This window comes from Oryctolagus cuniculus, chromosome 2, assembly GCF_051225735.1.
Source record: "Oryctolagus cuniculus isolate XC-2025 breed Fujian yellow rabbit chromosome 2, ASM5122573v1, whole genome shotgun sequence".
Taxonomy (NCBI): Eukaryota; Metazoa; Chordata; class Mammalia; order Lagomorpha; family Leporidae; genus Oryctolagus; species Oryctolagus cuniculus.
This window is the reverse complement of record NC_142868.1, coordinates 196,998,528-197,134,419: the sequence shown is the minus strand read 5'-3', so window position 1 is coordinate 197,134,419 and position 135,892 is coordinate 196,998,528. Positions and strand designations below refer to the sequence as shown.

The 135,892-nt window shown below is 62.7% G+C and overlaps 2 protein-coding genes, 3 long non-coding RNA genes and 1 other non-coding gene across 31 annotated transcripts; 2 read left to right on the top strand and 4 right to left on the bottom strand.

Moving 5' to 3' along the window:
• Nucleotides 1-16,658: 16,658 nt before the first annotated feature.
• Nucleotides 16,659-26,129, bottom strand: LOC103345474 (uncharacterized). Of its 20 annotated transcripts, XR_016230601.1 has the most exons (8): nucleotides 24,362-25,992; nucleotides 24,127-24,237; nucleotides 23,395-23,463; nucleotides 19,986-20,150; nucleotides 19,746-19,817; nucleotides 18,138-18,239; nucleotides 17,814-17,898; nucleotides 16,659-17,423 (listed from the first exon to the last, which is right to left on the bottom strand). It is a non-coding gene; the product is annotated as an uncharacterized LOC103345474 (long non-coding RNA). The 20 variants fall into 20 exon arrangements; XR_016230598.1 differs by adding an exon at nucleotides 26,000-26,129 and having other exon boundaries at nucleotides 17,814-19,817; nucleotides 24,362-24,506; XR_016230600.1 differs by lacking the exon at nucleotides 23,395-23,463 and adding exons at nucleotides 21,421-22,896; nucleotides 26,000-26,129 and having other exon boundaries at nucleotides 17,814-19,817; nucleotides 24,362-24,506.
• A 213-nt stretch (nucleotides 26,130-26,342) lies between these two features.
• Nucleotides 26,343-112,074, top strand: HPCAL1 (hippocalcin like 1). Of its 2 annotated transcripts, none has more exons than XM_008249835.5 (5): nucleotides 26,343-26,598; nucleotides 92,407-92,495; nucleotides 107,886-108,284; nucleotides 109,057-109,162; nucleotides 111,218-112,074. In XM_008249835.5, exons 3-5 carry the CDS (start codon nucleotides 107,907-107,909, stop codon nucleotides 111,313-111,315), a joined length of 582 nt encoding a protein of 193 aa, XP_008248057.1. In that variant the 5' UTR covers nucleotides 26,343-26,598; nucleotides 92,407-92,495; nucleotides 107,886-107,906; the 3' UTR covers nucleotides 111,316-112,074. The 2 variants fall into 2 exon arrangements, with proteins under 2 accessions (XP_008248057.1, XP_069925854.1); XM_070069753.2 differs by lacking the exon at nucleotides 26,343-26,598 and adding an exon at nucleotides 37,734-37,968.
• On the bottom strand, nucleotides 66,027-71,350 carry LOC149128202 (uncharacterized). 5 transcript variants are annotated; one of them, XR_016230608.1, is made up of 4 exons: nucleotides 70,467-71,047; nucleotides 69,716-70,069; nucleotides 68,959-69,131; nucleotides 66,029-68,786 (listed from the first exon to the last, which is right to left on the bottom strand). It is a non-coding gene; the product is annotated as an uncharacterized LOC149128202 (long non-coding RNA). The 5 variants fall into 5 exon arrangements; XR_016230611.1 differs by lacking the exons at nucleotides 69,716-70,069; nucleotides 70,467-71,047 and adding an exon at nucleotides 71,060-71,350 and having other exon boundaries at nucleotides 66,027-68,111; nucleotides 68,955-69,131; XR_016230610.1 differs by lacking the exons at nucleotides 69,716-70,069; nucleotides 70,467-71,047 and adding an exon at nucleotides 71,060-71,350 and having other exon boundaries at nucleotides 66,027-68,111.
• An 8,152-nt stretch (nucleotides 112,075-120,226) lies between the features above and the next one.
• On the bottom strand, nucleotides 120,227-126,066 carry ODC1 (ornithine decarboxylase 1). Of its 2 annotated transcripts, none has more exons than XM_070069752.2 (12): nucleotides 125,944-126,066; nucleotides 123,903-124,008; nucleotides 123,703-123,821; nucleotides 123,289-123,462; nucleotides 122,996-123,168; nucleotides 122,660-122,794; nucleotides 122,463-122,544; nucleotides 122,262-122,345; nucleotides 121,487-121,649; nucleotides 121,302-121,414; nucleotides 121,004-121,218; nucleotides 120,227-120,692 (listed from the first exon to the last, which is right to left on the bottom strand). In XM_070069752.2, exons 3-12 carry the CDS (start codon nucleotides 123,802-123,804, stop codon nucleotides 120,548-120,550), a joined length of 1,386 nt encoding a protein of 461 aa, XP_069925853.1. In that variant the 5' UTR covers nucleotides 123,805-123,821; nucleotides 123,903-124,008; nucleotides 125,944-126,066; the 3' UTR covers nucleotides 120,227-120,547. The 2 variants fall into 2 exon arrangements, with proteins under 2 accessions (XP_069925853.1, XP_051683794.1); XM_051827834.3 differs by having other exon boundaries at nucleotides 125,721-125,954.
• On the bottom strand, nucleotides 124,626-124,758 carry LOC127485124 (small nucleolar RNA SNORA42/SNORA80 family). Its single transcript, XR_007912303.1, has one exon. It is a non-coding gene; the product is annotated as a small nucleolar RNA SNORA42/SNORA80 family (small nucleolar RNA).
• Nucleotides 126,067-126,144: 78 nt separating the features above from the next.
• On the top strand, nucleotides 126,145-128,442 carry LOC149128201 (uncharacterized). Its single transcript, XR_016230589.1, has 2 exons — nucleotides 126,145-127,779; nucleotides 127,946-128,442. It is a non-coding gene; the product is annotated as an uncharacterized LOC149128201 (long non-coding RNA).
• The last annotated feature ends 7,450 nt before the right edge of the window (nucleotides 128,443-135,892 follow it).

Here is a 135,892-nt window from a genome sequence, read left to right as displayed (position 1 = left end):
CACGTGTACATGCACACACATGCACACACATGCACAGGCATGAGCACAGGTACACACATGGGTGCACAAACAGACACATGCACACCTATACATGCACATAGGCACATACAGGCACATGCAAAGGCACACACACACCTGCACACACAGCACGCAGGCACACACATATAGCACACACAGGTACACACAGGCACACACACCTACACACACAGCACACAGGGACACACATATAGCACACACAGGTACACACAGGCACATACATATAGCACACACAGGCACACACACAGATACACGTGCACACAGGCACACACACATAGCACACACACAGGTACACACAGGCACACACACAGGTGCACACACCCATACACTCACAGGTGACACACAGGTACACACAGGCACACACACCTACACACACAGCACACAGGGACACACAGACACACCTACACACACAGCACACAGGGACACACATGTAGCACACACAGGCACACACACATAGCACACACACAGGTGCACACAGGCTCACACACAGGTGTACACAGGCACAAACACACATATAGCAAATGCAGGCACACACATATAGCACACACAGGCACACACATATAGCACACGCAGGCACACACACAGCACACACACGGACACAGGCACACATGCAGGTGCACACAGCTCACACACAGGTGTACACAGCTCACACACAGCTCACACACAGGTGCACACAGCTCACACACAGCTCACACACAGCTCACACACAGGTGCACACAGCTCACACACAGGTGTACACAGCTCACACACAGCTCACACACAGGTGCACACAGCTCACACACAGCTCACACACAGCTCACACACAGGTGCACACAGCTCACACACAGATGTACACAGGCACACACGTCACACACACGGACACACACACATAGCACACACACAGGTGTACACAGGCTCACACAGGTGTACACAGGCACAAACACACACATATAGCACACGCAGGCACACACACAGCACACACACAGGCACAGGCACACATGCAGATGCACACAGCTCACACACAGGTGTACACAGCTCACACACAGTTCACACACAGGTGCACACAGCTCACACACAGGTGTACACAGGCACACATGTCACACACACGGACACACACACCCCTCCCGGGCCCCAGCTCACCTGCTTGCCCTCCTCTGACTTTCTGTGTGGCTCGTGTTTTCCGCCAGGCCCAGTGGCCTCCCCAGCCCTCTACCTCGCCCAGGCCTGCGGTCGGTTGGGTTAAACATTTTTTTCCAACTTCCTTTTACTCTTTCCAGCTGACTTAATTTTCCATGCTCAAGGCCAAAGTACACACGAGTCACTCCTTCCGAGTCTCTGGTGACGAGAGCGCTCGTCTTTGCTTCTGTTCTGAGAGGTGGCACCTGGGTGAGGTCGGGGCAGGCGGGAACAGGCTGGGGCAGGGAGGGGTGGGGAGGGGCAGGGCTGCTTCCACAACACGGAGGGCGAGTCCTGCCTGGCCCCGCCCCCGACACCTGCGGCTGGGACCCTCTCGCTCCTGCAGACCACACAGGACCCATCAATGCTGGGGCTCGGCGGGGCAAGGCCACCTCCTGGAAGCCTGCTGAGACCTCCCGGTTGTGGGTGGAATTGTGTCTGCCCCGCCCCCATATGTTGACGTCTCACTTCTGGGTATCAGGAGACATTGATGAGGTCGTGTGCGTGGCCCTAATCCAGTCTGCCTGGTGTCTGTGCCAGCGGGAACCAGGACAGCACGTGCAGAGGGAGACCAGTTGGGGACATGGAGGGCAGAGGTCTTGGGAGAGGCGGCCCCCGCAGACACCTTGGCCTGGGACTGCTGGCCCTGGGACAGTGAGGAGAAGCCCCCAGCCTGGGGTGCCTGGCCCAGGTACCAGAGTGACAGGTGGGCCGCCCTGTGCTGCCCGCCTCCCAGGCCTCCCCCGACCTGGTGAGCACCAGGTGTGCCGAGTTCCTCTCGCTGCCTGGCTGGCCCGCGCCGGGCGGTGAGTGCCCTGGAAGAGATTCCTTCTGACCCCTTTAGGTGGTCCGGAAGCTCAGGCCCACAAGTCATCTGTTGGCCTGGGGATGCTGGCTCTTCAGCCCCATTGAGGGCCCCCGGCCACTCTGGGCGCCCCAGGCTCTGTTCGCCTGACACCCCACACCCCTGGGGGAGCCCACCTGTGTGAAGTCCTCCCGGGGCCACAGCCCGCTCCCCGGACTGCCCTGCTCCTGGGCTGCTGCAGCTGGTCCTGTGTGCGCCTTCCTGACTTCCCAGAGTCCTTTGTGTTAGTCCTGCCTGCTCTCACGGTGGCCTTGCGCAGCCAGGCCTGCAACGACAGACTGCCGGGGAAACCGGAGCTGTTTCCACGCACTCAGCGGATGCTCCGAGGGACTTGCTCAGGGTGAGTTGCTTTCAAACGTTGCTGTGGAATTAAACCTGCGTGGATCTGCCCACCCAGAACAAGGCTGCTGGGGGAGCTGGGGATTCAGTCCCGGCCTCCCCGGTGAGTGGCAGGAGCTCAAGCAGGCGAGCCAACCCCGCTGCCCCCACTCTTCACGTTCGCAGGGACCTGGAGCCAGGACCGGAGCCAGGCACCCAGGAGCGAGGCACCAGGCACCCAGGCACCCAGGAGTGAGGCACCCGGGCACCCAGGAGTGAGGCACCAGGCACCCGGGCACCCAGGAGTGAGGCACCAGGCACCCGGGCACCCAGGAGCGAGGCACCCGGGCACCCAGGAGTGAGGCACCCAGGCACCCAGGAGCGAGGCACCAGGCACCCAGGCACCCAGGAGTGAGGCACCTGGGCACCCAGGAGCGAGGCACCAGGCACCCAGGCACCCAGGAGCGAGGCACCCGGGCACCCAGGAGCGAGGCACCCAGGAACCCAGGAGCGAGGCACCCAGGCACACAGGAGCGAGGCACCAGGCACCCAGGAGTGAGGCACCGAGGCACCCGGGCACCAGGCACCCAGGAGAGCATCTTCACCACTACACCAAACTCTGCCCCTCTTTGCGTTTTAAAGAAGTGGAAGCAGGAAGTGGAGAGTGCATCGAGATGCAGCCGTGGCCCAGGCTCAGGCCACATGATCCCTGCTCCCAGAAGGCTTTGCGCTCACCCTGAAACCGGGCCGATGGGTGGACTTCTGCATGCTTTTAGGTTAAAAATAAATGGTGGCCGGTGCCGCGGCTCACTAGGCTAATCCTCCGCCTTGCGGCGCCGGCACACCAGGTTCTAGTCCCGGTCAGGGCGCTGGATTCTGTCCCTGTTGCCCCTCTTCCAGGCCAGCTCTCTGCTGTGGCCCAGGAGTGCAGTGGAGGATGGCCCAAGTGCTTGGGCCCTGCACCCCATGGGAGACCAGGAGAAGTACCTGGCTCATGCCATCGGATCAGCGCGGTGTGCTGGCCACAGCGCGCTGGCCGCTGCGGCCATTGGAGGGTGAACCAATGGCAAAGGAAGACCTTTCTCTCTGTCTCTCTCTCTCTCACTGTTCACTCTGCCTGTCCAAAAAAAAAAAAAAAAAAGATTGTCTTTTTAAAAAATAAAATAAATGGTGAGGATGTGTTTGAATCTTCTAACAATAAAGTCTCACTGTCACCAGTTCTTTGCTAAGTAATCTGGTACCAGTCCTAAGGACTCTGCTTGGCTCAGCCTGCCGCTTCCTGCCGGCTGCCAGCCCAGACCCTTGTCTCTCAGCCCTGAGGGATGCGCCCCCCCCCAGCCCTCCCCGCCTGGGTGCCCCCTCTGCTCTCTGAGCCTGGCTCTGCTCCCCACAAGTTCCAATGGAGGCAGCCTGGGACCCTGCATTCACAAACACTCACGCCTGGCCTGAGCCGAAGAGCCCCACCCCTGCTGGTAGCCCCCAGCCTGGGGTGCTGCTGGCACCCGAATGGGAGGCTCTGGCCCGGTGGAGGGAAGCTCTGTGCTGCTGGGACAGGAAGAGGGGGCAGGGGCAGTGCTGTGTGCGGAGGCCCTGGGCACCTGAGCCAGGGGCTCGGGAGGGCAGGAAGGGCCCACAGGCAGCAAGGGCAGAGGCCGGTGGCCAGGGTGGGCTAAGGCCAGGCCAGAAGGCAGGGGCAGCGCGGGACCCGTGACCTACGAGCTGATTCCCAGGGGCAGAGAGGAGAGCGGGGTGGGAACCAGCGAGGCTCCTCCTGTATCAGAGCCGGGGCTGCTGGCAGCCGTGGGGGCGGGGGGGCGGGGGGGAGACAGGCCGAGGCCAGCAGGGATGCTCAGGGGGCGGGGCAGGGTAGGGGAGCAGCAGGTGCCTCAGGGGGCAAACAGGCCTGGGAGGGGGGGCAGCTGTTCTGTTTGGGGCCCCTCAACTCACTGCAGCCGAGACGTGGGGTCTGTGCCGGACACGGGGTGAGGAGCTGCTGGCCTCTGAGGGTCACCGGCCATGCGTGGGTGGTGCCTCGGCACAGCTATTGGGGAAGAGGTCTCGAAGGCTGGCCAGCGGCTCTGTGTTGTAACCAGGCCCAGGGCTGAGCAGCCGGGGAGAGAGGGTGGAGGAGGGAAGGCAGCCAGGAGAGGAGGCTGGGCGAGACCCCCTGAGACCTGGAGCCGTGCAAAAACCGAGCCCAGAGACAGAGAGGGCTTCGAGACAGGCAAGCGCTGGAGGCAGAGGCGGACCCAAGAGGACACAGGGCTTGGCCACGCTGGGGGCTGTGGGAAGCCAGCTCCGGCCCATGGCAGGCTGGACCTGAGCCGGAGGAGGGCGGTGACTGAGACGGGGCCAGCGGGGCTGTGGATCTGCGGCGGGTGGTGGGTGGCAGGTGGCTGCGAGACCACGCCAGTGGGGAAGGGAGGGAGCAGGTCAGCAGGCCAGGTGGGCACGGCGGCGGCAGGGCTCTCGCAGGGCGCCCAGCGCCTTCTTCCTGTCTGCCCGCCATCCTAGCACCTTCTGCCTCCGCCTCATTGGCCAGCTCGCAGCCGCCAGGCCTCGGCCGGCTGCCAGAGCCTGTTGCTAAGGAGGAAGAGGAGGAGGGAACCGGTGGACCACGTCCTGCTCCAGTGTTAATGAGAATGGCCACTGTCAGGGAGATTGGTCTCGGATTCCCAAGCAGGAGGGGCTGGGGCGAGGGGCTGCCCCGAGCGCAGGTGGAGGGCCCGGCGCGGAGAGGGAGGACAGGCCCGGCTTCAGGACCACCATCCCCCGGGGTTCCGAGACCACAGCAGAGTTGAGATGCCCCCGGCTGCGGCGGTGGGAAGGGTGGGAGGGCCAGGCCAGCCAAGAGCTGAACGGATGGGGGGGGGCAGTTCCACAGGGTGATTGACACCGTAGACACGGATGCCGGGCATGCTGGGAAGTGGGGAGGGGAGGAGGCAGCTCCCGGAGTGGGGTCCCGGTGAACAGCCTGGCGGGAGCGGCCCCCTGGGCAGACAGCCTGGAAGGAGAGGTGGGGGGCTCGGGAAGGGGTTGTGGGGTCCGAGACCTGGGCTGGGGGAGGCAGAGGCGCGGCACCCAGCCTGGAGCAGAGGCGAGGCTGGGGTCTCGGAGAGGGCCGTCAGGGGAGCAGGTGGCAGCCCTGTGGCGCCAGGACACAGTGTGGGCAGCCCTGTGGGACCCGAGGTTCATGGGAGAAGAAGGGGGGGCAGGGAACAGAATCACTGCTTCACGCTGTGCCCACCGCAGAGGTCGCCACAAAGAACGGGCGCAGCCATGAGACTCCGCCGTGTGGGATCCCACAGCGTCTGAACACCCGGATCCTCCGTCCCTGTCACTCTCCCAGTTCAGAGCCCAGGCGGATCTCAGGGGCGTGGTGGGACGAGCTGGCTCCGTGCAGTGCTTGCAGCTGAAACTGTTGTCACTGCTCTCGGCTCCCTGCACCCTGGGCAGCCCTGCACACCCTCATCCCCTCCCCCTCTCAGCACGTGCTACCATCCCCCCACCAGCTCCGCTGTGCCAGCCCCACCGTCCCATGGCTGCGCCTCATCTCGGGCCAGCTTGGCCTCACACGTGGACCCACACAGGCTGGCCTCGCTGATCTGCGGCCCCCACCTTGCCCCAATTCACCCCCGGTCCCTGTAGAACAGCGCTGACTCCTGGCCCGGCAGGGGTCACCGCTTCCTTCAGGAAGACTTGTCCGTGCCTCCGTGACTTTCCCATGGCACTCAAGAGTCCCTGAGAGCCTCCACCGCTGCCCAAGAGCACCCACGAGTCTCCCAGCACCTCCAAGACTGCCCAGTGGTCTCCACGAGTCTCCAATGCTTCCAGGGCCCCCAGCAGCCTTGAGGAACCTGCAGTCCCATGGGTGAACGGCCCGCACTCCCTCGGTCCCTTGCAATCAGGCCACACCCGACAAGCACCCTCCCCCCAAGCCCTCCCATGCCACCCCCACCGTTCTCCCAGACTCACGGCCCCCTCGGGTGGAGTCCGCTGTCCCTAACTCAGGAGATGGGCGGAGCCGTGTGCTGGCCCCTGTTCATTCCGCCCCAGCAAATCCCGTCTTCCAGCTGGACACTCAGTCTTCTGTCTGCCCGCCCGGCCTCCGGGAGCGTCTGGCCCACCGCAGCTCCCCGGCCCCAAGCCCAGCCCGCCCAGTCGCCACCCCCAGTCACTGAAGCTGCCGGTCCCTCCTGCCCCCGTCCCTATGCTGCCTTCACGGGACGCGTCTCCGGGAGTCTCTCCTCTCACCCACGCGCCGGGACCGCCAGCCTCTGCTGACCTCCCTCCCTCTGTACGACCACAAGAGCTCTCCGCAGCCTGCATCTTGGCCACGGCACTGTGGAACTCAGCGTGGACGTGAAAGCGACACGGGCACTCCGGGCAGTGAGAGTGAGGGAAGCCAGCGGCGAGGCCGGGCAGTGCATGGCCAAGCGGACCGCTGCTTCCCAAAGGAGACGCGCCGGGCCCGCAGGGAAGGCAGGAGGGAGCTGTGTGCCCATCCCCACCCCTGCCCACTGGCGGCCGCCAACCCTGGGAGATGGGTGGCAGGGTCTGCTAGTGGGCTTCAGCCCAGTCCCGAGGCCAGGGTCCACCTGCGGGTGTCTGGAGCCCAGGGCTGCCCAGGTATGTGCCCGGTGTGGAGAGCAACGCCTGCTGACGTCACCTCTGCTCCCCACACAGCTCCCATGGGGCGCATGGTCCACAAACTCTCAGCTCCAGGGTGCCGGCAGCCGTGCAGGAGCACTGGGTGGACCCACAGAAGCCCGGCTGTGGCCCCCTCGCTGGGTTCGCAGCCAGCGCCCCTGGCTGGACGAGACCCTCGGAGCCCGGCAGTGGGTCCAGTGGAGGAGCCGGCGCCGAGGGCAAAACAACAGGGCAGAGACCGGAGCCACGGCCTGCCCTCTGAGCGCTGCCATGCCCTCCCTACACCACCCCTCCCCCAAAGCGTGCCTCTGGCTGGACCCCCACAGCCCGGCCAGCAGGCCCCTTTTTATCCTGGGCATTGTGGGGGTGTCCTGAGCGACAAGCCATGGGACGGATTTGATCAGAGAGACGGAGCCCATGGCCAGCAGCCGCCCCCTCCCCTGCCCAGCGGGGTCCCTCCCAAGGCCCACTCAGGGCCGTCCCCAGCAGCTCTGGCACCCGTGTCCCCGTGGAGCCTCATCGCGGGGGCAGCTCCCAGGTTTCTCCTCGGCTCCGTCATTGTAGACCCCGAGGACCCCGGGCCCCTGTCTGCCAAGGCCAGGGCGGCTCCGGGCCTCCACAGCTTTCCAGAGGGAAGGGACACACCTGCATGTCCTGCCGGGAGCGGTGTCCGCCAGGGAGCGGGCCAGGTCCTCGGGGTGCGCAGTGGAAATGAAGAGAGAATGAAAGTGACCGTCTCCACGGGAAACTGGGCTGTCAATCAGACGGTTGTGGTCTGGCCTGACACCCGCACAGACGTGCGTGAGCCCCGTCCCTGGGCCAGACCATCACCCACCCGCAAGGTGGAGCAGAGGGCAGGGGGCTGCGGCTGGCCCCAGCTCTGAGATGCCCCAGGGCGCTGATGCTGGGGACTGTTCTAACCCCCAGGGGCCGGGGCTGCGAGACAGCCCCTAAGCTTCTCTTCAGAAGCACCCTGGGCTCACATCTGGAGCTATCAGAGGGTGGGGGGCGATAGGGAGGGGCCTGAGCGGATACCTCCCCACCCCCACCCGGGCCCCAGGTTTGCTTTGTCACAGGCTGGCGCCGGCGCCAGGCTCAGCACAAGGCTTCATTGTATTCTCTGGCAGGTGCTCAGCCAGCGTGCTGACCCGCGTGGCCAGCTGCAAACCAGCTCCCTTCCCAAGGGGACCTGCACCGGCTTGCCTCCCACGGCCTGGCTAGGGGCTGCACAGTCCCCTCTCTGCCTGCAGCCTGCACACCTGGGAGGGAAACCCGGCAGACACCAGGGGTAGCTGTGGGACCCAGAGCCAGGACTGAGCACAAGTTCACAGTCAGACCATGCGTCCTGATTTGGGTTGAGAAAACAAGGTTGAGGGCGGGCGCCATGGCTCACTAGGCTAATCTCTGCCTGCGGCGCCGGCACACCAGGTTCTAGTCCCGGTCAGGCTGCCGGATTCTGTCCTGGTTGCCCCTCTTCCAGGCCAGCCCTCTGCTGTGGCCAGGGAGTGCAGTGGAGGATAGCCCAAGTGCTTGGGCCCTGCACCCCATGGGAGACCAGGAGAAGCACCTGGTTCCTGCCTTTGGATAGGCGTGGTGCGCCAGCCGCGGCGGCCATTGGAGGGTGAACCAACGGCAAAGGAAGACCTTTCTCTCTGTTTCTCTCTCTGTCCACTCTGCCTGTCAAAAACAAAAACAAAAACAAAAACAAAAACAAAAACAAAACAAAACAAAACAAAAAAACAAGATTGAGAAAACAAGGCCACAAGACGTATGCCAGCCCGCGCACTGAGCCCGGCCAGAAGCAGGTTCCTGTCACCCTCAGGACCGTCCCACCCCAGCCGTGGCACCTTCCTCAGGTCCCACCTTTCCGGCGGGAACACTTGACACGGGACCATGTTTGTGCCCCAAGACACCTGCAAAAGGGCGGCTTCCCCCACCCCCTGGAAGCTGGAAACAGACTTGCAGGGGAGCTGGGCGTTTGAAGAGGAGGGCACATGACGTGCCTGGCGCTAGACCCCTGCCTGCAGACAGGAAGGAGGGGCTTCAGGTTGTGCCCGAGGGCCTGCCCGGGGCCAGGGGTGGGGTTTCAGACTCACAGCCCATGTGTGGCTGGTGGAAGTGGCACGAGCCAGTCACCCCTGCCCCTGGCTGTGTGGGGCTGGGGAGGGTGGAGGGTCCTGCCTCCATAGCCACCAGGAAGCGGGGAGCTGGGTTGAGGAGTCGGGATGGCTTGTGGTGTCTCCTGTCTTCCCCAGGTCAGGACGGGGAGACCCTGGAGCAAACCTGGCATCAACATCCCCACCTAGCGCCCGGGAGGGATTCCCTGGCCGAAACCAGCCCCCAGGCTCCCAGCACCTGGGAGCACCTGGGAGCCTGCAGGGGTGAGGCAGAGGGACAGCAGCTTGGGTGGGGTGAGGGCGCTGGATGCTCCTGTCCCAGGGTGACTGTCACTCGCTCACCTGTGGCTAGGAGGGGTCTTGCCTCCCTCCACTGCACCTGCTGTGGACGGATATTGAGACCCCAGTCCCCAGAGCCTGCTGGGCCCTCCAGACCTGGGCACCTGGGAGGGTGGGGGTCACCTCCAAGCTGGGGAGTCTGCTGGCTGCCGATCTGAACCCCAGGGACAGAGGGGCCTCTTTCTCCCTGAGGCAGGACGGGGTGCTGCCCAGCCACCCAGGGAGACGAGCAGGCCCCTCGCAGCCTTCCCTGGAGGAGAAACTGTAGCCAAGGCCACGTTTCTGCCTCTTTTTCTGGAAGCCGAGGGGCGGCGTGGGCTCCGGATTCCTGGGCTCTGCTGTTTCACCGTGGAAGCGACAAGAGCTGAGGACTCCAGGGGGTGGGGGCTGGGTCACGACCTCAGCAAGTGCTCGTGTCCCCCGTCACAGCCTGGCCAGCTCCTGTGCAGAGACGGGGAAATCAGACAAGTCCCCGGCCCCCGGGAGCTCGCCTGTTAGACGGGCAAATACGGAGTTCATAACACAACACCGGTATCGAGCTCTCCCTGCCCAAGCGCAGAGGGGGAGGGCCAGGCGGCTGTGGCTGCCACACCCACGCACAACGGAAAAGGCACCAAAAAATCGCACCGTTCAGAAAAATGCTCCTTTACTGTAGTGTTTGTTTATCCTTTTTATTTCTTACGTATTTGAAAGGCAGGAATGGGGGAGGGGGAGGGAGATCTCGTCCATCCGTTGGCTTGCTCCCCAAAACCTGCAACAGCCGGGGCTGGACCGGGCTGAAGCCAGGAGCCAGGAACTCCGTCCAGGTCTCCCACCTGGGTGGCAGGGACCCGGGTGCTGAGCCACACCCTCTGGGTGTGCATTGGCAGGAAGCTGGCTAGGAGCAGACCTGGAACCAGAACACAGGCAGTGCCGGACGGGACACAGGCGTCCCCACGGCATCGGAGCTGCTGTGCCGCTGCGTGTGTTTCAGACCCCGGATCAACGCAGCAGTGTGAAACAGCAAGGCTGTTCGCAGTCAAGGCTGTGCTTTGTGTTGGGAAGCTGTGTTCTCATGTTGCGGGAAGACGCTGTTTCCAAGCCGCCATGTTTGCTGCCCACACAGAGCCCTGACAGCGAGCGGCCTGTGGACAGACTGCACCAGTCCGTGCTCTCTGCACAGTCACCTCCCGATCGCTCTCCCCACGGCCCCACAGGCCGACATCTTCCCCAAAGGCTCCCGTAGAGCCTCTGTATGGGTTTCCAGGTGGAGGAGGGAGGAAGGACAACGTGTGTGCAGGGAAACCGTCTGGGTGAGCTGTTACACGGGGAAAAAACTGTGTAACGGCTTCTTTGAGCTGGGATTCACACGCTACAGAACCCACCCATTTAGCGCTTGCATTTCAACAGTCGCCCGTCTATTCAGTTACACCCCTGTCACAATAAAGTCCACCAGGTTGCATCACCCCGGAAAGAAACCCCACACACATTAGAATCACTTCCTGCCCCTCCCCCCACCTGGGAGGCCAGAATCTTCTAACGAAAAGGAGATGGTGTGGGAGATGGCCGTGGGGCCTCTGCAGACCTGCACCTGCTGTCACAGCGTCCGTGCAGCCATGGGCCCTGGTTCTGGCCCGGCACCCCCTGGCAGAGCCCGAAGGCCTCCATGCGTCAGCCCTCGAGGCCCCCCCCGCCACCACCACGCACACACACCTCTTATTTCAGCCACTTTGCCACGGAAATCTTCCTCCCGTCCTGAGAACGGCCCCATGCACCTTTTCCTCCTGCTCCTTAAAAACCGAATTCCCAGTTCCTTCCTTCGGCTGCCGGGATCTCGGGTGTCCAGGTTTCTGGGTTCTGCCCAGTGCGGTGTGAGTGAGGTTGTGTGGCACTTGCCATCGCTTTAGAGGGAGGGGTGGCAGCTCTTCCCCCCACTGGGGCTAAGGAGGTCAGCGCTACAGCGTTCACAGCCATTCCGGGCCATGACGAGACTTTGGGAAACAACGGCTAAGCGAGAGAGAAAACGAGGCTGGGGCCTGGCTCCTGGAGCTGCCATGTTATTCCTGGACTCCCTGCCTCGCTTACTGTGTTTATTTATTTATTTGATTAATTAATTTGAGAGTCAGAGATAGAGAGAGCTCTCACTTGACGGTTCACTTCCCAAGTTCCTGCCGTCGCTCCCGCTGGGGCCAGAGCTGGGAGCCAGGAGGCAGGAGCCCAGTCACTCCAGCCATCAGCGCTGCCTCCCAGGGTCTGCCTTAGCAGGAAGCTGGAGGCCGAGGTAGAGCTGCAACTGAACCCCGCCACTGCGACGCGGAACCGGCATCTTACTGCCAGGCTAAACACCCACGCGATTCTAAACACTTTAGAAGCAAATTTACTAAGCTGCAATTTACACAAACTAAAATGAACTCATGTAAAGTGCACAGTTCAATGCAATCTGACAGACGTATGCCCATGCAGCTGTCATCGCAACCAAGACGCAGAACCTCCCCATCAGCCCCAGTTCCTCGTGCCCTTTCAGCCGGTCCCCACGGCCCCGGCAGCCCCCTCTCTGCTTTCTGTGCCACCGATGACTCCTGCCCTGGGCTACAGCCACAGGCGAACAGATGTAGCCTCCACCTCGCGAAGCCGGGGTTTTCCAAGCCTCTGCTACTCGCCCGCAATTGTTCCACACAGCTCAGCTCCTAACCACAGGGGAGTCTTGACTCCAGTCCAGACCCCTCGGACTTTAGGTTGGGTCCCTGGGGAGCAGATTTGGGGGTGACCTTTGCAAGCAGGCGGCTTGTCGTGGATGTCCTCGGGATGCACCTGTGTGGTAAGCAAGGTGCCCGGGACAGAGGCTGCTACAGCGTCTCACCAGCCCCCTGGGACCCTGAGCTTGGGGTAACCTCCAGAGGCGTCCTGCAAAGGAGCCTGGGCCTCAGTACCCCCAGACTGGCTGTCTCTCTGATGTGGCCCATTCCTGGGGACTGGTAAACCCCAGGCAAGGCGGCTTTTCCCACTTGGGAAGGTTTCCACTGGTGATGAGTCATCCCAGCTGCTGCTGGGGAGGCTGTCGGGTTGGCCACGACAGCAGGTGCGCTGGGCGCTGGTGTCGTCAGGGACACTGCTTGCCCCCGGCACCCTCACTCTGCCTCGTGGCAGGCCCTGGCAACCTTGCACCTGCTGCAAGGTCCTGCCCCCTGTGGGGGACATCTGTTGGGCAGGGACGGGCGCTTGGTGCGTCCTGTAGCCTGCAGAGCCGCAGGGGCCTCCCCTTGGGGGCAGGGCTGCGAGTGGCCATAGAAGCCCCACTGCCCCCAAGCCGTCTGCTTCCTCCCCCACGCCAGGAGGCTTTCAACTCTCTCCCCACTCCATCTCTCTCTCTCCCACCCATCTTGCTGGAGCTGAGCGTCTCTGGCTGTCCCTTCTGATGTCTGTCCACATGTGTGACATGGCAATGCCTCCGCACCCCAGCCTTTCCTTGCTGGGAGTTTCGCGATGACGTCACTGACACTACTGGAGAGACCTGGCCCTTCACAGCCGCCTGAGCCGCGCGCTCTTCCTCCTGGGACCGGCTACTGCCTGGGACCCAACCTTGTCGGGCCCCCTGCCTGAGGCTGCTTCGGCTGGCTCCACCGGCGCCGAGAGCTGCCTCTGCAGGTCTACAGGATACTCCAAAAACTTCAGGAAAAACACTTACTACAAAACACTGTGCCTGCATTTCAAAAACTTTGTCACCAAAGTAAACACCTTTTGATCTCATCGTCCCTGAGCTCTTTGTAGTCCTGTTCCGAGAAGGGCAGGTGCGGCCGAGGGCAGGGGCCGCCCCAGCTCTCCGCCAGCTCAAATCGTCTCTGAAGTGATGGCCCAGGTTCACCCTCCTCCCCTACGTGGGGTCCCCTCTCCCCGCACCCCACCCCGTTCCTGGTGCTCGCGTGGGAAATGGGGTCTCCCGTTCTCGGCCCCAGAAGGGGCTGAGCATCTTTCACAGGCGTGTTGGCCACTTGGCTCTTTTTCTTTTGTGAGATTCCCCATTCACTTTACAAAAGGACTTGGCCTGCCGGGGCCTGTGTGTGGCGCTGTGGGTTAAGCTGTGACGCCGGCACCCCATATGGTGCTGGGTCAAGTCCCAGCCGCTCCCCTTCTGACCCAGCTCCCTGCTAAGGCTCCTGGGAAGGCAGTGGAGGATGGCCCAGGTGCTTGGGCCCTGCCCCCACGTGGGAGACCTGGCTGAAGCTCCTGGCTCCTGGCCCTGCCTTGGCTGTTGCAGCCCTCTGGGGAGTAAAGCAGCGGATGGAAGACCTCTCTCTCTCTCTCTGTGTCTCTCCTCTCTCAGTAACTCTGCCTTTCAAATAAAAATAAATACATTTTTTAATTTTTATTTTTTTTGACAGGCAGAGTGGACAGTGAGAGAGAGAGAGAGACAGAGAGAAAGGTCTTCCTTTGCCGTTGGTTCACCCTCCAATGGCCGCTGTGGCCGGCGCACCACGCTGATCCGAAGGCAGGAGCCAGGTGCTTCTCCTGGTCTCCCATGGGGTGCAGGGCCCAAGCACTTGGGCCATCCTCCACTGCACTCCCGGGCCACAGCAGAGAGCTGGCCTGGAAGAGGGGCAACCGGGACAGAATCCAGCACCCCGACTGGGACTAGAACCCAGGATGCCGGCACCGCAGGCAGAGGATTAGCCTAGTGAGCCGCAGCGCCGGCCAAAATAAATAAATTTTTAAAAACACTGTGTGCTTGCAGTAGTTCGGCAAGCGCAGCTCCACGAGCCAGAGGCGGGGTGGAGGGAGCACCCGACGTAGCAGTCGGCGTAGGAGCTGCCTCCCACCTGGCATCTGGGCAGCGTGGTCCGCGGCGGGAGCCTGGCTCTCCAGTCTCAGCATTTATCTATTTCAGGTGTGCGGTTCAGGTTTCATTCTGCACAGAGAGCCGCGCACCTGTCGCCACCATCTGATTCCCAGCCCATCACCGCACCCACCAGCAGCCACACTCCTCTCCTGCACTGCCAGCCCCTGGCAGCCACAGACTGACTCAGTCGCTGTGCCGTTGCCGATGCGGGATGCGGCAGATGGGTGACGTCACGCCATCCGTGGCCTTTTGTGCGTGGCTCCTGTCACGTGGCGTGGCATCTTTGCGGTTCAACACGCGGCAGCACGCATCGGCGGTTCACTTCCTCTGTGGCTGACCCGGGCCTGCTGGCTGCATGGGCCACGTCTGGTTTATCCGCTCGTCAGCTGGTGGACTTGGGCGCTGGTCCCACCTTGGAGGCCTGATGAACATGGCTGTTACCAGTCTGCGTGTGTAAATTTTTGTACGAAAACCTATTCCAGTTTTCTTGTGTCTCCACCTAGGAGTGGGTCACATGGTAACCTCTACATTTAAATTCTGAAGACCTGGGGCTGGTGCCGTGGTGTAGCAAGTAAAGCCACCATCTGCGGCACCGGCATCTCGTACCGGCACCGGTTCAAGTCCCAGCTGCTCCACTTCTGACCCACCTAATTCCTGCTAATGCACCTGGGAAAGCAGCAGACGATGGCCCGGGTGCTTGGGCCCCTGCACCCACGTGGGAGACCCTGATGAAGCTCCTGGCTCCTGGCTTCAGACCAGCCCAGCCCTGTTGTGGCCATCTGGGGAGTGAACCAGCATATGGAAGATCTCTCACTCTGTTTCTCCCCCTCTCTCTGTAACTCTGCCTTTCAAATAAAAAAATCTGAAGAACTGCTCTACCGTATTCCACAGCCAAAGCACCGCTTTATACTCCCAGCAGCGATGTACGTGGGCTCCGGTTTCTCCACACCTTCGCCGACAGCTGTGCCTGCTCTTCGCTTTGATTCCTGCCATCCTGGTGATGGGAAGCGGTACCCGCCTGAGGTTGCAGCTTGCATTTCCCAACGACTAATGGCGCTGAACTTCTTTCCAAGCGCTTGTTGGTCATTTAAACGGGAGTGCTTCGAAATGCTCACAGAAAGTGGAATTAAGAGATTAGCTTACTTCGGTGCAAGAAAATTGTGAAATTCATGCGTAATTTTTTTCTTGTAGTTTGCACTGTCCACAGCCCCTTGTCTGTCCTCCTTGGTGAAGTGCCCCAACCCTTCCCCACATCTTAGCTGGGTTCTTTCGCTCCAGAGGACTCTCGCCCGGTCCCTGCACCAGCCGCGTCAGCGTCGCACAGAACTCTGCCAGAGGTGCAAGCTCCCGGGCTACGCTCCAGACCCACCGAGTCGGAATCTCGGCGTGGGTCCAGCGTCAGTATCTAACGTCATTCCAGGGACTCTGGGGTCCCCGAAGCTTGCGGCCCACTGGCCCGTATGCCTGAGCTGCAGCTCAGCCCAGAGATCGTGTGAGTTAGAACTGAATTCCAAGGAGCTGAAGTGGAAGACAAGAACACAAACACCTCACTCACGGCGGGTGTGCTTGGCTCGCGGTTGGGATACCACAGCCCACACGAAAGGGGCTGGATTCAATTCCCAGCTCCGGCTCCTGACTCCAGCTTCCTTCCAGCGCAGACCCTGGGAGGCAGCAGTTATGGCTCAAGTCCTTGGGCTTGTGCTACCCACATGGGAGACCTGGACTGGGCTCCTGGTTCCGGCCTCAGTTCAGGCCCAACCCCAACCAATGTGGGCATTTGGGGAGTGAACCGTAGATGAGAGCCCTCTCTTTCCTCTCTCAATTTCTCTCTCCATTTTGGAGCACCTGAGACTCCATCTTGAAAACGCACCCCCCCCCCCATGAGACTCTGGTCTGAGACTCTCGGACAGCAGCAGCAAACTGCATCACACTCGGCAGAGCAGAGAACCCCCTAGCGTGACTGCTCAAGCCTGGAAGCCGATAGGCTGCCCTGGGTTAATGATAAAATGCAATTTGTCTACGTCCTACACAGGATTAAAACCAATATGTGGATTAATGTCAAGATTCTAATTAATATTGAGATTGTAACTGGTATCGTCAAGATTATAATTGATATTAATTTCGCATAGGTTTTAGGTCAGCTTGACCCCGGTAACCACGTGTTCCCCTCCTGAGTTTGTGGGTTTTGCCTTTAAATCCCCTGTTGCTTTGGGCTTCGGGGTCGAGAGCTCTCGAGGGCATGAGCCCACTCTCGGCCGCCGGCAACAAAGGACGGGCACCTTGGCTCAGTGTGTGGCGCTCCGCTGTGTGCACTCACGCAGGTACAACAAAATAAATAAATAAATAAATAAATAAGCCACGGATGTTTCTGTCCCAGCATCATCATTTAAAAAATCCTTCCATAATTTCTACATTGATTAGACATTGAATGATGAATCATAGTACATACAGAAACCAAATGCATGATTAAAATTAATGTCCCTTGTGTCTTTTCATGTTTAAAACCGGGCCTACCAGGAAATGTACAACTACTCTCGAGCACTGTGTTGTCCATCTGTTGGGGTTCGGTCAGTGTTGAGCTGCAAGACGAGAGACCTGCGAGGCCGCAGGGTTTTCACGTCCACCCCACATCACGGCAGAGGTGCGAGTGTGTCTCGGGAGAGAGACGCAGCTCTCCAGCCCTGGGCAGGCGAGAAGCCCCCGGGGCGGAGCGGGACACGAAAGCAGTGGTGTCCGGTCCCAGCTGCTTTTGCATGAGAAGTCCTGCAGCCGGACCAGACACGGAAATGTCAGGGCGACGTGCAGAGCCACCTCCCACACTGGGCAACCAGCGGTCAGCCCTGGGGCCCCTCTACCCAGCTGTGCAATCAGCAAGACCACACGGGTAAATCCCAACTCGGGGGTCTCTCTGCAGGGCCGCAGCTACAAGATCAACACGGCGGTCACTGGAGTGCACGTGTCCCGGATTACGAAGCCACGTCTGCCCCACCGCGTCTCTGATCTGCTCCTCTGAACCCAAGGGCGGAGCACCCAGGCCGACCCGTGCTCCGTGGGGTAAGGTGCCGTTCCCCCGGCACGGCTGAAACACAGGATGCTGGAGGTGATGTTAGGGTAGCTATGGAGACAGGAGCTGTGTGAACCAAGAAAAACAGGAATTTCCGTGTGATACAACCAGGAAGCAAGCCCTAGACGCAAACCAGCATTTATATACCCGAGTCTCGTCGTTGTTTGATAACCTGGTGGGGTGCGTCCCAGCCCTCTCCCTGGGGGCAGCTTAGGGGACTGTCACCTGCCCGTCATCAAGGGGGCTGATGGAGGTTCTGGAAGGGATTCCCCACCTGGAAAGCCCTCCGCCCCGCAACCTCCCAGAAAGGATGTAGGGGAGGAGAAACGGAGGGCCCACACCCAGCGTCCATAAAAACTCCAGGCTGAATGTGGACTGGGCTCTCCGCTCTTTCCCGAGACGCCCCCCTGACCTGCAGGGTGTGCCCTCTTCATTAGACTTGGCTGGCACACTCACCGAGCCTCCCCGTCTCACGTCTGAGATCCTTCTCGAACGATGACAAGAACGGCCGAGCCAGCGCTCCCCGGGAGCACCTGCCACCCTAACGTCCACACGTCATGAATTAGGACACGGAACCCTGGCTTAGGGCTCCATTGCGGTTACTAAAGATAACGTTCTGGACTGATAAAGTGGGGGGGGGGGGAGGAGCGAAGGGGGAGGGGCAGCTTCTCTTTCTGGAAGCATCCGGTGTTAGCTCACTCAAGCCTCTCCACCTCCCCACGAGGCAGGTCCAGTTGTCCACCTTAGAGAAGGGGCTGGGCCCGTTCCCTCAGTACTCACGTGCGCTGTTGGTGATGGCGGAGAGAGGAGCCCACGCCGAGTGAACCTGTCCCTCTCTCAGCCACGCGCTGTCCCCCCCAACCCAGGCTGGCCAGAGGGGTTCTAGAAGTGGGGCATGGGGGCAAGGAACTTCTCAGGGCCCACAGCCAGGCCCTCAAAGCCCCAGGGCTGTTCGGTAGCCAGCAGACCTTAGCCTATGCCTGCATGAGGGGCCGGAGAAAACGGGGATCCTTTCGGAAGAAAAGTGGGAATTTTTGTGCGGATGGCTCACCACGCATGGCTGGCTTCACCATGGCTACTCTCTGTTGCAAGTCCGAATTTTTTTTTTTTTTTTTTTTTTTACAGGCAGAGTGGACAGTGAGAGAGAGAGACAGAGAGAAAGCTCTTCCTTTGCCGTTGGTTCGCCCTCCAATGGCCGCCGTGGCCGGCGCCCCGCACTGATCCGAAAGCAGGAACCAGGTGCTTCTCCTGGTCTCCCATGGGGTGCAGGGCCCAAGCACTTGGGCCATCCTCCACTGCACTCCCGGGCCACAGTAGAGAGCTGGCCTGGAAGAGGAGCAACCGGGACAGAATCTGGCACCCTGACTGGGACTAGAACCCGGTGTGCCGGCGCCGCAAGGTGGAGGATTAGCCTAGTGAGCTGCGGCGCCGGCCCTGAATTCTTTCTTGCACAAAGCCCAGAACCTCCTGCACCCTTCTGTCCACGAAGGGCAGGGTCCCGGGGGTTAGAGAGCGGTAGCAGGGGATGGAAGAAGTAACACAGCGAGCACGGCCTATGTCTTGTGCTGGGGGCTGCGGGAGCAAATGCCATCGTGGTGGGCGTGGGGGCAGCTGGCGCTGACTCCGCTAAGGGCCCGCGTCCTGCTTGGTCGTCGGCCACCCTCTGCTCTGTGCCTTTGCTCACGCGGGGAGCGAGAGCTGCCTCTCCTCTGTGTGGATCTCCGGGCCTTTGGATCAGGGCTTGTGACTCATTCAGCCGCAAGTACAGCCTAACCAGGCTCCAATCAGTCCCCTTGGGAGTTAAGGTTTCAACGTCTGAGTCTGGCACGGGGAGGGGGTACCAGTGAGCCCCTAGCAAGGCAACAGGGACACTTCGACTTCTCTCGGGCCCCTGGAGCTCGCAGCGATAGAGCCGGGAAGGGGACCCCTTAGAACCGGACTCCCTGCTCCCTCCACGGGCCACAGCACGTACATCGGGAGCAGCCCCCCACGCAGCCAAACAAGGTGGTCCCGGACCCCGGTGCCCAGCCGGGACCCACCCGCCATCCGAGGCCGCATCCGGGGCACAGCTCTCACTTCCCCTCTTCAGCCGGCTCGGGGCTCTGCCTGCCAGCGCTGCAGGAAGCCCTCCGCGGCTTCTGCCCACCAGTGCCTGGGGAAGTGTCAGGGGAAGGGCAGGCAGCCAGAGGGGCCACTCCCGCCCGCCAAGGCCTCGCCCACTCTATTCCTGGCAGCCCATCTCCCCGCTCTGTAATTACAAAGAAAACCGGGAGAGAGATGCGTGGGGGAGACAGGCTGGGGGCCCCAGCCTCCCCAGCAGGGCACCCACTTGGGCCCGGGAAGTGCCACTAGCAACATACAAGAACAAAACACTACTTTTTGCAACACCTGGGCAGGTGCAGCTGTGAGACCCGCCTGTCGCTGACTCTCATTCCTCCCTCGAAGCACAGGTTCCCTTACCTGCAAAATGGGCAAATAAAATGACGGAGAAAGCACAGAACCCCACCCACGCCAGGCACAGAAACAGACGCGTCTGAGGTCCCAGGGAATCCCCAGGCAGCCCGCACAGCCGAGATCTTGAAAAAGAACAAGGCTACAGGACCCACACTTCCTGATTTCCAAACTCACCACAAGGCTACAGGAATCCAGACAGCGGCTGACACAACGGTGGGGAACAGTGCAGAGATAAACTGGGCGTGTTTGGTCAAACGCTGTCCTGCAGAAGTGCCATGACCACTGTGCGGCAGAAGACTGTCTTTCCAATGAACGAACGGTGCTGGGAAAACCAGAAATCTACAAGCAGAACAATGCAGCTGGACCCTTCCTCACGCCCTAGACAAACACCAAGCTCCAATGAACAAGGACCTGAGTGGAAGGCCTAAAACGACCACTTTTGGAAGAAAACAAAGCAAAAGCTTCGTGGCACTGGATTTGGCCATGATTCATAGGATGTGACGTCAAAGGCACAGGCAGCAAAGTGAAAAATAGATTTCATGAAAAAATTTTCAAAAATTGTACACTGAAAGACAAAACCAACCGTGTAAAAAGGCAACCCAAAGAATGGGAGGAAATATTTGCAAATCATATATCTGATGAGATTAGTATCCAGGATGCGGAGAGAACTTTTTTTAAAAAAAGATTTTATTTACTCATTTGAGAGGTAGAGTTACAGACAGAGAGAGGGAGAGACAGAGAGAAAGGTCTTCCATCCTCTGGTTCACTCTCCAAATGGCTGCAATGGCCAGGGCTGGGCCGATCCTAAGCCAGGAGCCAGGAGCTTCTTCCAGGTCTCCCACACAGGTGCAGGGGCCCAAGCCCTTGGGCCATCCTCCACTGCTTTCCCAGGCCACAGCAGAGAGCTGGATCAGAAGAGGAGCGGCCGGGACGTGAACCGGTGCCCAGAGGGGATGCCGCACTGCAGGGGGAGGATTAACCTACTGTGCCACAGTGCAGGCTCCGGAGAGAACTTTAAAACATCAACAACAAAACGACCAACCCAGTTAAAGAGCAGGCAAAGGCCTTGAGTATTTCCCAAATACGATACACAAATAACCACTAAGTGCACAGACACAGGCTTAGTAATCGGGATTTCAGTGACATCCCCTCTCCCGCCCACTAGGACAGCGGCCACCAGAAACAAGCAGTGACAGTGCCGGTGACGATCTGGACGAAGTGGAGCCGCTGGACGCAGCTGGTGGGGACGCAAAATGCTACAGCCACGGTGGGACAGAGCGTGAGCTTCCTCAAAAAAACGAAGACAACTTTCCCATAGGAGTGGCCAGTCCCTCTCTGGTGCACACCCCAGAGAAATGAAACACAGACTCAATGTTTGTGCACACTTGAGTCAGCAGCACTCCCACAACAGCTACGGTGGGGAAGCAGCCCGTGTCCCTCACAGAGGAGTGGACAAGCAGACGGCGAGGAACACGCAACGCGGCATCGCCAGACCTCAGAAAGGAGGGAGATTCTGACTCGCGGCAGCACGGAGGACTCTCGGGAGGTTATGCTAAGTGTAACCAACAAGCCAGTCACAAAAGGACAAATACTGTGGGATTCCACTTACAGAGTTAGAGGGCGAGGAGCAGAGTCAGAGAGAGACGTCTTCCATCCCCTGGCTCACTCCCCAGACGGCTGCAATGGCCGGGGCTGGGCCAGGCCGGAGCCGGGAGCCAGGAGCTTCTTCCAGGTCTCCCACGTGGGTGCAGGGGCCCTGCACTTGGGCATCTTCCACTGCCCTCCCGGGCCACAGCAAGAGCTGGATCAGAAGTGGAGCAGCTGGGACTTGAACTGGGGCTCATATGGGATACAGGCACTGCAGGCTGGGGCTTAACAGCTGCACCACAGCGCTGGCCCGGGGCCTTATTATTTAGTAGCTGTAGGGTTTCAGGTTCCCGGGGGCGGCTTCGTGGCGTAACATCTAACACCGTGAATGCAGCACCGGCATCCCATCCGGGCCCCGGTTTGAGTCCTAGCTCCTCCATGTCCAGTATACTTCCCTGCTAATGGACCGTGAAAAGCAGTGGAAGATGGCCCAAGTGCTTGGGTCCCTGCACCCACAGGGGAGACCCGGAAGAAGGTCCTGGCTCCTGGCTTCAGCCTGGCCCAGCACTGGCCGTTGCGGCCAACTGATGAATGAACAAGAAGATGGAAGATTTCTCTCTCTCTCTCTGTGACTCTGATTTCCAAATGAATAAATCTTTAGGAAAACAAAACAACTTTAGTTTCACAAGATAAAAGGGTTATGGGATAGATGGTGGTGATGGTTGTATTATAATAATACACAAATACCTTATGAATTTGTTAGTTACCACTGAGCTGTACACTTTAAAGGATTAAGATGACACATTTTATGTTATGTGTATTTCTACACAATAAAAATGAGAAAAACCACACAGCCTCAGGGTGGCATTGGCCAGGCTGTGGGGACGCCCACGCCCACGTGGGAGTGACACAGGCTGTGGGGACACTGCGCCCACGTGGGAGTGCCTCAGGCCGTGGGGACACTGCGCCCACGTGGGAGTGCCACAGGCCGTGGGGACACCCATACTCACGTGGGAGTGCCTCAGGCCGTGGGGACAGCCGTGCCCACGTGGGAGTGCCTCAGGCCGTGGGGACACCCACACTCACGTGGGAGTGCCTCAGGCCGTGGGGACAGCGTGCCCACGTGAGAGTGCCTCAGGCCGCGGGGACAGCCGTGCCCACGTGGGAGCGCCTCAGGTCGCGGGGACAGCCGTGCCCACGTGGGAGCGCCTCAGGCCGTGGGGACAGCCGTGCCCACGTGGGAGCGCCTCAGGCCGTGGGGACAGCCGTGCCCACGTGGGAGCGCCTGGGTTTCATTCCTGGCTCTGGCTAACGCAGCGTCTCCAGTGCAGGCAGGCCCTGGAGTAGCAGGCGATGACTCCAGGGGGTGGTTCCGGGACATCTGAGAGCCCGGGTTGAATTCCCAGCTCCTGGCTTTGGCTTGGCTCGGTCCTGGCTTTGAGGGCATCCGGGGAGAGAGCCAGCAGGTGGCAGCTCCTCTGGGTCTGTGACTTTGCTTCTTTAATAAATAAATAAATACTTTTAAAAAATCTTAAGACTAAGATGTTAAGAATATTATTAAGAATATATTAAGAATATTATTCTCTTTTTTTAAAAAGATTTATTTATTTATTTGAAAGGCAGAGTTATAGAGCGAGAGGGTCACTCCCCAAATGGCAGCAACGGCTAGAGCTGAGCCAATCTGAAGCCAGGAGCTTCCTCCAGGTCTCCCACATGGGTGCAGGGGCCCAAGCCCTTGGGCCATCTTCCACTGCTTTCCCAGGTGCATTAGCAGGGAGCTGGGTCGTAAGCGGAGCAGCCAGGACTCAAATGGCGCCCCCATGGGATGCCAGCACACGGCTTTACCCACTACTCCACGGCGCCGGGCGCGGTGAGTTCGTTCTGCCTAGGTGTTTCAGGGAATCACAGAGAAGACAAACCGCACACGTACCGAGCCACCTGCGGCGTCGCACTGCTCTTCCCCAAAGACACTGACGCCCTGGCTCCCGCTACTCACCAGTGCGACCTCATTTGGAAACTGGGTCTTCGCTGAGAATCAAGTTAGGATGAGGTCACGGGGCACACCCTGACAAAACATGATGGTGTCGCTATAGAAACGAGGTTTGGGGTCAGCCCTGTGGCACAGCAGGGAAAGACACACTTGGGACACCCGCATACGAGAGAGCTGGTTGCAGTCACAGCTGACCTTCCAAGCCAGCTCCCTGCTACTGCACCGGGAGGGCAGCGGAAGATGACCCCGGCACTTGGGCCCCTGCCGCCCACATGGGAGACCTGGGTGGAGCTCCTGGCTTGGGTTGGCCCAGCCTGGGTTGTTGCAGCCGTTTAGGGAGTGAACCAGCAGCTAGAAGCTCTCTCCCTCTTTCTCTCTCTGCCTTTCAAATAAAGAAATCCTAGGCTCCAGCCCCCGCCGCCATGGCTGGAAGCCAGGTGGCCCCATGGCCCAGCCACCGGCGTCAGCTCCACCCCCACCCTAGTGGGATTCACTGCCCCGATGATCTGGGGCCCCCGGAGCCGTGACTGCGTATTTCTGCTTGCAGGGCCCCTTTCTGGGACAGCAGCTGTGGGACAGGCGCGCAGTGCCTGCTCTGAATTCGCTTTCTCACTTGCGCTAGTTCCGTAAATTCCCAAGTCCTTCTCGGGTCAGTCCTGCGCCCTCCGTCCACCGAGCTGCAGGAGGCGCACTTGGCCGTCCTGAAGGAGCAGTGGGGACAGAAAGGAAGACACCAACCTGCCAGTCACCGGAGAGACTCACGCCCGAATCGTGAGGTTTGTGATGCGTTTCTCTACAGGTTCAGCAAAGAGACATGCGCGTGGACTGAGGAGTTGGGCAAGGTGAGAGCTGGACCGGGATTTAGAAAAAAATTATTTCTTTGGTTAAAATGTATTTGGGAGGGAGAAAAAGGAGGAGGAGGAAAAGGAAAGAGAGAAAGAGAGAGAGAGAGAGGCAGGTCTCTTCCACTTACTGGTTCAATGCTCAAATGCCTGCAATAGCCAGGAACCAGGCCAAAGCCAGGAGTCAGGAACTCCTGCTGGGTCTCCCATGTGGGTGGCAGGGACCCAAGGATGAGCCATCACCTGCCGCCTCTCAGGGTGCGCATCAGCAGGAAGCTGGAATTGCAAGCAGAGCTGGGAGAGAACCTGTGCAGGTGCGTGGGCAGCGTGGGCAACGTTGGGACGGAGAGCAGGCTGCTCCAGAACACCCCTCCACCTGCCTGAGCTCCCCCGAGCTGCGCCACCTACGATCCCACCTCCCACCTGTGTCATGCACTTCTCCTACGCCACCGGGGACCCCTGCTCATCCTGCAAGACCCTGGGACACGGTCACCTCCTCCACAAACTGACCTCTGCCCGTGAGCCAACGGCACCGCACAGGCCCGGGCGGTGACGCCCACGCTCATGCAGCCTGCTGTCGCTGTGGGATGGCGCCAGTGTCTGGGCAGATCCCTGCTGTGTGTTCCCCAAACTGGCTCAGTTTTGTCCCAGGCCCCTCGCATCCAGCCGGGGCTGTGCGGCAAACTCTCACCAATACTCGTGGCAGAGTACTGAGTGCCACCTCCAGGCCTGGCTCTGACTGACCCCTGGACCCCATCTCTCTCGGGTCCATCTGCTGGTTCACTCCTCAAATGACTGCAAAAAGCAGCGTAGGGCCAGGCCAAAGCCAGGAGCCAGGAAGCCCATCCAGGGTTCCCAGGTGGGGTGGCAGACGCCCAGTGCTTGGGCTGTCCGGCTACTTTCCCAGGGGAAGCTGGATCGGAAGCTAAGCAGCCAGGCCTCCAGCCGGTTCGCAGCTGGGGATGCCCGCGTGGCAGGCAGTGGACTCACCACTGGCTGTGCCACAAGCCGGCCACAAGGCCAAGCAAAAGAACTGGTGCCAGCTCCGGACACCCTAGACACCAGCCCGTGTGCCGCCTTGGCATTCAGGACCAGCCGCGAGCTGGGTGAGCCCTGGGCTCTTCCAGGTGACCAAGGCACAGCACCCCCCCCCCCCCCCCACCGGCTGATGCCCGCTTTTGCAGTCGCCTGGCTGCCTCCCACCTGTTGGCCCACCCTCCCTCCGCGCGGATGCGCCACCAGCAGCCGCACGCGGCCTCGGCCCACTGGTCTCCGCCACGCACGCGGGCAGGCAGGGCGCTGCGGCTGCGGGCGCCCCACTGCATCCCCCGCAGCCCGGGGCTGCCAGGAGCCCGTCTCCTTCGAGGTGTGGGCCCGCACGGGGCGCTGCGGCGAGGGCGAGGGAGGGGGAGAGGGCCGACGCCCCCTGCAGTGCCTCCCCGCAGCCCGCGTTTCTGGTGGGGGCGGCGCCGAGCTTCTCCCTGGCGACGCCAGGACCCGGCGCCGCCGCCGGCCGTTTCTGTGGTTACCTGTCCTGGGGGCCTGGGGTGGGGGTCGCGGCAGGTGCCCCCGCACTGGATGGAGGGAGTATTGCCCGCCTCGCCCCGACACCCAGCAAGCAGCCCGGCCAGCACGGGATGTCGGCCAAGCCCCCTCCCCAGCAAAGGAGCCCGAAGACCCCCGCCCCCCAGCCGGACCCTTCCCCGTGCGGGCTGCAGGCCCAGCGAGCCAGAACCGCAGCCGGTCTCGCGCGGGGCGGCGGCGGGCACCTGCTCGCGGGACCCGGGCCGGTGCCAGGGGCCGGCGGCGGCTCCGGCGTCTTCCCCGGGGCAGGCCGCCCGGCTGCACTTCCTGCGGAGGCGGGCGGGCCCCTCCCGGGGCCGCCTCCCGACCTCTCCTCGCCCGCAGGCCGGAGGCCAAGGGTCAGGGAGGCGGGACCGGCCGCAGCCCGCCCCGCCCCGCAGCCCCGGCGCGCCGGGGACCGGCGGAGCCCGGGCTGGGCGGGGAGCGGGCCGGGGGCCGCGCGGGGGGCGTGGCCGCGCGGGGGCGGGCCCGCAGGAAACTTGCGCGCCCGCCCCCGCTGCGCCCCGCCCCGGCCCCCGCCTGCGGGTCCCGCCTTCGCGTCCCTTCCTTCCCGGCGGCGGGCGGCGGACGCGGGCCGGCGGCGTCTGCACTCGCTCGCTCGCTGGCTGCCCGCTCCCTTTTGTCTTTGTGCGTGGCGATGAGCGCAGGGCCGGCGCGGCGGCTGCGGGCTCACGGACGCGGGCGCTCCTAGCTCCCTCCGGCCTCGGCGCTCGCCCCAGGCAGCGGCCCGCGGGGCCGAACTTGGGCTCGGGAAGCCTGCGGACCGGGTCCTGCGCCGGAGCCGGTAAGAAGGGGCGGCTGCGGGGCTGCGGGCGTGTGAGCCGGCGCGCGCTGCGATCGGGCCCCCTCAGTGCGTGTGTGTGTGCGCGCGCGCGTGTGTGTACATGTGTGCGCACGCGTGTGCACGCGTGTGCGGCTCTGTGTGTGCGAGCGTTTCCCCGCGCCGTGGAGTTGGGGGTGCCCGCCGCGGACCGAGGCGTCTCGGGAATGGCGTGTCCTCGTGGGCATCCGTGTGTGCGGTTGGGGGGGGTGCACATTTCCGACTGCGTTTATGGAGATGCGTGGCGGGGCCGCTGTGGTGTGCAAGCGGCGCTGGGGTGGCGGGGTGGGCGTGGGCGGCCAGGCCCAGGGCGCCGGGCCCCCGGGCCCTATCGGTCGGCGCAGTGCGGAGCTCGGGAGCCGGGGAGGACAGCGAGGCCGGCTCGGGCCTCGTGGGCCCCGGGAGCCACCCCGCCGGGGCGCAGAACCGCACGGCCCGCGAGGGTCGCCGGTGCGCCGCGGCCGGGGTGGGGGCCCGCGCAGCTCCGAGCTGCGCCCTCCTCGCCCGGCCTCGCCTGCGCCGCGACCCGGGCCGGACCCGCCGCCCTCTGTTTCTCTCTCGAATGGGGCAGCCTCCGCCTCGCGGTAGTGGTGCGCTCCGCAGACTGCGCTGAGCCGTGCACGTAGTAGGTCTGCGCTAACCCGATCAGCCCCCCTCCTCCCCGCCGACCGTGGGCGCGGCCCCAGCGTCCCCTCCCTGCGCGTGTTTGTGCCTTTCTCCCGGCTCGAACTTCACGGCGGAGCGAGGAGATTCCAGAAAGTTTGGGCTGCGGGCGCGCCGCCTCTGGCGTGCAGGGTTGCGCGGTGCCCGCACCGCGGCCGGCGTCCCCGAGTGCCGGCCCGGAGGCCGACGACGGCGCAGGCGGGAGCCTCCGCAGCCTCTCTCGGTTCAACAAGTGCTTCCTCCCGGGCTGCTGCGGCTCGTGGGACCCGGTGGTCCCGGGGTGAAGGGGGCGCGCTCCGCGGTCGCGGGTCTCCGGCTCTGCGGGTCTCCGGCGCGGCCCCCGCTCCCGCGCCCCGGCGCGATTCCACCGAGAGGATGGCGTTCACCGGCCGCCGCCGCCCCCTCGCAGTCAGCTTGGTGTGAGAGGCGGGGGTGGTTCTGGTGGTGCTGGTGGGGTCCGCAGGAGACCCTTCCTCCTAGTCCCACAGCCTCATTTACGAACGTTTGGCTGCGGGTAACGCGCGCGCACGTCGCGGTCCCCGCGGCCCACCTTTTGGGGAGAGCCCTGCACCCCCCCCCCCATCGCGCGCCCAGCTGCTGCCACGAGCCGGAGCAGGGGTTGGGGGGCTTCCCTCTGCCAACTCCGCGTCTTTCTCGCAGGCCACCCTTACCCCAGGGCGCGTCTCCTGGGTACCCGAGGCTCGCAAACCCGAGCGCCGGCCTGGGGAGGGGGGAGCCAGCTCGGCGGCTTGGGGTCTGGGATGTGGTTGCCAGGACCCAGAAGCTCGGCCGGGGCCTTCGGCGGCCGTGTGACACCGGGGCCAGAACCTCTCGGCCTTGGGCCCTTGGGTTGGGTTCCAGCCGGGACGGAGCCCCCTCCCCCATATCTTCTGGGAGAGCCCACCTTCCAGGGGGCAGCACAGGCGGAGCCACCTGTTTGTGTGTCTTGGGGTGATTTTTATATCCTGCAGGAGAAAGGGGTCTTTGCTCTGAATCCTCCGTTTCTTCCCCATACGGTTCAGTAGTATGTACGTGATGGATGTTTAAAAATCAGCCTCCTCACCCCAGAAGACGGGGCGGAAGAGGGGCGCGTGTTTGGTGAAAGGCAGCGGGGGGAGGCTTGGCCCTGCATCTATTTCTGTTTCGCTTCTGAAAGCCCTCTGATTAGCGAGCCCTTGAGGTTGTGTTGGATACGTACCAGAGGGAAGGCCCAGGGCCGCTGCCCGGCCAGCTGTCCACACTGAGCCTTGCCTGCTGCCCTGGTAAGGTGGAGGATGCGTGGCGAGGTGTGGTCCCCGTGGGAGCAGATGTGGGGAGAGACATTCCACTCGCGGGGCAGCCGGGCCCGAGTCGGACCCTGGAGAAGAGGGAGTCCCCAGACTGCAGCCCAGGGCCCCCTGCGAGAGCCGTTCCGGGAGCGGTGGAAGACCGGGACAGATTCCTTCGGGATTTGGCTCCTTCTCCTTTTCTGGCCGCAGGGCTGCCCAGAATTAGCAGCACAGGAGGCGGAGTGGGCTCCCTCGTGCACACCCCCAACCAGGCCTGCGGCCTCCAGCCTGCTGGCTGGCGTCCAGCGTGGTCACCTGTCACTCCCTCTGTCCTCCTCCCGAGCCGACGGCGAGGCCATGCAGCAGCACCCCTTCCTGGTTAAGGCCCAGGGTCCCTCGCACGCCAGGGACCGTCCATGGTGCTCGCGGGGAGCCCCAGAGTTTATTTGGCACCAAAGAGGAAGCTGCTTGGCAACCGAGTTTTTATCTAGATGCGGATCGTTGTGTGAGGGAGCCGTGCCATCCAGCAGGCCTGAAACTTGTCACTTGTCAATAGTGGAGAAGGCGCAGCCGCGGCGTGGGCGTGGGCAGGGAAGCACGCGTGATGTGGCACTGGCAGACGCCAGGAGGTCTGACTCCTGGCCGCCCGGTTCCCCCTGCCATCTCACCGGGCTTCCCGGCCACGCGCGGGCCCGTGGATCTCGGGCAGCCCTGGTCCTTCCCCTTTGGGTTCAGTTTCTGGTCTGGGGGCGGCGGGATAATTGCAGAAGGAGAAACCCAGATGGGTCGAAGGGGCTGACTCAGGGCCACTTGCCTAAGGGCGGGAGGTTTCCTTTGGGGGCCAGCGTCAGGTGCAGTGGTTAAGATGCCCGGTGGGGTGCCTCGGTTGGAGTCCCGCCTCCTGCTGCTGCCAGAGCAGATCCTGGGAGGCAGCAGGTGACAGCCCCAGCGGCCAGGCGCCTGCCACCCCTGGGGGACACCCAGATGGAGTCCCAGGCTCCTGGCTTCAGCCTGGCCCAGCCCCAGCTGTCGCAGGCATTTGAGAAGTGAGGCAGTGGATGAAAGATTCCTCTTTCTCTTGTTCAATAAAATAATGCAGATTTCATGGAGTGTTTCACGTCGCTTTCCACCTTCCCGGGAGAATCCTCGGAGCCTGGTGGCCGGGTGCAGTGTAACTTGGTTATCAGTACAGTGGCGGGTGGAAGATTTCTTAGGGGCGGCTGACAGGTGCCAGCCTAAAGATTTTCTTCTTTATCATCTGAAAAGCACAGTAAATCCTGTAGAAAGCCCTACCTTGGCCGTGTCGTTCCGAGTAAATTGAATTTCAGAGGCAGAGCCTCCGTCTCTGCATTTATGAGGCATGACTGACTTCGGAGGCCGCGGCCATCTTCCCGCCACGCGGGCCGGGAGCTGTGGGCTCGTGGGGCCGCTCGCCTTCATCTCCCACGCCAGTGCGCCCCGAGCTTGCTCTCCCAGCACCTGTGATTCCCAAGTGTGCCGGCTTCCCGGTAGTTACTGCGCGGTCCAGGCTGGCGGGAAGCCAGGAGCCCGGGTGGAGGTGCCCGGCGGGCGCACCTGTCTGCTTAGATAGGAGCTGTTTTTGCAGGGGCCAGTGAGGGGTCTCTGATCCTTGGCTGAGAGAGCTCCTCATTGGGGCGGCGTTGGGGCGCCACGGGATAGGCCACTTCCTGCTGAAGTCCCGGCTGCTTGCTGCTCATGTACCCAGGAAACAGCAGAGTGGCCCAAGTGCCTGGACCCCTGCCACCTGTGAGGGAGACCCGGATGGAGCTCCTGGCTCCTGGCTCCTGGCTCCAGGCTCCGGCCTGGCCCCGTTCTGGCTGTTGCGCCTATCTGGGGAGTGAACCAGCAGATGGAAGAGTTCGCGGTCTCTCCCTCCCTCTCTGTCTTTCAGATTAATAGACGAATCTTTAGGAAAAGGAAAGAGTGCGGCTTGTTCAGCGTGTACCCCGTGAGGACCCCGGATCGGAGCCTCCCCTGGGTTTTCCTCCACCCGCTTGTGCCCCCCGAGCAGGCCCCTCCATTGCCTGCAGGGACTCCCCTCAGACAGGCGCTCAGGGCGTCTCTAGGGCCTCGCCCAGGCCCACCTGTGCCAGGCTCTCTGTGGGCAGGTGGCAGCGCTGTCTGTGGGCAGGTGGGCGGGTCTGCGGGTTGCTGCCTGCCGGAGCAGAGTGGGACCCTCCCCCTCCCCGGATCTGCGTCTGCTGCCTGTTTGTCCCGGTGGAGACCTAGGAGCGGCTGGGCTCCTTCCTGTCCCGGCCTCTGGCCTCTCCCCCTGCAGCAGCTGAGCCTGGGCGAGCACCTGTTCCTGCCGCGGCTCACTGTGGGAACGCAGATCTCCGTCTCCTGCTCCCCCGCCTCCACCCGCGCCAGGGTCGCGCTCGCTCTCCACAAGTGCTGCCTGAGCACCTGGCGCGGGCCTGGCTTCCAGGCTGTGCTCCCGGAGGGCCGGCGTGTGGGGCGGTCGCTGAACAAGCCCGGGGGGTGTGAGTGCCTGGGCCGGGAGCTCCTGCTGCCCGCTGGGGGCCAGGGCCTTCGCACCATCTGACTCCTGGGAGGCGGGGGGCTTGCCTTTCTGTCTCTCCCAGGCTGCTTCAGCCACACTTGACACCTGCGTCGGGACGTGATCCGTATACAATGAGGGGCGCCTGGTTTGAGTATCGCTCCGTGGTTTCTGCAGAGTGTACAGAGCCGTGTGGAGCCGGCACCCCAGGAAGAGCCCTCCTGCCTAGCCGTGGCCACTTTGTGTCGCCGGCTCCCAGCCCTGGCCACCGCCCTCCTCCGTCCATTTCCCGGCTTCCTAGACTTGCCTTGTCTTCCTCTGTGTCGTCTGGTGGGTTTGGCCTGAGGGGTCTCCTGTGATGCCTTCCTGGGGCCTGGCCGTTAGAGCTGACTTCTCTCAGTGCCTGGCGGGGTGGGCTGGGAGCGTGCCCATCACCCAGTGAGATGCCTGCGCCCGGCACAGCTGCGGTGCCTGCGGTGTAGCCATGGGTGTCAGCCGGACTCCCCCCCCCCCCAACTCCTGAGTATCCCGCAGAGTGCTGGAATTTGGAACGCGGGGTGAGTCGGGTCTGTGTGTAGGTCCTTGCCCCATCCATTTCCTTGTTCAGCATCAACATGGAGGCTTATGGCACAAACTCATTTTAAGTTGTTTTACTTAAAAAGATTTCTCAATTCATTGGGAGGCAGAGCGACAGATGCAGAGAGCGCGCTCCCGTCTGCTGGTTCGCTCCTCAGATGCCCACAACAGCTGGAGCTGGGCCAGGCCAAAGCCAGGAGCTGGGAGCCAGGCCAGGTCTCCCACGTGGGTGGCAGAGACCCAGGGACTTGAGCCGGGACCGGCTGCGCCCCTGGGTGTTCGTTGGTGGGAAGCTGGAATTGGGAAGTCAGAGCTGGGAGTGGAACCCAGACACTCTGACAGGGGCCTCGTGGGTCCCCTACCTGGTGTTTAAATCACCAGGTCTAAGCCTGCCCTCAAACACATTTTTTTAAAGGTTTATTTATTTATTTGAAAGTCAGAGTTACACAGAGAGAGGAGAGGCAGAGAGAGAGAGAGAGAGAGAGAGAGAGAGAAAGTCTTCTGTCCGCTGGTTCACTCCCCAGATGGTCACAGCGGCTGGAGCTGTGCCTATTCAAAGCCAGGAGCCAGGAGCTTCCTGTGGTCTCCCATGCAGGTGCAAGGGCCCAAGGACTTGGCCATCCAGAGAGCTGGATCGGAAGTGGAGCAGCCAGGACTCGAACTGGTACCCGTAAGGGATGCCGGCACCATAGGCGGTGGCTTTACGTGCTACGCCACAGCGCCAGTCCCATAAAACACATTTTTTAAATGAAAATTGGAAGCAGCCTGGAGCAAACGAGCAGCCCAAAGCCATCAGCAGAAAGTAGAAGAGCTCATAATTAAACCCTGGGGGGGGGGCTCTCTTCCTTTTCCACCCTTAATAATACAGCCTTCTGCCACCTCCCGGGCTGCTGTTGTCTTTCTAGGCAGTACAAGGTCTCTTCAGGGTGGGAGTGCTCATGGCCGCTGCCTCTGCCCAGACCAAGCGGAACAGTCCATGCGCGCATGTGGACGGCTCTCCTGGGCGGTGGACGGCTCTCCTGGGCGGTGGACGGCTCGAGTGCACTCGGATGCCCTGTGCATTTCTGAATTTCTCTCCTTGCACTTGTTCCTGGAGGAGGAACACGTCAGAGGAGGAGACGCTGTTGGGCAGGTGCACAAACCCGGGCACAGAGGTCGGCGTCTCGGGTCCTGGTGGTCTCTCTCCTGCTGAGGGAGGGAGCTCGCCCGCTGGGCGGTGAGAGCGTCTCAGTGGCTGGGGGCAGGCAGACCTGGGTCTGAGTCGCCGTGTCTGCTCTGTCTGGAGGCTGAGGTTGCTCATGCGCCACAAGGGGTCCTGGGCCCCTCTTGGGACCACAGATGCGAGCCTGGCTGGTGGCGGGGGGCAGGGATAGCGGTGGCCACTGCTCCTGTCTGTGTGTCCTTGGATGGCCTCACGGCCTCTGCTGCTGAGGCGCCTCTACAAGTGCAAGGTCAAGGTGCTGCAGTCCGAGCCTGTGGGTGCTGGTGAGGGGCTCCCGCACGGGCCCAGTGTTCCGGCGGGCTCTGGGGAGCTGCTGTTCTGGGTTGTCCCGGCCTCACACCCTCCAACAAGCACCTCAGGGTCCCTGATGCACCCCCGGTGGCTCTGAACTTGGGGGCTCCACCGAGGGGCCTGCAGGTTGTTCCTCTGCTCCCTCCCCCAGAGGTGCCTGGGGAGCATCTCTGCATGCGGGTGGGGGAGGCGGCCTGGGGGCCCCAGCAGCCTGGCGGGATGGGGCCCTGTGCTCCCTCCTGTTCCGTGTACGGTGCTCAGCTCTCTGTATTGCACGGACGTCTCCAGAAAGCAGAGTTGGTGCTGGCCCCTCCCCGACCTGTTTGCTGCCTGCCGTTGTCCCTGTTGACTGTGTGTGGTGGCAAGGACGCTCCTGGCAGAGTGAGAGCCTCCGCCCCCCAGCCTCGGCTGAGCAGGGCTGTGGGCTGCAGGACTGGGAGCCCCTCCCCACAGCTCTCTCCCCTGCAAGCAGTGGCGGTGGCAAGATGCTCGTAATTAAAGACCCTTAGAGGGGCCGGAGCTGTGGCGTAGTGAGTCAGGCCACCGCCTGCAGCGCCAGCATCCCACATGGGCGCCGGTTCAAGTCCCGGCTGCTCCACTTCCAATCCAGCTCTCTGCTATGGCCTGGGAAAGCAGTGGAAGATGGCCCAAGTGCTTGGGCCCCTGCACCCGCGTGGGAGACCCAGAAGAAGCTCCTGGCTCCTGGCTTTGAATAGGCACAGCTCCAGCCATTGTGGCCATTTGGGGAGTGAACCAGCAGATGCAAGACCTCTCTCTCTCTCTCTCTCTCTCTCTCCCTCCCTCTCCCTCTCTCTCTCTCTCCCTCTCTCCTCTCTGCATCTCTTCTCTCTGTGTAACTCTGACTTTCAAATCAATCAATAAATAAATCTGAAAAAAAGGAAGTCAGAGGGGGCCCTCTCATCTCCTCTGGCTCCTCACTAAAAGCCCTTGGAGAAAGCCCACGCCTTTCCGCGTGCGGGGTGGCCTGGGCAGTCCAGCGACGGCTTAGCCTCCAGGAGCGGGACCTACAGTGTGGCGGCCACTGTGGCGTCTGTGGACATCTCTCTTCTTCCCGGTAAGCAAAGGTAGTGACAGGTGGCCGGCAGGGCCCGGGCCTGGGCCTCACTGGCTGCTCTCATTTTCTGGTGGGGGATTTGCGCTCTTGTGTCTGAAGAGTTGGCAGCCGCTTTGTTGGCCGTTGTCCCGGTGGAGGGCTGTTGCCTAGTGGAGACAGTGAGGCCTGGCTGCTGGTTCCCTGAGCTGGCTGCCCTGTGTATCATTGGCAAGGAGGTCCACTTCTGCTGGCCAGGGCCCCCCGAGTAGCGTTCAGGCCCACAGCTCCTCTTCTCTGTGGCTGTCCTGGGCCATCGTCACTGTCACCATCTTCATCGCCACCACCACCACCGCCAGCATCATCATTCCTCCTCTTCCTCATCACCATCATCTTCATCACCATCCTCACCATTCCCCATCACCATCGTCACCACTGTTGGCATCACCATTAACACCACTGTGACCGTCACCACCAGTGTCATCTCCGTCACCATCCGGTACCTCAGCCTTCTCAGCCTCTGGGCCACTGTGTCCTGCAGCCCATTCCCGCCAAAGTTAGCCGTTCTCGGTGGGCCTCCTGGTGCTGGGTGGGAGGTCCCCAGGGGAGTTAGGATGGGGCGCTCAGTGGGGGGGGGGTGGAGTGATTCTGCGGGGGCGTCCTAGGGAATCACTGTTCTGGAAGGTTCTGGAACCGTCTCGCCTCTTTCAGGCCCAGGTGTAAGCCGGCGGCACCTGTTCCGTGGGGCCCTGCTTTGCCCCCCCCCCCCCCCCCCCGAGTGCAGATTAAGGCTTCCTGGTTGGGAATCCTGCACGCCCACCTCTTCCAGGGCCGTGGGCTTGTCCTCGGTGACCCCTCCTTGGCCCCACGCCTGGAGCACGTGGATGCCCAGGTGTGAGATGGAGCCCCTGCCCCCCCCCCCGGCTTGCTCACCTGCAGGGTGGGGGTGGGTGGAACTGTTTCACATCAGAACCCTTCTTGCCGGGGGGGGGGGGGGGGGGGTCGGGGCCCCAGGGCTGTTTCCCGTGCTCGTCCCTTATTGGCTGGTTTGTTCTGGGCGTTTTTTCGACTCAAGGCGGGGCTGGCTGGCCCATCCGGCATCCTGGGTTGGTGTCTGGCTTTGACTCTGACCGTGATCATGGCCTCTGTCACCGTGGAGGAGACTCCACCTCTGCCGCCGGTGCTGCAGATCAGGGCAGCTGGCTGTGCAGACCAACATGGAGCCCAGCTCACTGGGCGGCGGAAAACCAGGCAGGCGTCTCTGCAGGAGCCCTGATAGGAGGCAGCCTTTAACCCAGAAGACTCGGGTCCCACAGGGGGCAGGTCTGTGGAGCACAGACAGGAGGAGGCCGGGCGGAAGTCCGAGGGGACTCTGGGTGGCCTCGCCTGGCCCTCTCGCCCTTCAGCCCGTGTTGAGGTTGCCCTGTTATCTGCAGTGAGGAAGGTGGTTGGGGCCGGGGTGTGGTGCAGCGGGCTAAGTTGCTGCTTGCGATGCACGCACCCCTATCGGGATGCCGACTCGATTCCCAGCTCCCCCGCATCCCATCTGGCTTCCTGCCAGTGCAGCCAGGAAAGCAGTGGATGAGGACCCAAGTCCCTGCCACCCACAAGGGAGACCCACGCAGGGCTCCTGGCTCCTGGCTGCGGTCTGGCTCAGCCCTGGCTGTTGTGGACATTTAAGGAGTGAGTCAGAGGATGGGAGATGTGTGTGTGTGTGTGAGTGTGTGTGTGTGTCCCCTCTCTCTGTTGCTCTGCCTTTTGAATAAGTAAGTGAATCTTCAACAAAAGAAATCAGAGAGGGGCTCGTGGCTCCAGGAGCGGATCTCTGCTGGCCGCGGTTGAGCTCGGTTTGCAGGCACCAGACCGGCCGCCTAACTTGGAAGCTGCCTGCTGTTTCCTGAGGAGGACGCCGTAGCGAGGCGAACCAGGGCCAGGGATGTAGCCCTCCTCATTCTAATGACGCGTGGATGCTCTTCCAGAGCTCGGAGCGCTGATGATCCACTGAACTCCGTGTCCTGACTAATTGTGAATTAGAGAAAAGTCGGAATTGCGAGTGTGGTCGAGGGCTAGTGATTAGCTTGTTGTTTCAGTCGGAAGTGTGTGTCGTGTGCAAACCGCCGGCCAGATTGCGCCTCAAATTGCTCCTTTTAATGAACCTCTAGGAATGTTTTGAGACTCGCACGACTGTGGTGGCAGGGTAGGAGGTCTTTGCTAAAAGGGGCCGACAGCGAGTAATTTAGCTGTTTCTCCTAATTAGGGGCTGGGGTTGTGCAGACATCATTTCGGCTCTGTTTGGGAGGCTGGGCGGGAAGGAACTTAACCCAAACCATCAGCAGTGGTGCTTGTTCTACTTCCCTGCATCCCAAAACCTCGCCAAGGGGCATGTATATTTCTGCAATTAGAGAGAAAAAAGCTTTTAAAAATGTCTATTTTTAAAGCATTTTTATTTGAAAGGCAGAGAGGGAGAGAGAGGGAGGTCTTCCATTCAATGGTTCATTCCCCAAATGCCCGCAGCAGCCAGGGTTGGGCCAGGCTGAAGCCAGGAGCCCAGGACTCCGTCCAGATCGCCCATGGCGGTGGCAGGAGTCCAGCTACTTGAGCCATCACCTGCTGCCCCCCAGGACGCGCATTAGGAGGAAGCTGGACTGGAAGCAGAGGCAGGACTCGAACCCGGGTGCTCCAGACATGGGTGTCTCAGGTGGAACCTTCACCACTGTACAGGACGCCCACCCAGAGCAAAGGTTCTGAGAGGGGCTCCCGCACCCGTGCCTGGTCTCCCCTCCTAATTAGCTTAGAAGACTTTGTGTCTGCAGTCAGACTGCCTGGAACCGTCACTTGCACACTCGCGATGATTCGAGTTAATGGCAATTTATCAGAGTACATCATTCGATTGTGTTAATTGCATCTGAATCCGATACTAAGCAGATCTATTAACTGGATATCAAGACAAAATGTTCTAGTCTGCCAAGTAATTCACGGCTGCAGCGTGGCCGAACGTCGCGTTTGTTTACGGTCTTGGATGGGGGCTGCCTTTTTGTTTGCCTGAATTTGGGCTCGGTGGTCCCTCCTGAAAGAATCCCTTTCTGAAAGTGACTTTCGCTGTTCCTCCTCCCGCCCCCGCCCCGGACAGTGCACCTGACGGCCTCCAGCGCCTGCACGCAGGGGGTCTCCTGGCCGTTTCCCTGCCCGAGCCGGGGTGGACGGCGGGAGCTGGGCCTGCCTTTCGTGGCGTCTGTCCAAGGGCTTGGTAGGCGGTTATTCCCCTCTGCTTCCCAGAGGTTTAATCTGTCTGAGTCCAGGATATTGAGTCAGCAGCGGAAAGTCATGAAGACGAGGCCAGCACCAGAGGAGCTGGCTAATATGGAAGATGGATTTCAGGGTGGACGCGGGAGAGATGCGGGGGGGCTGGGCACGCCGCCGCGGGCCGCCTGCATTCCTCCAAAGCACCAGGAATCTGCCGTGGACGGTGCTGCGGGCTCAGCACCTGCGCCGCCTCTTCCAGGGCTCGCTATTGGGCGAATCGCGTCTTCAGAGCCCGCCGTGCGTCTTTCCCGGCCAGAGGAGGACGGTGGAGTTGTGCACGCCGCTCCTTCACGTCTCTCTCACGTCATTTCGGGGTCTTTGCTGTAAAGGAACCAAATTGAAAGACATCAGAGTTTGTGCTTCCCGAACTCCGGCTCCTCCGGTTATTCCAGGATCCGGCGCCCTGGCAGGGAGCCTGCTCGCCTGTCGCTGGAGACAGGTAGGTTGCCATGGAGACCAGGTGTGTTGCTGCGGTTTCCTGGGTACCTTTGTGGCCTGGGGAGGGGCCCGCGCGATCCTTGTAAACAAGGCTCAGGCATCCTGGTCGACTTCCGTCCTGATCGCTGGCCTAATCCCCCCCTGCTCTTCCTGCCGAGACCCCACCCCCACCCAAAGCATCGTACACTTGTTGCCTGCTCCAGGGTGAATGGCGGCCACTCCTTAACATCCCACGCGTGGGTGCAGCAGTTTCCTGCTGGGGCCCGGGGACCCCGTGGGCAGCCGCACTGGCAGAGGCCCTGGCCCTGTGGCCGTGACCCCACACCACGTGAGGCCGAGCGGGTCTCTGGGCTGATCCTCCCTCGGCCCCTGCCCAGGCGCGGGGTCAGGAACTCTGCCGCCTGGGTGGGTGCAGGGGCTCACCCGGCCGGACCTCGTGCCCTCCCGTCCAGTGAGTGGTCTTGATGGTTGGCTGGGGAATCGTGGTCTCCTTTCCCGGGTCCTGTCCTGTCTTGTCCGTTTGCTTTCTGCCTCCCTCACGTGCACCGGCACAGAGCAGCCCTCGGCGTCGCAGGCGGAGGGCCCTCCTGAGGGTCATCAGCCACTGCTCTGCCTGGCCCGTGCTTGTTCACCGGTGGGGACTGCGGCCACAGGAGGCTGCCCGCGGGTGTGGCGACAGCACCAGAGCCAGCCTCAGTGTGCAGCTGCCGACTGGACGGCCAGCTCGGGCACCCGGTGGGAGGGTGCGGCGGTCTGAGAAGTGAACCTCCTGGGCGTTTGCCGGAGCTCAGCTCCAGCCGGGTCCCCCTGGCCGTCCCGTGAGTGCCGAGCAGACTTTGCAAGGATAGTGTGCAGCCCTGTGGACGCCGCTCCTGTCTCGTTCCCACCTGAGCCCCCTCCACGCCGGCCGTGGGTGTGCGGGACCACCCCGGGTAGCGATTGCCTACGCCCCACGAAGGGCTCCGCCCGCACACTCCCCACCCGGCTCCCTGCGCCACTGGGTGACACCCGGTCTCCCTGTGGGTCTTCTCGGCTCCCTGTGGACATCAGCTTCCCAGGCTCCTGCTCTTCTCCTGCCCTGGGTCAGCCACATTCGTCGCTTTCTTCCTGCGAGACGCCAGAGGAGACGGGAGGGCCTTCCAGCCTCGGCCCGTCCGCCTTTCCCTCTGCCAGGCGGGGCAGCGGCCGCCACGGTGATGCTGCACGCGGCCTGCGCTGACCCAGGGCCCATCAGTCGATCGCAGATTCAGCGTGGGGCCGCCCGCTAGCCTGCTCCCTGTGTTGGGCACGGGCCGAGGGCGGGCGGGGCCACGTGCTTGCCTTGTTTCCCTGTGCGCTCGTCTTGACTCCCAGCTCTGGCACGGGAGGAGGCAAGCGCTGGCCTCTGACGGCCCCTCAGCCTGCGCCTCGGCTCAGAGCCTCGCTCCTGACCACCTCGTCCAGGGAGCCTCCTGGGCGTTTCTGGGGCGGTGCTACCCGGGCTCCTGGGGTCTGGCCATCTGCGAGGCGCTGATGCTGGCCTGTTGCCTCCAGGCGTCACCCTCCCTCCGGGTGGGGACTCCCCCGGGGTGGGATCCCTGTGTTCTGGGTCCAAGGACATTTCCACACAGGGGCTGGCACTGCCCCCTCGGCAGAGCTCACATTTGTTACTGCAGTCCTCCGTTCGCTCCCAGAATGCCTGCGCCTGCCAGGCTGTGCTGAGAGGCCACCCAGGCAGAGATCCTCGCGCAGGCGCAGGCAGGGCTTGGGTTCCAGGCTGGGACCAAGCGGCAGGGAACCGGGCGAGCAGGTTGTGCCGCGTGATGGAGGAATCCTTGGAAGGCAGCAAGGTTGCGGGAAAACACATGGGCGAGCAGGTTGGGGATGTCGGATAGGGGCTGAGGGAGAGGTGGGAGGTGGATTTTTTTTTTTAAAGACAAACGAATTTTTGAAAAAAAAAAAAAGTTTTCTTAAGTTTCGTTAATCAGCCTTTTGTGTGACAGATCTGCAGCTTGTTGACAACAGTTTCGCAGTCAGTGTACTCCACAGATTACAAACAATTAAAAGAGTAAGTTGTAATCGGGATACCGTGGAAACCACCGTTGAGATGTGCAGCTCGGTGGTTCTGTGTGTCGCAGAGCTGAGCGCCTGTTGCTGCCCCCTAATCCCAGGAAGCCCCAGAGCTGCCGAAGCACTCGGGTCTCCGTCAGGCCCAGGCCTGGGAGGCTGATAATTCGCTTTCTGCTTCTGTGGATTTGCCTCTCTGGGGCCCCGCACATAGACGGAGTCTGACCACGTGTGGCCTTCCGTGTCTGGCTGGCTTCCTGAGCACGGTGTCCCGTGGCCGCCCCCTCTGGTGGCAGATGGTCACGCGCCTGTTGCATCGGGATGCCTGGAACAGAGTTGTAAAATAATTCACCTGCTGACAAACATTTGAGTTTCACTTATATTTTATTTCTTTTAAAGATTTATGTGAATGGCAGAGTTAGGGAGAGAGAGAGAGAGATCTTCCATCCACTGATTCACTCCCCAAATGGCTGCAATGGCTGGGACTGGGCCAGGCTGAAGCCAGGAGCCAGAAACCTCATCTGTGTCTCCCACACGGGTGCAGGGGCCCAAGGACTTGAACCATCTTCTGCTGCTTTTCTAGGCACGTTAGCAAGGAGCTGGGTCCAAAGTAGAACAGCCGGGACTCGAACCTGCGCCCGTATGGGATGCCAGCATCTCAGGCGGAAGCTTACCCCACTGCACCGCAGCGCTGGCCCCCTGGACACCGGCTCTAAGGCTGGGGAAGGAGCAGCCTCAGAGCGGCCGGTCAGGCTCGCCAAGGCTGACGTCCACCAGCAGGGAGAGGAGAGCCTTGCGCCGACCATGGCGCCGTGAACTTGGCCCGTGGCGTGCGAGGTGCTTGCGAGGTGCTTTTAAACAGGACGTCCATAGCAAGCCTGAAGCAGGGCACCTTGGAGCCAAGACTGGAAGGAAGTGAGGGAGGGGCCGGCGCCGGGGAAGCCCGAGGAGGGGGGCACGGGGAGCAGTGCAGTGGCCTCTCTGCCTAAGCTGGAAGATGCAAGTCCCCGTGTGTCCCCTCCTGGCCGGGCGAGCCCAATGAGGTTGGCCCAGAACGAGACGTTCAAGGCCGCTGGAGAGGACTTCCCTTTCCAAATAGAGAGCCAGAGTCCCGAGTGGAAGACTTCTGGCCCCTCCGTCTTCCTGCCTGGAAGCTGATGCAGTTTCTGGAAGTAGGGCAGCTGTCCCCCGGGCACGAGGCTGGAGTTCATCCGCTAAGAGCAGCAGAGCCCAGGAGCGCGGCTCCTTCATGGCCTTGTTCTGCAGCACAAAGGCAAAACCCCTCGCCCAGCCCCGGCCCTCCAAGCCGCTGCCTGTTAGGTTTGATGTCCGCAGGTCAGGTGAATTCCTGGGTCCAGCAGAGGAGAAAGTACCGTTCGCCAGCCCCTTGGGGAAGACCCCTGCCCACCTCCACCCCAGCGAGCCTGGGGGCCTGCCAGCCCGTCTGAGCTGGTCCCCAGAGTGGAGATCTCCCAGGTGGCTCGGGCTTTCTAGCAGGTGCGCCCAGGCCCAATGCCCACGCGGTCTCCACGCGAGCCCTCTCCCGTGCACGTGGACGCTGGCTTCCTCGCTCCCGCGCTTGCCGAGCGCCGTGACTGCTGGGCTCGGAACCAGCAGCTCCATAGTCGGTGGCGCTGCCTGACTTCTCACCCGCTGCCGGCTCCGAGGCTGCCGGCGTCTTGTCTCCTGTCAGCCTCCGCGGCCCTCTCGCTCCGGGAGGCCCGGTCCACCTGCCCCTGCTGCTGGGAACCCCGCCTCTCCCCACTGCACCTGGCAAGGAGCCACCCACCCAGACAGAGCTGCTCAGGTGGCCGCGAGGGCTGCCCGGGGCACCTGGAGCCCTGCGTCAGTGGTCAGCGCTGGAGCTCACCCTGGGGGCGTGCAGAGATCAGACGCGGGCCCCTGTGTCTCTCTGTTCAGGTCTTGCCCCTGGCCTGTCCCTGGCCCTTGCTGTAGAGGGATGATACGGATTGGCGGGGGTGGTGGGTGGTGAGACAGTGGCAGGTGTAGGGCCCAGGCGAGGCCTTCCGCCTGGACCGCTCACGCTGGCGCCGGCGCCATCAGCAACAGCGTCTGTAGTGCCTACGTTAGCCAGGCGCCGGCCAAGGGGAATAATAAACGCCGGACCAGCCCTGCCCTAAGTGCTTTATGCGTATTAACTGGGTAATGAGACCAGCACAAGTCCATCCACTCAACAGATATTTCTAGTCCCTGCCACGTGCCAGGATTCTCCCGGCCGCTGGGGATACATCAATAGGAAAAAAATAAAGGATGAGAACTGGAAGAGAGGGCCTGCGCTTCCCGTGACGCGTCTGCCGTGGCTGCTGCATGGGAGCCCCTGCACGCTCTCCCCTTGGTCACGTCTCACCTCTCACTGGCACAGGAGCCAGCCCGGAGGACGAACTTGAGCTTCCACGGACATCTCGGCTCAGGAGAAAGTAAGCAAATTCAGCAGCAGGGGCCCTAGGAAGGTCGGCTTAAGGGGCTGGCGCTGGGACGCAGTGGCTGAAGCCGCCGCTGGCGACACTGGCATCCCCGGTCCAGCTCCCGGCTAACGCGCCTGGGAAGGCGGCGGAAGACGGCCCAAGTGCTTGGGTCTCTGCCACCCACATGGGAGACCCGGATGGAGCTCCAGGCTCCTGGCTTTGGCCTGGCCCAGCCTTGTTGGTGCAGCCATTTGGGGAGTGAAACAGCAGATGGAAGGTGTCTCTGTCTCTGTCTCTGTCTCTGTCTCTCTCTCTCTGTCTTTGTCTCTCTCTTTGTCGCTCCGCCTTCAAATAAATAAATACATCTTTAAAAAAGGAAGTGAATCAGAAGTGTCCGCAATGGTGGAAGATGGAAGTGAACTCCATCATCTGCTCCCACGGCTTAGGACTCACCCTGCTGTTAAAAGGGTGAAATCCTGACATTTTGTGAAAGTGAACTCAGTGCAAACACGGTTGGTTTCGTTGTCATGTTAATTTTGAGCACTGGATCAATCAGAGGTGGTGGAAATGCCAAAGTCGTTACCATGACAACGGGGCCTCCTCTGGACCCGCTCTGCTGGTGACAAACCCTGGCTTGGGCCTGGCTGTGTCTCAGGGTGGGGGTGGAGCTTTCTGGGGTCAGGCCTGGGGTCAGGCGGCCCCTGCACTGGAGCTGCGCCCCCAGGTCAGCCTGAGCTGCCTGTCAGTGACCTTGGCCAGGAAGGTCACTGCCCTGTCTGCCTCAGTTTCCACGCCGCAGGGACAGCCTGGGCCGTGGGCTGATGTGGCCCTCAGCCCCGCTTCCTCGCTGCTGTTGCAGGCCCTGGTGTGCCGCTGCATCTCAGCCTGCATGTGGGGGGAGTCATAATGATGCGAAAAAGGGGCAGCCACACGCCTCCTGCCCTCCCCTGCTGGGCCCCGGCCAGGGGACACCTGCCCAGGCGCTGGTCGTGTTGGGAGTGGGATTTGTGCCCAGAGTGCTCCCAATGCGCCCGCCCCCTCACCCACAGCTGGCGTCTCCCAGCCCAGCCTCTGAGCCCCTCGGTAGTTTACAGGCGAGAATATCGGGGTCCAGGGGTGACCTGGCGGGCCTGTGGGCTGCTTTCCTGTCCAGGACGAGGCCCAGGTGCCTGCCCCCGGTGTCCACGTGCCCTTCCCTGTGGTCCTGTCTCCCCCGGCCCCGTAGGGACTCTGGAGTGCTGCTGCCCAGCCGTGGGCCGGTTTCCTTGCTGCGGGAGACCTACTGGCTGGCCTTTTTCTATCTGCGGACTGGAGGATGTCGGGAAAAGAAGACGCCGTGGGGGTTTCAGTACGGTGTTGGAAGTAGATGCTGCCCCGTCGGTCAGTGTGGCCGGGCCTGGTGAAGGCCGAGCGCCGTGAGCTGGAAGCAGGTGTTTGCCACGGGCCTGTCCTCCTCCCGCAGTGGCCTGGCCCTGTCTCACGGCCTGGTGGCCCGTCAGGTGCTCCCTGGGAAGGGTAAACCCAGGAGGGCTGCACGGAAGGGCAGCTTTGCCCCTGCTCTCACGGGGGTGTGAGATGCACCCAGCCTTGCCACAGCGTCTCGGGGTTTCTGCAGAAGAGTGCAGAGGGGGTCTCCCTGCCTCAGGGGGCCGCTGGCCCAGGGGCTGTGAGTGGGTGCTGCCCAGCTGGCCCCCGGAGGGTTCTGGTGTGCGGTCCTAGGGTTTGCAGGGCCGGTGCTGGAGCCCAGTGGTGGGTCCTGCTCTCCACACCTGGCCGGCCACTGTCTGGAGTAGGGGTGGGTGCGCAGTATTGGGGAGGGCTCGGCCGGCCTGCCTTCCTGTACCCTGAGCTTCCGGCTACGGCTCCTAGCCCCAGTCGGACAAGGCTGCCCCCTCTGGCCAGCGTGCTGGGGTCAGGCGCGGGCCAGGAATGGGTGTGTGGAGCTGGCGGGAGCCCCAGGTTTGTCCGGCTTCTCTGCTGCACGCTGTCTTCCTTGGGCATTAGGGAGTCTAGGATGCACTGGAGAGAAATCACGTATAGGGGTCTTCCCGGTCGGGGCGCCAGATTCTGTCCTGGTTGCCCCTCTTCCAGGCCAGCTCTCTGCTGTGGCCCGGGAGTGCAGTGGAGGATGGCCCAGGGGCTTGGGCCCTGCACCCGTGAGGGAGACCAGGAGGAAGCGCCTGGCTCCTGGCTTCGGATCGGTGCAGCACACTGGCCGTAGCGGCCATTTTGGGGAGTGAACCAACAGAAGGAAGACCTTTCTCTCTGTTTCTCTCTCTCTCACTGTCTAACTCTGCCTTTCAAAAAAAAAAAAAAATTAAAACCCAAACTCCGGTTCCTCAAAACGCACATTTTCTGTGAGCTCCCTGAAGACCCCTGTGCTGCATTTGAGTTAGTGCCTTTGTTTCCTGAACGGCGAGGATCCATTATTTTTTTTTTTTTTTTTGACAGGCAGAGTGGACAGTGAGAGAGAGAGACAGAGAGAAAGGTCTTCCTTTGCCGTTGGTTCACCCTCCAATGGCCGCCGCGGCCAGCGCGCTGCGGCCAGCGCACCGCACTGATCCGATGGCAGGAGCCAGAAGCCAGGTGCTTTACCTGGTCTCCCATGGGGTGCAGGGCCCAAGCACTTGGGCCATCCTCCACTGCACTCCCTGGCCACAGCAGAGAGCTGGCCTGGAAGAGGGCCAACCGGGACAGAATCCAGCTCCCCGACCGGGACTAGAACCCGGTGTGCCGGCGCCGCAAGGCGGAGGATTAGCCTAGTGAGCTGCGGCGCCGGCCTTGGATCCATTAATTTTTTTTCCCTCCCCAATCTGATTTGATTTTAAGACGAGGACAGGACCAGCTGGCTGCGGTCTTTGTGGGAGTGTGGAGTCATCCCTTCAGCCGGGGCCTCGGGGCTTCTCTTTGGGCGGGAGCGTGGTTTATTCCGGAGAGAATGGAGTTCTTCAGAACCACACTGGAGCGGACCCAACTCTGCGGGAAGCTTTTCTGCAGACGGCGTTAACGCTCCTGCTCACTCTGTGTGTGGTGGGAGTGGGAGACCGTGGCTCACACCGGGCCACACCGGCCACAACGTCTCCCCTCCTGGCTTGTGTGTCAGGGACAGCCCAGGGGCCCCGCTGGCCGTGACCGCGGCCCTGCAGGGACAGCCCAGGGCCCCTGCTGGCCGTGACCATGGCCCTGCAGGGACAGCCTAGGGCCCCTGCTGGCCGTGACCGTGGCCCTGAGGGACAGCCCAGGGGCCCCTGCTGGCCGTGACTGTGGCCCTGCAGGGACAGCCCAGGGGCCTTGCTGGCCGTGACCATGGCCCTGCCTCCCCTGACAGCCCAGGGTCTCGCCACAGAAGGCGGGTGATGGCGAGGATCCCAGTTGGCAGAAGGGGCTGCTGAGGCTTGGAGAGGCCACGTGACTCAGCTGCGGGCCAGCGGCCTCCACTCCACACACCCTGTGCTGGACCTTGGGGGAGTCGCACGCCCCCACTGAGCAGGGCCTCCCTGACATCTGTTGGCCTTGGCCATACTCAACTTTGTGCGTCTGGGAGGGTGTTTCCAGAAGAGCCCAGCGCCGGGATTGGTTGGCTGTGTCAAGGTGGCCCTCCCCCATGGTGGGTGGGGCTTGTCCAGTCCGCTGAGGGCCTGCATGGGACAAGAAGGTGAAGAAGGTGTGGTTTGGGACTGGCGTCCTCACCACCCCTTCTCGGAGGGTGAGAGTCTGTTAGATCTCAGTGAAGGACCTCATTTTTACGCTAATCACCTCTCCTGTGTCCACGTCCAGGGGCATTCTAGGGGTATTCTGACGCCCTGGGGATTTGGACTTTGCTGGGGTTTGGGGCAGGGTTGTGTTGTGGTGCAGCAGGTGCGCTGCCACGTGGGAGCCGACGTCTGGACTGCTCTGTGCTGGTCCAGTTCCCTGCTCGCGCTCCTGGGGGTGAGTTCTTGGGTTCCTGCCGCCCACACGGGAGACGGGCAGCTCCCCCAATGGCTGTGGCCGTTGTGGGTATTTGGGGAGCAAACCAGTAAGTGGAAGAACTCTCTCTTACTGCCCCTCCCATCACTCTGCCTTTCAGATAAAACAGGTCCTTTTTAGACATTATGTGTTTTGGGGGACACAGTTGGGCCCATAGCATGGGGGTGACAGTGTCCCCTGGTGAGGTAGTGAGAGGATCGGTGTAAACGATGAGGGTTGGGGTCTCGGCATTCCCAGAGGGGGCAGCCAGCGATGCCGAGAGGAAAGGTAGCTCTTCTTGGTGCCTTTTACCAGCCGCGCCTGGCTCTGTCCACACGGTGACCCACTCAGTGCCCACACTGGTCATCCCCCAAGCCAGAGTTTGGCCGGTGTGGACCCCGGCCACCTGGGTGAGAATGCAGGTTCCTGGGCCCGCCGAGGCTGGGAGCTGGGTGCACTGGCTGTGCTTGGAGAGCCCTGCCCGGCCGGCTGGTTCTGCTTCCGCTGCGCCTGTCTTCCTGCCCTCTTGCCCCATCCGTCTCCCACGGTCATGGCCAGGGCCACAGCCCTCCCGCTTCCCTGGCTGACCCGATCTCCCCCTCCGTGCCTGGGATCTGTCCTGGCTGCAGGAGTGGTCTCTCCTTCTGCGTGTCTTCCTTCCTCGCATCCTCTCTCACCTGCCGCCTGCATGGCCCTGCCTCCCGTGTCCCCTCTGCCTCCCTCGAGGGGACTCTGAGTTCCCCAGGCCCAGGCTGGCCCCCCTGTTGCTGCCCTTTGTCTCGCGGGCACCTGGGACGCTCGGGAAGTGAGTGTGGGGCTGTCGGGTTGGACACTCACTGTCTGGAGCTTTTCGTGGGGCGTCCTGGCCGGCGGCAGAGTTGAGGGAACGCCTGGCTGTGTCCACGCTGCCCCGCCCAGCACAGGGAGCAGTGGGGGCTGTGGGTCGGCGGGGAACCTCCAGGCTCCATGGTGGAGGAGCTGCCCCTTCTGACGACAGGGACGTAAGCTGCCCTTAACCTCTGAGCCCGTGCCTCTGCTAGTGAAGTGTCAGCTGTTGTCACAAGACTCCTTGTCACCTGTCATTTCGAGGTGGCACCCGTGTCACCTGTTGTCATCTCACACGGGAGCCGGGGCACACTCTGACACCTGCCTTCCGATTCTGATTTCTGGCACCGTCCTAGCTCTTGTGTCCGGGCTGTGGCTCCTGGGCCTCAGTTGTCCCAGGCCGGCAGGGGCTGAGCTTCCGCTGAGGGTGGCCTGGGGGAGGCCTGGGGTCACTAAGCGGGGTGCCTGGCTCTGCGCCCCACCGCCTTCCATCCTGTTCACATTCTGGGGAAAGTGTCGTTTTAAAATCTCGTTTTAAACCCTCTCAAGTGCAGGGTATCCCTGAGAGCCGCCTCTGGGCTGGCGCTGTATCACCAGGGTCAGATCTCGCTGGCCCCGGCACCCTCACAGCCCGCATGCCGAGAGCGAGGGAGGCAGCTGGGGGCGGGGACGGACCCCCGGCTCTGAGACGGGAAGGACTGATGTCTGACCCTGGTGGTGGCCGGAGCAAGCACCTGCTACAGGTGGCCCTGGCAGAGGAGGGGCAGGCAGGAGCCGTGGGCCTGTTGCAAGCCCAGCAGACACAGCCCAGCCTGGGGCTGCAGTGGCTCCACGGTCAGGGGATGTTGGAGCCGAGGGACACGGGGCGGGTGCCGTGTCCTGGGGTCACCAGCGAGGGAGGGGCGATGCCACCCGCGCTGTGGAGGAACCCGGGGATCAGCGGCCTGGCACCCGCGGCCGCATGCTTCCCGCTCAGTGGCAGGCAGCCCAGGCCCACACCCGGGTTTGAGTGATTTGTCCCCAGGACGCGGGGACATACGGGGGTTTGTGGATTAACCTTGTCACGAGGTAGCATGAAGCCAGGACTGTGTCCCGTCTCAGGGACCGAGGACGGCCCCAGACCCTCAGGGACGCAGCCCCTTCATTCACAGTCACCTCGTCCGTGTTGTCTCCCCTCCCCCGTCCTGGCCCTCCTCCCTGGGAGATGACAGGACGGCGTGGGCTCCCCGATGGGAGGTGGCCTGGCTGGGTCCCAGAGCTTGCGGCCAAGTGGGGACTGCAGCCTGGGTGGCCGTGCGCTCCCCACGTGGACCCAGCTGGCCTCCTCCCCCTCCCGCCAGGAGCGCGGGGCACACCCGGGCTCACCCCAGCTCACCCCGGCTCACCCCGCCCCGCTGCTTTCCCAGGCCATAGCAGAGAGCTGGATTGGAAGTGGAGCAGCCGGGACTTGAACTGGCACCCACATGGGATGCCGGTGAAGCAGGCAGCGGCTTTACCCGCTACGCCACAGCGCCGGCCCCAGTACTGTAGCTCTTACATTTTAATTAATTAATTAATTTATTTATTTATTTTCATTTGAGAGGCAGAGACAGAGGAGGAGCGTTCCCATCTGCTGGTTCATTCCCAGATTCCTGCGATGGCCGGGGCCGGGCCGTGCATGGGGTCGAGTCAGTGGCTGGGGCCCCACTGCGGGGTGTTGAATCCGGGAGCCTGCAGGTGGGATGCAGCTGTCTCAGCCAGCATCCGAACCGCCAGGCCTGAGCCCCGCCCCCCCTGCCCCCGGACTGCAGGCTTCGAATCAGAGCAGCTGAGAACCTGCCCCCCCCACCCCCCCCCAGGCTGCAGGCTTCGAGACAGAGACAGAGCAGCTGAGAACCTGGGCGAGCGGCTGCCCTGGGGAAGGAGGGGGCTCGTCTCCCAGGACGGCAGGCACACCTGGGGGGGCCTGGCGGCACAGGGGCTGGGGAGGGGGCTGAGGAACGTGATTGGAGACGAGGGTGGGAGGACCCTGGGGAAGCCAGCTTAGCAGGATTCTTGCTGGGATCGGGAGACCCAGGGCAGGAGGGGGCTGTGGCCGAGGCCCAGTGCAGCGGGGGCTCCCAGAGCCTGGCTGGGGACGGTCAGCAGGGCTTCTGGCCCAGCCCCCTGCTAATGCACCTGCAGAGGCTGCAGATGGTGACCCACGTGGAGGCCCCAGCCAGGCGCCCTTCCTTCGTGGTGGGAGCTGTGCCGGTGCTCGGCACCCGGCTTGACTCCTTGCGACCCTCTGGGGGGAGCTGGCCCATGTCGAAGGCCAAGAGAGCCAGCCTCCCTCAGCAGAGGAAGTGGGCTCGGGGGTGGCTGCAGCCTCCAGGTCCCCCTGCCCGGTGCACCCCCCACGTGGCCATGGGACGTGGGCCAGGTTCACCCCAGGTGAGCCCCCCGTGGCTTCACCGCCCCAGCAGACAAGGGCCCAGGGGGTCCTTGGGGCTCTCATAGCCGGCAGGTTTGGTGCCCAAACATGGCCATTTTGGAGGTGAGCCTGACTTGATTTTTTTTTTTTTGAGAAATTAAATGTTTTGACTCAGCGATTCTGTATCATTTCAGTAAGACTGGAAAATGCAGAAACGCAGAGAGAATAAAGAATCCCCATCGCTGGCCTCCCTGAACCCTCACAGCTTTCCCAGCAGCCCATGCCCCACGCGCAGGTGTCCCTGGAGTCGGGAACAGGTGGCCGGCATCCTCCCCTGCCAGGAACACGGCGGGGCCGCGCCTGCAGGTGCCCGTGGCAGAAACGTGGGTGCATTTGAGCAAAAAATAACACCAGCGTTGTGTTTGACTTGATTGATGGTTCTTGAAAAAGCAGGAAGGCGTCGGCGGTCCGCCTGAGCCCACCCCACCCGTCCGCTCCGCCCTGCGCCCAGGGAAACCGCGTCCACGTCGGCACACGTGCATGCACGCTCACCACACGTGTGCCCGGCTTCCAGAAGCAGGGGTTGTCCTTAGACGTTCTCACCCATGCTGCGCTTACTCTCCTGTCACCTGTCCACATCTGTCCACAGGTTGGGGGCGTGGCCTTTCCCCTCCCTTTCCTGAGCTGTCATTCCCGTGAGCCACGTGGCCTCCAGCTCCGTGGCAGCCGTGGCTCACCATTATGATGAACTCCGTGCCAGCTGTTGGTTCCTTGTGCACACAGCGGGGCGGCCCCCAGCGACCTGGCTCCTGCCTCCTGGCTCCTGCACCCTGGGCTCTGCAGGACTGTGGCTTCTGTCCTGGCGGCCTCTCTCTGTTCCCTCTCTTGGATCCCTTGCCTGGTGTCCTGTTGGGACGTGGCCCTGTGGAGAGGGACTGAGCCTGCCAGAGGCCGGGTGAGCGAGCTTCCCAGTGCCTGCATTCCTGACACAAAGAAACCCTGGGATAACAAGAAGTGTGCATGGGGAGGGTGGCTGGTGGGCGGCAGTGGGGCGTTGGTGCAGGTGCACCCTGAGCATTCTGTGGGTGTCAGAATTCTGTGGGTAGCCAGCGGTGGGGTTGAGGGGCCCTTCCATCTCCCAGCTGTTGCCAGTTTTCATTCTCCTCTCGGGGACCAGCGAGTTCACTCCGTCCCCACACCCCACTGAGCTGCGGGCCCAACAGCAGCTGCACGCCCGCTGCGCTGAGTCCTAGCGAAGCTGTCTTTTCAGCACCCGAGGGCACTTCTGAAAGTTGGTGGAAGGGGCCGGCACTGTGGCTCAGCGGGCTAAAGCCCTGTCCACAGCACCTGCATCCCATATGGACGCTGGTTCGAGTCCCGGCTGCTCCTCTTCTGATCCAGCTCTCTGCTGTGGCCTGGGATAGCAGTGGAAAATCAGGGGAGTGAACCAGCAGGTGGAAGACCTCTCTCTCTCTCTCTCTCTCTCTCTCTCTCTCTGTAACTGTGCCTTTCAAGTAAATAACTCTTTAAAAAGTAAATAAAATTGGTAGAAAACAGAATTAAAAGATAAGTTTCTTTTGATGTAAGAAAATAAAAATTGAAATCCAGGCATATGGGGGGGGTCTTTAGAAAGCTCCTGAAAAATACAAATTATGAAAAAAAAGCATGGATTTCAAAAAAGTTTTTAAGATTTATTTATTTATCTGGAAGAGTTACACACAGAGAGAAGGAGAGGCAGAGAGGGAGAGAGAGAGAGGTCTTCCATCCGATGGTTCACTCCCCAGTTGGCTGCAACGGCCAGAGCTGCTCCAATCTGAAGCCAGGAGCCAGGAGCTTCTTCCCATGTGTGTGCAGGGGCCCAAGGACTTGGGCCATCTTCCACTGCTTTCCCAGACCAGAGCAGAGAGCTGGACCAGAAGTGGAGCAGCCGGGACTAGAACCGGCGCCTGTATGGGATGCCAGCACTGCAGGCGGCGGCATTACCCGCTACGCCACAGCGCTGGCCCCAAATAAAATTGTGTTTTAATTCCATTTTCCCTCCTGATGTCGGCTGCTGTGAGTTAACTGCGTGGTTCCGTTCCCATTTCCTTTTGGGTGGGTTATCTTTTCCTCGCTGACTTCTGGGTTTCTCGTAAGCTCTGGGGACGCATCCTTCGTGGCGCAGTGTCATACCTGCTCCCTGAGGCAGCAGCGTGTCGAGAATGTGTTGCTGTCCCGGCGTCCGCTCGCTGGTGTCTGCGTTCTGCTGGGGCGTGTGGTTTGCTCGTTTGCTGGACATGGAGGTTGCTCTGCTGCTTCCTCACCCGCGTGGCACGACCCTCACCTGTTGGCCGTGGCGTTGCTCTGTGCTGTTGTCCCCTGGGCGCCACGGCAGAGCAGCCCACCCGAGACAGTGCTGGTCTCGTGGCAGGGAGAGCAGGACGGTGTCTCTCAGAAGTGGGCGTTGGCCGGCGCCGCGGCTCACTAGGCTAATCCTCCGCCTTGCAGCGCCAGCACACCGGGTTCTAGTCCCGGTCGGGGCGCCAGATTCTGTCCCGGTTGCCCCTCTTCCAGGCCAGCTCTCTGCTGTGGCCCGGGAGTGCAGTGGAGGATGGCCCAGGTGCTTGGGCCCTGCACCCCATGGGAGACCAGGAGAAGCACCTGGCTCCTGCCTTCGGATCAGTGCGGTGCGCCGGCCGCAGCGCGCCGGCCGTGGCGGCCATTGGAGGGTGAACCAACGGCAAAGGAAGTCCTTTCTCTCTGTCTCTCTCTCACTGTCCACTCTGCCTGTCAAAAAAAAAAAAAAAAAAAAAAAAAGAAGAAGAAGAAGTAGGTGTTGACCTGCGGCCCGTCGATTCCCCACACGGTTCTTGGCTAGAACGAACCAGGTGGCCAGAGCTGATGGCCAGCCGTGGGGTGGGACGTGCAGCCCTCCCAGGGAGGGGCGGCGGGGGTGGGGAGCTTTCCCACGCCTGCACTTCCCTGCACTTCCGGTCGTGCAGCTGGGCCTCATCAGTGTCGGAAGTGGACGAGCGGGGCTGGGGTACACGCGTTTGCAATGTGCTCGCCGTGTACTGTATCAGCTGGCTGTTCTCCATTACTGCACGAGAACCTGGGGCCGTCATTCAGCTGCCACCTGTGACGCCGGCATCACATGTCAGAGCACCATCAGGACCAGAGTCCCGGCTGCCCCACTTCCAATCCGGCTCCCTGCTGCGGCCTGGGAAAGCAGCGGAGGACGGCCCAGGTCCTTGGGCCCTGCACCCGTGTGGGAGACCGGATGGAGTCCAGGCTCCTGGCTTTGGCCTGGCGCAGCCCTGGCCATTGTGCTATTTGGGGAGTGAAGCATGGGTAGAAGATCTCTCTCTCTCTCTCTCTGTCTCTCTCTCTGTCTCTCCCTTTCTCTCTCTGGAACTCTGCCTTTCAAATGAATAAATCTTAACAAAAATAACTAGTGCTGATGAATGCATTTAAAGGGGGAAGTATGAAACTCCAGCTCCGCCATGCTGCAACAACCCATCCAGCCTGATGGCCTCCCAGTCACTACGGGTTTCATTTGACTGTCCCAGTGCCCTGCGAGGGTGGGAGTCGCAGGTGTCCCCGCGGTGCCTGAGGCTCAGAGAGGGTGACTCGTTTGCTCAGGGCTGCACAGCGCTGACGAAAGAGAGGCCCTGAGCCTGATGGAGGCCCGGGCTCGTCCCCCTTCCCCCAGCCTTTGGGGGCTGTGGCCACACTTTCCCGTTAACCCCTTCCTCCCCCCCCATCCTCTCCCTGATCTCGTGGCGCACTTGTGGTGTGGTCCCCTGCTGGCCAGGTGGCCCCGGCAGCACCCCTGGAGTTCCCGGAGCCGGCCCTGGGAGGCCCAGTTGCCCACCGCCTCCTCGGCTTAATCCGCATTAAGGTATCGCTGACCATCACTGGACTCGGGGGGGATTTGCTATTTTTAGGGAGAGTCGGGACGCCTTGCAAATCCTGTTAGCCAGCACCGCTGAAGGGACACGCGGCTTAGAGCGGCTGCTGGAAGGCTGTGTGTGTGCCTCTCGGTGGGGGGCACGTCCAGAGCGGGCGGACACGCGTGCTGGGTGGCCTGATGGCCGTCCAAGGGCTGCGAGCCACGGGCTGGGTCAGAGCCGTGATTCCCGCCCCTGGGGGCAGAGAGCCGCTGAGCTGGGCTCTGTCCCGTGCCTTGTGCCTCGTGCCTCGTGCCTCGTGTTTCCTGGGGACAGAGGCTGTCCCCCTGCAGTTGGTGGTTCAGTGTCTCTTGAGCCCACAGCTTTCCCACGAAGGCTCTTCCTGCCCACCCTTTTGCTTGTCTTGAGGACCCCTGAGCTGGCGGCTGAGCCTGGAGTGCCGGTCATGTAGAGGGGCGCAGCCACCAGGAGGCCGGGAGCCGAGGGCAGCTGTGCCGGGGCGGTGGAGTTGGGGAGAGAGGCGTGCGTCCGGGCGTGGCCGGCTGGGTGGCTCGGTGAGGCGGTTCCACGGTCCCTCGCGTGATGAGACACAGAATTCGCGTGCCGGCAGGAGCTCCACTTCCAGTGTGGGCCCCACACTCACATGAAGATTTTGGCACGTGACCCCTGTCGCTCCAGGGTGGGAAGGACCCCACGACGAGTGGGCCGCAGACTGTGGCATCCGTGCCATGGAGCCGTCAGAACCGTCAAGTTCTCACTCCGGCTGCGGATGTGTGATAACTTGGGATGAACCGCTTGTCACGGTCCGGAGGCAGCGTCTGGTGGAGGTGGGCTGGACGCCGGCCGGCCGGGCTGACCTCACTGTCCAGGTGCTTCGGGCCTTCTCTGTGGCCAGGCTCCGTGTCCTTAGACAGAAACTCCTTGAGACGTGGAAGCTGCAGAGGACCAGAGATCCCTAGAGACTGCCAAGGGAGGGAGGGAGGGAGGGAGAGACAGGGAGCGAGCGTGCGTATGCAGCGGGAGAGCTGGCGCTGGCTGGCCCAGGGCACCGTTTTGCGTCCTGGCTGCTGCACTAATGTGGGAAACCTGGTAGAGCCCCTGGCTTCTGGCTTCAGCCTGGCCCAGCCCTGGCTGTTGCGGCCGTTTGGGGAGGGAACCAGCAGAGCGAAGATTCCTCTCTCTCTCTCTCTCTCTCTCTCTCTCTCTGTCTCTCACTCTGCCTTTCAACTAATAAATAAGGCTTTGGTTTTTTTAAAAAAAGCAAATCTCTTCTTAAAAAAATTATTTTTAACCTTCCTAGTTACTGTGGGGAAAATTTAGTTGTTGATCCCCAAGTTTAAAGGTCACAGGTACAATGATTATGGTCACAGGCGCAGCAGTCAAGATCACGGGTGCAGAGGTCAGAGTGACAGGTGCAGAGGTCACTGCCATGGGTGCAGAGGTCAGAGTCACAGGTGCGGAGGTCACTGCCATGGGTGCAGAGGTCATAGTCACAGGTGCAGAGGTCAGAGTTACGGGTACAGAGGTCACGGCCATGGGTGCAGAGGTCACAGTCACAGGTGCGGAGGTCAGAGTCATGGGTGCAGAGGTCACAGTCACAGGTGTGGAGGTCAGAGTCACGGGTACAGAGGTCACGGCCGTGGGTACAGAGGTCACAGTCATGGGTGCAGAGGTCATGGCCATGGGTACAGAGGTCACAGTCACAGGCGCAGAGGTCAGAGTTATGGGTACAGAGGTCACGGCCATGGGTGCAGAGGTCAGAGTCATGGGTGCAGAGGTCAGAGTCACAGGTACAGAGGTCATGGCCATGGGTGCAGAGGTCACGGCCATGGGTAGAGGTCACGGCCATGGGTGCAGAGGTCAGAGTCACGGGTACAGAGGTCACGCCATGGGTGCAGAGGCCACAGTCACGGGTACAGTGGTCACAGTCACAGGTGCAGAGGTCACAGTCATGGGTGTGGTCCTTCGTGTGAGTGTGTCCCGGGCACTGTCAGCTGCGGCGTGGCCAAGGAGCAAGGCTCAGCTCCCGTGGTTCTCCTCTCAGATGCAGTCTGTTCCCACGCAGAGCCAGCTGTCCGGGACATTTCTGCCACGTGGGACTCGCCGTGTCCATCTGCCCCGTGGCTGGGACCCGGGGTGCCCTGTATGCAACTGTTTGCATCCCTCCCCGCCATGTCCCCTGCTCCCGTCGTGGACAGGCCACGTGGCAGAAGCACAGGCGTGGGACGTGGCTCACCCCGGTGTGCAGCCTGGCCTGAGACTCAGCTTCTGCCTTGCTTGTGGCCACCTGTGGCCCCAGTCGGCCACATTGAGGACTGAACCCCATGGCCCTGGACATGTGAGCAGAGTCTGGCTCCTCCCCCAGCAGCGCTGAGCACGTGTCCAGGTGAGACCAGCAGCTCCGATGTCCATCTGGTGTGGCTGGCACCAGCCACGTTGTCACCACATCAAAGTGACTGCCGCGTTGCTTGGTGGACAGCCCAGAGTGCACTCCTGCAGGACCCCAGCCGTCCTGGGCATCTCCTGGGATTTCATCTCGGGCCAGGTCAGAGCGGGAGCCATGTGGTCGGAGCTGGGGGAGCCGTGGAGGGGAAGGGCTTGGCTGGGACTGTGGGTGGCAGAGCTGAAGACATCCCGGGAAACGGTTTCTTTTTTTTTAATTCCTTATATCACTTTTGTTCTCTTGATTGCTTTTTTCCTTTTTTTTTTTTTTAAAGAGATTTATGTATTTGAAAGGCAGAGTTACAAAGAGGCAGAGAGAGAGAGAGAGAGAGAGGTCTTTCATCTGCTTCTTCACTCCCCAAATGGCTGCAACGGCCAGAGCTGGGCCCATCTCAAGCCAGGAGCCTCTTCTGGTCTCCCATGTAGGTGCAGGGGCCCAATCTGCTGTCCCCAGCCACAGCAGGGAGCTGGATCTGAAGTGGAGCAGCTGGGACTCAAACAGGCACCCAAATGGGATGCCAGCACTGCAGGTGGCGGCTTAACCTGCACCACAGTGCTGGCTCCTCTCATTCTCTCTCTCTCTCACTCTCTTAAAGCATTTATTTATCTATGTATGTATGTATGTATGTATGTATTTGAAAGGGGGTGGAGAGAGAAACAGAGACACCTTCCGCCTGCTGGTTTACTCCCCAAATGCCCTGAACAGCCTGGGCCGAGGAGACTCATGGGTCAGCTGCCCCTGCTGCCCCCGGGAGATCTGAGGACTGACGCTGGGTTGACACAGCCCATGCAGAGTCAGACCAGACCGAACTGCATTTGAAAACCAAAGTCAATGCCCATCCTTGCGAAGGGGCTGTTGGATGGGGTGGGGGGTGGGGGTGGAAATGGAAGCCTTCTGCTGTTCGCTTGGGGTGGGGTAGGGAGTGGCACAAGGGGTGAGAGAAGAGAGGCAAGGCTGGAGCAGGAGAAGCTGGGGCTGGAGCAAGAAGAGAAGCTGGGGAGGGCGGAGAAGCTGGAGCGGGAGGAGAAGCTGGAGTGGGAGAAGCTGGAGTGGGAGGAGGAGCTGGAGCAGGAGGAGGAGAAGCTGGGGTGGGAGGAGAAGCTGGAACGGGAGAAGAAGCTGGAGCGGGAGGAGGAGAAGCTGGAGTGGGAGAAGCTGGGTCCGAAGGAGGAGCCTGAGCAGGAGGAGGAGCTGGAGCGGGAGGAGGAGCTGGGGTGGGAGGAGGAGAAGCTGGGGTGGGAGGAGAAGCTGGATCCGAAGGAGGAGCCTGAGCAGGAGGAGAAGCTGGAGCGGGAGGAGGAGCTGGGGTGGGAGGAGGAGCTGGAGCGGGAGGAGAAGAAGCTGGAGTGGGAGAAGCTGGGTCCGAAGGAGGAGCCTGAGCAGGAGGAGAAGCTGGGGTGGGAGGAGGAGCTGGAGCGGGAGAAGAAGCTGGAGTGGGAGAAGCTGGGTCCGAAGGAGGAGCCTGAGCAGGAGGAGAAGCTGGGGTGGGAGGAGGAGCTGGAACGGGAGGAGGAGCTGGAGCGGGAGGAGAAGAAGCTGGAGTGGGAGAAGCTGGGTCCGAAGGAGGAGCCTGAGCAGGAGAAGCTGGGGTGGGAGGAGGAGGAGCTGGAGCGGGAGGAGGAGAAGCTGGGGTGGGAGGAGGAGAAGCTGGGGTGGGAGGAGGAGAAGCTGGAGTGGGAGAAGCTGGGTCCAAAGGAGGAGCCTGAGCAGGAGGAGAAGCTGGGGTGGGGGGAGGAGCTAGAGCAGGAGGAGGAGCTGCAGCGGGAGGAGGAGCTGCAGCGGGGGGAAGCCAGCTCTCTGCAGGGCTGACCTGGCCCCGGCGCCCCCTGGGGACCCCGCGTGCCCAGGTCACTGAGCTGTCACAGAAACGCGATGAAGGCCCCTTATTAAAAACAGAACCAGCCGTGTGTGGCAGGACAGACCACGCAGGTGACCCAGCGCTGCGCAGAGCCCCTCCGTGGCCTAGATCTCGGAGTCCCGGTGGCTCCTGCTCGGGGACCGGGGGCGCCTTCCCTCCGCCAGCCGTCCGCAAGGGTGCACGGCGGCTCCGAGCCGAGGACTAATTATGTCCCGGAGCCTGCGTCCAGGCCCTGCCCGGGCAGGCCGCGTGCCAGCTGGGGGCCCCAGGACGAGGAGCGGGCAGCTCCTTGGCAATGCAGGGCCAGCCTCTGCGCTTGCCACGTGTCTCTGGGACTCCGAGCCGCTTCTTGGATGTCGCTCTCGGAGCCCTTGCAGAGCGGTGGAGAGAAGCCATCGGGGCGTCTGCAGCCGCAATCCACCATCTGGCGGCTCAGAAATATTTTATCATCAAATGAGTAAGCCTGGCTTCTCGCACTGCACACACACGCACACGCAGCCCTCGCCCCTCGGCTCCCAGTGTGCACGTGTGTGCACGTGTGTGTGTCCGTGCGTGTGCGTGTGTGGGGCTCAGTGGGAATTCCGTCCCCTCACCCTCTGCCCTCGCTCGTGGGGCAGCCGTGGGCAGGTCCAAGTCTTGCGTCCTCGACTCACGCGTGGGGGGGTCGCGGTGCCACCACGCAGCCTGCTGGCGGCTCAGAAGGCGGCCGTGCGTGCGTGTGTCTGGCTGTGGTGCTGTGTATCACCTTTTCAAAAATTTTTTAAAGATGTATTTATTTATTTGAAAGGCAGAGTTACAGAGCGAGAGAGAGGTCTTCCCTCTGCTGGCTCACTCCCCAAATGGTCACAATGGCCGGGGCAGGGCCAGGCCAAAGCCAGGAGCCAGGAGCTTCCTCCAGATCTCCCACGTGGGTGTAGCAGCCAAAGCACTTGGACCATCTTCTACTGCTTTCCCAGGCCACAGCAGAGAGCTGGATCAGAAGTGGAGCGGCCGGGACTGGAACCGGTGTCCATATGGGATGCTGGTGCTGTAGGTGGCGGCTAACCACTCTGCCACAGTGCCAGAATGTGGCACATGCGTGGTCACCAGAGAACACGTAGAAAACATGATGAAACTGGAAAACAAGTTAATCATTTATACCACTCACCGCCGTCTCCACTGAGTGGGCAGCCACAGAAAACCCATTGCCCCAGTGTGGGCGGTTCCCTGAGGGGCCTGGGCACCCAGGTGGCCTACCCAGGGCGACACTGAGTTGCTGGGCCCGTCTGCATGTGTGTGTGTGGGAGGGAGGGGAGGGAGGAGCCAAGGGGTGCGACGCTTGTGGTCATCAAGTGTCCCCCCTCACCAGAGCCAGCCCAGTGGCTTCCCAGGCAGGACGCTGGAGGTGGGCAGTCAGAGGACAGTGGCAGGTGACACTGGCGGTGTCTCTGGAGCTGTGGGCAGGGTGGCCAGGTGGAGCCAGCTGCAGGTCTGGGAGAGCCTGGAGATGCAGAGGGAGCAGCCCCCGCCCAGGCCTGGGGGGAGAGGGAGGGGCAGACCCCTCCCAGCCCCCTGTTGGGACCAGCGCTGGAGCCTCCCCCAGGACCTCAGTGTCTGGGGTGCCCCCCTCCCCTTTTGAGTCAGGAAGCTGTCCTGCCTGCAGGAGCCATTTGCTTGCTTCTTTGTTCATTCCTTAAGGAGCCATTTACATAAAGCAGATTTCAAAGGGTCAGTGGTTTCCTCCCCGGAGGGACAGGGCGCTCCCTGGTACACCACGCGCCACCCGCCTGGCGTCCACCTTCAGCGGTCTCCGTCAGCCCTGGGTCCTGGCCCCGGCCAAGCCATTCTCCGCTGACCAATGGCAGGCAGCCTCCCACCAAGGGCCCCTGCGGCGGCCGCCCGCTGTCCAGGCAGAGTCGCCCATCCGTCCGTGGTCCGGTCACTCTGACCCCGCCCCGCCCTTCTGAGCACCTCACAGTGTATGTGTGGGGTGGTGCCCTCCAGAGCTGGCTGCTGGCGCAGTGGTCATCGCCCCAGGCCCCAGGCCCCAGGCCCCAGGCCCCAGCCCAGGTGCGGACAAGGTGAGGGGAAGGTGGACAGGCAAGCAGGTGTGAAATGGCCGCCCCTGCCCCCTGTTGCCGCCCCAGGTTCTGGGACCCCATGAGGGGTGTCAGGCCCCCCACTCAGTCTCTGTGTCCTTTGCTGGCTCCCGCCCACCCCGGGACAGGACACGTGGCCTACCCCAGCTCCGTGGCACTGCGGCTCCCTTTATTCTGCATCTGGGGGAGGCTGGGATCCCCCCGGGGTCTGCTTTGCACCTCTGAGCTGCACAGCGGAGCCTGGCCCGAGCATGTGGCTGAGTCCACCTCCTGCTCAGGGGCTCCACCCCTCCCCGTCGCTTCCTCTCATGTCCACGTTCACTGGGGCCGATGGGTCACCCCGCTTCTGTCGGCAGAACGCCATGCCCGAGGCCGGGCCATTCCTAAAGAACAGAGGACAGGTGCTAGGGCCTGGCGCTGCCTCTGCTGGGCTCTGGCCAGGTCCCCCGCCCCCACCGCGGCCATGTCACTGCATAGCAGATGGCGTCACAGTGGGGGTGCCTGCGAGAGGCAGAGAGAGCACGTGGAGACAGGAAGCCCGAGAGGTGCGGGGTCAGGCTCTTCGCTGTCCCCTGTCCCTGGCAGGGCCGCGCTCACTCTGGGAGACCCACACTTAGCCCTTTAGAAGCTGGTACCCACAGTGGCCTGGCCACCTCCCAGGGCTCCCACTATTAAGGTCCAGACCTCTCACGTTGGCACGCTGGGGGCCAGGTTCACCACGTGCAAGCCCTTGGGGACAAACTCAAACCCTATCAAAGCCACAGAGTTGGGTTGAGTGGGCTGTGTCTCAAACACTGGCAACAGTGGTTACGAGAACGGCGGGGTCGGGGTGCAGACTGGGACCCCAGGTCTACAGGAGAGGAGCAGTGGCCGACGGACCGTCTTCGGCTTACCTTTGTGCCTTCATTCAGTGATCAGACAGCCACAAGCCCAGCGTGTGCTGGGACTATAAATGCAAGGTCAGGTTCAGTTGCAGGGAGTAGGGGAGAGGCGCGCCTCTCGGACACTGAGTTTGCACACATCAGAGCGGTGTGTGTCTCTGGCCTCCGCCCGGGAGCTCCGGATCTGCGTGGTGCTGCCGTCACGTGTCGGTCCCAGTCCAGAGCTCGTCTCTCTCCCTAGGTTCCCGGTGCCGACACACGGCCCACAAGGCGTCCATCTGGATTCAGCCCGAGGAAGGCAGCTCTTCCCACCAGCTTGCAGGGAGAGCAGCCCCGCTGCGTGCGGCCGCGGGCCGCTGTGCGGTTTCGCGTCTCCTCTGTCTGCTGCCTTTGCCTTGGGCTGCTTTCTTGGCCCCGGGCAGCGTGCACCCTGCATTTATTAATGGAATCCGATCTTAGAAGAGAAATTGTCTTATGCTGCCATCCAGACTCACTTAGAACATCTTACAAATACTGAACCATGAGACGCAAAGCGACGATGCACCTGCCAGGTAGCCACTGTTAGCACCTGAGCGTCCAGAGGAAGCTGTCTTTTCTGGTGCCCCAGCCCCGGTGTGGCGTTGGCAGTTGAAACACGGGTCGCAGGGACCGGTGTGCTTAGCCTGTTGAGCCACCACATGCGACGCCGGCATCCCGTACAGAGCGCCAGTCCCAGCTGCTCCACTTCTGGGCCAGCTCCCTGCTAATGTACCTCGGATAGCAGTGGAGAATGGCCCAAGGGCTTGGGCCCCTGCACCCACGTGGGAGACCTGGATGGAGTCCAGGCTCCTGGCTTTGGCCTGGCCCAGCCCTGGCCATTGCTGCCATTTGGGGAGTGAACCAGTGGATGGAAGATCTGTCTGTAACTCTGCCTTTCAAATAAATAAATAAATCCATAATGAAAATACGGCGTCATAAAAGCGATGTAGACGTAGTGAGCACTTTATTTTGATATAAACATCCATGCCCATAGCTCCTGATTCAGAGGCCTAGACCTTTGTCGATGTGGGGCCCTGGGTGACATCCTGCATTATTTTATGCATTGTCATACTTGGAGAACATTCTTTGGAGAGTCTGTTGTTTTTTTTTTTTTTTTTTAATTTATTTATTTGAAAGACACAGTTACAAAGAGAAGTAGAGACACGGGGTGGGGGGGGTTCTTCCATCTGCTGGTTCACTCCCCAAATGGCTGCAGTGGCCGGAGCTGAACCAGTCCAAAGCCAAGAGCCAGGAGCTTCTTCCAGGTCTCCTAGGTGGGTGCGGGTCCCAAGCACCTGGGCCACCTTCCACTGCTCTCCCCGGTGCCTTAGCAGGAACGTTGGATTGGAAGAGGAGCAGCCGGGACACAAACCGGCACCCGTGTTGGATTCCGGTGCTGCAGGCCAGGGCTCTAACCCGCTGTGCCATAGTGCCGGCCCCTGGGAGGGTCTGTTTCTATGCAGGGAAGCAGGAGCCCAGAGCCGAGCACTTGCCTGTCTTCATATCCTGATACTCTGTCCGGGCCTGAGCAACCAGCCATCTTCCCAAAACGTTCGACTCTGTTTTGTAGAAGCAGCTGCTCTCTAGCTCCTATTCCAAGTTTCCATAGAACTTACTTGGGTGACAGGATTACCCAAGTGCCGCTGGGAAGCAGGTTTGAGAGCCAACAAGAATTGGTGATTCAGAGAGCAGCCGGCGGCCAAGGGCCAGCAGGCTCTGTGCCTCCTGGAGGGGGCGGAGCATGGGAAGTGGGTGGAGCATGGGAAGGGGCGGGGCATGGGAAGGGGCAGGGCGTGCTCTGTAGTCCAGGGGCAGGCCGAGGGCCATGGTTAAGGAGTTCAGTTTTCTTCCTGTCTTCTTCCTATTTATGCTCATATTAAATGTTTTATTTATTTTCCCTTTATCTGAAAGAGAGGGAGAGAGGGATACAGCTTCCACGTGGTCATTCCCTGCCCAGGAGCTGGGAACATGGGGTAGAAGAATGAGTTGCATTTCTGTCCACTGGCCATGAAGAACCTGGAAGTGCGATAGCACAAAACCAGAATGGAGGCTCGCGAATGAAGTCGGCAAGTGAAGTGGGGAGGTGCTCTGCCCAGCACGCGGCATGTCTCAAAGCAATGGAGGAAAACGGGAGCAGCAGGAGGCCAGCTCGTCACGCGTCAGAGGGCATCGCTGAGATGGCGTTGTCCCAACCAGTCAGCAGGCTCAGCAAAGCCCCCGGAGGACTCCAGCTGGCTGCTTTGCAGAAATTGACTAGCTGGTTCCAAAATTCATGTGGAACCCAAGGGACCGGAAGAGCCCAAACCCCTGACAGAGAACTGGGGCCAGCGCCCCAGACTGTCAGTTCGAGTCCCGGCTGCCCCACTTCCGACCAAGCTCCCTGCTAACGCACCTGGGAAAGCTCAGAGGGAGGCCCAGTACTTGGGCCCCTGCACCCACCTGGGAGACCTGGATGGAGGCTCCTGGCTCTGGCCTGGCCCAGCCCCGGGAGATAAGTGGAATCAAGTAGAGTCCGGAACTGGGGCTCCACATTTAATCCGTGGGTTTTCAGGGGCGCCACGTGGTTCCGTGGAGAAAGAGCAAGACTTTTCAGCAAATGGGGCCGAGACGCCTGGAGAGCTAATTGGGCAAGCGAGAAGTGGGCCCCTCCCCCGCACCGTCCTGCACATCAGCTCAGAGGACGCCCAAGCCTGATGTAGGAGCTGAGACTACAGCTCTAGAAGAGAAGTCGGCATCAGTCGTCTTGACCTTGAATCAGGCAGTGGTTTTAAAGAGACCACATCAAATAAAAATGGAATTTTTGTGCCCTAACGGATTTCATCAAGAAAGTGGAAAGGCAGTGCGTGGGAAAAACCGTTTCCAACTCGTGGGTCTGCATGTGCTCCTGGACTGCCAAGAACTCTCGCAGCTCCATGGGAGACGGTGCGATTGAAGGATGAATGAAGGGCCCTGTGCTGTGGCCTAGCAGGTAAGGCCAGCATCCCCATGGGGGCTGGTTCTAGCCCCGGCTGCAACACTTCCTGTCCAGCTCTCTGCTGTGGCCTGGGAAAGCAGTGGACGATGGCCCAAGTGCTTGGGCCCCTGCACCCGCATGGGAGACCTGGAAGAAGCTCCTGGCTTCAGATCGTCACAGCTCCAGCTGTTGTGGCCATATGGGGAGTAAACCAGCGGATGGAAGACCTCTCTCTCTCTCTCTCTTTCTGCCTCCCCCTCTGTGTAAAATGAGTAGAGGACTTGAATAGATATTTCTCCAAGAGATGGACAGGTGTCCCATAAGCAGATGACAAGACAGTCGCCATCAGGAGAGAAATACACCTGAAGCCCACAATGAGAGGGCGTCTCACATCCATGAAGATGGCCGCAATCAAATAGACAGATAAATGCAAGTGTAGGCGAGGATGTTGGTGGGGATGAAGGGGGGCAGCTGCTTTAGAAACAGCCTGGCACTTCCTCGAAGTTTGGATATACAGTCACGGGGCTGGCGCTGTGGCGTAGTGGGTAAAGCCGCCGCCTGCAGTGCTGGAATCCCAGATGGGCACAAGTTCAAGTCCCGGCTGCTCCACTTCAGATGTGCTGTGGCCTGGGAAAGCAGTGGAAGATGGCCCAAGTCCTTGGGCCCCTGCACCCACGTGGGAGACCCGGAAGAAGCTCCTGGCTCCTGGCTTCGGATTGGCCCAGTTCTGGCCGTAGTGGCCATCTGGGGAATGAACCATTGGATGGAAGATCTCTCTCTCTCCTCTCTCCTCTCTCTCTCTCTCTCTCTCTCTCTCTCTCTCTCTCTGCTTCTGCCTCTCTGTAACTCTTTCAAATAAATAAATCTTTCTTTAAAAATATACAGCCACCATGTGAACACCTGGGTGGGTGTGTTTATTGTGGTGTTATTTGTAACATGTCCATCCACTGATGGATGCGCAGAGTGTGTGTGAGCACGCGATGGAGTGTTATCCAAGGGAGTGGAGTAGAGCATGGGTCAGCGGGGCGAGTGAAATGAGCCACGAAAGACCACGTATGGCACGTCCGCTCCGTGAAATCTTCAGGGTATGCAGGCACGTAGAGGTAGCAGGTGGATTGGTGGTCGCCCAGGGCTGGGCGAGGGGTGGGGAGAACCAGGAAGTGTTAGGGGGCGTGGGGTGTTATGGGGGGGGGTACTAAACTGTTCTCCAGCCGGGGCAGGCGTCTGGGGCAGTGGTCGAGAAGCTGCTCCAGACATGCGCGCCCAGAGCCGAGCGTCTGGGTCCGAATCCTGGTCCTGCTCCCGATCTCGGCTTCCTGCTGATGTGCGCCCTGGCCAGAGGCACCGTTGGCTCAAGCTGGGCCCTGCCGCCCACGTGGGAGCCCCGGAGTGAGTTCCCAGCTTCTGGCTGCCGCCTGGCCCAGCCCCCGCCGTTGCAGGCGTCTGGGACGTGAGCCAGCAGGTGGGAGATCTGTCTGTCTGTCTGTCTGTCTTCTCCTCTGCCACCCCCCACCAGCCCGCCGTCAGCAGAATGCTCTAAAAGTGATTTGCACAACTCTCCGTGGCCACCGAGCTGTGAGCACACTTCGGGCACGTGGATGGTGTGTGAACTGTATCTCAGTAAAGCTGCTGTCAGCAACAGCAACACAGACGCCAGGGGTGCTGCTCACCCCCCCCCCCCCATCGCATCACTTTCTTCCAGAAGGTTCTTGCTGCATTGCTCTGCTCTCGGGCCGCTTGGGACCTTCCCTTGTGCCGCTTTGCAGGACGTAGAAGATGCCCGAGCCCGGCCCACCCCTCGAGAGGCGCTCCTGTTCCAGCCCGAGACCCCGAGCCCGGCCCACCCCTCGCGAGGCGCTCCCGTTCCAGCCAGAGACCCCGAGCCCGGCCCACCCCTCGCGAGGCTCTCCTGTTCCAGCCCGAGACCCCGAGCCCGGCCCACCCCTCGCGAGGCGCTCCTGTTCCAGCCCGAGACCCCGAGCCCGGCCCACCCCTCGCGAGGCACTCCCGTTCCAGCCCCAGACCCCGAGCCCGGCCCACCCCTCGCGAGGCGCTCCCGTTCCAGCCCCAGATCCTGAGCCCAGCCCACCCCTCGCGAGGCGCTCCTGTTCCAGCCCCACACCCCGAGCCCAGCCCACCCCTCGCGAGGCTCTCCCGTTCCATCCCCAGACCCCGAGCCCGGCCCACCCCTCGGGAGGCGCTCCTGTTCCAGCCCCAGACCCTGAGCCCGGCCCACCCCTCACGAGGCCCTCCCGTTCCAGCCCCAGACCCCGAGCCCGGCCCACCCCTCGCGAGGCGCTCCCGTTCCAGCCCCAGACCACGAGCCCGGCCCACCCCTCGCGAGGCGCTCCTGTTCCAGCCCCAGGCCGCCTTCTTGATGGGCTGATTTCCCGGCAGGAGCCGTCCTGGTCTGAGTTAATCACCCTGGAAGCAGGTGACTTCATCCCGGCAGTGGTTACATCAGCAGAGGCCCAGCGAGCGGGGGCGGTCCGGGCGCGCCCTCCAGGACGTCAGGGCTTGGGCTGCGCGTTCCGGCTGCTCCTCCTCACAGGTGTCTCGCACCGGGGGCTCACCAGCTTGGGACCCGGCGTTCCCCTAGCAGGGGGGCTGTTGGAGTCTCGCTGAGGTCTGCCCAGGGTCCCTGCCCAGGCCCCCAGCCCTCCAGCCTCTGCATTCTCTGTAGCAGAATGAGAAGAATCTTCCGGTCTCTCTGGCCGGCCAGCAGACTCCCTCCAGGTGGGTGCTGTTCTTGACCTTGGAAGCGAGTTTGGAGCGGGTTGGATGCTCAGAACTTTAGGACGTGTGCTGGTCACAGAGAGAAGCGCTCGTGAGAACCACGTGCTGCCAGCTCTGGAGAGAAAGCGCGACTGGGTTTTAGCTGATCAGGGTAAGCTGAGGGCCGGCTAATCCCTGGTGCCCAGGGCTGGCAGGCATGCGGTAGGACGAAGGTCTTGGCCTTGCCCTGGTTGGCGGGGGTGGGAGGGCCTTGGAAAGGCCACGGCAGCTCTCTGAGCGCGGTTTTCCGCATCTGTGAAATGGGAGTATTTCGGCCCTGCTCGCGTCAGGTCTGTCTGGGAACCAGGAGAGGCCTGTGTGTGTGCTGTGGGGCTGCTGGTTACTGGGACGATGCCACGGACGCTCTGTCACTGAAAACGATGAGCTCAGAAGGACGCACTCGGAGTGGATCCCGGTGGCGTCCTCTCTGCTCTGGCCCGGGGCCAGCACTGGCATGGGGATGCTGGCCCAGGCCCTGTGGCTCCTGGGGGCAGGTCTGCCCTTTAGAGAAAGTAGGACTAAAGTGGCCATTCAAGTGGCTCCGATTTCTGGGCCTGTTTCTGTTTTCAAGCTTTTATTATAAATAGTTTCAGACCTACCGGGCAGTGTCTGGGGTGGCCCACATTGGGCCTGAAGGGGAGGAGCTATGGCACACCCAGGATGGACGGAGGCGCCACACGGGCTCCCCGGCCACATCCCACCCAGCTCCCGGGTTTGCAAATACAGCTTCATTGATGGAACCGTGTGCCGTTGTCTGTGTCCGCTGTCGATAGAGAGCCGAATGGTTCCGTGGTTGTCCTGCAGAGCCCCAGGTGTTTGATTCTGGGCCTTTGTGGAGGAGGGGTGTTCTGGAATGTGACACACTGGGTCCCTGGGGCTGGACACTTTGTGAGGGTTTCCTTGTGAGCCCCACGCTTGGATCCTGGCCACTGCAGTTCTGCGGCGTGGTCGCTGTCCCCAGCAGCCGTGGGCCCAGCGCCGTGTGGCCCTGTTGCCCAGTTGCTTCTCGGCTCGATCGCCTGGAGCTGGGACCCGTTCTTCCTTGCCAACTTCTGGGGCTCAGTGGGAGTCTGCCCCCTCCCTGTGACCACCGCGCCCCTGCCTGGTTTCTACCTTTGTGTTATCTTCATCTGAAAGAGTGATGGGCAGGGTGGGGCAGGGGAGAGAGAGAGCGAGAGCGCTCTCCTGGTGTGTGAGTAGGGACGGGTAGGAGGCGGAGCAGCCGGGACTGGAGCCGTCACTCTGGTATGTTAGGCTGGGGTCCCACGCAGCAGCAGCCACACAGCTGGGGCCCCGCAGGTGCTTGGAGCTGGCTTCTCTGCCTGTGAGGCAGCTTCCTGGGGGTCTCGGGGCCCGCGTCTCCCCGTGCCTGCAGGAGGACACTCGGCTGTCCACTTGGACAGAGAAGCAAACTGGAGCTGTGTTGGGTGCTGCAGAGGTGGGGCGAGGGAGCCCAGGTCTGCGTGAGGGAGCTCCCAGCCTAGCGGGGGGAAGCAGGCAGAGTGGGCATGTGCAGAGGGATTTTCCTGGGGCCAGCGGCACGGAGAGGACATCTTGGGTTTTGAAGGGCGCAGAAGAGTTTTGCACAGTGGCCGCAGGTACAGCAGATCCCTGCGAAGGCGCGGGGAGGACGTGAGCTTTCCCAGGAGGCTGACCCTGACCCTGCTGGCCGGGGCTGAACGGCAGGGGACGAGGAGCCGGTTTGCAAAGCAGTTCAAGGTTAAGTTCCCTGCACGTGGCCACATGTTTCCTGTACAGGCCGGAGCTGCCTGGTTGGAGCCTGCGGCTCCATGAGGGTCTCAGAATAGCGCCCCCTGCCTCTTCCCCAGGCCAGGAGCCCTGGCTGCGGAGGTGGACGCCGGGTCTCCTCCCCGGGCGCCACCTGCCTCACGACTCACGGAGTGCGGTGGCCGTGCGTCAGATCAGGAAGACGCTTGTGAGAGAACCGGAGAATTTGCAGACTTCCCGGGCAGCGCGCTCACAGCTCCGGGGCCAGTGGGGAGAGAGGAGGGGAGAGACGGGCGGACAGGCAGGGAGGAAGCGGAGGAGGGCCTGAACTTGGCCTGTCCCTGTCCCTGTCCCTGGGGAGCAGCAGTCCCTGGTCTGGCCGCATGGGCCGGGGTGCCCTGGCCACGTCTTCAGCCTTGCTGTCTGTGAAGGGGGCGGGCCCTGTTGTTTGTCCCAGGTCCCAGGTGTACTCGTGGGACACAGGGGCCGCCTGCGGCCGCCTTCTCTATTCAAACTCCATCATCCACGGGACTCCCGGGGCCGTTCGGGCTGCTGGGGCTGCCAAAGGAGGGGTCCAGGCTGTGACGTCCTGGGCGTGGTGCCTGCTCCTGGCAGGCCTTGCTGGGTCACTTGTGGCTGACACCTCCTCCTCCACCCCCCTCCCCCATGGAAGGAAGAAAACATATTCCACTCCCACCCAGGTGCACGGGGCCACCCGGTGCTCACTGACAGGCAGTAGTCCCGCCCTCGTCGCTGCCGACAGGTGTCGCTGTGCCAGGCCTCTCTTCTCTTCTCTTCATTCGCTCAGTCACTTGCTCCTCTGCTCCCGGCACACGCGTTGCTGTGTGCCTAGAACGATGCCTGAGGACCCACAGCTCCTGAGCCACCAAACCTGGTGCCCACCTGGAAGGGGAGGCGGGGCGGGTCTGCGGTGCGTTGTCACCCCAGCGTGGGAATGCTAAGGGACCGGGGAGGGAGTGGCTTTGAACTTGGCTAGGATGCTCTTGCCCTGCTGGGCTCCTGGGCTGCCCTGCCCAGCTCCCTCCAGGTCCAGTCCTGTGCTGGGCTCCCACGCGGCCTCCCTGCAGGCTGCCCCGACCCAGGCACCCTGGGGGGCTCGCACCATCCCCGCCACCGCCCTTCCCCAGCAGAGCCTAGCGGGGCGTCCATGTCTGCAGAGCTCCAGGCCAGGGCAATGCCCCCTCCCCGGAGCAGCCGCCTGTTGAGAGGGCGTGGCCAAGGTGTCAGCACACTCGGGCAACGGCTTCACAGCCTGGGCCACGCCCCCTGTCCTAACCTAGGTTGTCCCTAGCTCAGGTTTAAATTCATTTTAGTTTTATTTAAGAGGTAGGGGGACGAGAGAGAGAGAGAGAGAGAGAGAGAGAGAGAGAGAGAGACTCAAACCTGGGGGCCAGTGTGCTAACCGCCACGGGTTTTGCCGTGCGTGGTTTGCCGAGTTCTCACAAGCGTTCCCTTCTCTTCCTCACCTGCCGCACCATGCGCTCTGTGGCTGCTGTGGCCGGTGCCCACACACTGCCCCCGGTGGCCTGTGCCGAGTGGACCCTGCAGGGCGGGCCCTGACCGGCTGCCCAGCGCCGGTGCCCAGGCTGTCGCTGGCGAGAGCGCTGGTGAGAGCAGTGGCCTCTCGCGTCCGTGTTAGGCTCTCCCCGTCCTGGGGACGTCACAGCCGCTCCCCCCACGAGTGTTCCAGAGCCTCGTTTGCGCCTCCTGTTTCCCCACCGCAGTTTGGAGAGAAAACTCGGACTCGTGTGTTCCCTCCCTGCAGCCACCCCCGGCAGTAACAGCAGAGCTGTCCTCCTGCTACGAAACAGCAGCGCGTTCTGCAGGTGGGAAACAGTGTCGTGCCGGGAGGAGAGAGCACTGAGCCACAGCTCGCTGCGGAGGGCCAGCCTCCCCCCCTGCTGTCCCCCCCGCTGTCCCCCCCACTGTCCCTGTCCCCCCCACTGTCCCTCCCCCGTCCCTCCCCCCCGCTGTCCCTCCCCCCACACTGTCCCCCCAGCTGTCCCTCCCCCCCTGCTGTCCCCCCCGCTGTCCCCCACCCCGCTGTCCCCCCCGCTGTCCCTCCCCCCTGTCCCTCCCCCCCCTGCTGTCCACCCCCCGCCCCGCTGGCCACCCCCTTGCTATCCAGCCCCACCTGGGCCCTGACCGTGAGCAAGCCCCCGCAAACAAGAGAAACTGTAGCTGTCACTTCCCCAGCTGACCCGGTGTGACTCCCACCATTGCCCAGAGGCGGCGGCCGCAGTCCCAGGCCGGCTCCCCGCTCTGAGTGCAGCGCTGGCAGCAGGGTGACGTCAGCCAGTGCTCACAGGCGCATCCATGCGCACAGGGGCCTTCCCAGGAGGGCTCCGGCTCCCTGCTGCTTGCCGGACAGGGCACTTATCTCACCACCCGCTAGGTTTGGTGTGCCGACTGAGCACACCTGTTCCCCATCCCACGGCCCACCCGCCACCGTGTGTGTGGCCCCCGGTGAGAGCTTTGCTGCAGGAAGCTGAGGGCAGGTGTCAGCCCCCCCCTCCCCCCTCGTACCGCAGGGGTGGGGTGCACAGGTGGGGGAGGGGATTCCAGGCAGCCCCTGCCCCAGGGAGAGCGCGGGGAGTGGTCTAGGGGTCTGGCGGCCCTGTTGTTCAAGGCTCCTGTCAGTGAGTGAGCGGACGCAAGGGAAAAGTGGATTCTGGGAGGAAAAGCAGAAAGCAAACCGAATCGAGCAGCCTCCCTCCCTTTGGTACAGAAATCCCGGTGCCTGGTGCCAGGCTGTCCCCTCCCCTCCCCGGCCCTGCCTCGCGCTCTTGCCACCTGTTCTTCCCGCGCACCTGTGCACGGCTCAGTTCCTGCTGCCTCGCTGTAGTCTGTCCTTGGACCCCCAGGCGCCTGGACACGCCTGCTTTCGCCAGGTGCGGGGCTGCTCTCGCGGGCTCCTCGTCCAGCCTGCTGGCTGCGGCCTCTTTCTGGGAGACGAGGTCAGGGCCCGTGAGGCTGCCCTGGAAAAACTCCATGTGGCCGCTCCTGGGCGTGCCCACACTGGTCCGCGGCTCCCGGGAGGGGTGCGGGTCCTTGGGCTGAGCTGGTCAGTGCTGCACGGGGCTGGAGCGGGGGGGGGGGGGGGCGGGAGCAGAGCGAGAGCGCGTGCTGTCATTGCCGCCCTGCTGTCCACGCGCAGTGTGCCAGTGCTTAGGCTGTGCTTGGGCTGGAGTTCCCACCTGTTGCCTTTAATTGCCTTCGAGTTATTGGAAGGGAGAAATCCCAGAGGAGGGGCTCTGATGAGTTCCAGCTGCCTGGGCGAAACCAGCCATGTGGGGGCACTTGGGCGGCCAGGTCGTTACACTGATTCCCTAAGTCACGTCCATCGTGTTCAGCATCAGACTTGACACCTTGGTTGTCAGTGTTACTGTGTTACATCAGAGGGCTGGGGGAGACATTCTCTCTCTCTAAGATTTATTTATTTATTTATTTGAAAGGCAGAGAGACAGAGGAGAGAGATCTTCCATCCGCTGGTTCACTCCCCTAAATGACCGCAACACCCAGGGCTGGGCCAGGCCAAAGCCAGGAACCAGGAACTCCACGCGGGTCTCCCACCTGGCGGGCAGGGACCTGAGGACTTGGCCGTCACCACCTGCTGCCTCCCAGCGTGCGCATTGGCAAGAAGCTGGAGCCAGGCGTGGAGGTGGGGTCGAAACCAGGCTCTGGGCCCCGGGTGCCCCCCTTCCAGTGGCGTCTTAGCTCCTGTGCCGAACGCCTCCCCTCCCCTGCTCTCTCTTGATAGCACCTCCATGGCTCTTAAAGCTTCCTCCGCGTCAGCCGGTTTGATTCTTACAGTGACCCCGTGAGGGAGGGTCAGGGTGTGTGTGCACGGAGCTGGGAATGGTGGGCGGGGCCCCCGTGCCGGCCACTTGGGTCTGCTGCTGCGGCCAGTGCTCGCCGGGGCCAGCATCTCTGGGGCAGAGGTGGCCAGAACTGGTGGCTGGGGGCAGAGGTGGCGGGTGTGCAGTCCTGGGCCGTCTGGGGGAGGGTGACCGCAAGCAGAGCCTCTGATGCCTGAGTCCCAGCCCCCAAGAGAGGCCAGGCCGCGGGCTGCGCTCTGCCCTATTTCTGTGAACAGATGTCCTGGGAGAGCCAAGGACGGGCCGGGCAGTGGGGAGGGGACAGGAGAGGGCCAGGCCTGGGCCGCTGTATTCAGATGGGTCCCGCGCCTCCAGGGAATGCAGGAACCAGGCCTTGGCTGGGCTCCTCACTGGGGGTCCCGTTTCTGCTGCTTCAGGAGGGTGGGGGGCGGGGGCTAAGGCCAAGCAGGACGCACACTTGGATTCTGGGGGGATGGCTGGGCACGGGGTCCTCCAGGGGACAGAGGTGCTGGGTGAGGAGGAGGGGGTGGGATGAGCCCTCTGCACAGAGGGCTCGGGGATAGCATGGCTGGAACCCCAGGCCCAGAGAGGGAAAGCGGCTTGCCCAGAGCCACACAGCGCCGCCAGCAGTCTGAAGATCCGTTCTCAGTCTGCCTCCTGCTTTGGCTTTATCTCTCAAGGAGGCTTTCAGCTGGGGCAGCGCTTGGTCATCCTTCATAAACCAGGAGGGAGAGACTCCTCAGGTCACCGTGACACCAGGGCACACAGGGAAAGCACGTGGTGGCCGGAGGCCTGCTCTCCAGCTCCCCGTTCCTGCTGGCTGCTGGCAGTGACGTGGGCGGACTGGTGAGCCTGGCGGCAGCCCTGGTGTTTCTAGAAGCTTCCAGAACGGACTTGCAGGATGTGTCTAGCACATTCCTTCTACAGTCATGTTCTGGGAGGACATTGGGCCCAGCTGGCTCTGACCCAGTGGCTCACAGCCTGGTCCCACTCCCCACTCCCCCCACCGGGAGCTGGCACACAGCCTGGTCCTGTCCACCCCCCACCCCCCCTGCACTCCCGGGAGCTGGCAGACCGACAGGTGTAGGTTCCTGGGGCCTCCCAGACAGATGGTGTGGAACCTGCAGGGTGGGGTGGGGAATGTGCTCCTAAAACACTGTCCCGGGCGCCCCGGCAGGTGGGGAGCAGCGGGGCAGTGCGGGCCATCTCTGAGCCTCGGCTCCACAGTCTGCGGCTCCACAAGGCCTGGCTTCCAGCTCGCGCTCACTGAGTGGCACCTTCGGTGGGCACGCAGAGCGATGCAGCCGTCGCCGTCAGCCAGGGCTGCCCCGGGGGCCGGCTGTGTTCCCCTTCGCAGGACGGGGTGGACCAGGGCCCTGAGTGCGGGCCTGGGGGTGACACCCCCGGCTTCCCCTGCTGCAGATACTGGGAAAGAGAGGCCAGCGAGGGTCGTGGCCTGGAAGGCCGTGTCCAGGGTGCCAGAGGCTGTAGGATGTGTGTGTGGGGGGCACCAGGATGCCCATCGGCTAAGTCCTGGGGAGGAGCCCCCAGGGCTGGAACCCCCCCCCCCCAGCTTCCTGTCGGCAGCGTCCGTGGAGCCTCCCTCCCCGCCCTGACTTCAGCTCTCAGGGCCCTTTTTGTGTCCCTGTCACCCCGGTGCACCAGGTGTGGTCCTGATCCCCACCCCCAAGCCTGGGCAGGACCCAGAGTGTGCACCCCACGCCCCCATGAGCATTGCCTGCCCGCTGCCCCCCAGCCCCGGTGGTCCCCTGCCTCGTGTCCTGGTGGAGACCTTGGATGGGACCGCGGGAGGAGCGGGCGCCTGCTCACCCCAGGGGGCGTCCTCACCTGCACCTGCCTCCAGGCATGTGGGAGTGGGACTGTGGGGCTGGTTCCTGGGAGCAGACGGACCTTGCACGGTGCAGGAGGGGGCGTCTATGTCAGGGCAGGCAGCCCCGAGGCTGCACAGGGTGGAGGTGGCGCTGGATGAGGGCCAGGGGGCGGGGGTGGGTGGACGGGGTTCCTGGAGACTGCAACCAGGAGCTGTCACTTCCCCTCCCCGATCCTGGGCCTTTCGGCGGCACCCCTCCTGCACTAGGGTGTGCCCCCACCAGCCCGTGTCCCCACCCCCCCCATCTGTTGTCACAGCAGCTGCTCCTGTTCGTCTTTGTTTCGGGCAGAGGGGGTGCTCACTTCACAGATGAGGCCCAGAGGGCGACCCGACCCAGGTGCAGGGCCTGGCTGGTGGCCGGGAGTGGCCGTTCTCCCCTAGCCCTCAAGCTGGCTTGAGCAGAGACCAGGGCCTGGGACGTCCCGTGACGCAGCAAACGCACAGCATTTGCTGTCAGGAAAGATCCATGGGCACGTCCGTTCTGGCAGTGGAGAGCTGCCCACACCCCTGCCCGGCCGCTCCTCATCCCACCCGGCTGCTCCCCATCCCACCCGGCTGCTCCGCAGGCTCCCGGGGCCCAGGCTGCGTGCACCGTGGCTGCCTTGGCTTCCTCTCCTGTCGTCTCCACCTCCCCAGGCTTGTCTGTGTGGACTTCCTGCCTCCCCAAGGCCCCAGAACAAGCCCAGGGCAGGCCCCGGCCCTGGCACTACTGGGCTCCACGCCCGAGGGTGCAGGAGCCAGAGTTTGTCTTGCACGGCGCCCTCACTTCTGGGCGTGCCGTGTCAGCCAGGATTTCCTGGGGGGGGGGGGTGACAGTCTGGGTGCCGGGTCGCTCTGGGCATGAGGACAGGGACGGGGCCATCACAGGGTGATTGTGGCCCCGCCCGTGCTCACCCCGCTGGGCCAGGGCCACCCTTCAGAAGCCCCAGACACCACCTCTGGGAGCCCAGAGGTTTCCGCAGGTGTGTTTCCAGCTGTTGTCACTTCCCCGGGACTTTGTCCCCTGCATGCTGGAGGCCACTTGATACGGGGTATTGTTTCCACGGAGTGTTTTGTTGGCTTTTCCAAAGCTCAGGTTTCAGGATCCTCACTGTAGGAAATTCGTGAATTTCAGAGAGGAACCCGTGAAGCAGAACGCTCAGACTCCCAGCGGTCCCCACGGTCCCCACGGTCCCCACGGTCTCCATGGTCCCCACGTTGCTTTAGGGGGGATTTAGGCCCCAAGCCAAAAACGTGCCCTTGTGGCACAAAACACCTTGCCTTACCCCAGTGCCTACTACCCCATGGCAAACCCGGACACTGATGTCCCAGGAGCCCCGGGCTGTAGGGGGTGGTGGACAGGGCCCCGTGGGGAGTGGCCATCTGCTCCTGGTCACTGGGGGCCCTCCCAGCCCTGGACCTCCATGGGGGGCCGGGGTCCTCATCCCTCCTGGATCCTAACCTTGCCCACCCTGGGACTGAGTGCCTGGCGCTGGCATGGGCAGACACCTGTTGCACATGTCTTCCCATGTGTGTGCCGTGTGGTTTGGTGCATGTGTATATGCATGGGTGTGAGTGTGCATTTGTGTGTGTGCACGTGTGCACGCCCACATGTGTGCATCTGCGTCCACTAGACTGGGGTTCCCACCTCCCTGTGTCCTCAGAGCCCAGCCCTGGCCTGGCTGCTCAGTGGGGCTTTGACGGTCGCCTGTGGCTCCTGGGGGTCTTTGCTGCCTGCCCCCACCTGGCTGTCTTCCCTTGAGCCCGGCAACTCGTCCCCTGCCCAGCGCTGTCCCTGTGTCGTCCATCCCCTGCCTGACCACGGGCCTGGGGCAGAGGGCTTGCGGGGGCGAGTGCGCTTCCCCCGCGTCCCCCACCGCCTGCACCAGCGGCCCTGGAAGGACATTTCAGGAATTGAATTACCAGCAGCTCAGTGCTGGTGGAATCCAGGAATAGATTATTTGATTGTATCTGTTGGAAGTCATTGCCACAACCGGCTTCATTTTCTTAGCCGACAGCTGAACCGAGGGGGAGGCGACAGCAGGGAATGCCATCATTACTCGATTTTCCCAAAAGTGCATCTCGGAGCTGGCGGCAGCCTGTGGCCTCCCCCTGCACTGGGAGAGCTTGAGACGCCTTGCTGCCTCTGGCCGGGCCCAGACGGGCGGGCACCACATCCTGCCAGATGCGCGACTCTGCCCCGGCCCCTCGGGAAGAACCCACCTGTCCCCAGGGAGCCACTCACGGACTGCGCTGTTGGCTGCAGCTGCGGGAGCCTGGGGACCCCCTCCTCCAGCCCGGGGTCCTGGGAAGGTGGTCGCCCTCCCTGGGGTCCATAGAGCAGAGCGAGGGGTCGCACAAATGGGCACTGATAGGGCTCGGGGGCAGCCCAGGTGTTATGTGGGGGAACCGAGGTAGGGGTGGGGGGAATCCCTGAGGTCCTCTCGGAGGAGGCGGCAGTTAAGCCAGTCCATTGGAAACTGTCACCAGTTTCTTGTTAGTCAAATGGTAATGCATATGCGTATGCTCTGAGTGAGGGAACAGACCTGGCCCTGTTAGGCAACCCTGGCGTGTCCTTGAGCACACCCCACTACTTGAAACGTACTCCTTAGTGTTTTGGAAAAAGCCACTTACTCCTTCCAATTATAGCCGATCTCCATGTGCGGTGTCCCCCTGGGCCACTCACCTTCAGGAAATGTACTGGGTCAGGCCCCCAGGGTGGTGGGGATCAGATGCTGCGCGGGGCCCTCGTGGGGCCTGTGTGTTCCCGCGTGGGGCCTGCGTGCCCGGATGGCCCCTTCCCGTTGTGAGTGATGTCCTTCCGTTTCAGTCGGAGTCCTGGCGTGAGGGGGCCCCCAGGCTGGGGTGTGCGGGTCGGGGAGCAGCCTGTGTCCACCCACGGGTGCCCACGGGTGCCAGTGGAGCCCCCTGACCCTGGCCTGTCGTTGACGCTGTCCCTGCGTCCTGGGCAGCACAGGGGTGCGGAGTTGGGTGTGGGCAGGAAGAGGCTGGCGTGAGCTGCCCAGCCGCCTGGTGCCGTGGCAGGGTCCAGCTCGTGGGACTGACTGCGGCTGTGGGCTGGCCCTCCAGCGAGGCTGCCCGCGGCCGGGACGCCTGGACACGCGGGGCAGGCTCTGGGCCTGAGGCGGCAGCCAGCACTGGCCTCGTGCAGGGCGCCGGAGCTGCCGGGTGCACGCGGGTCTCAGCCGTGGTGAAGCCCCTGGCACGCGTGTGCCTTGGGCGGAGCCCCGCACCAGGGCCGCCAGGGGGCGGGGCGGGGCGGGGCGGGGTGTGTGCCGCTGTGGGGTTTGTGAGAGGAGGGAAGTGGGCACGCCTGAGCCCTGTGCCCCGGCCTCTGCTCGGAAAGAGGCTCCCGTAGCTTCTGTAGTCTGCCTCGTTCCTGGGGTTCTCTGTGTGCCCTGATCGCGCCCCGGGGAGCTTATCTGGGTCTGGGGCAGGTGGCGGGGGCGGGGTCTCCCGCATGGGAAAGAGGCCCCAGCTGCTCCATGGCCGTGCATTGCCACTGCACGGCCTGGTGACTTCTGGCAGTGGGGCTGTGCACACGGTGGCCGTCTTTGCCCGGCTCTCGCCCGTGCCAGGTGCGGTGCCCTGGACGGTCCCCATCCGCCGTCTCCAGCCAGCCCAGCTGTGGGCGTGCGGTGCCTGCGGTGCCAACCTGGTGGACACAGCCTTGGCCACAGCTTGACCCCAGGAGTCCTGGTTGGGTGGGGGAGGCAGGCGGCACAGCCACGGGGACCCCACCCCCACCCAGGCTGCCCTGCCCAGTGCGGCCCTCGCCGCATCAGGTGAGCTCAGCCCAGCGAGCCCTTCCCCCCACCCCCGAGGCTGGCGCGGTCCCGTCACCTGTGCTGTGCCTCAGACCCACCAGCGAGGTGACAGTGACAGCTGCTGCTGCTCCCTGCTCAGGACAGATCTGGGGTCCGGGGGCCGCTTCAGGGGTCTGCAGCCAACTGGTCTGTGGGCCTTGGAGTGGCTGCCTCTGAAGCTCCCAGCTGGCCCCCCGAGGGGGCGGGGCCTGACCAGGGGCCTCCACCGGGGGCTGCTGTGCCGTCCTGCAGGCTGGCCTGACCCTTGGACAGGTGCAACGCAGAGGGCTGGGGGCTTGCTGAGGCCGCAGGTGGGCCCAGAGTGGGCAGGGCACGAGAAGGGTTCAGGCAGGCTGAGCTGCGGCAAGAGCCCCTGCCTGGGGTGAGAGGCAAATAGGGAAACTGAGGTTTGGGGGCGGGCAGGGCCGAGCGGGCTCAGGCCCTGAGGGTCTCCAGTGGGGACGTTTTGCTGCCGCCCATGAATAAGTCACCAGGTGGGTGCCAGGCCTCGAAGCGTCCTCGTCATCACCTGACTTGATCATGGGGAATTAAACTTTCAAGGGCTCCAAGTGACGAGCGACAGACACCTTCCCGGGAACCGGAGACGGGCGCCGGGCGGCTCCCGGTGTGGATGTCGGAGTCCCTGCCCCGGCTTCCAGCGTCTCAGGATCCCAAGGCAAGGACAGACGGTCCCCTTGCTCCTGCCCACCCCCCCATCTTCCCTGTCGGCCCGAGAAGCTGCTGCACTCCCATCTCCCTCCTGGGGGGGGGTGGCCCCTCCTGGCGGCTTATTTATGCGTCCGCACGCAGAGGGAGTCCAGCTCCTCCTCCCCCAAGGACCTTGTCACGCGCAGGGTTTGGATCCCAGGGCCCAGGAGAACGTCTTGTGCAGACCCGCCCCTCAGTGGGGCCCCGTGGGGTTGCCTTGGTGATGAACTTGGCCCCTATTGCTCTTGAGTTCCGGGAGCCCCAGCCTGGCCACGTCCTGGCCCCAGGGCTGCTGACGGGGCTTCCGCCCGCCTCCGACTCCGGCAGGCTCCTTCCATCCTTCAGGGTCCTGGCTGTGGCTGCGTGGATGAGGTCAGAGCCAAACCCCCGGGGCAGCAGGCCACAGGGTTTTAGCAACGTGAGTGACGTCACCATGTGTCGGAAAGTCGGCCGACGGCGGGGTCGGAAGCCGTGCCTCACCACCAAGGGCCCGTGGTCTTCCTGCCGGTTCCTGTGCAGTGCAGGCTTCTCTGTCACCAGGCTGACCATGGCCTTGGCCGTGGAGTGGTGGCAGAGCCCTCCCGCAGGGAGCCCGCAGCTGGCCAGGAGCAGGATTTGCAGGGCTGAGCTGGGCTCCTGCCCTCCAGGAGTGCCCAGGCACCTGCCGCCTGTAGAGGCAAGCGTTGAGCCCGTGTGAGCAGCGTCGGGTGGGACGGGAAGGTGGCTTGGACCGTGTGGTTCTAAGAAGGCCCCTCGGAGCGGCCTGAGCTGGTGCCAGCGCCGGGGAGGTGGCGGGTGCCTGAGCCCAGTCACTTCCCCTGTGGCTGTGCTGGCAGCCATCTTTATTCGTCGTCTGGTCGGTGGGGCGGGAGCTTCTTGGCTGTCTTCAGGCAGGGCGTGGGTGCCCTACCATAGCAGGGAGGGAGGGAGGCCAGCAGGGGGCTGCGAGCTGGAGGACACCCCCCTGTGGGGAGCAGCCCGGACTGGACTGAGTTACTGGAATTAAGACTTATTCTATGCATCTGCTCTCCCACAATATGGTGCTGGGAGAGAAGTAAACAGCTTCCACACAGCTGCCTCCAGTTCAACTAATAAACTGTAGGACTTGCTCCTGATTGGAGGAGAGCAGCGTACTCGGCGTGTGGGCAGCCGAGTTAGGATTGGCGGAGGAGGACTATAAAGGAGGAGAGAGACGGCATGCACCGGGAACATCTATGGGGAACATCTAAGGGGAACATCTGAAGGAACACCTGTGCAGCCCCCCAGAGAGCCGGCCGGCGGTGTGCCGCTCCCCTGCGGAAGTGGGGAATGTGGCCAGGGGGAACTGCCCTTCCACGGAGGTGGAAGGGATAGTAGCCAACCCGGGAAGAACCAGCAGCAAACCCGGGGAGGGCCGAGCAGACGAAAGAACAGCGCAGGGTCCTGTGCCGTTCCTCCACGAAGAGGGGGAGCGACACCCCCCGCCCACGCCAGCCACCCAGGCGGCCCCTGGGAGCAGCCGAGCCTGCTTTGCTGGGGAGGAAATACTGGGAAACCATAGGAGAAGAAAGAGGGCAGGGGAGGGACAGTGTCCACCCAGGATCCCAGCCGGGAGGTGGCGTTTTGGTGACTCCCCCCGGGGCGGCTCCTGTGGTGTAGACCGAGTTTCACGGGTGCGGTCTCTCCTACCGGCTGACCTGTCCACGCAGCAACCCTGTTATCCTATGGAGCTCGGCCAGGACGGAGGAGACAGGAGCTTCTGCCCAGATGCTCAGCCGGGCTCCCGGGGCTGGGCTGGGGCTGGGGGCGGGGGCAGGGGGCCTGGGGCAGGCCCTGTCTGTATAGGCCACTGGGGGCAGGGGTGTGCACCCCACCGTCACTCCTGCGTCACAGCAAAGCACTTGGCCAAGAACCCTGAAGGCAGCAGCCATGTGGCTGAGGTGAGCGCGTGAGGTCAGAGGCCCCCATGGTGTGAGCCCCCCCCCCCCCCGTGTCCTCTTGGCCACCGAGGGACCTGGGAAAGCTGCGTGCCTTCCAGGCTTGTTTCTTGGCCGTGGCACAGGGACAGGGCTGTGCCCCCTTGTGCAAGCTGGGGAGGAAAATGAAGCCGGACTCAGCCCAAGAGGGCGCCTAGGCGTGGCCGACGCTCCCCGGCCGTGTGGTCCCCCCTTGTCCTTGGTTTCTATCTGGAAAACAAATGATGGATTTGCTGGAAAAATTCAGGAGAGGCGATGGAGAGAGAATGCATTTGATTTTAGCCGTAGCCACTTATTAACGTGTAGTTTCTTCTTTTATTTTAAATGAGAGAGAGAGAGAGTGACACACTCCCATCCACTGTCACTCCCCAAACGCCAGCACAGGCCCAGGGCAAAGCCGGGGCCAGGAGCTCAATGCAGGTCTCCCAGACGGGAGGCAGGGACCCAACCCCTGGACCCCAATACCCAGAGCCATCACCTGCTGCCTCCCAGGGTCTGTGTTAGGAGGCTGGGGTCAGGCTCCCCCCCACATCGTACGCAGGTGCTCCTATGTGAGAGGTGCATTAACCGCTGGCCCAGTGGCCGCCCAACACAGAGCTCTGAGAGAATTCCGTTCTTGTGCTGAGACTGTCTTGGCTGGTCACACAGCTGTGTACACTGATCAAAACTCACTGAGCCATTGGCCTAAAAAAGGGGGAATTTCATTGTATGTAGAACTATACCTTGGGGGCCGGTGCCGCGGCTCACTAGGCTAATCCTCCACCTTGTGGCGCCGGCACACCGGGTTCTAGTCCCGGTCGGGGCGCCGGATTCTGTCCCGGTTGCCCCTCTTCCAGGCCAGCTCTCTGCTGTGCCCTGGGAGTGCAGTGGAGGATGGCCCAAGTCCTTGGGCCCTGCACCCCATGGGAGACCAGGAGAAGCACCTGGCTCCTGCCATCGGATCAGCGTGGTGCGCCGGCTGCAGCGGCCATTGGAGGGTGAACCAACGGCAAAGGAAGACCTTTCTCTCTGTCTCTCTCTCTCACTGTCCACTCTGCCTGTCAAAAAAAAAAAAAAAAAAAAACAAAAACAAAAAAAAAACACAACACCTGTACCTTGGGGCTGGTTTCTGGGGCAGGGGGTTAAGCCATCACCCGCAGCGCCAGCATCCCATATGAGTGCTGACTTGAGTCCCGGCTGCTCCCTTCCTATCCAGCTCCCTGCTGTGGCCTGGAAAGGTAGTGGAAGATGCCCAAGTCCTTGGGCCCCTGTACCCGCGTGGGAGACCCTGACTCCTGGCTCCTGGCTTCAGATCAGCTCAGGTCCGGCAGTTACAGCAAACTGGGGAGTGAACCAGCGGATGAAAGACTGACCCTCTCTCTCTCTCTGCTTCTCCTCTCTCTGTGTACAAACTCTGACTTTTAATAAATAAATCAATCTTTAAAAAAAAAAAAAAGTCACCTCGGTTCGTGGCCTAATTGCCAAGGCCTTGGCAGAGTTCCCTTCCTGGCGCGTGCTCCTTTGTCCCAGCAGTGCCCTGCTGTCCCGTATTTAGGCTGTGTCCTAGAAAGCACCACTGGATTTTCAGTCATTTGGAAGGGAGAGAGAGAGAGAGAGAGAGAGAGAGAGAGAGTTTCTAGCCGCTGGTTCACGTCTCGAATGCCTGTAGCACCCAGGGCTGAAGCTGGGGGCCGAAACCCCATCCGGGTCTCCCGCGCGGGTGGCAGCACCCAGTCACTGAGCCGTCACTGCTGCCCCCCAGGGTCTGCTCTCGCAGGAAGCTGGAGTTGGGACTTGGAGCGGGGTCTCCACCTGGGTGCTGGTGTGGGAGGGGGCGGCTGAGCAAGGGGCGCGTGGCCTGCCTGCACTGTTGTGTGTCGCATGTGTCCTGTGGGCTTCGTCCCAGCAGCATGTGGGAGTGTAGCCGGCATGCTGGCTGCTCCCCGGCACCGTTAGCAGCTACTTAAATCTTGTGGCCGCACCATCCCTGCCCCCACCCTGTGGCCGTCTCTTCCCTGTGCTGTTCCACGCTCTCCAGCCGCATGGGCTGCCGCTCTGCAGTCCCTGGGGTCCACCCACACTTGGCTCACTGTGTCCTGGCACTTGTCCTAGAAAACTCCTGGGGCCGGCGCTGTGGTGCAGCGGGTTAAAACTCTGGCCTGATGTGCCAGCATCCCATACGGGCGCTGGTTTTAGTCCCAGCTGCTCCTCTTCCAGTCCAGCTCTCTGCTGTGGCCCAGGAAGGCAGTGGAGGATGGCCCGAGTGCTTGGGCCCCTGCACCCGCATGGGAGACCGGGAGGAAGCTCCTGGCTCCTGGCTGTGGATCGGCTCGGCTCCGGCCACTGTGGCACCCTTCTCTGCACAGCCTTCCTGCTGTGACGCAGGTGTTCTCACCTCCCCACACACAAAGGCCTCGCCTGACACTGCTTTGGGAGTTGGGGCTTCACCATGCAGACCTGGGGCGGGGGATACAGCCTCCTGTGTGCGAGGTGCCGGCCGAGGCTGCCACCCACGGGGCACCTGTGGTGGTTGCTGGTGCTAACAGCTCCTTGGAGAGATGTGACGGGTGCAGGAGAGAACTGAGCAGACGGAGTCCTAATGCTGCAGGTCAGAGATGTCACAGCAGACGGGGGCGTTTCTTCTGGACGGCGTCCGTGTCTCATCCTGCTTTTCCATTTTGCACTGTTTCCTGGCTCATTAGGACTTGTCAACTTCACTTAGCACTCAGTCCAGCTTTCTCATGCGTGGAATGTCACACGTGGGCCCCGTGTACCTGCAGAGACATCAGGGTGCAGGTGGGAGGTGGGATGGCGCCACCCCGTGTTCTCCCTGCCAGGTGCCTGGAGTCAGCGGTGGGCAGCCCCGTGGTGTCCCCTGGGCCAGCATCAAATGCCCCTCGGCCCCCTGTTTCCCAGAGGATGAGTGGGGGAGGTGTTGCTGGTGGAAGTGACCTTGGAAGGCAGGTGTGGCGCACTGTGGTGGCAGCTACGAGGCTCTGGGGCTCCCAAGCCTTGGGGTGCACGGCCCTGGCTCCCGTCCTCGGCAGAGACCTGTGGGCTACGGACTTCGGCTCTCCCAGGACCACACCTGCCCCCTTCCCCCAAGAGGTGCTGTGGGGTTCCATGACCTCCGAGACGGTTGAGTGGGCAGACCCCAGAGACCTCGCTGAATGATGGCTGCCCTTCCGCAGGCGCCACGTGGCTCTGCCCAAGGTAGGCCCACGGCTCATCCGCCTCCTTGCCAGCTGTGACAATAGCAGAGCCACTGGGGACGCAGTCCTGGAGAGCTGTCCAACCCCAGAGGCTCTGCTGGGTGGGGAAGAGGAGGCGTGTGCGGGCCAGGGGCTGGCTTTGCATACGCACGTTCATGCAGCTGGCATGCACCCATGCATGCGGCCATGCTGCAGCCCCTGGCAGGGTCAGAGCCGCCAGCCGGGTGGGCCCCCTTGCTGTGACCCGAGGCCTGGCAGGGACGGCCTCGCGAGGAGCTGGGCGCTGTGCAGCCGCCGGGCGGCGTCTCCCCTGGCCGCAGCGGCTTGGCAAGTCCAAGGGCAGATCTCGCTGTCCGTCAGAGCACACAGGGTCTGCTGGGGCTGGGGACGCGGCTGCTCTACCATGTGGGAGGTGGATAGGAAGCCATGTGTGTGGACCTGGGGCTTGCCACGCCGCCCGAGAGCATGGGTTTGCTGTTGGCATCTTCCGTCATCCGCCCTGGGCTCTTGCCAGCCCGGCAGCCCTGCTGGCAGGAGCCTGTGGGCACCCAGCCCACGGCCTCCCGGAGGAGACGCATGCAGGCCCCGGCATCCAGGGCGCTGACCACAGCCACCACTGACTGGCGTGAGCCCAGAGTGCTGCCTCCCTGCCCGCGGTAGGAGCCCCCTGCAGAGCTCTTCCCCACAGCCCCCTCCCCACTTCCCTCCCACCCGACCCTGCAGGCAGGCCTCTGTTGAGGTCACCTCCTCTGGGAAGCCTTCCCGGATCCCGTGTTGGGTGGAGGCTCCTCCGCGGGCCCTCCTGGCATCCTGCAGTCGCCATGTAGGGCGTGTGGCACTTAACCCGGGCACCACAGCCTGCACGGGAGCCAGAACTGATCTTGGTGGCTGTTGGGGTCAGAAGCCCTCGGGGTGGGGCTCGGCTAAGTGAGTCTGGACCGCCTGGAAGGATGGGTGGTGACACTGCAGGTCCAGCTCGAAGTCCCGCCCACCTCCCCAGAGAGTTCAGGCATGGGCTCCACTGGGCGCTCCGTCGGCCACTGCTTCTGGGGGCGGCCAGTGGAATGGGCAGGGCAGGAGGTGAGGTGTGCGAGGCCCTGAGCAGGGCACCCCCTGGAGCTGTGTGTGTCTGAGCCGCCAGCTAGCCCTAATCCAGGAGGGATCCCCCGGGGCTTAGCACCAAGAAAAATGGGTCTCCTGCCGGGACCTCTCCACTGGGTGACCCAGCCAGGCCCCTGCCTGCCGGGGCTAGGGCTCCGTGCAGAGCCGCGTGTTCTTTGTGAGGCGTAGAGAAGGACTTGCGGTCCCCTCACCGCCTGGTGTCTCGGGCAGGGCAGGCTGTGTGTGGCCACACCTCGTCACCGTCTCTGAACAGCTGGGGGACACCCTGATGCCCTGTGTCAACTCCATGTCACCATACATGGTGCTGTGGGTGCAGCTGAGCAGACCTGCAGGGAAGGTGTGTCCACGGCAATCTTCAAGTGAGCGTGGCTTAAACGGCCGTTAGGGAATTGCCAGTCAAAACAACAGCGACACACCACTGTGCACCTGCCGGAATGGCCAGAACCCAGCACACTGACGTCACCGCTCCTGGAGAGGATGCCGGAGCCACAGGAGCTCGCAATCCTTGCTGGTGGGGCTGCGAGGTGCATGGCCGCTTTGGAAGACAACGCGGTGGTTACAGAACCAGGCAGGGTGCAGCCGCGCCATCCGGCCAGAGCGGGAACTGCTCTTACTAAAACCTGAGCGTGCCACCCTTAGCCGCTTTACCGATAACTGCCCAAACTTGGAAGCAACCAATGTGTCCTTTGGTGAGCGAGTGGACAGGCTGTGGTCCATGCACACAGTGGAATAGCCTTCAGTGCTAAAATAAATTGAGCTATCAAGCCAGGAGACGCCATGCAGGAAACGTAAATGCGTATTATCAAGTGAAGGGAGCCGGCCTGCAAAGGCCACATCCTGTGGGATTCCGCCTGCCTGGCGTTCTAGAAAGGACACGAGACAGAGGCTCTGTGGAGGAAGGGGAGGAGGCGCGGCACAGGGACGCTGCCCCGTGTGATCCTGGGCTGCGGGGCCGTGTGTGCGTGCGTGTGTGTGTGTATGATTGTGCATTTGTCAAAACCTGCGGGCTGTGCACCCCCAGGGCGAGCGCGGGGGTTTCCCACGGACGGACGTGTGGATGTGGCTGCCCGCATGGATGCGAACCAGCCTGCCGTGGTGGGAGGGGCCTCTCGGGGCATGGGGAGGGGGACGGAAGCGCGTGGGAACCGGGTCCTTTCTACGCAGTTTTGCTGTGAACCCCTCTCTTAAAAGTTCAGTAGTTAGGAAGAACAGAGAAGTAGCCGCACGCGGAAAGCTGCGTGGGGGGCCTTGCGCGTGTCGGCCGGGGTAGGGGCTGCGGTAAAGGTAAACCAGCCCTGTTGGGAAGCTCCGGGCGTCGCCCTCGCCGCCCCCGGATGATACCCCGGATGACCTGCGGTGACTGTTCCTCGCCACCGCCAGAGAATTCGGCAGGCTGCCCGCAGCTTGCCTTGACCGAGGAGGGGAAGTGCGCCACCCGCCACTCAGCCTTCCCCGAACCCGGGGACAGTCAGGCGGGGTGTGGAGCCCAGTGGAAGCAGGGTCCCACTTTATTGTACAGGGAGGTGTGTATACAGCTGAGGTACAGGGCGGATAGCACAGGTGCGGGCAGGGCTGGGGTGTTGTGATGCACAAGGCTCTTAGCCACTCCTGTTCTACCACCTGAAGGATCCTTAGGCAGAAGCGCCCTGGGGCTGCGGTGTTTGCCACCAGGGATTTGAAACTTAAAGTCAGGTTTTCCAATTCGAGGCAGGCTCAGGAAGTTCCTCTAGGCCTCTCCGGACTCAGCCTCCCCCACATAGACCGTGTGTGCCTGGCCGCAGGGCTTCCTGCTTCCCTGCGCCCACCCTGCCGGGTGCTCGTCGCTTTTCCGGGACGCCGGAAGCTTAGTTCCCTTGAGCCCCTTCCTGTCTGGGAGACGTTGGGGGCGGGGCAGGCTTTCCTGTGTGCGAAGGGAGCGAGGAGGCCAGTCTGACCGGAACATCCCCTGCTGCCGACTGGGATGCGCGAGGGTCTCTGGAGGGTGTCGGGCCTGTCCTGTACAGGGCAGCGTCCTTGACCTCTGCCCCACCAGGTGCCGGTAGAGCCCCCCTCCCCTGCCTTGATAACCAAACGTGTCCAGGGGGCCAAACTACTCCAGCTGAGAGCCACTGGATTGTGTATATGCGTGTTAACACGTATGTGCGTGCACACTTTTACTGCTGGCGGGTCTGACTGGCAAGCCTGCCCTGTGGTCAGACTCCGCTTCCCGGTACTCGCCCCCAGCCTTTCAAGCAAATGCCAGTGTCAGGCAGGTGCAGGACGAGCCGGACCTCCGCCCCCCCCCCCCCAAGGGCGCGGCTGGAAGAAAGGGTGTTTTCTCCGCCATGTCCGACAAGCCGCTTGGGCAGAGTGACCGCTTCCCGCTTGCAGCCCTGGGGGACAGGTGCACGGGGAGACGGACTTGGCTCACCTGCCTGGACGAGGGGGCCTCCTGGCAGGTGTGTGGCTTCACGCTGCGGGTGCTGCCTGTGTGCTCCGGGCCAGGTCCTGTGCCGGCCACCTGGCGGGGCCCCTCCCCCGCGGGGCTATGCTTACTAATCACAAGTCCCAAAAGAGCTGCGAACTGATGGCGGGGCCAGTGCCGTGAGAGGAAGCCGCAAGGTGCCAGGAAACCGGCAGCTGGGAGCCGGGGGATCCCCCAGGGAGGGCCCTGCAGCTGGGCCTGGCGGGGAGCAGCTCCCTGGGGGGTGGGGGGTGGGGCTCCAGGCACAGGACGCACTCCGAGAGAGCCTCTGGTTGTGCTTCCCAGTTGAAGTGAGCAGGGCGGGACTGGACTCGCACGGTGCCTGCTGGGAGTCGGCTCTGCCGGGCGTTGGCGTGCAGGTGACTTGCCATCTTGCCCTGGGGCCAGGACAGGCCGAGACCCTGCCCTAGGCCTGGCCAGCTGCGATTGCACCCCAGGGGCTGACTCCAGGCCCCCAGCGCTTCCTCTTGCAGATGGGCGCTTGTGACAGATGCATACGCTGCGCGTCCCCGGAGGCTGGTACAAACTGGAGCCCCACAACTCCCAGGGACCGTGCCGGGCACTTGTGCAGGTGCATGGGCGGGGCCTGGGCCGGCCGTCTGCGTGGGTGCCGGCGGGGTCCTGCGCCTGCCTCGCTGAGCCGGGCCACTAATGGGACTCCTGGAGCCTTTTGGGTGTTGGTGGCAGCAGTGGCGGCTCATTTGTGGGGAATGAATTATTTATGACTGTTTGCAGATGCTTATTCCTTCATCACAGGCCCCCGCGTGTTCTGGGCGCCTGATGAAGTGGCTTCAGCAGGCGCGTGTGGCTGCACCCCCTGCCGTCCTGGACGCCTGTGTCCAGGCTGCTGACGTGCAGGCTGCATTTGGGGGGTGGTTCCACGCTGCCCACACGGGTCCCTCCCACTCCCTGCCCCAGAGCACCCGCAGGCTGGGTTTGAGGCTGGGTTTGAGGGTCCTCTGACACTGATCTCAGTCCCACGGTGGGCTCAGTCAGCCTCAGCCCTGCCCCGAGGTCTCCGTGCACCTGCCGCCATCTGTCCTGCCCGGGCTCCCAAGCTGATGCCCAGGTCCGTCGCTCAGGAGCCCACCAGGGCCCCCTAATGCTGAGCACGCCCTGTGAGCCACCCGGCCCTCGCCTCCCAGCATGCCTTGCACCGGCTCCCTACTTGGAGCCGCGCGCCCACTGGTTCATTCATTTAACAGAACTGGCCCTGCTGCAGCTGCCATGCAGGCCCTTAGCGATGGGGGAGCCAGGCCCCGCCTCTGATTGCAGCCGACAGGTTGCCAGGCAGGCCGCAGCAGGGCCCCCGGGCTCCGGGACCTGGGTGAGGCAGGGTCTTTCACCCCGTGGGGTGATGGGGCCCTCCAAGGCCAAGCCAGGGGTCTGGGCCCCGAGGCTGTAATTGGAGTGAGGGGGACACCTGGAGCCCCTCTGCCCGCCCACTGCCCTCCCTCCGTCGGGAGCAGCCTGTGCAGCTCTGTGGTGTTGGCTTAACTGTGGAACCACAGGGTGGGCCACGATGAGTGGTTTCCCTTCCGTCTCCTGGTCTCCTGCTTCCTCCCTCCCAGCCAAGCCCTTTCCGGTCCCGAGAGCAGAGGTGGAGTCCCGCGGGGCCTGCGGAGCGGCCAGCAGGGGTGGAGTCCCGCGCACGCACGCAGAGGGCCCTGTGGGAGTGGCCGGCGCCCGCCTGCCTCTCTTCCCTGCCCTCCTGGGACCCTCGGGCGCCCCGCCTCCCCCCGCCTTCCCCCTCCTCCCCGCACTGGGGGTCTCTGAGGTCCGCTCAGCTGCAGAGGTGGCCGAGACAGAGCCCCGACAGGCTGGGCAGGGTTGGGATGGCCATGCCCAGCACTGTTGCCCCCGGCTGCCTCCTTGTTCTGAGGTTGGCAAAGCCTCAACTGCTCTTCCTCTCTCCCTCCTGGTCCCTCCGGGCCACACGAGAGCACCAGAGCCGGCTCTTGACGCCCCCGGGGCTGGGGTTGGTGCCTTGGGGAGCTCGGGGGGGGGGGCGGTGGTGGCCGGGGCTCGGGGGTTCCAGGCAGTCTGTTCATGGTCAGCAAACCGTTTGGTTTCCTTCCTGCCCGCGGGGGTCGTGCGTGAGCAAGCAGGAGCCTCAGCACCTTCAGCAGAGACCTGTGCCCCCCGCCCCTCCCCCAGGGCCCAGGGGTCCCCTCCTCCCTTTCTCGGGTGCCTGGCGTCTCGTAGAGGAGGTGCTTAGAGTAAAACGTGAAGCCCTCGGCCTGCCTGTGTCTTGGGGTCGGGGCCTGTGTGCCCTGTGCACGGGACTGCCCCGAGGGTTTGCGTCCAGGCCCCCGCATCGTCTTGGCCTCAGCGTGCCCCCCTCAGATGCGTGTGTTGACACCGAACTCCTGGCAGGGTGGTCTCGGGGACTGTGGGCGTGGGGTTAGTGTGTTTGTGAGCTGCGGCATACAAACGTAGACCTTGACGCTGCGTTTGCCAGATTTGTCTGTGTCGGGGTCAGTGACGTTCATTCTCATTGCTCTATGGGAATCCATGGGTCCCCGTCTCGCGTAGATGCACACCGGGGCAGTGACCAGGGTGCAGCGCTGCGGCGTGCTGGCTGCTGGACATACGTCCGTGTTTCTGTTGGGGTACGCCAGGAGCTGCGTCCCCGGTTCAGGTGTGCAGTCACCGGTGGAGAAGTGGCCATACACGTAGCTTCCTGTGTGCCAAGAGCTCAATGCCCTGGTGGAAGCAGAAGACACAGCCCACCCCGCGGACATCCGGGTCCCTGGCGCAGGGCCACACGCGGCTCAGGCTCACGCTCGCTGTTTCTTGGTGCCCTTTCCAGCCCTGCCTGCCGTGTGGCACCTGTGGTGTGTGTCCCAGCCGGACTCCTGGCCTTCCCTCCCGGAGCCCTGTGCCGGTTGGAGGTTGGCAGCCGGCTCTGTGCCCCTGCAGGAGGCAGGCTGCCCTGAACCCAGCTTCCTGCGCTGAGCAGTGGGCGAAATCTCCTGTAGGGAGGCAGGCCCTTGTGGGAAGTGAGTGTGCCAGCCCGTTACCCGGGGCCCGTGCTAGAATCCGCCACGCGTAAACCACCGTCACCTCGGAAATCGTGTTAATCCCCAAACCGTCTCTGACCTCAGACCTCATTAAATTTTTTCCTCCCTAAGGGACTTTGCTTCCTGATTAAATTGGACTTCAGACTATATTAGAATAATTTGTCATCTCTGAGCACATGCTGCCCTGGTGTGGACCGACAGTAGAGGCCGTTATGCGGTTCCCGTGGTCTCGGCGCTGGCGGGGGGGGATTGTGCCGGGGCCGCCGAGGGGAGACACGGCTCTGCCTACGCTGCCACCTGCCGTGTTCCCCCTCCCCGCCCCTGCTGAGCTGAGAGCTCCCGCAGGGGCGTCCCCTTGGGAGCACGCGTAAGTCCTCTGCAGTGCTGGCATCCCACATGGGCGCCGGTTCGAGTCCCAGCTGCTCCACTTCCGATCCAGCAGCTTATTAACCCGCTGCACCCCGGCCCGTGGCCGTTCAGTCGTTCAGCATCTCCTTCCCTTGGGGAGGGGGAGGTCTTGGCTCCCTGTGGGAAGGCACTTACCCGGGCTGGTGTTGTGGCGTAGTGGGTAAAGCCACCGTCTGCAGTGCCGGCATCCCATATGGGTGCCGGTTCGAATCCTGGCTGCTCCACTTGCAACCCAGCTCTCTGCTATGGCCTGGGACAGCAGTAGAAGATGTTCCAAGTCCTTGGGCCCCTGCACCCACGTGGGAGACCCAGAGGAGGCTCCTGGCTCTGGCTTCAGATCGGCGCACCTCCGGCTGTTGTGGCCAGTTGGGGAGTGAACCAGCGGATGGGATGGAAGATCTCTCTCTCTTTCTGCCTCTCCTTCTCTCTCTCTCTCTCTAACTCTGGTTTTCAAATAAATAAATAAATCTTCTTAAAAAAAAAAAAAAAAGCCCTTAACCAGCGATGTGTGGCTTCGTCACCCTCGGGCTTTCAGTCCCGTTTTTCTGTGACGTGTGTCTCTCCCCGCCGGTTCCAGCAGGCTCCGTGGGCGGTCCTCTGTGGTGGGTTCAGAACTGGGAAGTGTGGCCCCTCCCTCCTTTCCTCCGGGATCGTTTGAGTGTGCTGGGTCCTTCATGTTTCCCTGTGAATTTTGAAGTCAGCTTTTCAGTTTCTACAAGGAAGTAAGCTGGGTTTCTCTTGGGGCTGGCTGTGAACCTGCAGGTCACTTTGGGGGATAGTTAACAACTGTAAATCTTCCAGTTAGTCAACATCAGACTTTTTTCTGATTTTTTTTTAAATTTTCCTTCATTTTTTTCAAATGAAGTCCTGATGGCCACTTGGAAGGTGCTTGACCTTGAGCGAGTACTTTGCTGCTCGGTACCTCAGTTTTCCTGTCTGTAAATTGGGGGTGTTCATTACGCTTACTCCCTACCACCCTTGCAAGGATTCCAGCGCATCAGGCAAATACAGAGAAAGCTTATGCACGGGTGTGAGCTGTGATGTTATCACACCGTGCCCAGGGAGCGAGGGGTCCCCAGTCTGTGTCTGGGGTTGGACAGAGAAGGAGAGTTAGCCCACCGGAGTTAGCCCAATGCTGGGTGTCTAGAGTGCTGTGGCACAGCTGTAGAAGGTGGGGGTTGGGGAAGGTGGTTGGGCACCCAGGAAGCTGACTGTGCAGATGCCCCGGTGCCCTGGGGCTGCTCCTACCGGGCCCTGGCCCAGGGAGGCACCGTCAGGGCAGCTGGGCCTCAAGGAGGAAGCCGGGGTGACGAGGGCCATCTGCTGGTGCCAGCCCAGACACAAGGGAGCCGCAGGGCTGAGGACCTGGAGGGGCTGCCCGTGGGATTGGGCACTGTCGAGAGCTGGCCCCAGCCTGGCCTGGGTATGCTGGGTTCCCCTGAACTGGGGACACCGTGCAGAATGCCAAGGGCCAGGCGTGGACACGACTTCGTCTGCAGAGGTCCAGGGCACTCAGCCAGAGGGTGACGCTGGGACACGTGACCCCTGACCCCACACTGGCAGACCACAGAGCCACAGCCATGATCAGCACCGCGCCGGCTTTGTGATAGCCGTGACCCGCCGAGGGGTGGCCTGAACCTCTCAAAAGCTGGGGTCCCCCTGATGGGCACATGGGGGGCAACCAGACAGCAGGCGGTGGGCTCCAGGCGGCGTGTCAGGTCCCGTGTGACCTGTTTGTCTTCTCTTCCAGGGGCATGGTCTAGTGGCCCAGCCAAGGACGCGGAAGCAGCCCCCGGAGGTCCCGCCCCCTGCTCCATCTCAGCCTCCGCTTGGCCTCAGGTGAGTCCTGCGCAGGTGGGGCTGCGTGGGAAGTGGGGGTGGGAGCCGCCTGCTGCTCCCCAGCCCGGGTCCCAGGGTCACTGGCCCTTGTTGCCAGGTGCTCGTGTCTGGGGGCTGTAAGTGCCAAGAATGAACCCCCAGGACGCACGAGAGGAGGACGGAGGGGACATCTTGGCCTCGATGCTGCTTGTGGCTTCTGTACCCAGATCCGGAAGCTGGCTTCTCCCAGGCCCGCGGCCCCTCCCCAGCAGGTGCCATCCCACAGCCGTGGACCCCCTCCCCCAGCAGGGGCTGTGCCAGGGCCATGGACCCCTACCCCAGCAGGGGCTGTGCCAGGGCCATGGACCCCTACCCCAGCAGGGGCCGTGCCAGGGCCGTGGACCCCTCCCCTCCCCCAGCAGGGGCTGTGCCAGGCCCATGGACCCCTACCCCAGCAGGCGCCGTCCCACGGCCGTGGACCCCATACCCCAGCAGGGGCTGTGCCAGGCCCGTGGACCCCTCCCCCACCAGGCGCCGTCCCACGGCCGTGGACCCCATACCCCAGCAGGGGCCATGCCAGGGCCATGGACCCCCCTCCCTCAGCAGGCGCCGTGCCAGGCCCATGGACCCCTCCCCCAGCAGGCGCCGTGCCAGGCCCGTGGACCCCTCCCCCAGCAGGTGCCGTCCCACGGCCATGGACCCCTCCCCCAACAGGCGCTGTGCCAGGCCCGTGGACCCCTCCCCCAGCAGGCGCTGTGCCAGGGCCATGGACCCCCTACCCCAGCAGGCGCCGTGCCAGGGCCATGGACCCCCCTCCCCCAGCAGGTGCCGTGCCAGGCCCGTGGACCCCTACCCCAGCAGGTGCCATCCTAGGGCCATGGACCCCATACCCCAGCAGGCGCCGTGCCAGGCCTGTGGACCCCTCCCCCAGTAGGCGCCGTCCCAGGGCCGTGGACCCCCTACCCCAGCAGGCGCCGTCCCAGGGCCGTGGACCCCTCCCCCAGCAGGCGCTGTGCCAGGGCCCTCAGCCCTCCCTGGCGCTCATCTGCTGCCTGCAGGGCGCGTGGGGCCCCTCGGCTGGGTGGACGCAGTCCCCCTCCCTCCCAGTCCTCCCATGAGTGTCCTGCAGGGCGTGGGCCCAGCAGTGGCTCCTGCTCAGCCCTGATTCCAGGGTGAAGCTGTGGCTGCCCGCAGGCGCCTCCCTGGAGCAGCTCGGCCCCCGGCCCCTGCTGCCTCCCGCTGAGCCTCCCCCTCCCCGAGACCCCTCCATCCTGCCCTCACTTCCCTTCCCACCAGCTCAGCCTCAGCCTCTCCCCCTGCCACGCCCAGACCTCTGGCCCTCAGGGATGCCCGGCTGAACTTCCTGCCCCACAGAAGACTGGCCGCAGGAGCCCCCTGTTGCTTGTGCAGGCTCCACAGCCCCTCCCACAGTGGCTCAGGGCCTGCCAGCCCGCTGTGCACCGATGCTCTGTGCGGGGTCTAGTTCCCGGGTGAGGACCCCCGGGGCTGGCGTGGTCCCTGCGGGTCTGGCTTTGTGTCTTAGCCTCCCTTCCTTTGCTGGATGGTGGTGGCCGCCAACACGCCTTCCGGGGAGGATGGGACAGCAGTCCTTGAAGTGAGTGTCAGGGCCAGGCAGGGCCGTGTCCGCCTGGGTGCTGCCCTCGGGCGACTGTTTGGGTGGCTCATTACTGTTCACTGCCCCCCTGCCCCACCTCTGCTGACCCTGGGTGCTGGGACCTCACTGAGACAGGTGGCCCATCAGGTCCATTGTCAAAGGCAAGAGGAGGAGGCAGCAGTGAGGGAGGACTTGAAGGGGGGTGGGGATGACCTGCAAGCCTCGCCCAGCCCCCAGGACCCTCATCACCGACTGCGTCAATGGAGTCTGGGAGAAGCCATTGTCCAAGACCTGTAGGAGGTACGGGGGAGCAGCCTGTGCAAAGGGCCTGTGGTGTGTGTGAGGGGCAGCCAGAGGGATGAGAACCGAGGCCAGCACTCGCAGCACTGACCAGCGAGGAGCAGGTGCGGGCAGAGTCTCGGAGCCACCAAAGCACACCACACCACAGACCCGTGGGGTCCTTTAAGAGTGAGCCCTCCACACAGGACCAAACCTTTGTTTAGATCCGTCTGGCAACCATTCTCTTGTAGGCTGCCAGACCAGGAGGAGTCAGAGGTGTGGGGCCGTGCATGAGCAGGATCTGGGGGGTCTCCTGCTGGAGGTGACTGGTTGACCAGTTGACCCGTCTGCAGGCCCCAGGTGGGCATCTCCTAGCACAGCCTGTGGGGGCACACGGTGGGCCTGGCGCAGGCGCCCTCCTGTGTGGTACATTGAGGGCTATTTTTAGGGCGACTTGGATGACTTTGCATTATGACTTCCTGTGGGCGTCGCCTGTGGCCTCAACCCTCACGAGCGTTGTGGACAGTGTGCACACGCTTGAGCCTGCGCCATGTGCATGCGTACCTGCGTGTGCACACACACCATCTGGTGGGCAACACGACTTGGCTCGCCTATCTTGCCAGCCGTGGACTCGGTGGAGGGACAGGTGTCGCCTCCCCAGCCTCTGCCCCAGGTCAGGACCCGTGCGAGGTGCCGAATCAGAGTCCCGTGCTCCCCCCCGTGCAGGGGACGTAAAAGGTGGTGCCTCATTCGCTCCCCACCCTGAGCCAGGTGTGAGCCCTCTGCTCTGGCCCAGACACGGCACCAGTCTCCCCATGCCGATCCTTCTTCTCCCTCCCCAAGGCTTGTCCAGCTGGCCCAGGCCAGCAGCCTGGGGGCCAACTCGGATGTTGCGTCTGTTCTCCCGTGCCCCCTTGAGTAGTCCTGGACTTGTCCGACCCCTGTGCCAGTTTTGGGGCTCTTTCTTCAAAACCCACAAGGAGGGCTCACTGGGCTGTGCTCAGGGGCCACAGAGCTGCCCTGTGGCCCCCAGATCCGCGTGTGTATGGGAGCTTCCTGGAAGGCGCGCCCACGAAGGGGGGGCGGCCCTCCTCCCTCCCTCCCTCCCTCCCTCCTTCTCTGGCTTCCTTCCTTGCTCCCATCAAACAATTGCTGTGTCTTCCTGTGTTCCAGGCATGTGCTAATTGGTCACGGGGCTGTTCCCAGCCGCACCCTGGGTAAATGGAGCCCCGCCCCATGTCCTCGGGGAAAGGGTCGGCAAAGGACGCGGCCCAGCCTGGAAGCTCCAGGACAGGAGTCCGTGGGCCCGGCAGAGGGCTGCTGCCTCCCGTCTTGCCCCCTGCCCCAGCACCCAAGCTCCGTGCCTGGCAGGGGGAGGGGGCAGCCAGTCGGTGTTGGGGGAGGAAGGAGGGAATCCGTGCCAACCCCAGCCACGTGGAGGGCGTCTTCCTTCCAGGAACCCTGGGGCTGCCCGGGCTTCCGCTTAGTAGGTGCTCAGCGAACACGCGTGGGTGACCCCTTCGGTGTGTGGGTGGTCACTGCCCACAGCCCTGCAGGATCCGGTGCGGTGGGGTAGGCGTGACCGGTCCGCGGTAAACACAGGCTCTGCCCAGGGACGGCCCGCCCCTCGCCGCTCCGCCTGGCATTTCAGCCCGCTGATGTCACTGGCTGGGAATGACTTACTGTTTGTATTTCTTTCCAGAGACGTTAAGCATGAATCAAACAGCATACGAGATGATTCCTGGTTTTCTCCTGAGTTTAAAAAAATATATATTAGGCAAGAGTTCTGGGAGCCGTGTGCTGGGCTGTAAGGGGACACCAGGCAGTCTGTGAGCGTGGCCGTGGGCAGTGCATCCCAGGGTGGACGTGGCCCTCTGGCCAGGCTGCTACGCACAGCTTCTGCTCACAGCCGCTCATCAGAGCGTGCTCCACCTCGTTCATTTAGGGACCGTGGGTTGGAGAATCAGAACTGGTTTGCTTGAAGCAGTTGCGGGCAGAGTTGCAGCTTCTGTGGTCTCCTGGGACAGAGCTGAGCAGGAGGATGCGCCCCACGCGTGGACCCCTCGCTGCCGGTCAGGGAGCGGAGCCCTTGGGTGCCTGGGCAGCCCCTGCTGGGGATGACCGTGGGTGCCTCCCTTCATGCCGGGGCCTGGTGCATGGGGATCTGGGCCAGCCTAGCGGAGAGCGGTGCAGTGCATGGGAAATGCGACCTGTATTGTTCTCCCTAAAAATGGGACATTCCTGGGAGTGAAATCCTAGTCGTTCCAGCCTGCTGTATGGGGAAGGCGCCCCTCAGGGCAGCCTGGTCCTGACCGGGCGCCCGCCCGCGGGGAGCAGAACAAGGGCTGCACACTGGTGGGGGGCAGCCTGTGTGTGCATGTGTATGTCATAGGGTGTGTGTATGTGGTGTTGAGTGTGTGTGTGTGTACTGGCAGGTGTGTGTGTGTGTGCGCACTGGCTGGTGGGTGTGTTCATGCTGATGTGCACGGGGTGTGTGTGTATATGTGTACTGGCTGGTACGTGGGGGGTACTGGCTGGTGAGTGTGTGTGCGCGTGCGTACTGGCTGGTGGGTGTGTTCATGTTGATATGCATGGTGTATGTGTGTGTATACGTGTACTGGCTGGTACGTGGGGGGTACTGGCTGGTGAGTGTGTGTGCGTGTGCACTGGCTGGTGGGTGTGTTCATGCTGATGTGTATGGTGTATGTGTGTGTATACGTGTACAGGCTGGTGTGGGGGGGGTACTGGCTGGTGAGTGTGTGTGCACGTGCGTACTGGCTGGTGGGTGTGTTCATGCTGATGTGTACGGTGTGTGTGTGTATGTGTGTGTATATGTGTACTGGCTGGTATGTGGGGGGTACTGGCAGGTGTGTGTGTGTGTGCACTGGCTGGTGGGTGTGTTCATGCTGATGTGCACGGTGTGTGTGTGCACATAACAAGCCCTACCAGAGCAGCCTCAGGGTGCACGGAGCTGACCTCCCAGCTCTTCGCAGGGCGTGGGGCCCCCGGGAGAGCCCACCGTGCCTCCAGCAGCCGCTGCGCTCGCTGACCCTCTCGAAACGAGCCAACATCCCCTTCCCGTGGTCCACAGGCTGGCCAGGGGCACCTGGCACGGGGGTGGGACCTCCGGCCTGCTGGGCCCGTGCGAGCTGCCGCAGGCCCCGCCCTGTGCCCCCAGCCTCTGCTGCTGCCTCCTCATTTCCCTTTGGAAACCGGGGATTGGACGGCACTGACCCGCCCCGGCTGCACGCGAGATCCCAGGCCCTGCCCACCGGGCCATGAGGACTGGGGGATGCGTTGGTTGGTTTGTTGGTTGGTTTGCAAAGATAGATTTAAACAGTTAAAAGCAGAGGGAGAGAGAGAATCTTCCATTCGCTGGTTCACTCCTCAAATGGCTGCAACAGCCAGGGCTGGGCCAGGCTGAAGCCAGGAGCTGGGGGCTCCATCCAGGTCTCCCTGTGGGTGGCGGGGGCCAAGCACTTCCACCACCATCACTGTCGCCCAGGGTTCCTGTTCACAGGAAACTAACAGAAGCGGAGGAGCCAGGGCGTGAACCAAGCTCTCAGGTAGGAGACGTGGGCATCCGAGGCAGTGGCCTGGCCCGTGGCACCACCACGCCCGCCCCTGCTGGTCGTGCCAGCCAAGATGGGTGTGGCAGAAGGGGCCGTCCCCGGCCGCACTCTGGCTGGAGCTGTCCCTGAGCTCCCCGAGGGTGCCCAGCGTGCCTTTCTGCGTCTACACTGCCTGGAGTTTTCACGTCCTCGGGCGGCAATTTCCCTGTCCCCTCACAGCCACACAGTCAGATCCACGGGCAGGGAGCAGTACTGCGTTCCAGGGCAGGAAAACTGGTGGAAGTGAAGAGACAGCCAACCCCGGGCAGCTGGCAGGAGACCCGCCTGGGCCCCGTGCTGGCCGCACAGGCCGGCGCAGACACAGCCTCCGACCTGACTGTGGCCCCTGGAGCTGGCAGGCTGGCCCCATTTGGCAGGGGTGCAGGCAGAGGCCTGCTGTGGAGTGCTGAGACCGGGCAGTGTGACTTCCTGTGTGCAGCCCCGCCTCCAGGGCCCGGCTCTGCACCCCCCCCTTCCCCCGAGGGCTGCCCGGCCTGCCATGTCTCCACCAGGGTGTGCCGGGCGCTGGCCTCTGGCTGGGGGACGCTGAGTCACTGGCCACACGGGGCCAGCCTCACGGGCGCAAGCCTGCCCCCTTGTCCTCTGGGCGAGGGCTGTTGCTCACATCCTGGCCGGCAGCGTCGCTGTGGAATGAGGCTGTACTCTGCCCCCTGATGGGTGGCCACTTGGGGTCACCCGCAGCTGGCCACAGAGCTTACTTGGGGGTGACCGGAGCTGGTGAGCGAGCCCCTCCTTGGAATGTAGACGGCCAAGCCAGCGGGGCCTCCAACTCCGTGTAGAGGCTGGCAAGGGGGCAGCGCCAGCTTCAATTGCCCTTCTTTGGGATGTGCCGTGGCCCCGAGAATAGGAAGTTGGGGGTTCATGTGCCTGTTTCTCCTTTGGAGGGGCTGTTGCGTGACTGCCCGGGCATGGGGTCCCCAGGGCCCTCCGGGTCCTTGGGGACGGTCACTGTTGGCAGCAAGCCCCCGCCTCCCCACCCCTCCCGGCCGCTCCCCGGGCCCTCTCCCGCTGTGACGCCATCAGCACGCTGGCCTGCTCGAGCCACGCTGCCCGAGGGGTGCATGGGACGCTGTCACTGCTCCCCTGGGGGGGTTTGAGGGCTGCAGGCCACGGGGCGCTCTGCCTCCCCGCCCTGCCTTGTGCTGTCCCCTGCGTCCACCCACCTTGGGAGCACGGAGCTCACACGTGATGGGCATAGGGGGCTTCTGCCTTCAGAACAACCTGGAGGGGGTTGTTTGGGTCCAGCCTCTGCGTCTGTCTCCGGTGGCGCTGGCCGGCTCTGAAAGGGAGACCCCACCCACCCACCCAAAGCGTCCACCTTCCCGTCCCCTGGCCTGCCCGCCCGCTTCCTGCCTCTCTCCGCCGGGCTCCAGGTCAAGGCACAGTCAGGCTGTTGAGTAGCCGGGGATGCACGCCTGGGGGGGGAGGGGCAGCGAGCTTGGCTGGACCTCTGCTGCACCTGCTCCTGCGCCGGCAGATGGAGCTTCCCAGAAAACCAAGTCTGAACGCACCTCTCCGGACCTTCAGACCCGAGCAAGACAGCTTGTCCCCTCGGGTCCCTGTGTTCCACCCCGCAGCCCCGACGCTGGGGGAGTCGTGTGATGTCAGAGCAGGAAAGAGCCGGCAAAAACCCACCCAGCCCCTCGCTTGTCCGTCAGCCACGGCATCTAACTTCTGATGCGGGACTGGTCACCCAGTGTGTGCCAGCCCGTTACCGTGGTGGCCAGAGGAGGCAGGCGGTCGTTAAACAGATAAATGCGGTGTCAGGTGGTGGGGAATGCTGGGGCACGGGACAGAGCGTGGGACCAGGGCGTGAAGGTGGTGCTGTGAGGCGGGCTCCCCGGAGGAGGAGGCGCCCCGGTGAGGCTGGTGGGGGGAATGAACCCGGCAGATACTGAAGGGGAGGAAGAGCAGACAGGCTGAGGGATTCCTCCGTCGTGCCAAGGCCCTGAGGCCGGAAGCCCAGGCTGGACGCACGAGGCAGCCTCCCTGTTGGGGTGACTGAGGTCCCCTCTGTCCTGAGAACTCAGGGTGTCATGAGGGAGAGAGACAAGGCTGCGGCCACGATGAAGGTCCTTCTAGAATGCCGGGGGTTGGACCGCACAGCGGAGGGCAGCGTGGGGCTGGGAGGCGCAGCCCCGAGGAGCGGCGGGGACGCTGGGGTTTGGTGGTAGAGTAGGAGTTTGCCTGAGAGCAGGAGCCAGCGCACCGCACGGGCGGGTGAGCCGGTGTGTGCAGAGGCTCAGGGGAGGGGCACGCCCGTGTGTTCCTCTTCTTGGTGCTGTCGCGGTGCAGGAGTTTGCTCGGTGACTTCGTACTCTTCCCCGGCCTCGCGGAGGGCGTTTCCACCTTGGGAGAGTGGAAAGGGAGCAGCCCAGGACAGGGAGGGGTCCTGTGCCTTGCTTGGCCTCTCCCCGCTTCTTTTGCATTTTAGGGCTTTGAGGCGTCTTGGGGAAGTGCAGCTGCAGGGACCTGGTGCAGAGCCGGGAGGGTCTCCACCGGCCGTGCCCATGCGGCAAAGCTTCCAGGAGAGCCCCGGCAGCCGCCGAGGTCGGTGGGCTGGCTTTGGACCCAGACGCGCCCCGTAGCTGTCGAGTGCCCTCTTGCACCAGGTCTGACTCAGGGAGTCGGCTGTCACCCTCCAACACCTGCCCCCTCGCGGGGATCAGACCCGGGTCCGCAGCACAGCGGGGCCCCTCTGCTGAGCAGAGCGCCTGCTGCGCCCCTGGGGAATTGTGAAGTGCCGACGCGTTGCCCTGCACCAAGAGGGAAGCCAGCCAAGGACGCCACAGGGTGTTAGCAGCCTGATGTGCCTGGTGTCATCCACTTAGTATTTTTTTTTTTTTTTGACAGGCAGAGTGGACAGTGAGAGAGAGAGACAGAGAGAAAGGTCTTCCCTTGCCGTTGGTTCACCCTCCAATGGCCGCTGTGGCCAGCGCACCGTGCTGATCCGATGGCAGGAGCCAGGTGCTTTTCCTGGTCTCCCATGGGGTGCAGGGCTCAAGCACTTGGGCCATCCTCCACTGCACTCCCTGGCCACAGCAGAGAGCTGGCCTGGAAGAGGGGCAACTGGGACAGAATCCGGCGCCCCGACCGGGACTAGAACCCAGTGTGCCGGCGCCGCAAGGCGGAGGATTAGCCTAGTGAGCCGCGGTGCCAGCTCTACTTAGTATTTTAATACAACCTCAAACCAAGCTCTGAACGGGAGCCCCAATGCCTGCCACGCCCACTGTCCCTGCAGCCATGTTTGCCATCTCCCGTGCAATCGGGGTTGAGAAGTTGTAGATTTTGTATTACCATCTGCATATTAGACCGTCAGGTGCAGTGTGTGTGGTTCACTGCGGATGTGCACACACGTGGCCAGGTGCTCCCCAGCGGCACGTGGCTTGCAGACAGAGCAGCCCCAGCTTACAGATGGAGAAACTGAGGCACACGTGACCACGGCAAGGTGCAGCGGCAGGGGGTGAGGTCAGGAAGCTGGGAGGCGGGGTCTCAGAGCTGGGAGCCTGGGGAACCTGCCCAGTGCTGCCCTCTGGTGTCCAGTGAGCTGCCTCTTGCACAGCCCCGCGTTCCGCTGCCCCCTGCACCCTATGGGATGGGTTGAGCTTGGCTGCCTAGAGGACAGCGCTCCAGGAGAAAGACAGGGCCTGGGGCCAGGTGACGAGGAGCACAGCCCAGTCACTGGCCCGTGCTCCGGCCGCCTGCCACCTTCCTGTTCAGAACAGGCTGTCATCCCGAGCCGGCCCGAGCCGTGGATGCCTTGAAGTTCAAATTCACCTGCAACGCCCCTGCAGCCTTGTCGGGAGCCTGGGACTTTGATCAGGAGTCCGCCTCTCCCGCCTCCCCTGTCTTCCCTGCCAGTGTCTCCAGGCACGCTTTGGAGATCGGCCCGATCAAGCGCTGTGCAGGAGGGGAGGAGACGCCGCCAGCTGCCGTCCGCGCGAGCTGTGGTTAATGGGACGTGCGCGCCCTGGGCTCCCGTGGGCCTCCCCGCGCCGCTGTTGGAACTCTGCCGAGAAGGCTTTCATTTGCAGGTTCTGCCGCCTGTGGGTTCATGTTGTCACAAGGCTCCCCAAGTGGCGTTTGCATTTGCTTTACAAGGTAGCCCATTAAGAACAATAGCAGTAACTGAGACAGGTGTCGGTGCCACCTTAGCTCCCTCCGCCGCTGTCGGTGGCCGTGAATGAAATGTCGACAGCGACGCTCCCTCCTGGAAGGCTGGTGCCTATCTGCTCCGAGCCCTGCCTGAATCTGAAGCCCTTGAAGCCAGGCAGGAGCCGGCTGTGCCCTCAGATAGGCCGGCTCCCCCGGGACCCCCGCCCCCCACCCTGCCCTCCTGCTCCAAGATGGAAGACAGATCTGTGATAAATGGAGCCGGGGTGGCCGGTGCTGCCGAGCGGCGTGATTGCCGATGGCCACCTTTGCAGGAGGTCCTGCTTCCCAGACAGCTCCTCGGCTCATTAATAACGGGTCAGCTCCGCCAGCCGCCCCCGCCCGTCCTCGGCGGGCTCAAACGGGGCTCTTTGTGCTCGGATGTCAGGAGGCCTTTGTTAACGCACTCCTGGCCCGGCCCATCGCAGTGCGTGAGTGACGAGGCCAGGCCGGCGGTGGCTGTCTTTGGCATTCATGGGATCCATTTAGCGACTCCAAGGGAGTGGTGGTGGGAGGCCATCTTGTGATGCAGGAGCAGCTGGGAGCACCTGCTGGGAGCACTACTGGCCGGAGGCGGGCACGGCACAGCCAGGGGGGGGCAGGCTCCACTCTGGCACCCCGGCCCACAGCCCACACGGCCCCAGGAGGCCTCTGCTGCAGATAACACCCTCTCCACACAGCAGGGCCGAGCCAGACCCCACCTCCCAGCTCCTGCACCCCTGCCCCGGCCCCCTGCTCATGGGGCGGGGCTCGGGGGCCTCCAGGAGCCTTTGAAAGCTTCCTGGTCATTCTGGATGCCCAGGGACCCCCGGGGGATGGTCCGTTCCTCCTGGGATCCCTACCCCACCTGGCCGTCCTGTCCCGTCCTGTTGGCACCTGTGCCGTGAACAGCCCCAGGAGCTGGGGCTCTGCCTTCTGCCCGCCCGCTGCACACCCAGCCCAGCCCCAGGTCCTCAGGACAAGCTGGGCTCCCGGTTTCTCTGAGAACGAGCCTCTGGAGCCCTGTGCGGGTCTCGATCGTGGCTGGCCCCTGGGGTGGGGGCCGGCTGGGGGCTTTCTGCATAGGAGAGAGCGACGTTCCTTTACATTCCCCATTCTCTGTTGGTTCTGCCCCTGCTTCCCCAGCCTGTGGCTGCCTTGTCCAGTCTCTCCAGGGAGTCCCTTGGGTGTGGAGGTGTGGCGGCGGTCACATGACTCCGGGGCCAGGGGCTGCGCCCCGCATTGGCCCCGGGCAGCACAACAGAAAGATGCGTTTCCTGGTCGCGTGCAGGGGGTGTGGCGTTGGGGAGGGGAGGGCTCTACTCCAGGCATCACTTAGCCCGTCCTCCCTCCTCCCTCCCATAGCCTTGCCCAGCTGGGCTTCCCCGGAGTTCAGCCCCAGTGCCCCGCGGCAGCCACTGCGGCGCCATCTGCAGGAGGACTGGGAAAAGGGCACTCCAGGGAGGCGCTGTGGGCTGCGCTTCAGATCAGGAAGTCTGGCGGGGACCTGCTGGAGGGTCTGTGCCGACCGGGCCTCCCCGGCTTCTCTGCACCCAGCTGCAGGCAGCAGACAGAGGGTAGAGCAGGGTGGTGGAGGGGCCCAGCTGGAAGGGGTGGGCATCACCATCCACATCCCATTGTCCAGTGCGGTCACGTGGCCCAGGGGCTGCAAAGGAGGCTGGGAAATGTAGTCCAGCCTGTGACCAGGAAGAAGGAGCAGGGAAGAGATGTGGAGGTGAGCTCAGGCCGGCTTCCTTGCCGGACAGCCTGTGACGTCACCACACCCTGTAGAGCTGGAGGGTGACCCTGTCCCCACTGCCGTGCTGGCCCCACACTGCTGGACTGTGCAGCCTGCGAGCCCCGCTGAGCTGGGTGGAGTGGCAGCGTCTCCACCTGGGGCCTGACCTGGCTGCAAGGGGGCAGGACGCGAGGGCGTCTTGTGTCCTCTCGCACTGGAGGTTCTCAGGCCCCAGGGCACCGGCTGGCCTGCGCCTCCCTCCTCAGGCCCTCTCTCAAAGCCGTGGGGTGTGGCTTCCCTCCGCCCTGCTCGGCCATCACCATGCCCCGTGCACTTTTCGCTGTGTGTTGGCCTTGGGATCATGGCCGGGCCGTGAACATGGCCTAGGAGTTCTGTTTCTTGTTGGGGGTGGAGGTTCCCTTTCAGGAGACATTCTACCACGCTGGGGTCCCAGCACCCTCGGCCTCCACGTTCCCCGGTCCAGATGAGGGCTCAGATCAGCCGGTGTCAGGCTGTTGTCAGCACGGCCCTTTCTTCTTCCCTGAGATCGGATGAGAACAGACGCCAGGGTTGCTGTGTCCGTGCTGGGTCCCTCACCCCACTCCCATCCTGCGGACTCCCCAGTGGAGGAAGTCCCCTGGGGTTCGGCGTGGCCTCGGGCCTCTCTGATGCCGACGCGCTCGGATCCCCCCTCGCATCCCCAGAGGGGCTCTCCCGGCTCTCCTGGAACACCAGCCTGGTCAGAGTCATCCCCAAAAGCAGGTGTGTGCAGATGTGTGTACGTGTGCAGGTGTGAATGCATGCAGCTGTGTATGTGTGCAACTGTGTACGTGTGCAGGTGTGTGTATGTGTTAAGGTGTAGGTGTGTGTGCAGGTGTGTGTACGTATGTAGGTGTGTGCAGGTGTGTGTACATATGTAGGTGTGTACATGTGTGTGCAGGTGTGTGTATGTAGGTGTGTGTACATGTGCAGGTGTATGTGGGTGTGTGTACATGTGCAGGTGTGTGTACATGTGTGGGTGTATGTATGCAGGTGTGTGTACGCGTGCAGATGTGTGTACATGTGCAGGTGTATATATGTATGCAGGTGTGTGTATGCGTGCAGGTGTGTGTGTGCAGGTGTGTGTACGCGTGCGGGTGTGTGTACCTGTGCGGGTGTGTGTACCTGTGCGGGTGTATGTATGTATACAGGCATGTGTATGTGTGCAGGTGTGTGTATGCAGGTGTGTATACGAGTGCAGGTGTGTGTACATGTGCACAGTGTCCATGCCAACAGCAAGAGCTCCCTGTCGGCTGGTGGAAACCCCTGCTCCTGCTCCTCCAGGCCCCGCCGAGGTTTGAGAAGGGGGCGCTGGGGCCCACGTGGGAGGAACCGGGCAGGCCGGGGCTTCCCTCCGCACGGCGCACCCGCCCCTCCCCTCCTGCGCCTGGCGCTCCCATCTGTGAACGTCCATCATTTCAGGCAGCGAGAGTGGCACTTCGGGGCGTCTGTGAGGACGGAGCCCAAGCCCACTGGGGCAGATGGGGAGCTTCTCTCTGGCGCCGATTGGCTTTCGGTGAGCTGACGCCAGCAGCAGCGACCCCGAGCCTGCAGGGTCCGAGAGTCGGGGCAGAAATGCCCGTCAGGCAGAGGAGGTGCCATGAGCCCACAGTGGTGGCCGGTGATGGCTGTGAGCCTGCCGCCTGCCCCGGGCCAGCCTCCCCGCCTGGGCGGGGAATCTGTCCTCCTCGCTCTAGCTTCTGGGGGCCGTGGGGCCCTGTCCTTGTGTGTCTGCCAGTGGGGTCCCATCTCCCCTGCTTTGAGGACATAGCCATGGTGGACGAGGGCCCGTCCTAATGACCTCTTCTTAACTCAGTCGTCTGCAGCGACCCTGTTTTCAAATGAGGTCAGGTTCACGGGCACCGGGAGGGGACAGAATCCAGTCTGGAGGCTGGGTGTGCCGAGGACACGGAGCTGCCGCCGGGGGGGGGGGGGGGGCGGGCGCTGGGCCCTGTGCCACCCTGGGGACCCAGCCCTGTCCACTCGGAGGGAGGCCTTCTGTGTGTGGTGCTGGCCTGGGGCCCTCAGAGGTGGCCCCGGGGCTGGCACGGGAGCAGTCACAGCGAGGCTGGAGGCCCTGGCCGCCTCCTGGTCACTTCTCCTCTCCTGCCAGCCATCTTTGAGGCATTACATTTTTTTTTTATTGTTTTTATTTTTTGACAGGCAGAGTGGACAGTGAGAGAGAGAGACAGAGAGAAAGGTCTTCCTTTGCCGTTGGTTCACCCTCCAATGGCCGCCGTGGCCGGCGCGCTGCGGCCGGTGCACCGCGCTGATCCGATGGCAGGAGCCAGGAGCCAGGTGCTTTTCCTGGTCTCCCATGGGGTGCAGGGCCCAAGCACCTGGGCCATCCTCCACTGCACTCCCTGGCCACAGCAGAGAGCTGGCCTGGAAGAGGGGCAACTGGGACAGAATCCGGCGCCCCGACCGGGACTAGAACCCGGTGTGCCGGCGCCGCTAGGCGGAGGATTAGCCTAGTGAGCCGCGGCGCCGGCCGAGGCATTACATTTTGATTCTCACATCCGCCCTGGTCTTGTTACGTGGAAGTCCCCATGGCCAAGTCCCCAGGGCTCCGCTGAGCTGACAGAGGGCTGGGTGGGGGTGGAGGTGGGGAGGGGCTCTTCTTACTCCTCCGAGGGTCAGGGGCTGGGGTGGGGGCTGGAGAGGCTGGCCTCAGCACCTGCTGCCCTGCACCCCACCTCTCCCCTCACTCTGCACCCTTGGCAGCAAACCGAGGGGCCAGTTGTGCCAAGACTGGCACCTCCCACTTTGTAGGCCCAACTTACAGACAGCAGGGGGCGGGGCAGGCTTCCAGGTGTTCCCTGGACCGGGGAGGAGCCGGAGAAGGGAGGGCTCTGTGTCCGAGGACTGGAGGCTGGGGCCGGTGTGTCTGTGGGTGTTCATCAGCATCTTAAAGTCGCAGGTTTGCAGTCAAGGCTGAGAGGCGCCGGCCCAACCCCGGCTGCTCCCTGAGCCCTTCCCGGGGCGGGGGTGGGGTGGGGTGGGGGTCCGAGGCGCGGACCGATCCGTGCCCCTGTGTTTTTCTTCACAAATGCCGGCAGACTGTGTGCTGTTGTCGCCACACAAAGATCCATCTGGAAGATGACTTCTTACCCGTGCCCAGCGCTGGGGCTCGGGGTCGTCGGGGTCACAGCCAGCGCTGCGTGGGTGGCGTGTCCCGGCGTGGGATTGCTGTGTGTAGGAAGCTGCCCTGGGCAGAGGCTGCACACGGGACGGGATGCTTGGTGTGTTACTTCCGGCTGTAGAGATGGGTGAAAACAAAGCGCTCACGTGTGAACCAATCCACCTGGGAAGGAGGCTGCAGCGGAGGAGGGGGGAGTGGGGAGGGGGACCCCCACCCCCACCCCCACGCGCGCCGGGCAGCATTCATAGATGCAGAAACAGCTCCAAAGCCTCACTCACTGCGGCTTAGTTGGGAGGCCCTCCTGCCAGGCTTCGGGAGTCTCACGTAAGGCTGGAAGCAGCGTGTGGTCTCCCCTAAAAGGGAACCATCCAGGACAAAGGCGGAGGTGGGTGGGCGCTTGAGAGCGAGGTTTCTTCCAACCTCTGCAGCTTAGCCCCGGGCAGCCGGGTCCGTGCACCTCCTCCGTCTCGCCACTAGAGGGCGTGCGTGCGGCCCCCCTGTTGGTGGGGGCAAAGGGTGGCCCCCAGCGTGCGAGCTCGGGGCCTGCGGGGCCTGCCCACGCACGGCACAGGGCCGGAGGGGGCGCGGCTCAGCCCCTGCCCACGGCACAGGGCCGGAGGGGCCTGCCCACGCACGGCACAGGGCCGGAGGGGGTGTGGCTCAGCCCTTGCCCACGGCACAGGGCCGGAGGGGGCGTGGCTCAGCCCTTGCCCACGCACGGCACAGGGCCGGAGGGGGCGCGGCTCAGCCCCTGCCCACGCACGGCGCAGGGCCGGAGGGGGCGCGGCTCAGCCCTGCTCCGGGCTGGCGGCGGCTGACGGCGGCTGTGTTGCAGGTGTAGCCGCCGCCGGGCGCCATGGGCAAGCAGAACAGCAAGCTGCGGCCCGAGGTGCTGCAGGACCTGCGGGAGAACACGGAGTTCACGGACCACGAGCTGCAGGAGTGGTACAAGGGCTTCCTCAAGGACTGCCCCACCGGGCACCTGACCGTGGACGAGTTCAAGAAGATCTACGCCAACTTCTTCCCCTACGGCGACGCCTCCAAGTTCGCCGAGCACGTCTTCCGCACCTTCGACACCAACAGCGACGGCACCATCGACTTCCGGGAGTTCATCATCGCGCTGAGCGTGACCTCGCGGGGCAAGCTGGAGCAGAAGCTCAAGTGGGCCTTCAGCATGTACGACCTGGACGGCAACGGCTACATCAGCCGCAGCGAGATGCTGGAGATCGTGCAGGTGCGGGCCCGCGGCCCCCACCCGGGGCGGAGACGACCCCCGACCCCCCACCCCCCACCCTCCCGCGGCAGGGCAGTGGCGTTCCCAGCCCCCACCCGGGGCGGAGACGACCCCCGACCCCTGACCCCCGACCCCCCACCCCCCACCCTCCCGCGGCAGGGCAGTGGCGTTCCCAGCCCCCACCCGGGGCGGAGACGACCCCTGACCCCTGACCCCCCACCCTCCTGCGGCGGGGCGGCAGCGTTCCCAGCCCCCACCCGGGGCGGAGAAGACCCCCGACCCCTGACCCCCGACCCCCGACCCTCCCGCAGCAGGGCGGCAGCGTTCCCAGCCCCCACCCGGGGCGGAGACGACCCCCGACCCCCGACCCCCCACCCTCCTGCAGCGGGGCGGGCGGGCGGCGGCTTCCCCCTGGCGCTGGGCGGGGGCTCCCAGCTCTTCCCTCCCCTCCGAGCTGGGCCAGGGCGGCGGCTCCGGAGCTGCAGGCGGGCTGACCGCGTGCGTATCCTCGGCCGGCGTTCCCAGCCCCCACCCGGGGCGGAGACGACCCCTGACCCCTGACCCCCCGCCCTCCCGTGGCGGGGCGGGTGGGCAGCGGCCCCCTGGCGCTGGGCGGGGGCTCCCAGCTCTTCCCTCCCCTCTGAGCTGGGCCAGGGCGGCGGCTCCGGAGCTGCAGGCGGGCTGACCGCGTGCGTATCCTCGGCCGGCGTTCCCAGCCCCCACCCGGGGCGGAGACGACCCCTGACCCCTGACCCCCCGCCCTCCCGTGCAGGCCATCTACAAGATGGTGTCCTCTGTGATGAAGATGCCCGAGGACGAGTCGACCCCCGAGAAGCGGACGGACAAGATCTTCAGGCAGATGGACACCAACAACGACGGTAGGGGATGAGGGGTGTGTGCGTGTGTGTGTGTGCCCATGCATGATTCCGTGTGTGACGCCATGTGCACGTGTGTACACGATGCTGCATACATGTGTGATGTGTGTGCACGTGTGATGTGTGCACGTGTGTGATACAAGTATGTGTGTGATGCTGTGTACACGTGTGCCTGTGTGATGTGTGTGCACGTGTGTGATGTGTGCATGTGTGATGTGTACATGTGTGGTTGTGTGCATGTGATGTGTGTGCATGTGTGGTGCCGTGTGCATGTGTGTGATGCAAGTGTGTGTGATGCCGTGTGCATGTGTGTACACGATGCTGCATACATGTGTGATGTGTGTGCACGTGTGATGTGTGCACGTGTGTGATACAAGTATGTGTGTGATGCTGTGTACACATGTGCCTGTGTGATGTGTGTGCACATGTGTGGTGCCGTGTGCATGTGTGTGATGCAAGTGTGTATGTGTGATGTGTGTGCACATGTGTGATGTGTGCATGTGTGTGATGCCATGTGCATGTGTGCATGTGTGTGATGCAAGTGTGTATGTGATGCTGTGTACATGTGTGTCTTGTGTGATGTGTGCACACATGTGATGTGTGTGCACGTGTGTGGTGCCGTGTGCATGTATGTGATGCAAGTGTTATGTGATGCTGTGTACATGTGTGTCTTGTGTGATGCGTGCACACGTGTGATGTGTGTGCACGTGTGTGGTGCCATGTGCATGTATGTGATGCAAGTGTGTATGTGTGATGCTGTGTACATGTGTGTCTTGTGTGATGTGTGTGCACATGTGTGATGTGTGCATGTGTGATGCTGTGTACATGTGTGGTTGTGTGCATGTGATGTGTGTGCACATGTGTGGTGCCGTGTGCATGTGTGTGATGCAAGTGTGTGTGATGCTGTGTACATGTGTGTCTTGTGTGATGCGTGCACACGTGTGATGTGTGCGTGTGTGTGATGCCGTGTGCAGTGTGATGCTGTGTGCGTGTGCACATATGTGTGGGTATACATGCATATGTGCACACACATGCAGTGCTGTGGCTGGCGCAGATGGGTTTGGGACACTCCCTGTCCCCTCTGCAGCTTTGTGGCTTCCCTGCGGCGGCCCGCTCTGTGCCCCATCTGGGGTTCAGAGCCAGGGACACCTTCAGGCACCTCTGAGTGGAGCCTCTCCCCTCAAAACCCAGGGACGCCCTGTCCCCCTGTCTGCGAGGCCCCCTGGGTGCGCTGCAGGAGGGCGCGGGGGTCCTGGAAGCTGGGCCGGCCTGCCGCTCTCACTGTGAGCTGGGGGCCTCCCCGGGTGGCCCAGGAGCGCTCTCAGGCTGCGGCATTGCTGCCCCGGCTGGGGACAGTGACCATGAGGGTGCACACAGCTTTCTGGCCTGGCCCAGCAAGGGGGGGGCGCCGTGGGACTCGGGTTCTGTGCCTCTCGTGGGCTGTGTGCAGTGCAGCCCCGGAGCCAGGCGGAGCCGTTGTGAAGCACAGGGAGGCGGGACCCTGAGGCACACAGCCCGGCTGGGAGTGCCTGGGGTCGTGCTGTCGCCAGTGCCCATCGGAAGGCAGCAGACCATGGCTCAGGTCCTCGGGTCCCTGCCACCCACATGGAACCCTGGGCTCCTGGCTTCGGCCTGGCCCAGCCTCGTCTGCTGGGGGCATCGGGGAGTGAACCAGCAGATGGAGACCTCCGCGGAGGCTGGAGGCTTGGAGCTGCAGGCAGACAGCGCGCGTGGCAGCTGAGGGCCCATGGCTGCCCACGGAGTACCCACCCGGGTTGCCTGTGGGTTAGACCCAATACCACGCTCTTGCTGGACTAAGCACCTGAGCACCTCTCTGTGAGCATGGGCTGAGTGCTCACCCAGGCCCGCTTGCCCCCGGGTGTGGGTGTCCTGAGGCTTTGCGGGGAGCCGCAGAGGGGCAGTGTGCAGCCTGGGGGCCATCCAGCCCCAGACGAGCTGGAGAGTGGGACCCGCGGGGCCCGTGCCTGACCCGGGCGCCGTGCCCATGCCCCGTGGACCCTCTGGCTAATCCCAGTGTCTCCCGACTCTGTCCCGCAGGCAAACTGTCCCTGGAAGAATTCATCAAAGGTGCCAAGAGCGACCCGTCCATCGTGCGGCTGCTGCAGTGTGACCCCAGCAGCGCCAGCCAGTTCTGAGGGAGGGGCCGCCGCACGCCGCCAGGGAGCCCGGCTCGCTCGCCGCTCCAGCTTCGCTTGCCAACGTGGCTGCCTCCGCCGTCACTCCCGCGCTGCCGGGACTGCGACCACGGCTCTGGCCCGGCCCTGCCGGCTGCACCTCCCTCCTCCGATGGCCCTCGCGGTGTCCCTCGCCTCCCGCCCCGCCCTGTCCCTTCCAGGGCTGCGATTCCGGGAGGGTTCCAGTGTTCTCAGCTCCAGGGCGTGTCCGGTGCACAGGCAGCACGGACACAGGCAGGCAGCACTGGTCATGACCGAGCGAGGGCGCCCAGGCTCAAGGTGACGTCGCAGGTGCCTGGGGGCGAGGTGGGGGCGGGGACAGAGGGAGAGCAGATAGTGAGCCCCTCCCGTGCATGGCTGCGTCCACCCTGCTGGTCCTCCCACCAAAACCACTTGCACGCCTGTATGCCGCCGTCTCCTTCCTTTTCGTCCCTAAGTTAGCCGTCTGGTGAAGTGAAGCGTCACGTGTAGGTCCGTATTTAATGCCTCCGGTGGCCTTTGACGCGTGGTCCCCCTCGTGGCCTGTGATCCCTCGAGCCTGGTTGTGTCGTGGTGTGTATGCATCGTGCAGCTGCCCGTCGCGAAGGGAAATGCATGCCCAGAGCCATGGCGATGCCGCTGTCCCGTCACGAGCACAAGCATCCGTGTGTGGTCTGTCTTCCTCGTGGATTGGTCTGGCATTTCCAGCGTTCAAAATGATCAAATAAACGGATTCTCCGAGTTTTGGTGTCTGCCCCGTCCTGCCGTCCCCAGGACACAAGGGGGACTTGCAGGTGTCCCGCCCGCCCGCCCCCGGCCTCTCCTGCTGTGTCTGCGACACCTGCTCTGCGGTGCCTCCCAGGAGGGGCTTGTGGAAAGAGGTGACTGTTGCCGGCATAGCCAATGGCCTTGCCCTCCTGCGCCCCTCCATCCGGGGTTTGACCAACAGGGTAGGAGAGTCTTGTTCCAAGGGAGGACAAGCGACATCCCGGCCTCTCGTCCTGGCCTCTCCGTGGCTCTCCATCGCGGTGTGCCTCCATGGCGGGGCTGTTTGTCTCTGCCCCACCAGCCTCACTTCTCACTGGCTGGAGCCATGGCCAGGCCAGTGCGGATGAGCGGAGATCCAGATGCCCGGCTCAGGCTGGCCAGGATGGTCCCCCGGACCGAGAGGGGGCACCACCTCCCCCGCAGGCGTGCGGCTGACAGGGCAGGACGCAGGTTCTTTGGCAAGGATGGGCACTGCAGTGCCCTCCACACACTCCCCCTGGCTGTGGGCTCCTCTGGGCCTCGGGGGAGCAGGACGGCCCAAGGTCTGGGGTGCAGAGCAGGTGCACAGAACCTGCCTCTGCGGGCCTCCAGCGACAGCAGCTACTGTGTTGCCTTTGGTCATTGTCCTACCTTCAAGACGCACCTGTCTTTCAGTAGAAATGCTGAGGCCGTGTGCTCAACTTCGGGGAAGCCCCCACTGCCCGGACCCACCAGCCTCGTGCAGGAGGCCCGTGACCAGGGGTGCACTGGACTGACTCCAGAGAGGCAGCCCTGCTGGGCTTGGGGGAGTTGGACTTGAGCTTCACCGTGGCACTGTGGGCAGGGCTCAGGGAGTCCCCCACGGCCGGGGACAGAGGCAGCCCCCAAAGGTGTTGGCTGTGTGCCAAGAAGCCCCAGCGGGAAAAGACCCCAGCGGTGACCGCCATCTGTCCGTGAGCCACCTGCAGCCTCCTCTTCGTCCACGGCCTCCGAGGCCCTCCACCTGCCCTGGCCGTCCCCGAACCTGTGGCCCTGGGCCACCCCCTCTTCTTGCGCGTGTCCTGCCTGCTGCTCCAGGGATCCCAGGTCTGCTGCCGTCCCGGGCAGGCCCACACGTTGGCCAGAGTTCCTTGAAAGTGGCGCACGTGTTCCTTCGGTGGATGGCCATCCTCGTAGTGTATGCACCTGGCCGAGGCTTGGTGTGCACACTCACACGCCGCACAGCCGCCGAAGGGGCCCCTGCCATGTCGTCAGCCACCCGTGGCTGTCCAGGGGGACGCAGGGGCCACCCACGGGCCCTGAACCAGCCTCCAAGGTGCTGCACTTAGGGTGCCCAGGCCTGACCCCCCACAGGTCGCTCCTGCAATGGACAGGGGGTCTGGCCTCCCCAGCACAGCCAAAGGGCACTCACCAGCCTCGTTCTGGGTCCCGCATGGCTTCTCTCCTCCCCGCCCCCGGAGACGGGTGGGCCTGAGCAGGGTCCACCAGACCTGGGTTTCTGGAGAGGACCCCTACCAACACAAGGGGCAGGGAGCCCACTGTGGAGCAGGGCTCCACCCGGGAACAGTGGCCCCTCGGGCCCAGCTCAGCCTCTCAGCCCCAGCCTGGGCCTTCCTCACGCCAGGCTGTCCTAGGCCCGTGGCCTGGGGGCTCGTGGCTCAGGGCTGCAGCTCCGGGTGGGCTGTGCTGAACCCAGGCCCGGGGCTGGGCAGGCGGAGGTGGGTTCAGGGTGCCTGGGGGTCGCTGGTGGGCTGGCAAGACTTCTGGCCCCATGGGCAGAGGCACTGTGGGAGTGAGGACAGGGCGGCCCGTGGGAATGGGGGTCCCTGGGGAGGACAGGAGGCGGGGCCCAGACCTGAAGGATCTGCCAGTCATAGGAACCCGGCACCTCTGCCTGCGTGCCCCTAAGCCGCTCGCGGTTCCAGCAGCACCTGTGCACTTGACCCGGGGCTTCTGTGGCCCCTCAGCGCCCCCTGCTGGGCAGAGCACTAGCTCTGCATACGGATAGGAAAGTTGGACCCAGGCATAGTGGGGAGGTGGGGGCCAGCCTCCCTGGGCCACATGCATGCCCCAACCCCACCACAGCCCGCCAGGCCCCTGGGGCACGCGCAGGGCCCCTGGAGGTCAGGGGCAGCCAGTCATGTCTGGCACCCTGTGGGTCAGGTGGAGTGTGAGTGTGTGACCTGTGGGGTGTGCGTGTGCACACAGCTGTGCTGTATGGGGCAGTGCTGGGGCGCGGCGGACGGCTCAGATAACTCAGCTGCCTTTTTGTGTGTGTGTGTGTGTTTGTTTTTAAAATTTATTTTTTGAAAGGCAGAGTTACAGAGAGGGAGAGACGGAGAGAGAGAGGTCTGCCATCCGCTGGTTCTCTCCCCAAATGGCTGCAACAGCCAGAACTGGGCCGATCCAAAGTCAGGAGCCGGGAGCTTCTTCCGGGTCTTCCACACAGGTGCAGGGGCCCAAGACTTGGGCCATCGTCTGCTGCTTTCCCAGGCCATAGCAGGGAGCTGGATCAGAAGAGGAGCAGCTGGGATATGAACCAGCGTCCATATGGGAAGCCCGCACTGCAGGCGGAGGCTTAGCCCACTACACCACAGCGCCGGCCCCAACCCACTTGTCATTTGCAGCGAGGGTCTGTGGAGGGTCTCAGTCCCACCCAGGCCCGTCCTGTGCGGGGCCTTGTCTGTCTGCGTCTGTGTTGCTCACAGGACCAGCGGCTGTCTGGCTCCTCCTGGGCCACGGCACTTCATAGTGGTTGCCTTGGGTGGGAGAGCTGGGGCCACGGGCACCCAGACCCACCCACTCCTTCACCCTTAGTCCAAGAGGGTGGGCCCCACGTCTGGGGTCTCTGCCCTCTCCTGGCTGCCACCCTGGACTCCACACTCCCTGCCCTGGGCCCTTGCTATCCCTCCTTGCCACTCGTGGCCTTGTCAGGTCACTCCAGTGTCCCCAGTGCAGAGCCCGCCCGGCCCAGCTGCTCAGGGAGGAGTGAACAAATGATGGGAGCCCACTCGCTGCCTCATGGTCACAGCAGCCTCTGGACACAGCTGACAGCCCAGGGACAAGTCCCAGATAGCCACAAACACACCAGGAGACCCCAGGCCTCGCCCTGTGCTCACCGGAGAGCAATGCAGCCCCAGAGCCAGGGTGCTGACCTTGATCTTGCAGAGCGGCCGGCAGCGGAAGAGGCTGCCGTGCCCTGGAGCAGGTCAAGGATCCCTGGAGGCCGAGACCGTGACCTCTGGCTCTCAGGACTGGGCGAGGTCATGGGATGTGGGGCAGATGCCCTGGATGGGACAGGTGTGACATTGGTGGCCTCAGGTGGGCTCTGCATCTGGGTCAGCCGCCGATACCAGGGTTGATGCACCGAGACACACGGTGCTGGGCTGGGGACGGGTAAGGCACCTCTGCAGGTGCAGACCCTGAACAGTGTCCGCACAGCCCTCAGCCCACAGGAGGCCTCCTGTCCTGGCCCGGGCCCCCACGATGGTGGACAGGTGGGTGGATAGCTGCACAGCGCCTCAAATATGGGATGCTGCTGCCCCCTGGTGGCCGTGATGCAAGGGCCAGGCGGGGCCCTGGTGTGTGGATCATGGAGGCCTGCTCACCATGGTCCCCGCGGGAGAGGCCACTCTGGCACAGGGGCCTAGTGGGTGGGCCTGCCAGATAACTACAGGGCGCCCAGGTGCGCGTGAACGTTACGCAGATGTCTACGTACGTCCGTGAGAGATATTACATTTTTATTCTGCTCATTGGGCAGCCTTGCTTATCAAGCCGTGGAGCTGAGCCTACACACGGCTTGGGGCGGGGGCCAGCCCCTGGCCCGGACAGCTGACCCCATTGCGTTGGGGCCGTGCCACACCTCAGGCGGGCCACAGTTCGAGGCCTGAGCCCCCGGCGCCCGGCCCCCGCCTGGTCAGCCAGGCAGCCTGGGAAAGGACCTGACTCCTCCTCGATGGGGTCCGTGGCAACCTGGGGTCTCGTGGGTGTTTCCGTGCCGCACACTCAGTCCCGCTCCACAGCGCCTCCCAGTGGAGGAGGAGGGGAGGCACGGTGGGGCCTGTGGTTGGCCAGGGGTGGGGCCTGGGCTCCCCGGGGCTGTCCAGCTCCAGGCTACAGCAGGAATGCAGCTCAAGGCGCTGGAGCCACCAGTGCTCGGGCTGCCCGGCAGGGGTGGGGTTGGGAGAGGAGAGGACGGCTCTGTGGAGTCAGGGTCGCCGCTCAGGACGTGGCTGGTGGAGGAGGCCCCTGCACACTTGTGGGCTCCACCTCGCCTGTGAGAGGAAGAGGCTGGGAGAGCCTAGCACAGCCTTTTCTCCACGTGAGTCCGACCTGGAAGCCAGTGGAAGCCGCAGAGCCCGCCACCTGCCCCGCACCCTGCACCCCGCACCCCGGCTCCTCCCGACCCTGTGGCTGGCGCGGAGCAGTTTGGGAGGGGTTCAATCTCACCTTCAGGGGCTTCTCCAGTCCAGCTCAAAAGCTCCCTTGCCGCCTGCCCAGCATGACGGAGGAGGCGTGCTGAAAAGGTTTGGGGTGTGTGGGCGGGGAGTGATCAGAGAGGCCAACCCTGGACGCCGTGGGCAGCAGCCGTCAGTACAGGGAGTGGGACTGTGCGGAGAGGCATGGTCACCAGCGGGGCCTGGGCCAGCCTGCAGGCACGAGTGGCTCTGTCCAGGGCTTCTGGCCTGCCCTGGGTTGCTGCACATTGTCCCCGGGGGCGGTGCCGTGGCTCCAGCACCTGAGAGGGTGGACAGCGCCCCCTCAGGGAAGGTGGGCTGGGCACCTGCGAGGCCCGGTGTGCTCTCTGCCTCCTTTGGCCTCATGAGCTGGGGAGCATGGGCCAGACGCCGGAGGTGGGGACAAGCTGAGTCCTGGAGCCACGGGACCCGCCCAAGCTGCCTTCTCTCAGCCCGTCCTTCCCCCAGGAGGCCTTCTGGGCAGCCCCTTAGAAACCCGCGGCCGCACTTGTCGGGGCCTGCGCGGGCGGAGGTCGGCCCCCCTGCGCCCCAGGGCACCTGTTCCGGCTGCAGGCCACCGCTGAACCAGCTCCTCACGTCGAGTGCTCTAGGTCCATGCCCGTGGACACACACACACACACACGTAGCACCCCTGCTGTATACACACACACACACACACACACACGTAGCACCCCTGCTGTATACACACACACACACACACACACACGCGTAGCACCCCTGCTGTATACACACACACACACACACACAGCACCCCTGCTGTATACACACACACACACACACACACGTAGCACCCCTGCTGTATAGTGTATGCCCGGCCGCTGTCACTCATTCCAGCTTGAACCTGGCCATCAGTCTGGACCCTTGGCCTGCCTCATCCCCTGTCCAGCTGCCTCATTCCACTGCTCAGTGGCGTCCTCGTTTACAAGGGTTGCTCCTAACTTGCGCCGTTGCAGACGCCGCCTCCATGAGCAGTCCCGTAAAGGCACTTAGAATTGCTGGTGCCCGTCCCCCCGTCCTGCCCGTGAGCTGAGACCACGTCTCCCCTCTGCCCCATCTGCTAGGTGGGGAGTCTCACGGCTCCAACATGCGCTTCTCAGGTTGAAGACATCTCTGTGCGCCCCACGTCCCTGTGCCGGCATTACTACTCTAGTGGAGAGGCAGAGGGATCTCCCATATGCCGGTCACTGCCCCAGCTGCCCCCAACAGCCAGGGCTGGCCAGGCTGCAGCTAAGCGCAGTCTCTCCCACGTGGGAGGCGGCCAGCGCCTGTGGGCAGGAAGCTGCAGTCGGGCCAGAGGCTGGCGTCTCACCCGGCGCCCCTCAGTGCCTATCGCTCCTGAAGCCCCCACCCAGGCTCCTCTAACGATCAGCCCTTCCCACGTGCGGCGACGCTTGCCCCGTCTGTCCCTTGCCTTCGTTCCAATGTGTCCTAATAGTCTTAGCACCAGGTCTGCTGTGTGTGACTTTGTGTTCTGCTATAAAATGATCCCAGGTGGCTGCCCATCTCCAGCAGGACCCCAGCCCCGCTGTCTGCGGCCGGCCCAGCAGCCAACGCCCCTCGGTCCCCGGCCTTGGGAACCTGTGTGGACTCCTGCAGCTCCAGGAGGGAAGTTCGCCACAGGCCTCAGTGGTCTGTTCACTCTAGAACGCGAGTGTGTCGTGTAGCAGTTACGGCCACCTGGGTGCCTGCTCGCCACGTCTGAGAGCCTGGCCGTGGGTCCGGCTTCCCCGGAATACACCCTGGGAGGCACCAGGGATGGCTCAAGTAGTTGGGTCACTGCCACCCGGAGACCCAGACTGGTTCTGGACCCTGGCTTTTGCCTGGTCCAGCCCCAGCTGTTGCAGCATTAGGAGTTAGCCAGGAGACTGGGGATCTAACTTCTGGATAAATGTCTGAACTCCCAGGTCTAAAATGCCCTGCACTTGCACGTGACCAGACGGTGCTACCTTGAGCAGACACCACGGCACGCTGTGTTGTCATCGCTGGGGAAGCCCGCAGCCTGCACTGCCTGGGGTGTGTCCTGGCGACTCCACTTCCCGTCCAGCTGCCTGCTGACACACTCTGGGAGGCAGCAGGTAATGGCCCGAGCACTCGGGTCCCTGCCGCCCACATGGAGCTCCTGGCTCCTGGCCTGGTCCTGTTGTGGGCAGTTGGAGAGTAAGATCTGCCTCTCCCTCTTCTGTCACTCTGCCTTTCAAATCAATCTTATAACAGACATTCAGATACATCACGGTGCAAACTACGTGAGCGCCTGGGACACAGCCCGGCCACTGTTTGGCTGCCCAACTCCAGCACACAAGGGCCAGGCCAGGCCCTGGGGCAAGCCCGGCTTAGCAGGGCCTGCACACCCGGCCCACAGCGGCCGCACCACGCTGTGGCTGAGAGGGGCTGCAGACCACAGGGCAGTGCGCGGGCCTCCCGACTGCCTGCAGGTGTCTCGCCCAGCTGGCCGAGAAGGGCTTGTTTCCAGCTACCCCAGAGGGGACACCTCGGCTCCCTTCTTTCCAACCCGAAACTCAGCTGCCACCGTGTGACTGTGACTTTCTTCCTTTGAAAATGGAAGACCAGTCTCCACGCATGCCCTGTGGTGTGGCGTCAAGCTCAGATTTCTCAGCAGAGCAGGCAGGTACTCGATGCCGTTCCACCGTGGTTTCTTTTGTGTGACAGGCAGAGTGGACAGTGAGAGAGAGACAGAGAAAGGTCTTCCTTTGCCGTTGGTTCACCCTCCAATGGCCGCTGCGGCCGGCGCACCGTGCTGATCTGATGGCAGGAGCCAGGTGCTTCCTCCTGGTCTCCCATGGGGTGCAGGGCCCAAGCACCTGGGCCATCCTCCACTGCACTCCCTGGCCACAGCAGAGAGCTGGCCTGGAAGAGGGGCAACCGGGACAGAATCCGGCACCCCGACTGGGACTAGAACCCGGTGTGCCGGCACCGCAGGCAGAGGATTAGCCTAGTGAGCCGCGGCGCCAGCCCTCCACCGTGGTTTCTAACAGGTGGGCCGCGGGGCCGGGGAGCTGTTACCCCAACAGAGACTCACAGGAGCAGGCCAGGCTGCTGGCTGAAGCCTTCCTCCTCCTCTTGCCCCCAACCCCAGTCATCCATCTTTGTGGCGCCAAAGAACTGTCACTCATGCTTTGGCTAAAGCCACATCCCCAGGCCCAGGAGCCTAGGGCTGCAAACAGCCAGACCCGTGCAGCTTGGCTGCCGCCATGTGGGGCCCAGGCCTTGCAGGGATGCAGCTCCCTTGAGCAAGGCAGGAAGTCGCCCTCAACCTTGGTCCACACTCCAGCAACGTGTGTCTGACTTTCTGTCCTCCCCTGCAGTAACAGGGCTTTGGGTGGGAGGACAAAGGCCACAGTCAGGCCCAGACGAGGTGGTGGAGGTCACCCTGGTGGTAACGCCCGCTGGCTGCCGACGGTGCTGGGTTCCCAACTTGGAGCCACGCGACAAGTCCCGGGGTTGAGGTGGGCAGGAGGGGTCTCTCCCCGGGCACCGGCTGAGGCAGGACAGCTCAGGCACACGGCCTCCTCACCATGTGTCCGACACGCAGGGTGGCGTGGGCCGACGGTGTGCTCCCTTCCACCCACAGTGCTTGTGAGAATCCACGCAAAGCCACACGGAACTCACGGACCCTCTGGAACGGACACTCTAAAAACCTCAACGCCCAATTATTTCAAGATACTTTATTTTCAAAACAGGTCACACCACTAAGCTTCTGCCCCTCCTGCCTTGGTACAAGCTACAAACGCTTGCTCAGCAGGCGCGGGGCACTCTTTAGTAGCATGTTTGAAAAGTGAATAAAAATCCATATAAAACAAATATTCAGTTTCCATAGGAACACAGATAAGTGTGACCCCATCTCCTCGTCCTCCATATTGCTGTGCCAGCCCTACTCTTAGACTTCTCAAAACTAGCAGTAATTAAGTTAAATGGTCCCCCAAATCCCTTAATTCAAGCTACGCTCGCCATGAACAGCTACAGAGTGGTATCTAGACGTTAATACTAGCCGAAGCGCAGGTCGCTGGGTGCCGCTTCATTCCGCTTTCCTGGGCGCAGGACACGGGCAGGGCGCCGACGTCCGGCTCCTCCACCTCGGGCGGGAAGTCGCGGTTCCGGACTTGCTGCATGAGCTGCCTGCGGAAGGATCGGCACTCAGACCCGGGGTGTCAGCGCGCGGCAGGGCCCAGCACGGCGGCGGGCGCAGGCGCACTTCCTGCTTACACGGACGGGCAGCGGGCGAGCCAAGGGCTGCCTACGGCGGGCCCTTCTTCGGGGCCACGGGCCGTCTAAACCCCTTAGACAGCAGAGTCACACAGAGACCCTCCCTAGAGCTTTTCTTGGGACGTGTCTGCAACGGAAGTATTTCTGGAGCTTCCCTCCCGTCTGTGTGAATTTGACTCCTACTGCACGAGCGCGCGCGTCCCCGGTGCACACACTACACTCACCACATGGGCCCTGACATCACGTAGTGGATGGTGGGCCTCTGGAAGCCGTTGAACGTGGACGCCGCGGCCACGGTGTAGGCGCCCATGTTCTCGAAGAGCATCCAGTCGCCCACGTGCATCTCAGGCAGGTCGCAGCGCGCGACGATCCGGTCGAGGCCGTCGCACGTGGGCCCCCAGATGCTGGCCGGGTAGTACTGCTCGTCTGGCTTGGGCCTCTAGGAAGACAGCAGTGGCACCGGGTCGCACCGGGTGCTGCCTGTCCCAGCCGCCTCCCGGGGCGGGGGGGGTGGGAGGGTACCTTCTGCAGCAGCGGCTTCACGTGCGCGTGGTCGTACAGGATGCAGTTGAAGGAGCCGTAGACGCCGTCGTTCACGTAGTACATGAAGGTCCGCTCGCTCGCCTCGTCCTCGTCTGCGAAGGCAGCGAGCCTCAGCACCACCCTGCGCACTCCCGCCCCGCCCCGCCCCTCAGCCGGACACCTACCGTCAGAGCCCGTCTGCTCCTTGAGGACCAGCTTCTTGGCAATGATGTTGACGGCAAGAGTGAAGGCTGAGGCCACGTAGTACCTGCCCGGCTCAGCTATGATCCTCACTCCTGAGTCGGAGGGAAAATACTTGTCCAGTGCCGGGTTGATCACGCTGGTGATCTGAGAGACAAGAGCGGCCATTACGTGGGATCCACGTGGAGGGGCGAGGTCACGGGGCCACAGGCAGGCACCGGCGGAGGCCGGCACCTCCCTGGAGACCAGGCCGCACAGCCCTGTTGTTTCTTGTTGGCTCTCCTCTGGAAAACACCCTCCCCGTCCCTTCTAAGAGGTTGTGAACACGACTTTTCAGAGAATGCACAAAAGAAATGACTAGCAGGTGACGTGTCAGGGTGCGCTCCACTCAGCACACACGCGCCAGCAGATCCAAGTCTCTGCCCTCCTGACAGGCAGCAGCCGTACAATGGCTCAGCCCGCAAGGTGACTAACAGATCCGACGCTCAGAGGATGAGGCCGGCGCGCTCCCAGTCACCCCAGCAGCACAGCACGCCTTCATGCCACTGCCTACCCGCGACCTCAGAGAAAGCTCCGAAAACCAAACAGCACGAAACACCACTTCAACAGTGTAGAAGTCACTCACAAATATCACGCCAAGACACTACGCTTAGCCCCTTTTGGTGCCAACTTAAGTTGAAACAGCTTAGGTTCTGATCTAGCCCAACTTGCTACCATAGCTGCTGTCTATTCTAATTTCGTAACAACGTTACCTCTTACCTCTTCAAACTTCAGCTTCGCGTCCTCGGATCCGGGAAAGCCCCCACCGATGTCAAGCAGGTGCATGTGGAATCCGACCTCAGCCTGGCGTCAAGACAACAGAGTCAGGTGGGGAGACTCGTGGCGAGCTCAGAAGTGTCCCCGCAGCCGGGGCTAAGCCCCGCCCCCGCCCATGTCACTCCCGGGGCTGCATGGACTCACTCCCATGTCAAAGACGCAGCGGGCGTCAGACAGCGCCTGCACGAAGGTTTCCGGATCAGTACAGCCACTTCCCACGTGGAAGCTGGCGGGAAAGAAAGGAAGCGCTGTGTCCCTGGTGCTTCTCCAAGTGCCCATCAACAAGCAGAAAGCCTGAGGCTGGCGGTGCTGAGCGGCCCAGCCCTGCCACCGAGGCTCACCTGACACCGATGACATCAATATTGAGCTCTTTCGCTCGTTCCAAAAGGAGCCTGCTGGTTTTGAGTGTGGCACCAAATTTAACACTGAGGCGACAGACTGCTTTAGAATCATCGGTGGCAATCCGCAAAACCAACCTGGAATCAAGAAAAATAAATCAACGTCTCACGAAAGAACACAGAGGCTCCCGGCCTAACTACCGGCTCTGATCCCCCAGCTCGCGTCTATGACGGTTTTCATCTTCAAAGTGAAACGGCGGTCTCCTTAAACACGAAGTCCAACCACTGACAAGACTCTGCAACCCCACCTGGACCCGCCTCCCAGGGAGGGACCCTCACCTGGCCTTGGGATGTGCTCTGGCGACTTTCATCAGCTCCACCTCACTATCAAACGTCATCATCTGGACGCCACTGCTGGCGGCGTACTTGATCTGAGACACCTGCTTACAAGGGTTTGCATAGATGATCCTCTCCGGGGGCACCCCGAGGCCCTGCACCAGCTGTATCTCGGTCTGCAAGAGACGAGGAGTGTCAGGTGGCTAACGAAACAGAAAGGCGCCCCTTTCCCGAGCATCGGTCACCCGGGACACCTGGCTCCCAGCTGCCCTGCGGGAAGCCACAGGGCCGTGTACCTTGCTGGCACAGTCGAACCCGGTCCCGATGGTGGCCAGGGTCTTTATGATGGCCCTGCTGTCGTTACACTTGACTGCATAGAAGGGAGTCACACGAGGAAGAGCCTTCAGCCATCTTAGATGTTTCTTAAGAACGTCTCCAAGGTCCGCAACGTAGAAGGCATCCTTATCATCCTAAATACAGAGGGGCTCGTGTCAGCTCGCCAGCGGCCACGGCACACCACGCACGCGGACAGGCAGCCCCACTCTGCCAGTGTCCCCGGCACAGGCCGCCCTGCCGTCTGGACACCGACACGAGCACTACCGCCCACATCACCGGACAACCCAACGCCAGCGGAACACCCCACCCGCGGAGCCCTCCGGCGCGTCCGCTGGGCCGGCCCCAGCGCCCACGAGGACAGGCCGCACACTCACAGACGCCGACACTTCGTTGATCTTCTGCTCCAGGATGTCCCTGGCAGTGAAGCCTTCGTCGAGGAAGTGGCAGTCGAACTCTTCATGACTCGAGCTGTTCATGGCTCCTCGATGTCCCTCTGCAGCGGGAGGGGAGCCCTTAGAGACCCCGGCAGTGCCTGCCCCGACCCCACCTCCAGCAGACGGATCTGAACGCTCACATGGAAAACCAAGAGATGAAACTCAGAGAAATTGCTTGCAGCTTCCCACAGAGGCACTCCTCCAGGGTCCGGGTCCTGTGTGCCCGCAGAGCAGTGTGCACAGGACCTGAGGGACAGAGCACACAGGGGACGCTGTTCACCTTACGGCACACGCAGGAGGCAGCGCTCACCGGCACCAGAGCCGACAGCCCCCTCGCTGCCACCGGCATCCCAGCTCCTCCCGGCTCACGTCACAGCTGCCGGTCCCTGGCCAGAACAGGACGGCAGACTCCACACCGGGCTTTCCCCAAGCAGCACACCTGCCAGACCGTCAGGCAGCACCGCAGACACAGCCAGCACTCCCACCCTCCCCACGCCTCACAGAGCGCAGCACCGCGGGAGTACCCAGGGCACGCGACCACGAGCGCCTGTCGGCTCGTGTTCACGCGCCAAGCAGCCTTCCAGCTGCCGCTATCTGGTTGGAAATCGGCGTTCCCCAACCGATGCTGCCTCCCGTTAGCCATGCCGGGAAGCCCAGCCGCCCCTAGGAATACTCTTGTTTCGCTTAGCGTGAGTAATCACGCGGGCAAACTTTATGAATAATAAAAATAAGCCGGAACGTCAGGCTGCTAACAATAAAAGCCACTGTCCTTGGACTCCATGAAACGCGACACCAGTGATCGAGTTCCCCTCAAGGCCTGACTTGAACCCTGCATGACTTGTGCCAGGTAGGAGGCTTCTTCCTACTGTGCGACCCGCTTCAGTGCCAACAACCCACGGACAGAGGCCGGCAATGGTTCGGGGCCACCGTTTGCTGTGGCATGGGACACTATGAGAGGCCCAGGGGGACGGACCTGCCATCAATCCAAACCCATGCGTGGCACAACAGGCTTCCGGCCTCCGTTTAATTGAGTTCCTGGCATTGTCGACCTCAATCACCCTGGGGCGGGGAAGAGGCCACGGCCAGGAAACCCACTTTGGCTACACAGTATCGGTGACAACGAACTCCCCAAAGGAGCTGCGTTACTTAAGGGCTTTACTTAAAGGCGTTACTAAAAGAGCATTCGTTTCTTCTGAAATACAATCCGTTTAGGATCTTGCTTTCCGGGATCTTTCACAGCTTTGCTTGAGATGTCCCAGAGTAACTCTGCCTTACGCAGCGACCTTCCGGAACAGCCGCTGCGCTAAACGGTCCACGCACCGGCACCAGCCGGTCCCGTGTCCACACGGCGACTCCGAGTCCAGTAGACTCCGTCCACTTCGAGGCTTGAAGAAAGCGAGCCACACATCCCGTCCCCACGCTGCCACCCACTACTCAGAATTCTCGAACTACACGATCAGCCTTATTTAAAAAAAAAAAACTTTCAGGCTGGCTCCTACGCGCGCCTGTTGGCCTGAGCCAAGTCGCTCAGAGAGCCCTCGGATAATAAACCATTCCAAGTCCCGCACCAGCCGTCTCCGGCGACTCCGGGCGCTTCTGCCACGGCGTCACCCGTCCCCGCAGCCAGAAAGCCGGAAAAGAAGGAGCCCCGGTCCTCCAGATCGCGGGGCCGCGGCCGGGGCCGGCGGCGCCGCCCTGCACCTGCTCCGGGCCGGCCGCGCGGGCCCCGCGAGCGCAGCGGCTGCAGGAGCCCCGGGGCCTGCCCGGCCGCTTCCGGCCCGGGGCCGCCGCTGACGTGGGCCTGCAGCGAGGGCAGCGCCGGGCGCGCCGCCGGTCCTGCGCTCCGCCCCGGGCGCCCGGGCCTGCGACCACGTGTGGCCCGCGGGCGCCCCCCGGCCCCGGGCACGTGGCCCTGCCGCCCCCCGCCCGCCCGCCCGCCCGCCCGGCCCGGCTCCCACCTCAGAGCGCCCCCGCGCCGCGGGCCGGCCCCATGGAGACGCCGCCAGCGCCCGATGCTAAGCCGGAGGAGCGCCCGGCCGCCCGCCGGAGACGCCGGCCGAGGTGGCGCCCGCGCTGGGGGCAGAGGGCGGCCGGCGGCGGCGGCGGCTGCAGCGACTGACAAAGCCCGACGGCGCGCCGCGCCGCTACTTATAGCGCCGGCCTGTCGCCATGGAGACGCACCAGCTCAAACCAGCCGCGATCGGTTCCGGCCGGGAGGCCTCCGGAGGAGGGGCGGGGGCTCGGCGGCGGCCAACCCGGGCCGGGGCGGAGGGGGCGGGGGTCGCGGGCGCCCGGACGTCAGCGCCGCCGCGCGCCGCGCGTGCCCGCCCCGCCCCGCCCCGCCCCGGGGCTCGCGCCCCGCCCGCCCGGCCTCGCGCCCCGCCCGGCCCGCGGGCCGGCCCGCGCATGCGCACGCGCGCGCCGCCGCAGGCCCTGTCGGGCGCCGGCGGGGCCGCCTCGCTCGTGTGTGTGGCGGGCGCTGAGGCACATGGCCGCCGCAGGATGTCGGCCGCCGCCCGCCCCGTCGCGAGAGTGTGCCTCCACTCGGCGTTCCGCGCCTCGAGGGCGGAGAAAAGGGGACGGCGAGGGCCCGGGGCGCGCTCGGGCCCGGCCGCCGGCCCTCAGCGGCGGAACGTGCGGAGGGCCACCGCCGGCGTGGCCTTGAGAATGGCCGCAGCCGCCTGGGGGCTCGGGGCTCCGGGAGCGGGCGGTGACGGGCCCGCCCCGGCAGCCCTGGTTGGAGAAGCCCCGAGCACTTTGACAACTGCTGGGCTGGGTCCCACCCTGGGGGTGGGCTGGGGGGGGGGTGACCCTGGCCTTGTGCTTTCAGGGTCACTGTGAGGTGTGGGTGCCCACAGCCGGCCCGGGGCGTTGCCAGTGGACACTTAATGCCCGCACGCATGCGTGAGTAAATGGTCGCGCTCCGCTAGGAGCAGGCTCAGCGCCCCGGAGCTGAACGGGACGCTGGGAGCGAGAGCAGAAGATGCCGAGGAAGCACGTGACGGGCAGCCACCGGCTCCCTCGGGCTCCCTGCTCGACTTGATTTATTTCTTTTTTAAAGATTTACTTCTTTATTTGAAAGGCAGAGGTACAGACAGAAACAGAGATCTCCCACCTACTGGGTCATTTCCCAAATGGCAGCAAAGGCTGGGCCCCGGCCAGGCCCAAACCAGGAGCCTGGAACTCCACGTGGGCCTCCCACGTGGCTGCAGGAGCCCAAGCCCTTGGGCCGTGCACTGCTTTCCCCGGCACGTCCACAGGAAGCCGGATCAGAACCAGAGCGGCCGGGACTGAAACCTCACTCCTGTGGGCTGTCGGGGCTGCAAGCCGGGGCCTGACCTGGAGTCTGTGAGCAACCAGTGAGTGCCAAGTCCCGGCGGCCAGGCCGAAGAACGGTTTTATCACCACTCTTAACGAACCTAATTCTTCCCAAGCCCCAAGATCAGAAGCCATCAGAGATCGTAGCTCCTCCTGCTCCGTGGGACAGCTCTGACCGGGAGCCTCGTCCCCTCGCTGTGAAGGAATATTTGGCCCCAGCAACACCTGAGTTTTCCTGGAAGGCTCCAAGGGGGCCGCAGTGCCCTGGGGCACTCCGTCTGTCAGTCATTCTACACTCTGCTCAGCTACGTGGCCTCATCCCAGTGGAGGCGACCAGACGTCTGGCATACGGGGGTCTCTGTTCAGCTTGGGAGCCTAGAGGCAAGTCCTCGCTGAGGGAGCCGGGTTGTCCGTTAGCTGTACACAGAGCTGCTCACGGGCCTGTCGGCCCGCACCAGGCGCTTCGGCCAACCCACGCGGACGTACGCTTGCTGGCCCCGCGTACAGGCACCTTCATTGGGGAAGGCCGGGCCTTGCCCTTGACCCATCTGACCTGGTTGGGGAAGCGGAAGCGAGGGAAGACGCCTGCTTCCGGGAGTGCCGGCCGGCTGCAGGCGCACTCTTGGCAGGGCCCGGTGGCGGTGGGTCTGCGAGTCAGCGGAGCTGAGTCAGAGACCGACTCCGATCTGGATTCGGGAGGTAACCAGTGCTGACTCAACCAGGTCTTATTCAAAGTCCACTGCATCACCCTCGGCCGGTTTGGTTTTTCCCCTAAAGAGAAAAGCAGCAGCTCCTTGGGAAGTCGGTGATGCCAAACACCTGGGCGTGACGCTTAGGCCCGACGGGAGGTCTGTGTTTTCTGCAGGAGCAGTACAGGAAGTGAGTAAAAACACCGACGCCACGCGCCTGAGTTCCGGACCACGCGCAGCCTCCCTGGGGACCTGAGCACCTCGCTGCTGCTGCCCCGGCCTCCTGGCCTTCCCCGGCTCCAGGCGCCCTGTGGGCCTCCCGCGTGCCTCTGACCTCCGGTACAGATGCGGCCCCGTGGGGATCCTCTGACCAAAGTTTTCCGAACCAAAAACGAGGGCCCGTCTGATGCCAGGCTTTTTTTTTTTTTTCTTAACGTATTTCCATGAAAGAGCTTATGAAGGTGTGGGAGAGGATGTCAAAAGGTTTCTGGAAAATATGATGAAAAAACTGGGTTTCAAAACCCGTGCACCACAATCAGCCTATCTTTTAATTTGCCGTGAATTTTTGAAGTACCCGCATAGAACGACTACAGATTCAGGGAGGCACCCTTCTTGGAGGGATTTAAGTGACATAAAAGAGGAGTCAGAGCCGTTTCTCTGACCGCGTCCTTGGTACTGGGATGTGTGACGTAGAACTTTCTGGAAACCGGGTCTGTGTTTTAGCGCATGTGCGTGGTCCTGGCCCGCTTCACATTTCTTCCAGAGGCGTAGGGGGAGCTGAGTGTGGAGTGAGGGTCGCAATGTCAGCCGCACCAGGGCCGTCCCGCGGGACGCCTGGGCGGTGGGGAGCAGTCACGCGACACTCTGGTGACATCTGGATGCTCCACCCCGAGTCACCGGGACTCCAGCCTTGCCCTTGAATTGTGCTGGGTGTTTCCAACGCTCCGATCCGCCCTCCAAGGCTGAGCGTGGGCCGTCTTTGCGATGATCCAAGCGATTCGCCAAGGCGTGGAGGGCAGCTTCCAGGGCGCCCCTCCTCCCTCTGAGCAATGGTGGTGTCACTGCGCAGTGGGCTCCCCCAGGAGTGTCTGTCGTGAGTGGAAGGCCCAGGATGTTGGTTTTACAAAGTGTGGTTGCATCACGGCCCCGCCTTGCCCCAGCCCTGGTGCGGCTCTTGGGGAAGCTGCCAGGAGAGGGGTCACGGGAAACTGGGCCAGGGCCTTCCGGAGCCCAGCGGGGCCCTGGGGCAGCACAGTGGCCACGCAGGATGAGCTGCGGCTGAGGTGGCCTCTGTTCAGAGATGCATCTTGTTGGCAGTGTGGTGTTTAGCAACGCCTTGCTTCACACGGCCTCATCTTTTCAGTGGCCAAAGCCAGTGCCAGCAAGTGTGTGCCAAGCCGGCATTCAGGCCGGCCACCTAACCCGTGCGCACAGCGGGGCTGCGGGTTTCAGAGCTGATCGACTGAAAACAGTTTGCTGCTGGCCCTGGGCCCACAGAGTCAGGTCCAAGTGCCTGAGGCTGACACACGGGAGGGCTGTCCAAGGCCCGTCCCGTTCTCCCAGCTCCCTCCTAAGCGTTGTGCTCCTGTAGCCCCATGCCCACTGCTGCCCTTGCCATCTTGGGATGGGCACCCTCGTCTTCCTCCCTTCTCTCCCTGCTTGATTTACTGGTCTTCGTATGCCCCGTTTCCAGCCCAGTGCCCGGCACAGACGTCACTCAGTACTGCTGTGTGGGGGCCAGGGCCGTCCTGAGACGTCTGGCACTCGTGGTTGCTGTAGGGGGAACTGGCTCGTAGCAGGTTCTCCTTGAGCTCGTGTGGAATAAGAGCGCAGAGAACCCCGACGTTCCTCCTTTGGCTCTGTCCCCATCTGTTCCTCGATCAGGTACACGTCGGACGGACGGGTGCGTCCTGTGCACCGCGGGTGTGCTGGGCCCAGGACACCCTCCACGCCTGCAGCTTGGGGCCGGTTCCCGAGGACCCGCGGGGGACCGCTGAGGTCCCAACGCAGCCCCACCTACCTAGTGCCTAAAGAAACCGCCTCTTTTGTTCCATTTTTCCCTAAGCTCCTGGTGACTCCCTCTGACCCAACAAGTCGCAGCACCTCTGCTGGTTTTGTCACTGCCCCATTTTTGCCAGAGCCCCACCCTCGTGGGCCCCACCTCTGGGAAGCCCAGAGCCTGCGCGTTGCTTCCTTCCACGGCAGGGCAGTGTGGAGGCCCCTTGCACAACCGAGGCCTCCTGGAGGGCCCGTGCCCTGCCCAGGTTCGCTGCATGTGTCCCAGCCCTGTCAGCCACCGTGGCCCAAGCCTTGCTGGCCCCTGACACTGGGCAGTGGTGACAGGGGCAGTGGGCTGCTACTCAGAGGAGGAAGCGGCACAGAGCCCCATTCCAACTGGCGTGAGCACTGATGCTGGAGAGAGCGAGCTGAGCCCAAGGAGGCTCCTGTCCTTGGGAAGTTCAAGGCCGAGAGAGGGGAGCACCTTCAGGCTGTGCCCTAACTCTGATGGCAAGGATAGGGGTCACACAGGCTCCCACCATGGGACCAGGGACAAAGGCCTTAGAAACAGCTCGGAGAGAAAGGGCCTGGCTTCGACAGGGTTCTCCGGGGCTGGATAAGTCTGGGAGGGGTCAGGGCAGAAGGGGGCCTGTGGCGTGAAGACAGGCACCTGGCCACGTGCCCAGCCTGCCTTAGCAGGGCGGACGAGGGTCCCCGTGGGGAGCAGCGTTTGCGCCCCGGGCCGCCCTCTGCTGTGCTGGCCGTGCGGCGGCCACGGGCTGCCTGTCCTGCCATCCGCAGCAAAATCCTGCTGACGACAGGGCCCAGCGATTTTAGGAGACCGCTCAGCCACCATAAATGGGTACAAAACGTTCCACTATGACATTTCGTGCCCCATATCACTCAGGGCCTGAGCAGGCAGTTCAGTCCAGGGAGCTGAGCACGGGAACTAGATAACCGAGTATCTGACAGCTGCAGGAAGCCGCCACGTTCCAGAGGACCGGGCATAGAGTGAGAGAGCGAGAGCCCTGGGCGGCTGTGCAGCCACGCGGGGCTGCGACCACAGGGGGAGCCCCTGACTGACAGGAGGAAGCCGGAACCACTGAGGGGCGCTGCCAGTGTCAGGGAGGCTCCCAGAAGCTGGGGGGTGGGGGGAAGGGAGAGTGAGAGCACCCCAGCTTCCCCTTCCTCCCGTCCTCCAATGCCCCTCCCCAGCGGGAAGCCTGTGGCTCAGACAGCCCCCCATCAGGGGTCAGTCCCTGCCCACCCTGCCAGAGGAACAGCACATTTGCAGCCAGGCGGAGCCCGAGGGTGGACAGGCCAAGGCCAGGCCCAGCCCCTCCCTGAAGCCAGCCGGTCTTTCTACGCATCTGAAAGGCGCTTCCTAAGAAGAGTTATGGTAAATAGGGCACGGCACGTTGGCTTACGCATAAGGAAAGTCCACTATCTCATCTCACAAGACGTCGCAAGGAAAGAAGGCCCGTTTCATTTATTCAGAGCCTCAACGTCAGGAACCCGGATTCCTTTTATCTTTCGGCACTTCCCTGCAAGGGTGTTGGCCAGGGTGTCGGCCTCATGCTTCTAAGGTGGCTGCCCCTGCTCCAGGCATCACGTACAGATGAAGTGAAGACCTGTGGAAAGAGGGAAAGGACATCTCTTCCTCTGTGTCTCCCTTTTTTATCTGACAAACGCTTTTGCCCGTGTGGTGAGCTTCCTGCCCGTGGGAAGGAAAGTGTCCCATTCCTCGGGCATGAGTCCGTCCTCCGAGGTGGGTATCACCTGTGAGCCCCTCGGCCCCGGAAGCAGACACAGGCCTCCCGTGCAGGGCATGGCCGGTGGAAGATGCTGTCTGCCCTGGTTGAACTGTGTCTGTCCCCTCGCCTCCCGAACTCTACACTGAAGTCCCTCAGGGCAGGACCTTATCTGGAGACGGGTGGGCCCAGATCCACGATGACCGACTTGGACACAGACTCACCAACAGGGAGGGCTGACGCTGCCGCATGCCGAGGGTGTGCCTGCTGTGGCCGACAGCCCCTGACGCTGCCGCATGCCGAGGGTGTGCCTGCTGTGGCCGACAGCCCCCGGAAGCAGGAGCAGGGCCTCCCCACCGCCCAGGAAGGAGCCAGCCCTGCCCCACTGCCAGCCTCCAGAACTGGGAGACGCTCAATTCCTGTTGTTGCAGCAGCCAGAGCAAGCAGACAGACCGCCTGGACACGGGCCAGGCTGCGGGAGCAAGCAGACAGTCCGCCTGGACACGGGCCAGGCTGCGGGGCAGGAAGGAGGGAGAGGCGCGGCAGACAGGCGTGGGGTGGGCGGGGCGCTCCCCAGCGTTCCCATGGCTGTCCTGGAGAGATTGTGTCTGTGCAGCCGCAGTGTGTCTTGCTTCTGAGGCTGTGAGCTGCAGAGCTTGGCCCCGGCCCGGCTGCACTCACAGACAGACAGACCCCGGCTGCCCTTGCTTCTTCCCCATACCTGACAGAGGTCTCTGTGCAGCCTCCGGCCCCAGCCCAGGAGCCTCCTGGGAGCTGCTCACTCCCGTCTGTCCGCAGGTCCTTCTCTTGCTCTCAATGGCCCCCACCCCCACCCCCCGACTGGGGCTCTCGCTTGCTGGGGCGGGGCTGCAGCTCCCTCCTGCCCGCTTCTCCATGCTGCCTGCGCTGGTCTGCCTCGGGATTTGTAACTTTGTAAACGGCCTCAGAGTGCAGCGGATACCCTGCATACCTTCCTTAGGACATGTCTCCTCTTACCTGCTCATGGGGCCTCGCGGTGCTCCTTGGCTGGACAGACCTGCGATAGGCCAGGGCCTGCGGCAGGCTGGATGTCCCAGGCCGAGCACAGAGAGGGCACTGGGAGTGCAGGTCCCACTAGAGGAGTTGGATTTTACAGGCGAGATGACGACAGCAGTGCATCTGGTCCACCTCTCAAGCAGTATGGCAAAGGAGGTCTGAGACCACACTGGAAAGGGCCAGGCAGCGCTCCTTTGTCAGCCGGGACACTGGCCTTGGGTCCCTCGGTTCCCTTGTAGGACAGCGTGTGCCCACATCCTTATGGCAAGGTCGTTAGTTCCCTGAGGCTCAGTCTCTCGTCTGTAGAGGGGACAGTGTTGGAAGCCGCCTCAGAAGGTCATTGGCCATTGAGTGAGATAACTCGTGCACGGCACCAGGGTTGCACCTGCTGGATGTGCCGTCTGAAACACCGAATTTTGTGACAGCTTGTCCTTGCTAGAACAAAGGGATCATTCTTTGACATGTTCTTTAGATTTGAAAGAGAGAGAGAAAGATCTTCCATCTACTGGTTCACTCCCCAAATAGCCGCAAACAGCAAGGGCTGGGCCAGGCTGAAGCCAGGGGCCTGGAACTCCACCTGGGTGTCCTACACAGTGGCAGGGACCCAAGTACTTGAGCCATCTCCCACTGCTTTCCCAGGAGCATTAGCAGGAAGCTGGATCGGAAGCGGAGCAGCCAGGACGCGAACTGGCACTCACATGGGTTGCCGGCCTCCCAGGTGGTGGCTTAACCTTTTACGCCACAGCACCAGCCCCAAATAAACAATAATTTTAAAAGAAGAAATATAAAAAGCAAAGTACTGTAAGTCAAACACTTCAATGTATACACCAAAACTATGGATTTTGTGTGCGTATATTGAGCAAATCACGCAGTTAACACTTCACTGGGTACGTGTTCCGTGACAAAACTCCACATACAATCACAGAGCGGAAAGAATTCAAACTCTGTTTCCACGTTGCCCCACCCCTGTGAAGTTGTTCATTTCACATGTCACGAGAACTGAAGACACTCACTGTTCCTGGCCTCCGTGCAGGGCAGGAGGGCTCCGTCTGCCTGAGGCTTCCGGGCCTGGGCCAGTCCCCGGTGAACTCTGCAGGAGCCCTCGCCGCGAGCACGTGTAGCCACGTCGGGATGAATCAGGGCCCAGCTGTGGAAATGAGAGTTCTCTGCATTAATTTAGGGGCACAGCGCGTTTATGAAAGGGCAAGTAATGAAAATGTGAAGTCCACATGTGTGTTATTAAAACCCCATCACGGCCCGGCCAGCTGTCTAGAACAAAGGGCTGTTCTCAGGGCGAGGTGTTTATCAGTGCGTTATTTAGGGTGGATGGGCACAGCAGTAATAACAAGAGGGCAACATGTCCTCGCTTTTATTGTCATTTTCAAGTGATCTGCAGACAATGCAGGGCCTTCTTGCCCGCCCCTGGGGCAGAGGCGGCCCGTGTCCCACCCTTCCTGGCCCAGGGCCTGCCATTAGCAGCAGGCACGTTAGCTCCTGGCACAGCTGGCGGTGGGGTCTTGGGTAAGTGCTCCCGCCCCCTGAGTCTGGGAGCTGTTATTTCGCAGAGTTGTCGCTTGTAAGACTCTTAGCTGAACTCGCGCACCCAGCAAGGCCTTGAAGCTGGGTCGGGGTCGGGGCTCAACGATGGTGCATCTCCCCCGTCCTCACCCACCTGCATGGGGCCGCTTCCCCGACCCGGGATACCCGCGACTGAAATCTGCTCCAGTGAAGGGAGCCCCGCCGCCGCTCCCTGCTGCTGCTTCTCTGAGAGCCCGTCTCCTGGGCCCTGTCTGGTCTGTCCTGGTCTCTGCCTGGTCACCGATTGGCACAGTGCTTGGACAGCGCTGCGTTCTCTCCCCTGCACCGAGCTCTCGCGCGGCTCTGCAGGGTCCACGGGCTCCCAGTCTGCAGGGAGGCCTCAGGTTTGCTCTTGCATTCTGCATACTCCGTGCTGACTCAGGACCAACCCAGCGTCCGGGGGAACAGTTCAGTCCAGTGCGGTCAGCCCTGGGGCAGCACTTGGCAGTGCCCCTCTCACGCCCGGAGCGTCCTGGTCCCCTCCCTCTCACCCTGGTGGCCTCATCAGCCGCTCACCTGGTCCCTCAGCCTCCTTCTGGAACATCCCTGGCCAGGGCTGCCTTCCAACCCCTCCCCCCCCGTGGTTTGGGGGCTGCTACCAACCTCCTTTGCGACTGGTCTGAGCTGCTGGCCCCGGTGGAGTTCCTGTGTGCCCAACACAATGAGCAGTGAGCCCTCGAGGAGCCGTGAAGAGCGGGGAGAGATCTCTAGTGCGTTCTCTTAGGTCCTGGCTCCCTGCTGTGTAGCCAGGAAAGACTGACCTTCGTCCCATGTTTACTGAGCACAACCTGGCAACAAAGGATTAGAAGTACCAAGTTCTGGGCCAGGCATTGGCACTGAGGCTCCATGGACTGGGCTGCCTCCTGCAACATCAGCATTCCGAGTGAGTGCCGGTTGGAGACCCAGCTGCTCCACTTCCAATCCAGCTTCCTGCTGGTGCACGTGGGAAAGCAGCTGAGGATGGCCCGAGTGCTTGGGCTCCTGCACCCACGTGGGAGACCATCTGGGGAGTGAACCAGCAGATGGAAGATACCGCTCTCTCTCTCTAACTCTGCCTTTCAAATAAATACATAAGTCTTAAAAAAAAAAAAAAAAAAAAAAGCTCCACTTGGGACACGTGCATCCAATATCCCAGTGCCTGGGCTTGAGTTCTGCTCCAACCCCAATTCCAGCTTCCTGCCAAGGTACACCCTGGGGGGCCGAGAGGATGGCTCAGCTCCTTGGGTCCACGCCTCCCACATGGGAGACCAAGTTTGAGTTCATGGTTCCTGGCTTTGGCCAGGCTCAGCCCCTGTTGTTGCAGGCATTTGGGGATTGAGCTGGGAGATCTCTGTCTGTCTCTGTCTCTTTTTCTGTCTGCCTTTCAAATAGAGATATATACATTTTGAAATGCCAGGCCTTTTGATCAAGTCAGTGCACCTCAAGCATTCTGTCCTAAGATGTCCTCTTACAAGCATATGAGGTTTTTTTGCACAAAAATATATGAAAATGTCACTTGTAAAAATAAAAAATTGGAAACCCCTCAAATGTCCAACATGAATGGAATGATAATAAAATTATTTTGTAGTCACAGGATGAAATACTATTCAGCGTTTAAAATTTTTCTTAAAGATTTATTTTATTTATTTGAAAGGCAGAGTTACAGAGAGAGGGATAAGCAGAGAGAGAGAGAGAGAGAGAGAGAGAGGGCGCTTCCATCCGCTGGTTCACTCCCCACTTGGCTGCTATAGTCAGGATTGGGCCAGGCCAAAGCCAGGAGCC

What these genes read in the sequence shown, in the direction of transcription:
- ODC1 (XM_070069752.2), bottom strand. Translation starts at nt 123,804, where the DNA reads ATGAACAGCTCGAGTCATGAAGAGTTCGACTGCCACTTCCTCGACGAA. An exon ending in ATTGATGTCATCGGTGTCAG is followed by an intron (nt 122,545 to 122,659) that starts GTGAGCCTCGGT and finishes CTTTCCCGCCAG; the next exon opens with CTTCCACGTGGGAAGTGGCT. An exon ending in GGAGCAGACGGGCTCTGACG is followed by an intron (nt 121,415 to 121,486) that starts GTAGGTGTCCGG and finishes CTGCCTTCGCAG; the next exon opens with ACGAGGACGAGGCGAGCGAG.
- HPCAL1 (XM_008249835.5), top strand. Translation starts at nt 107,907, where the DNA reads ATGGGCAAGCAGAACAGCAAGCTGCGGCCCGAGGTGCTGCAGGACCTG. An exon ending in AGATGCTGGAGATCGTGCAG is followed by an intron (nt 108,285 to 109,056) that starts GTGCGGGCCCGC and finishes CCTCCCGTGCAG; the next exon opens with GCCATCTACAAGATGGTGTC. An exon ending in GATGGACACCAACAACGACG is followed by an intron (nt 109,163 to 111,217) that starts GTAGGGGATGAG and finishes TCTGTCCCGCAG; the next exon opens with GCAAACTGTCCCTGGAAGAA.